This window comes from Haemaphysalis longicornis, unplaced genomic scaffold (assembly GCF_048455015.1).
Source record: "Haemaphysalis longicornis isolate Haplotype H1 unplaced genomic scaffold, Haemaphysalis longicornis Haplotype H1 scaffold_3, whole genome shotgun sequence".
NCBI classification, from domain to species: Eukaryota; Metazoa; Arthropoda; class Arachnida; order Ixodida; family Ixodidae; genus Haemaphysalis; species Haemaphysalis longicornis.
This window is the reverse complement of record NW_027526335.1, coordinates 100046035-100190213: the sequence shown is the minus strand read 5'-3', so window position 1 is coordinate 100190213 and position 144179 is coordinate 100046035. Positions and strand designations below refer to the sequence as shown.

At 46.6% G+C, this 144179-nt stretch overlaps 3 protein-coding genes, 1 long non-coding RNA gene, 1 other non-coding gene and 3 pseudogenes across 7 annotated transcripts in view; all 8 read right to left on the bottom strand.

The window, feature by feature from the left end:
• LOC144174944 (very long chain fatty acid elongase AAEL008004 pseudogene) overlaps positions 1-2899 on the bottom strand; it is a 20112-nt pseudogene extending 17213 nt beyond the window's left edge. The window contains exons 1-2 of the transcript XR_013323550.1: positions 2696-2899; positions 2554-2661 (exon numbers count right to left, since the gene is read on the bottom strand). The product of XR_013323550.1 is annotated as a very long chain fatty acid elongase AAEL008004 pseudogene, transcript variant X1 (transcript). The remainder of the gene's footprint in view (positions 1-2553; positions 2662-2695) is intronic.
• Positions 2900-17510: 14611 nt separating this feature from the next.
• On the bottom strand, positions 17511-17583 carry Trnat-agu (transfer RNA threonine (anticodon AGU)). The gene has a single exon. It is a non-coding gene; the product is annotated as a tRNA-Thr (tRNA).
• An 11214-nt stretch (positions 17584-28797) lies between these two features.
• Positions 28798-38138, bottom strand: LOC144174943 (very long chain fatty acid elongase AAEL008004 pseudogene; annotated as a pseudogene). Its single transcript, XR_013323549.1, has 2 exons — positions 37932-38138; positions 28798-33891 (listed from the first exon to the last, which is right to left on the bottom strand). The product of XR_013323549.1 is annotated as a very long chain fatty acid elongase AAEL008004 pseudogene (transcript).
• A 4174-nt stretch (positions 38139-42312) lies between these two features.
• LOC144174945 (very long chain fatty acid elongase AAEL008004-like) lies at positions 42313-50727 on the bottom strand. The gene is made up of 2 exons (XM_077703936.1): positions 50304-50727; positions 42313-45215 (listed from the first exon to the last, which is right to left on the bottom strand). Exon 2 carries the CDS (start codon positions 45185-45187, stop codon positions 44339-44341), a length of 849 nt encoding a protein of 282 aa, XP_077560062.1. The 5' UTR covers positions 45188-45215; positions 50304-50727; the 3' UTR covers positions 42313-44338.
• Positions 50728-84679: 33952 nt separating this feature from the next.
• LOC144173349 (very long chain fatty acid elongase AAEL008004-like) lies at positions 84680-89177 on the bottom strand. The gene is made up of 2 exons (XM_077701822.1): positions 88948-89177; positions 84680-86205 (listed from the first exon to the last, which is right to left on the bottom strand). Exon 2 carries the CDS (start codon positions 86183-86185, stop codon positions 85244-85246), a length of 942 nt encoding a protein of 313 aa, XP_077557948.1. The 5' UTR covers positions 86186-86205; positions 88948-89177; the 3' UTR covers positions 84680-85243.
• Positions 89178-93506: 4329 nt separating this feature from the next.
• Positions 93507-98877, bottom strand: LOC144174942 (very long chain fatty acid elongase AAEL008004-like). The gene is made up of 2 exons (XM_077703935.1): positions 98737-98877; positions 93507-95425 (listed from the first exon to the last, which is right to left on the bottom strand). Exon 2 carries the CDS (start codon positions 95404-95406, stop codon positions 94465-94467), a length of 942 nt encoding a protein of 313 aa, XP_077560061.1. The 5' UTR covers positions 95407-95425; positions 98737-98877; the 3' UTR covers positions 93507-94464.
• A 14535-nt stretch (positions 98878-113412) lies between these two features.
• Positions 113413-114461, bottom strand: LOC144173348 (very long chain fatty acid elongase AAEL008004 pseudogene; annotated as a pseudogene).
• Positions 114462-119250: 4789 nt separating this feature from the next.
• Positions 119251-125347, bottom strand: LOC144173347 (uncharacterized). The gene is made up of 3 exons (XR_013323228.1): positions 125189-125347; positions 122404-122473; positions 119251-119354 (listed from the first exon to the last, which is right to left on the bottom strand). It is a non-coding gene; the product is annotated as an uncharacterized LOC144173347 (long non-coding RNA).
• Between the last annotated feature and the right edge of the window lie 18832 nt (positions 125348-144179).

Here is a 144179-nt window from a genome sequence, read left to right as displayed (position 1 = left end):
AACATCATTACGTACATATTGAAAAGAAGAGGGCCCAAAGTGCTACTCTAGGGCATCCTGGCTGTAAACCGTCTAAGAAAAGTTTTGGAATTTTTTTACGTACTCTGTGCCACGGGAAAAATACGACGAACGCAAGGAATGAATAATTCCCGAAATCCATATTTATAGAGTTTCTATTAACATTCCATTGTGATTAACACACTGGCATTCCTCACCAAGGTCGGCACATAAACCACCGCAGCTTTAACATTTTCAAAGTGCTGCAAAACAAATTCTTTGTGATCAACTAATGCGATCTCTGTTGAGTCATGTTACGTAAAGCAAAATAGTACATTGGAGAATAACCAATGTGCTTCACAGAATTATGTCATTCGTACCTGAAACAGTTTCTCGAATCAATTACAAAACCCGAGAACTTAGGATTTGATGCATATATTTTGTCGCCGTTCGACAAAAGGGCGCCCTGTTCAGAGCCTTGTATTCACTTGCCTAGATGTATAGATTATACATGGTAATGCCGGGGCCAATATATTGATTACATATTTTCATTTCGTAATGTGCACATAATGATCGTTATGTGATCCGCTTGTTTTAAGTTTGAAGAAGGCCTAAAAGCCCTCACAGTAAGTTGTTGGACTCGCGCACGTTCTGCGATTACGATGGAAGATTGGTAATACATTTAGGTTGGAGCATGTGGAGCGGGCTTCAGAGAAAATTGGGTGGCTTCATAGTTCTTCAAGTGGCCGCATATGCCTCAAACGCTTTATTGAGTGTGTGCTGGGCCACTCTGGGATCGGCAGGAAATGGGATCGGCGGAAACGGCGGAAAGCGCACATCGAAACACAGTGAACATAACAACGGTACCCTTACACTGACATCAAGCCACTCATCAAAAAACTTCGCCAAACATGGCAAACACACTTTAGTGAAGACAGAAAACCAACTACACTTAATAAAGCCCCTCTTGGGACGACACACTATTGAATCACAGCAGACACACGGAAGTTACGCTAACTCGGTTACGGATAGGCCACACACATGTAAGACACTCCCACCTGCTCACTGAATGATCTCCAAATCCCCGGTGCAGCGGTTGTGGAGGGAGCCTATCAGGTATCCCACATCCGCATTCAATGCTAAATACTTGACAGAACAAGGCGCCACTCTTTCCGAAACTTTCAAACAACACATTCCGCTACGCGTAAACATCTTACTTCATAGCCGACGATCCCATGTTTTCTATAAAGCGCGTTATGAAGTACTTGGCAGAAATTGATTGTTTACACCTCATTTCATACCACGCATTATTAAAACGTCACTCCTTACACCAGCCATCTTCACTGACATTTAATTAATTTCACACTAAAGTTTACCCAAAGGTTTCGGTGTTTCGCTTCACGCCATTGTCACGAAATAAACCCTTGTGTGGCACTCTTTGCCCATAGCTGGCCTTGCGCAATAAAATACCATTCATCATCATCACCACTTCTTCCAATGTTCCTTATCATATCATTCGACCCAGTGATTCAGTAGATGGCCTCCCGTTCCTCTGCCACAAGCTCAGCAATGAAAGCAACCAAGCTGCAGATCTCATTAACCGATGTGGCTTGCCGCCTTGGCGCAGATATTAGTCGGGGCCACCCTTATACCATGCACTCTATGTTCCTATTTCTTCTCTGTCCCCAGTGTCTGTTCCTTGTTCTTTGCCTTTCCCGGAGACGCTCGGCTGCATATCGTCTTATTTTCAGCGATGTGCACGCTCTCATGTGGTTCTCTCAGCTTGTTCTTATTTTGTTTTCCAACCATGTGTCACGGGTTCCGGCCGTGAGAACCTAACAGTCCGAGCTCTTTACCTGGTTTCGTTGAAGGTCTCTGTTTGGCGGCAATTTCCGCTGCCGCCGGCCTGCTCACTTCGAGATTTGGTCGGATTCATTGACTTGCCAAGGTGATTTTTTTTTTTCGTTTTTGGAATTTCGTATAACCAGAAGGCTTCTTGGCGACTGCATCACTCAATTTATTTGAGTTCAACATCGAATTCAGCAGAGATGCTAGCCTTCTCGACTGTACCTGGAAACGTTTTAACCCCGTTCAATTCAGTTTTATGCGAACTACGTTTGCTGAGAGCCTGATCCCATTTTTTGAGAGCATCTCTATAGACTCATCAATATAATTCGTAAATTGCACTGGTGGCACGATTTTCGCTCATTTGGTGTTCATGTTGCCGAGCATTGCTAACGCGCTGCCAGTATGCTCAAGATTTTTGTTTTTTTGATCTGCACCAGCAGAAATGCTGCAGCAAGATCTCCGCCAAGGATTCTTTTTTTAAAATTGAAGCTGCCTTTTCGCTCCTACGACGCAACTGAAGATATTATGCAAACTATTTCCCACAGACTAGTAACTGATCACCATAACCAGAACAAGTGACGCAAAAAGATATTTCAGCGTTTCTGTCAGGCAGGGCATGCAGGGGCAAGTACGCACAGCGGTGGCGGTGGGGAAATAAACAAAAGGGAAAAAGAAAAAAAAATCTGTAAATAAACAGCGTTCACCAACCTGCAACAGCAAAGGGCGAGATACGTGAATCCAACGTGCAACTTGGTTCCAATGCCACCAATGATCGGTAGCATCAGTGGTGGCTATTCTTATAGGAGCCGCGAAGATTGGAGCTGCGAAGATTGGAGCTTATAGGAGCTGCGAAGTGCAATTCTGCGTTGCTCGTCGGTCGTGCTGGCATGTTCGATTCTTTCATTTTCCTCTTGACTTATAGCACACGTGACATGAGCCGCACAATGAAGCGGTGGGCATGATTCTTCCAACAAGAAATATATGAAATAGCGTGATTCTAAGGCGCAACCAGGTGCTGCAGCTGCCAGTGATCGGTGGCTTCACCGGAGACCATTTTTATAGCAGCCGCAAGAGTGAAATGCCCCCTTGCGTTTGTTGTTCCCGCTGACCTCATCACTTCTTCTATTATCCTGTTGATTCACGGCACACGTGTCATCGGCAGTAGTATGTAGCGGCGTGGTTCCTGCTACACGTAAGCGCCAGATAGCGAGAGCTTAACCTGCAACCAGTTGCCGCTGCCGCCTCCTAAGTCTGCGGAATGTCCGGAGGAATTCTGCTGTTTTTTTCTAGTGTTTCTTGCCCCATCCCTTAGTAGGTGCGTGCATATTCCATCGTCAGCTGAAGTTTTCCTTTCTGTTTATTCCTTAAACGCCTTCGAGCCCAGTCTTAAGCTACGGCTAGGTTCTCGCGAAACAATCAATCCTGTTCAGTAAGTACTTTTTGTTTGCATATTGTTAGTAGAGTATAAAATTGCATAGAACATTTCCGCGACTGTCTTTGCTTCTGCCTCGTTTTTTGTTATGTTACTAGATTCGTTTCTCAGTGCATATATTATTTCTCTCCCAATAGCATGTTTTTTCGTTGCCCTTAAGTTCCCGCTATGCTTTTTGTTTGTCCATTATTTGCCAAGTTATAGGTAAGACCGTCACTATTCTTGCTTCTGTTAATAAATTTTGACAGCTCTGCCAAATCTACCTGCTTCTTCATTCTTAAATTTGTTTATCGTTCGCCATTTCTTAATTCTTTCGTTTCCTCAGATAGTACACCAGCTCCTTTCTCACGTTTTCGCCCTTCCACAACTACGGTTGATTATAGGATTTTCATAGGTTGCCACTCAGTACATCTACGCTTTCTCCGTCCTTCGCTAAGACTGCGAATTCCTTTTGAGGCCTAATTCTTCTCCTACGCCAGGTTTTACTGGTGGCATGCTGGGTTGAGTTTTTTTTTATTAGTTTTGTGTTTTTGTTCTCTTTTGAAGCGGCCTTATTTTCTCCTCGCTATTCTGTGGTTCAACATCCTGCACGCTGCCTAGATTGACACTTGCAATGAAGTCTGTTGCATTTTTAGTTTCAGCGGTTCGGATTGTCTATGTCGATTTTCGGTTCATTCGTTTGCAGCAGTTTGTGTGATTATCCCCGGTTTTTTTCCGCAAGTCCAAGGAGTGCATCAGCTGGGCTATGTCGACCCCTAATACGAAAGTTTTCCATTGCGGGTTCGTGGACTTACTAGCCTCCTACTTTTGCATTAGTCTCCTATGCCTATAGTATACTGAGAATTAACCCGATTCATTGCCGATGCGGTATTCTTGAATAAACTGTCAACAGCTTAATATAGGTAGGTACACGCCAGAAGCACAGGATTGTGCTGTCTTTAGCCTCTACCTCCTTCCGAGGGAAATCACAACATCCGCAACACTGTCAGTAACGAAGCAGAATTCTTCAACACTCCCTGCCACGTGTTTGTGGATGAGGAATGCTACCCTTGACTGTTCCATTTTTTGTGCTTTTTGTACAGAGTGTATTCGTTAACATCCTAACTGGTTATCTTAACATTGCTTAATCCCATCATATCATACTTAATACATGAGAGCTCCTCTAGTAAGACAGCTAATCCACCCTCGCTTGACTGATTACATGGTGACGAATAACGTGTGAGGATTGCTAATTCTCATATCGGCAATGCCTTGCAAGAAGGCTATATTGCACGTCCAGATCCTGTCACATTCACCGTGAACTCATTAAAAAAGATGTTTACGTGGGCTTGTCTCTGTCCTAGGCCCTTTCATTCTTAAAGAAAATTATGTTAGTCGGAGCTTTAAAACCACACTTAGGAATAACTTGGTTCCGAAAGTTCAAAGTATTTTATTGAGCCTTAGTTAACTGTGGTAGTGCCATATTGTTTCGCCGCCTAATGCGGATTGTGGATTTAACATTCGAGAATGGTGGATTAGCTTCTACGTCAATTATATTGAATTACGAGTAGTGACCGTATACGCACACATGTCTATATCGCTGTCTCTTGGACAATACGGAAAATCAAAGCTCGACATTTAGTTAAATATGAGCTGATTTAGGCGACACTTTGCCCCACACATATCTGTCCAATGACTTCATAAACACTAGGTATTTGAAGATTGATTGATTGTGAGATTTTACGCGCCGCCGCTACACAGGCGAGGAGGCGACGAGGCACGCCGTAGTTGAGGGCTTCGAAATAATTTTGACAACCTGGGGATCTTTAAGGTGCGCCTAAATCTCGGACACGCACTGTTTTCGCTTCTTGTCCGCGTCAGAAAAGCGGTCGCCGTGGCCGCGATTCGAGCCCGCGTCCTTGGGCTCAGCAGTGCAACACCTTAGCAACTGAGCCACCGCGGCGGCTGAAACGCGTTTAAGCAGAGTGATGTTCACGTATGCGACGCCACGGGAGTCGATAACCGCGGTTAGACCTAATACCACAAGCGACTATGAGAACATTGCCTTGTGGCGTTGCTAGATCAGCTAATGTCCTTTCTCGGCGGCCTTAGAAAAACACTTCAAAAACACACTTTATGACAGGCGAATTCCTAACGGCATGTGATTGAAGCGTCACTTCACTTTTATTCCCACCTATTCGTGGGATTTTTCAATTTTTGTTTCCAAACGAGTCATCATCATTCTGGTTTCAAAAGCGATTGACCACGTACCGATTAAAACGAAAGCTTTTTGCTGAACTTGAATGATTTGCAGGACTGCAGATCAAACATTTGAAGCATTCGCATGCGCCTCGTATCGACGGCCACTCTGCACTAGGAGGGACACTATGGAACATTTGTTTCGGGATATTTATTGTCATTCTTACCCTACTCTATAACATTAGGGGCATGAAATGATACTTTATATTATAATAGACGTATCTGGTTTCTGGCGAGCAGGTGGCCTATTTATCGTATTGTGCATTATAGAGAAAGTACGTGCTGTCGGTGTGCTGCGTTGACTAGCGGTGATCGCATTAAAGTGCGTGTGAAGGATCCAAGAGAGAAGCACGACCCAGCACCCGTTCTCGTAAGGCGATGGAACCAACTGTGAGCGAGGCAGTGGGCGCCGCTTCGTCTTCTTTTCCCCAGCTATCGCCCTCTGCCTGCGCCCATCTCATTTATTTACAACACACTCCCCCCGGCCAGAAAGGCAAGGACTGGCCTTCAAGATGAGCCTTCGTATGGGGCGCCTGAATATTGTCCCAGTGATCAGGGGAAAATAAATGATGTCGGACTGTTCGCACGGGCGGTGCTTGGAGCGATGATTCGCATCTGATGCTGCGTCCCGCAGTTGCTGTGATGTTCCCTGTGCATCAGGATCACCCGCTTCGCACCGTAGGTCTTGGGGTAGCCGCCGGGGTCGTAAGGGACTCCGATGAGTCGTTGTAGCTCGATGTCCGTCATGATGACGAGCACGTTTTTGAAGCTGCAGTGGTTGGTCGGTGTGCAAATGACAGCGGCTGCGACAAACCAAAGGAGTGTAGCATAAATATTGTTGGTGGGCTGGCCACAATCTCTGGTTCTCAATCTGTGGAGTCGAAGTGACGGTGATTCTGCACTGTGCCGTATTGGACACCATCGGGGGACGTGCCAGGTTCGGAAGCGGTATGCCAGCCGGAGCTTCAAAACTTGCGAAGGAATATATCTGGGCAGGCATCTGCGGACGCGGTGAAATGTCTGGTGTCTAGCTGGTACGCGGTCGCAGCTATCCACAGTACGGCGCAAGGCGTGGGTACTCATCTTCCTTCGGGATGGTCGGCGTCGATTCACCTCCTCCCGTCGCGATTTCAAATGGGCCATTTCCTGACCTTTAGGAGCATCGTCTAAGTGCATTCTGAGGGTGGCGTCGCCAGGTGACAACAACTTGAGCATGCAAGGAAGCCCGCTGTGCTTGCTCTCCCCAGGATCACTGAGTTCCTTGATCTGTTTCGTACGCGGATATGCCTCACGAGAAGGGGTGACGGCATGGTCATCGGTTGCAGAAGTGGACGGCAGGAACGCGTCTGCCTTATCGTGACCCTGCGTATCATTCTTGTCGCTCAAAAGCAGCATGATCTCACTGTCGGGGAGGACGGCGAGGCTGGTATTTGGAGGGCAGATCGGAACAGTTATTTGACGCTGCGTGAGGTCCTCTGCTTCCATTATACTCGGTTGCGTTGCAGGAGACTCACCGTGAGTGGCGTTGACAGCAGAGTCACCAGGTGCCATCCAAATGGACGAGCCGCTGTTGGCTGCGTGTTCGTCATGCATGGTGTGCTCGGGCTGTTGTTGGCGCGTCTCTGGCTGAACCCTCGGAAGAGCGACAAAGTAGGTGTTCTGCGGTACGTTGGGAACACCTGTGCGCTCTCTATTGTCACTCCTCCAGGTGGTTCGGACGTAGCCATCGGCTACGTCCGAACCACAGCGGCTTTGCCAACCGGGTGGATCATCACGCGCATTTGACACGAGCGCATTTTGTCGTCAAAATGCTGGGATACGGCAACGTCTTCCTTTAGCTTGTCTCCGGTCAGGTTTCCTTGAATTGCAGCGTCGAGGGCCCGTATCTCGCTCGGCGTGTCGTGGAAGTGGTAAATGTTGGCGGTAAGGTCGGTCACGTGCAGAGCCGGGTCCTGGAGAAGGGCGTCGATTGCCGTAATAAGCCCTCTGATTTTCTCTCGCACGAGCCTGCGGCGTAGCTTCAGGCGTTCCAATAGAAGGGGTGGCGTAGAAAAACGAGGGTCGGCTTGGGCACGAGCCATGATGGGCAGCGGTCGAGGGCAAGGCCTCCCGGAACAAGTGGCGCGAAGGTTCGAGGCCTCGCTAGCCTCGCAGCCGCTGCGCCTCCAAAGTCAGGTCCACTCGTGCCTCGAATCCCGGGTTTCGGCACCAGCGTGTGAAGGATCCAAGAGAGAAGCACGACCCAGCACCCGTTCTCGTAAGGCGATGGAACCAACTGTGAGCGAGGCAGTCGGCGCCGCTTCGTCTTCTTTTCCCCAGCTATCGCTCTCTGCCTGCGCCCATCTCATTTATTTACAACAGTGCGTTCAGTGAAGTACGATGCACAAAATGCTGTGCACTGGCATAAAGGCAATGTGGAAAAAAGATACAGGAAAGGAAAAGGGCAAAACTAGCGAAGGCATATATAACCGCACGCCGAGTAAGTGCACGGTATAAGGGTCCGATACCTCGTGGAATGTTCACAGAGCGTAGAGTAGCCCCTGCTCAAACTAGATGCTTCTTTGACCTCGCAGTATTTATACAGCTAAACTGGGCGCAGGAAAAGGAGCGCCGTCATTTTTTTAGTATCAATGTTCAGGACTACATCCCGAGCTTTCATTACTAAACTCACCCCAGCGGTCGCGTTCGCATGGACGCACTGCAATGCGCGTGAATGATGTGATATTGCAGGCTTAGAACGTGAGACGGGCTACCTTTATTAGAATCCGTTGTACACGTGCACGAAGGGAACGAAGGGGTTCGTCGGTATTCGCCCCGAGATCGAACACGGTCGGCCTCTGGCGGCGGCGGGACGAACCGCTACTAGTGTGGATGGCGCTCTCGCGTCGTCTGCTCGTTCACGTTTGAGCCGTGAAGTAGGTCAGAGGGAAGTCAGCCGGGAATTGATGTTCCGAAAAATTCTTTGAGAGGAAGGATGAGAGGGGGGGTGGGTTGGCCCACCGCGCGGACTACGGAAAGGTTCTCAGAAACGCCGGAAGCAGAACAGGCGGTACGAGGAGTCTTTATCATAAGCTATCTGCAAGCCCAAGGTCAAAAGAAAAGGTAGAAAAGGGATAAAAAACTAGGCGAAGGGAAAAAAGAAAGAATAAAGGAAAAACCACGCACACACAAAAGTAAAACCAATAACCGGACAACTGAAATGACACGTGTCACCAACAGCAACATTCCCGGAACAGGCTTTTCCTGAAACTCAAAAACGAAAAGTTAAGTTAGTGAGACGTACGGGGCACAAGACAAAGCGGGGCAAAAACAACAGACCAAAATAAAAATAAAATAGAATCCCAGAGAAAAGTTTGGAGCGATGCCTGCGCGTACTAAACTGGAAGCTAAGGAATGAAAACAAAAGGAATTAGGTGGCCACATAAGGAGCAGTGGGAGGGGTAAGGTACAAGCAAGAAAGTGCCTAAGTGCCTGTATTTCCTGTTAGTATCGCAAGGATTCCAGGTTGCCCGTAGTCACATTAATTCCAGCAGGTTACATGGAGTTGAATTTATGAATTAAATAGGATTCTCGGTATGTTCTGTCCCTAGGACACTTAAAGTTGGACTGAAGTCTGGTTTGTTCAAATGCTGCGCTACGGCTATGGAGGATTTGCTAAGAGTATCTGCCCAGTGAACGTTAAGGCGTAGGCTCATAGGTTGACTCTTTTCGCATATATACTGTTTCTGACACATTGAGCATTCTAACATATACACAAGTTGCATTAAGTGCAAGTAAAACTTGAATTAATCTCGTGAACATAATTACTGGCTGCGCTTTTTACAACGCAGTCTGTCTGCAGGTGCCTGCAAGTCTTGCATCTCGGACGGGAGCAGCTAGCTATGACTGGTGGCATTGGAGGCATGCACTAGCATGCACTTAGTGCATGCATTTAGCATGCACTAAAATATCTTTTAAATTCCTATTTCTCCGGTAGGTAACCCTTGGTGCTTCCAGTAACGTCTTTTTAAGTCGATCGTTACTGTCTAAAATGAGGTAGTATTTCCGCAGGATATGGTTTACGTTAGGAAGGGCGTTTGAAAATTTAGTTATCAGGTAATCGGCATGGCGCTTTCGTTTTGTCGCTGTTTGTTGAGCAAATCATCCCTTTTGAGATTAGATGCACGTTGGTAAGCCTGATCGAGTGAGCTTTTGGGGTGGTTCCTGTTCATAAGAGTGGACTTGAGCTCGTCTAGATGAGCTGTAGGACATTTCGTCGAAAGTCTATTCGTAGCAGGTCAACTCGTAGTAGGGCAATTCGTCGCATAGGGCAATTCGTAATAGCGCAATTCGTCAAGATGACAATTCGTCACCCTATTAGAAGTTTCTTGTGTGTTTGGGAGTGCTGTGAACTGGACTAGTTGGTAGTGATTCATTCTAAGACTACGCGAAACAAGAAAGAAAGGGATTTTTATTCAGGAAAAACAATTTAAGAAAATCAAATCCTCCGCGCGTGCGCAAAATGACTATATACATCATGCTGCGACGCAAATACATCATGAGGTACCCTTATTCCTATATCCCGAATCAAGAAGAGCTATCTCGCTGTTATCGAGAACATTGTCACACAGTGATGTCCCTCTACGTCAACGCTTTGACGAACAGTTAGAAGGCAAAGGCAACGTGCAACATTTGTCTACGATATTCCTCCCAGCAGAGAAGACATAGATCTCCCGCCTGAATTAAAGGTATGTGTACTAAAACTGTAAAAAACTAGGTTAACTGTATATAAAAATCCTTTGTAAACCAGCATTTCTCCGCCTCTTTCTGTCCTAATTACTTCCATAGCGACTGCGAAAACGAGTGCTTAGACCAGTTATTTTATAGTATTTCGCTGGTGAACTTTATCGCTAAGTCTTGATAGTTTGTTCTGGAAGCTCCATTCAACTTTCGGCCTTGAATGATAAGATTGGTCCGGCGAACGCGCAGCCTCCGGTGCACTGTCAGCTTCAGGGTGAATTGGACTTTTCTGGGAAGCCTTCTGAGCTTTATCTTATATGCAAGCACGTACCATGCCCCTCTTTCCCGATTTCCTTTATGCTGTAAGCCTGGAAATGTAACAAAAAAGTTTTTTTGAGCGACTAGATGCCCAAGCGACGAGTAGCCCTACGCGACCGATTGCCTGCTAAGAATTGCCCTATTACGAATTGCCCTATTACCAATTGTCTTTCGACGAATCGTCCGTACCCCGTCTAGATGCTTACGTAGTCGCTGTCATCACTGCATACTCTTCTAAGTCTGGCGGCTTGTCCTACAAAAATCCCTTGTTTGCAGTGTCTCAGGTGATGGCTTTTATAATCTAGATACTGCTGCCTACCTGTTGGTTTTCTAAAAAGCGTGGTTTTAAGTTTACCGTTGTCTAGAATGACGGTAGTATCCAGGAAGTTCACTTCTTTTTCAGAATGCTGGCAGGAGAATTTTTTAGTCGGATGCGAAGAATTGAGATGAACTATAAACATTTCTCGATTCGCGCGACCGTGTTCCCAAATCATGAAGATGTCGTCTATGTAGCGGAGGTAAACCTGAGGTTTATGCGGGAAAGAGTTTAACATGGTGGCTTCAAGTGGCCCCATGAAAATATTGGCAAAGGTCGGTGTGAATGAAGTACACATGCTGGCTCGAAAACTTGCAAGTCAGATGAGTCAAATTCAAAATAATTGAGAATTAAACCTAGTTTTAACAACGTTATGTACACTTCTGGCGCATGTTGGTGCGAGTTCTCTGATAAAGCTTATGAAATAGCTTCGATTCAAAGCTGTCGTACTTGGTGACAGCGCCCGAATATATATATATATATTGTTAAGGGGTTTATTGGTGCTCAGGAACACCGAGGAAGCAGTCAGAAGACAAGGGGCGATGCCGAGCCAGCTGAACCTCTTCTTCACAAGCTCCTTTTTTGATGATGATAGATGAGGTGTGCCAAGAGCACGGCAGTGATGATGATCCACGATAATGCACGGCAATGGCGCTGTCAGGGAATGTCCCGTAGTCTTCGCTACAATTTCCCCCCCGCGGAAGAAGACGCCATCCTGGCGGCGAATTACGGAGCAGACGAAACCAGAGGCTCGTGATAGGGTTTTAAGCGCTGCACGTGGACAGTCTCACGCCCACGGCGGCGGAGGTCCGTAGAGAGGGCCATAGGCTCAACGATGTAGTTTACTGGTGACGTACGCTCCAAGACGCGGTAGGGGCCATGATACTTGGCGAGAAACTTCGTAGACAATCCCGGGGTGGTCGAGGGAATCCATAGCCAAACCAATGACCCCGGCGAATAAGTTGGTGCCACAGCTGTGTCGTCGTGGCGAGATTTTTGCCGCCACTGGTCTTCAGCTGTGAAGGTTTTCGCGAGTTGTCGGCACTCTTCCGCGTGTTTGGCGGCTTCTGATGCTGGGGTGCACTCCGAGACATCCGGACGATAAGGAAGCACGGTGTCGAGAGTGCACGATGGTTCTCGTCCGTAGAGTAGGTAGAAATGGGAGAAGCCGGTTGTAGCCTGTATGGCCGTATTGTACGCGTACGTCACATAGGGGAGAACAAGGTCCCAGTCATCGTGGTCGGAGGAGACGTACATGGACAGCATGTCTCCAAGAGTTCGATTAAAACGCTCAGTGAGGCCATTAGTCTGCGGGTGGTTCGCAGTTGTTGTGCGGTGGATAGTACGGCACTCAGTGAGGAGCTTCGCGACAACATCGGATAAGAAGACGCGTCCTCGGTCACTTAGGAGTTCTCGAGGCGCTCCGTGGCGCAATATGAAGCGACGTAATAGAAAGGAGGCGACGTCTCGTGCTGTGGCGGTAGGCAGTGCAGCGGTTTCAGCATAGCGCGTGAGGTGGTCGACCGCAACAATGACCCATCGATTCCCGGCGGCTGTGTAGGGCAAAGGCCCGTACAGGTCAATGCCTACACGGTCAAATGGTTTCGCCGGGCAAGGAAGGGGCTGCAGCGGACCAATAGAACGTGACGGCGGTGACTTGCGGCGTTGGCAGGTCGCACATGATCGGATGTACTTGCGCACAAAGTTATACATGCCTCGCCAATAATAGCGCAGGCGGATACGCTGGTATGTTTTGAGCACCCCTGCATGGCCACAGGTGGGATCGGCATGAAGAGTGTCACAAATGTCGATGCGCAGATGACGAGGAATGACAAGCAGCCACTTCCGTCCTTCGCTGTCGTAGTTGCGGCGATATAGCAACTCGTCGCGAATCGTGAAGTGCGATGCTTGCCTGCGCAGAGCCCGAGATCCGTGAGCGGGTGACGTGCCAGAAAGCAAAGAGATGAGGGAAACAACCCAGGGGTCTTTTCGCTGCTCTGTTCGGATGTCGGAGAAAGAAAGTGGTGACATGTCAGCGTCGTCAGCACGGAGGCACCCGGAGTCGTGGGACACTGACATTGGAGAACGGGAGAGGGCATCCGCATCGGAGTGTTTGCGGCCGGATCGATATACAACCCTTATGTCGTACTCCTGGAGCCGCAGAGCCCACCGTGCGAGCCGCCCTGACGGATCTTTTAGTGTGGACAGCCAACAAAGTGCGTGGTGGTCTGTGACCACGTCGAAAAGGCGACCGTACAAATAGGGCCGGAACTTGTCCAGCGCCCAAACAATGGCCAAGCACTCCTTCTCCGTCACGGAATAGTTGGATTCGGCTCGGGTAAGGGTGCGGCTGGCGTAGGCAACGACGTATTCATCAAAGCCTGACTTTCGCTGGGCCAGTACAGCGCCAAGGCCGACCCCGCTGGCATCAGTGTGGACCTCCGTAGGCGCGTCAGGGTCAAAATGCCGGAGAATAGGAGGTGACGTAAGAAGTCGCCGCAACGTCACGAATGCCTTTTCACATTCAGGGGTCCACGCAGAGAGATCGGTGGAAGCGTTGCTGAGTAGCTGCGTCAATGGCGCAACAACGGTGGCAAAGTTGCGGACGAATCGTCGAAAGTAGGAGCAAAGGCCTAGGACGCTTCGCAGTGCCTTCATAGAGGTCGGCTTGGGGAACTCAGCAACAGCCTTGAGCTTAGACTCGTCGGGCAGGACACCGTCCTTCGAGACAACGTGACCCAGTATGGTTAACTGCCGTGCAGCAAAGTGGCATTTCTTGAGGTTTAGTTGTAGCTTTGCGCCGGCAAGACAGGTCAGAACTTGCTCCAGGCGCCGTAAATGGGTGTCGAAATCTGGGGAAAAAATTACGACGTCGTCCAAATAGCAGAGACATATCTTCCATTTTAGTCCGCGCAAAATGTTGTCCATCATGCGCTCGAAAGTGGCAGGTGCATTGCAAAGGCCGAACGGCATGACGTTAAACTCGTAGAGTCCGTCGGGTGTTATAAATGCCGTCTTTGCGCGATCAGCCTCTGCCATAGGCACCTGCCAGTATCCTGAACGCAAATCGAGCGACGAGAAGTACTCAGCTCCCTGTAGGCAGTCAAGTGCGTCGTCAATACGCGGTAGAGGGTAGACGTCCTTCCTGGTGATCTTGTTGAGGCGGCGATAGTCGACGCAAAAGCGTATAGATCCATCCTTCTTCGTCACTAGAACGACTGGTGACGCCCAGGGGCTGTTTGAGGGCCGAATAACGTCGCGTTGGAGCATGTCATCCACGTGGACATCAATAATGCGACGCTCTTTCGGAGAAACACGATAGGGTCGTTGTCGTAGCGGTGGGTTCGAGCCAGTGTCAATGTTGTGTTCCACTGCTGATGTTCGGCTGAGCGAGGCTTTCACGCAGTCAAAAGACGATCGAAATCGTTGAAGAAGTGCCAGCAGCTTAGCTCGTTGAGTTGGGGCGAGGTCGTTGTCGATGGCCTTACTAAATACGTCGGAGTTAGATGCGTCTTCTGCTGACACTGGGCTCAACTCCAGAATATCAAGGTGAGGTGGATCATCGGGCACGTCAACTACGGCATTATGATCGACAGGTTCAATCCAGCCGAGCGTTTCACCTTGCAGCAAAGATAACGGATGGGAGTACAAATTTGTAACCAGCATGCGGCTAGCACCAGCGTGGGTCGATAAGAGAGCGGACGGCAGCGGAAGACGCCTGCGGCGGTTGAAGAGCACAGATGGCGTAAAGAGCACAGTGGCGTCAGTATAAGAGGCACAGCCCAGAAGCACGGAAACAGAGCACTGCGGCGGAATGGTAGTGTCCTCGCTGACGACAAGTTTAGCGGCGTTCGATTTGTCACTGTACACGTCACACTGTGAAGTAAACTCAACCTCCGCGCGTGCACAGTCAATGACGGCATTGTGGCGAGCGAGGAAGTCCCAGCCCAGAATAACGTCATAGGAACACGAAGGTAGCACGATAAGTTCGATTATGTACAAGAGGCCTTGGATGGTGACACGAGCTGTGCACGCCGCCAAGGCTTGAATGTGTTGCGCGCTCGCAGTACGCAGCGAGAAGCCACCCAACGGCGTCATCACTTTTCTAATCATCCGACAAAAGTTTTCACTAATCACTGACACAGCAGCGCCTGTATCGACTAACGCCTGTGTTGGTCTGCCTTCTACTAATACGTCAATAACGTTCAGGGGGGAAAAACGAGGCCTTGAAGAGTTCGACCGTAACGCAGTTCTTGCCTCAGGAACTGCGGTTGCTAGTTTTCCTCTTCGGAAGCGGGTTGCCGTCGACGCATCGGAGAAATAGAGCGGCGACGCGGAGACGACGAGCGACGATTCCCAGAAGCGCGGTGGTCAGCAGGTGAGGGACTGATATGATATCCATCGGAGACGTCGTGGGGGACTGGCGGCCTGTTCGACAAACCATAAGTCGGCGGTCGGAGAACAGCCGTGGCTGGCGGTATGCGGCGGCAATATTTCGCGACATGCCCGGCATAACGGCAAAGGAAACAAATTGGGCGGTTGTCCCACGTTCGCCAGCCATTGTTAAACTGGGCAGGAGGCCGAACTGGAGGAAATGGGGTCATCGGTGGTACCGGGCGCTGATAAGATGGTGCGGCCTGACGTGGAGGGACTCCCATGGTGTCAGCACACGTCATAATCGGCGCCGGGGGCGACCGGGCGGCAGTTTCTGCATACGTCATCGGCGCGGTTAACGCAGTCATGTGATGAGGATCCACAACGGCAGTACGTGGCAGGGCTTCAGCTACTTGCTCCTGAATCACCCTCCTGAGTGTCGGCACAACAGGGGACGGAGTCTCGGCAACGCAAGGCAGCAGAGAAAGCTGACGAGCGACTTCCTCACGGACAAGTTCCTTTATGCGCGACAACAATGAAGGGCTTTCGGGGTCACCAATCAAACTTGCTAAAATGTCGTCAGGAGCTGAAGGCCGCCGCGTGAGGCTTCGCTGCCGCCGAAGCTCGTCGAAACTCTGTCAGAGGTTTACTACGTCAGCAATTGAACGTGGGTCCCTCGCCAAGAGCATCTGAAAGGCATCGTTGTCTATACCTTTCATGACGTGCTTGATTTTATCAGCTTCGGCCATGGATGGATCGACACGCCTGCATAGGTCCAGAACGTCCTCGATGTAACTGGTAAACGTTTCACCAGTTTTCTGCGCACGGGTGCGCAAGCTTTGCTCTGCGAGCAGTTTGCGCACGGCGGGACGGCCAAAAGCTCTCAAGAAGCGCGTCTTGAACTCGGACCAGGTGTCTATGCCCGCGACGTTGTTATTAAACCACGTCTCGGCGAGTAAAGTTAAGTAGAAGCCCACGTTGTTGAATTTCATCACATCATCCCACCTGTTGTACATGCTCACGCGTTCGTACGCCGACAACCAGTCTTCGACATCCTGGTCTTCCGCTCCGCTGAACTTGGCAGGATCCCGTTGCCGGGTCGCGCCAGAACAGATGATGGTTGGGGCTGGAGGAACCACGGGCGGGTCAGGCATGGCCGTAGGGATGGTCCGACTGCGAAGTTCCAGGGTGGGGACAAGGACTCCGCACTCTCCACCAAACTGTTAAGGGGTTTATTGGTGCTCAGGAACACTGAGGAAGCAGTCAGAAGACAAGGGGCGATGCCGAGCCAGCTGAACCTCTTCTTCACAAGCTCCTTTTTTGATGATGATAGATGAGGTGTGCCAAGAGCACGGCAGTGATGATGATCCACGATAATGCACGGCAATGGCGCTGTCAGGGAATGTCCCGTAGTCTTCGCTACAATATATATATATATATATATATATATATATATATATATATATATATATATATATATATATATATATATATAACATCTTCCGCTCCTCACAGTTTTACAGTTTTTTTGCAAAGCTATATGAGAAATGTGTTCCAAATGTTTGTGACAGCAAAATCATGTAACTGTACTCTGATGAAGGCAAGCCCCGCTGCTGCTACGTAAGTAAACCTTGTTTGTTATTGTTCTTGCTGTGTATCCGACTCTTTATTTATACCATATATATATATATATATATAAGACAGAAATAAGGGTTGGCACTAAAGAAAACCTCGGAAAGCAAAGGGGAGGATGTGGTAGGTCATTGAAACAGGTAAAGAATTTGGAAAGAAAGAAAGTGGAGAAAAAATGCCCGCCAGGTGGGATCAGAACCCACGACCACCAGAATACCGGTCTGGTGCGATGACCACTCCGTTACGGGCGGGGCGATTTTCCCCTCCACTTTCAGGGGTATTTATGGTAGGTATTTTTGTTTCCTGCGCTTGGGGGTGGTGGCCAGCGCCACTCGGACTACTCGGGGTGAAGGGGACCTTCTTTTTAATCCCCGGGTCGTGACTCGAGTGTCTACGACATGTCGAGTGTGGTCGACCAGCTTTGAACCCTCTTAGGCTCCTTATGGCACCAAGACTGCCAGAACAGAGGCCCTTGCTATGCATGTAGCGAATCAGAATAGGACATGAGGGGCTCGTTGAAAATAGGACAGAAATAAGGGTTGGCAGTCAAGAAAACCTCGGAAAGCAAAAGGGAGGATGTGGTAGGCCATTGAAACAGATAAAAAATTTCGTAAGAAAGAAAGCGGAGAAAAAATGCCCGCCAGGTGGGATCCGAACCCACGACCTCCAGAATACTGGTCTGGTGCGATAACCACTACGCTACCGGCGGGGCGATTTTCCCTTCCACTTTCTGGGGTATTTATGTTAAGGTATTAGTTTCTTGCACTTGGGGGCAGTGGCCAGCGCCACTCGGACTACTCGGTCGCGTGGTAATTGATATTTGAAGTGTTTCCTTATAAAAAAAATCATAGATGCTTGATTTTTGCGAAATCAAATAGTACATCCAGTGCAGAAAAAATTCCTTCCGCCGTCGTATGCTGTCGCCCGCGCCACTAAAGCTTCTGGCGGCATTTTAAGAAATTAAGCGGCAGCAGTTGCTTCCACGAGATAGGATCCATGGTTCCATGGTTCCATGGTTCCACTAGATAGTTTCCACTGTCTGCTTGGAACGCACGTGGAGGAATTAAACGCGGTTCTATAAACATTGAAGTAGGGCGCCTGGATTCACTCGCGTCAACGCCGTACGGCAGCTCTGGCATCGAGACACCCGGCCTGGAAGAGTAAGTTTAAATCGACTTGAGCAAACTTTTAGCGTGTTTGCCTTGAAAGGAGCGTGACAGAAGAGGAACAGCGTGAGAGGTGAGCGGGTAAGCGAAGGGAGGCATTTACTTGGCCAATGTCGACAAAGTTTATCGTCTTTTGTCGACATTTGCAACAAAAGCAGCACATACGCGGCCAATTTTTGTTCTTTCTGTGTATCCGAGTCGTCCCTGAGACTGTTTGTGCGCGCTTTGGGAATTTTTTCTTTCTCTCTCTCTCTCTCTCTCTCTCTGTATATATATATATATATATATATGTATATATATATATATATATATGTATATATATATATATATATATATATATATATATATATATATATATATATATATATATATATATATATATATATAGGGTGATCAAAGTTAAGTCGACAGGTTTTTTTAAAATTAGATGCTTAGTTGTACGTGAAGACCACCTCTGCTGTAAGGCTACGCGCCCAGGGGGACACAGAATGACGTGATAAATATTGATGTCGGTGGGTTAATTAACTAAAATTGCATAATTAACTTTTTAGTGACTGCAGTAAACAGACATGTTTATATTGAAAAGTTGGGCGCAATGGTGTTTCTACACAGTTTCATTTGGCAGAATTTTTCTAGCGCATCTGTAATTCGAGATATCGAATTGCGAAATTTAATTGCTGTTTGCGTGATTACGCATGCAAGGCGGTGGCAGCCGGCGCAAAGCTCCTCCCTTTCGTGACGTACCTGCTGCGTACGAAGTTTAGTTTGACGACGGGGTGGAGGCATAGGCAAATGTGATAACTGACACCGCTTGCGTAATCGCAAGCTGCAGTTCTTCGAACCGCTATCAAAACACGGAACCGATCGGCATGTCTTGATGGTAGCAACTGCAATACCGAGATAAGGGATCCAGCGCTGAAGGCGGTGTGGGGGAGAAGGAGGAGGCTTTGCGCATGCGTGATGGTATCTAGATGAGCGGTCACATCGCTAACTTGGGATAGGCAAAATAAATTCAGTGTTCAATTCTCAACATTGAAATCTTTATTAAAATCAACAAAGGTGTTGCCTACGCTAATGAATTCTTTGCTGTGGCATTGGGACAAGAATGAAAAGGCGGATGAGCAATAAACTATTTACATGAGCTATTTACAGTAGTTGTTCCAGCGCTAATGAGTCCAGCTGACAGCCCGAGACAAAATTACGTCGTAGTTTTTTGTCGATCAACCATTCGCGTCATCGAAGTGGCCAGCTAATATTGGTGTAGCACTATTTAAAAGTCGTTGTTCTCACCCACCACTGCCGGGTCTTTATGGAAACCTATTAATGTATCAGTGCTTTAAATAATGTTCGAAGTGCTTCCCTTCGACAGCAATGCAAAACATAAACCGCTCTCGCACTGACTGGGTAACTCTGCGCAGTACTTCTGGTCGGATGCTCGCACAGGCAGATGTTATCCTGTTCTTCATGTCGTTGATGTCAATTGGCTCCGTTGCGAACACTTGATCTTTCACGTAGCCCCAAAGAAAAAAGTCGAGCGGAGAAAGGTCAGGGGATCTTGGTGGCCAAAACATCGCTCCTCCGCGCCCAATCCACTGTCCTGAAAAATGGCGGTCCAACCATCTTTTTGCAGAGGTGGAGAAATGCGGTGGAGCTCCGTCATGCTGGAACCATACCTTTCGCAAGTCATTTAAGGAAAGATCGCAGGCAAAGTTGTCGACGACAATACTAAGAATTTCTTGGGTGTACTTTTTGCTGTCGAGGTTGCCCTCAAAAAAGTAGGGTCCAATAATCCTGTCTCCTAGTATGCCACACCACACATTCACACTCCAGCGAACTTGGTGCTTGTGTTGTCGCAGCCAGTGTGGGTTCTGTTGTTACCAATAATGGGCGTTGTGAACGTTTACGGTGCCATTCCGGCAAAACCGAGCCTCGTCTGTCCACATTACTCTTTGTAGGAAGTCACTCTCTTCTTCAATTTTGATGAGGCCCCAATTGCAGAAGTCCAGCCGCCTTTCGAAGTCTGCCTCACTTAGGTCCTGGTGAAGGCAAACATGGCACGGATGCAACCCATGCTTTTTTAGCACTCTTGCGACTGTTCCGAAGCTGCGTCCTGACTCGTTGGCAATCTCTCGGATGCTGATTTCTGGCATAGACGTTACACACGCGAGAACATCAATTTCGAAATCTTCATTGATGACGGTGTCACTCTTCTGACGCTGACGGTGGACAGAGCCTGTTGTGCAAAATCGCCGGAACGTGGTTATAAACGTTGACCTAGACGGAAGTGGACGGTGTGGGTACCGAGCCCCGTACAGCCGCGCCGCTAACAGGGCGTTTCCATCCGTCTTGGCCATTGCAAGTACCACGTCAACTTTTGTTTCTGTTGAATACCTTGTGCCGGTGGAAGCAGCCATTGCAACATAGCGGGTCTCAACGCTTTTGTTGATTGTCGTTCGACGGGCAGCGCTAATAAAGCATCAGGCCACGGTCAAGAAGCTAACACTCTGACAAGATAATTTCCCACAGCGGTTTCAAACCGCACTGAAAATGTGCCGTAAAATTATCTTCCGCTCCCAGCTGTAACCCGGTAAAGGTCACTGCGCATGTCACACCACACTGCTGTTCTTTGACTTCAAAAGCCAAGACGATAAAAACAATAAGTGTGCCACTTATCGCTTTTGCCTATGCCTCCACCCCGTTGTCAAACTAAACTTCGTACGCAGCAGGTACGTCACGAAAGGGAGGAGCTTTGCGCCGGCTGCCACCGCCTTGCATGCGTAATCACGCAAACGGCAATTAAATTTCGCAATTCGATATCTCGAATTACAGATGCGCTAGAAAAATTCTGCCAAATGAAACTGTGTAGAAACACGATTGCGCCCAACTTTTCAATATAAACATGTTGGTTTTCTGCAGTCACTAAAAAGTTAATTATGCAATTTTAGTTAATTAAGCCACCGACATCAATATTTACCACCTCAATCTGTGTCCCCCTGGGTACGTAACCTTACAGCAGAGGTGTTCTTCTCGTACAGCTCAGCGGCTAATTTATAAAAAACCTGTCGACTTAACTTTGATCACCCTGTATATTTATTTATTTGAAATACTGCCAGTCCCTTCTTGAGACCAAGGCAGGCGGGCATACAAGGGTGTATTCATATACATACAAAAGTACTTAGTCGGTAGGTAGTACAACAGTTATAAGAACAAAATGTCAAAACAAGAACAAGGGTTAAATAACTGTGGTGTAAGCGTCATATTTTAGATTGCACATATTTATAAAGTATACAAAGGAAGGGAAACGTGTAGAAGGGTTGAGCAACGCATAATACAAGCATAATAATTTGAGGTTCCTCAGTTTATAAAGGATGCCAACAAGGAAAGTGCACTCAAATAAGCCAAAAAAAGCAACTTGTGTAAAGAAAAGAGATTGGTATACAGACTAACCATACGTTGCGCAAATCATAACGAACAATACCGCGCCGAGCGGAACCGTAAAAAAAGTCTCAAAACGATGAGTAATCAAGTAAAAACACTGCAAAGTTTGCGCATGCGGGTATATAGTATTTACTACAAAGCAAGAAAACGAAAGATAAGGAACGTTGTGAGGCAAGTCATACATATTGTATTCCAAGAAAATACATTACAGATAAGTTAGTACAGTCAAAATTCGCAGTGACTGAACATGATGCTGTACGTTATGTAGACGCAAGTTTAGCGGTGGTCGCCGTAAGTGTACAGAATACATAACACCCCAGTCTACACTTCATAAAAATTAGGGTTGCATGTTTCACTTTCCTCTTAATTGGTAATATTAGCGATTCTCGACAAAAAATCAGTAAGTGAATCCGTGTTAGTGTATATAGTGTATATATATATATATATATATATATATATATATATATATATATATATATATATATATATATTTATATATATATATATATATGTCGTGGGTTCGGATCCCACCTGGTGGGCATTTTTTCTTCACTTTCTTGTTTCCAAATTCTTTATCTGTTTCAATGACCTACCATATCCTCCCCTTTGCTTTCCGAGGTTTTCTTGACTGCCAACCCTTATTTCTGTCTTATTTTCAACGAGCCCCTCAGTTCCTATTCTGATTCGCTACATGCATAGCGAGGGCCTCTGTTCTGGCAGTCTTGGTGCCATAGGGAGCTTAAGAGGGTTCAAAGCTGGTTGACCACTCCCGACATGTCGCAGACACTCGAGTCACGGCCCGGGGGTTAAAAAGAAGGTCCCCTTCACCCCGAGAAGTCGGAGTAGCGCTGGCTACCACCCCCAAGCACAGGAAAAAAAAATTACATTGACATAAATACCCCAGAAAGTGAAGGGAAAAAATAGCCCCGCTGGTAGCGTAGTGGTTATCGCACCAGACCGGTATTTTGGAGGTCGTGGGTTCGGATCCCACCGGGCGGGCATTTTTTCTTCACTTTCTTTCTTTCCAAATTCTTTATCTGTTTCAATGACCTACCATATCCTCCCCTTTGCTTTCCGAGGTTTTCTTGACTGCCAACCCTTATTTCTGTCCTATTTTCAACGAGCCCCTCATTTCCTATTCTAATTCGCTATATATATATATATATATATATATATATATATATATATATATATATATATATACATGGTCATTGTACACTTTCGATTAACACACCATAATAAATTTCAGTCGTAAAAAAAGGCTGCCGATAAAAAAATAGTCGATATGCTTCTGCATTTACTTGTGCTCAGGAAAGATATAGTGCGGCGACAAACCCTGCACACCAGCACAGGGCTGCGTTTTCAATCCTTATAGCGTAGGCAGCCGTACTGTATTGGAAACATTTTGAGGCACTAAAGGAGTCTAAAAATGAGTCGAAGACTGGGGACAATGGCAGCAACAAAATGGCAGGAAAGTAATGCAACAAAAATTTAACGCAGTAGTATAAGTAACATGAGGAGCAGAGCTACCACAACTATTCCATGGATAATTTGATTCAGAGTCACTAGCAACAGTTGTTACGAATCGGCCAACGCCGCCGTATTTTCCCGCATCAGCCACCACGTGCGAAGCCACCACGTGCGCCACAGCCGTCAGGCGCCCGCGTGTCGGTGAATCATACTTTCGTGTCTCGACATGCCCGGCTCAGACGCTTCGCTATCGGCGCGATCAACATTCGACGGCGCGCCCAGGCATGCTTCTCGGACGTGCGCCCCACAGCCGTCAGGTGCCAGCACGTCGGTGAGTCACGCCTCGACATGCCCGGCCCAGTCGCCTCGCTTTCAACGCGCTTCAAACTTCGACGGCTGCCGGTCCGGCGAGGCATGTATCAGCATGTTTTAAGGACACTCTTTCCCCTCTCTCGGACTCCACGGGCGCCGAGGCCATCGATGACTCACGAACTGCGGAAAGAGCGTTGTGTGTGTCTGTGACGTTCGTGGCATGTTGCTACTTGGCGTTTTGACCGTTGCTGCTTTTGGGTATAAATAGAAGCAGCCCAGGCGCTGAAATTAATTCCTGTCTGAGCAGCGAATCCATGCGGTCGCTCTGCTCGAGTCCTGTATTGTAACCTCGCCCGTCAGGGCATTGTTTTTTTGGCTTCGGCTCACCTTTCGCTATGAAGTAAACAGTTACGTTAGCCTACTGCTTCTGGACTTCTTCACGGCTGCAACAGCGGCTGGCCGCTCGCATCATTCACGCTACCACTCGTATGTCGGAGGCCACGGAGCTCGGATCGGGTGCCCCCGCCCGGTCGCAACAACTGGTGTCAGCGCTGGGATGACACGGTTGCAACAACTGGTTGGCAGCGGTCGGATGACAACTTCGTAACACCTGGAGCCAGTGGTGCGAGACCCAACACCACGGACGTCAAGGCGGCTTCGGACTTCGCAGAATTCACGGCGGTCAAGGGTGAGCGCGGGAATTTCTTCACTGAGTTTTACCAGGCTTCTGAGGATAGCTGGTAGGGCGTGTGTTTTTGTCGCGCGGGTTATTCGCGCAAAACATTTTTGGAGCAGTGGGAAAGCAGTACTCTAGACCGGCCATGAATTTGAAGGTGTTGAAAAAACCGCAGTTGTTGGAGCTTGCAAAAGAGTGGCGCTTGGATGTTACGGACGCGCTGAGAAAGCCAGAGCTGATACAGGCTATACTCGCTGTTGGGGCTGACGATGACGAGCTGTCAGAGTGCATTGAGCTGATCAATGACAGGGAGGCCGCTAAGCGTCAGGCTGCAGAGGCTGAGCGCCAGCGTGAGGAACGCGAAGATAAAAGGCGAGAACAGGAGCGACAGCATGAGCTGGAAATGAAACGTCTTGACATCTAAGCATCTCGATCTAGGCGTGAGAGTGACAGCAACGCGCGAAGCGTGCAGTCTGCGGCGACTGAGCGACCTACGTTGCGAATGTGCGACCTAATGTGACCCTACAAGGTAGGAGAAAACATCGGTCTTTTTTTGGTCAATTCGAGCGTACGTGTGAGAGGGCCCAGTTTAGCCGCGACTCATGGCCGCAAAAGCTGCTTACGCTTTTTCCAGGTGAGGCATCCGACGTGATGGCCCGCTTGCCAAAGGAGGAGGCGGAGGACTACCAGAAAGTCAAGTCGAGCCTCTTGCGTAAGTACAGGCTGTCAGCAGAGGCGTTTCGCCAGAAGTTCCGTGAAGCCGAGAAAGCTAGGGGCGAGTCGTACTCGGAGTTCGCCTACAAGCTGAGGGCTAATATGGAAGAGAGGCTCAAAGAGGCAAAGGCTTTCGGAGAGCACGACAAGGTAGTTGAGTGCTTCGGTCTTGAGCAGTTTTACCGCCGTCTACCAGAAAACCTGAGACTCTGGGTGCAAGATAGGCCAGGGGTAAATACTGTGGATCAGGCAGTTCAACTAGCCGACGAGTTCGTCGCACGTCGAGGTGCGCAGGGGCCGAAAGACGGCCAAAAAGAGTTCAGGCCGAGGCCTGATAAGTAAGGGCCGAAAGGCAGAGCTCCCCAGGAAGACGGTAGAGCAAGGGAAGTCGTTGTCATGGATAGAGAAACTGGCCACGATAACGAAAAGAAAGCAGCAGACACTGAGGAGCAGCGCAGAAAGAAAGCTTTTGAAGCGCACAGACAGGCTGCGTGTTACAACTGCGGCGAGATGGAACATTTCGCAGCCAGTTGTAAGAAAGGAAAATTAGTCTTTCACGTACTAGATCAGAGGGAGGGCAGGAGGCAGTTTCTAGAGCCGTACGTACGTGAGCTGTCGTCAACGGTAAACCGTGCCGAGTTCTTCGTGACTCCGCGGCGACGGTAGACATGGTCCACCCTTCGTACGTCGAACCGGATCAGCTAACGGGGCAGTGTGTTTGGGTGAAGCCAGCCGTAGGTGCACAAAACGTGCGCCTGCCGATTGCTAAGGTCACCATCGGAGGTCCGTTTGGTGAACTTGTGACGCAGGCAGCAGTCTCCCCACAACTTCTTCCGGAATTCCGGTACCTATTCTCGAACAGGTCGGATCAGCTGTTAAGGGAAAAGGGGTACAATTTTGAGAAACTGCCGAGGAAAGAACCAGCTGGGCTCGCTGCGAAGAGCTCGAGTAACGATAGGGTCGCCACCTCTGCGAGGAATGGCGAAACTCAGACAGAAAGCGATGATTGGGAATTTCTCGAGGCTCACGACAGAGGGCAGCGTAAGTACACTGTATGTAAGGCGCCTACGGCGAGCGGAGATATTTCGTCGCCATGTTCGAAGTGCGCTAGATCACGGGAGGCCTTGAAAACGGCTGTCGACCCGAACACGCGCAGTTCGCGGGCTAACAGTATTCCGCGGGAGTGCGGAAACTATGAGGCTACCGAAAGGCAACATGAGTCCGCTGAAACGGAGGTTGTTCCTTCGGACGGTAGTGCAGAAACGAGCGACGTGGTGGGAAAGCCTGCAGTCGAAGCAGCAAACGGTTTGCAGGGTTCAGTTGGGAGTCATGACGATCTCGCCAGTGGGCAAGCCGATTCCGTTCTGCCACCAGCTCAGGTAGCTAACCTCGATCAACGGCCAGCCGAGCTCGTAGAGATTCCGGTGTTTCGGGCGGCTGAGCCGTCTTTTGAGACAGGGCAGCCGGGTTGTAGTGTAGTTCCGGCAGTGAGGAAGGAGAACGGGAACACGCTTCGGTCTTCGCGTGCCGAGGAAGTCGCTGAAAGCGCGAGGGACGACGAGGTAGTGACTGTAGGGAACTACAAGGTGTCTAAAGATCTTGTCGTGCCCATTTCACTCCCAGCTGATGCTCCCGACGATAGGCCAACATCGGCTGAGCTAGTTGAAGTTCCGGTGTCGCCTGTGGCTGAGCCGAAGTCGGGAACCGACCAGCCTAGAGAAGTAAACATAAACGCGTTCCGGCGTTTGCTTGCCGAACACGTTCGTAAAAAGGCGAGCAACGAGGAGATAGCAAAAACGTCCGCGGGTACTTGCGGCGCGTGTTTCAGTGCGGGCACGCCGAGGGGCAAAGCCGTGAGCTCGCATCGCGCCGAGGGAAGGCCGCCTCCAAGGAGTGCGCGCCTAACGTATGAACGGGGGAAAATCCCGCTCGCTCGACCTGTGTCGAACAAGACGACCGGTGTCATTTCACGCGGTCGCAGCAGCTTTCAGAGAGCAGCCACACCTAAAGTGCGGTACAAAAGGGGAAAAGCTCGGGGTAATAACGAGAGCTGAAATCGCAGCTCTCAGCGCGAGAAGAGGCCTGTAGACGCCTGACTTTAAGTTCATTGTTTTTCATGAAGCAGGTTTCGCCCTTTACGATTACGTTTTTTTTTTTGTGTGTGGGACATTTCCAATCCCGCGAAATGTCACCTTTCAAGTTTGTGCACTTGTCTGAAGTACTGCTGGGCTAAAATATAACTAGAGTAGTTAGTTATTAGCGTATTTTATCGCAACTAAAAGCCTGGTAGATCTTCAGTGTGGATTTGTCTACGCACTTGCCGGCGATGCGGTTGTGTTTCCTGTGTTGTTCTGTTGCTTGCCTGACCAAACCAGAGACGTTCTTGGGGAGCCACTACTCGTCCAGTGATCGGCCCTCCGAAGTTCCAGCACGGTGTCGTACAGCCCAGGCCTGGAGTCGAGCATCTGCTGAGCACTTCACTCCGAAAGCATCCCTCCGGCCAACGGTTGAAGACCCTTATCCATCGGGATCTCGGACCCCCGGCGGAGAAGCTGTTACGAATCGGCCAACGCCGCCGTATTTTCCCGCATCAGCCACCACGTGCGAAGCCACCACGTGCGCCACAGCCGTCAGGCGCCCGCGTGTCGGTGAATCATACTTTCGTGTCTCGACATGCCCGGCTCAGACGCTTCGCTATCGGCGCGATCAACATTCGATGGCGCGCCTAGGCATGCTTCTCGGACGTGCGCCCCACAGCCGTCAGGTGCCAGCACGTCGGTGAGTCACGCCTCGACATGCCCGGCCCAGTCGCCTCGCTTTCAACGCGCTTCAAACTTCGACGGCTGCCGGTCCGGCGAGGCATGTATCAGCATGTTTTAAGGACACTCTCTCCACTGTCTCGGACTCCACGTGCGCCGAGGCCATCGATGACTCACGAACTGTGGAAAAAGAGCGTTGTGTGTGTCTGTGACGTTCGTGGCGTGTTGCTTCTTGGCGTTTTGACCGTTGCTGCTTTTGGGTATAAATAGAAGCTGCCCAAGCGCTGAAATTCATTCCTGTCTGAGCAGCGAATCCATGCGGTCGCTCTGCTCGAGTCCTGTATTGTAACTTCGCCCGTCGGGGCATTGTTTTTTATTTTGGCTTAGGCTCACCTTTCGCTATGAAGTAAACAGTTACGTTAGCCTACTGCTTCTGGACTTCTTCACGGCTGCAACAGCGGCTGGCCGCTCGCATCATTCACGCTACCACTCGTATGTCGGAGGCCACGGAGCTCGGATCGGGTGCCCCCGCCCGGTCGCAACAACTGGTGTCAGCGCTGGGATGACACGGTTGCAACACAGTGCATTTCTATCCCATTTAGTATTTACCACGTAACGAAATTCGGGCTGCATTGTTATCACGGCTGTGGCTGGGAATATTATTCAGCAAACGACCATGCTTTGAGCTTTAATACTTTGCATTTGTGCTTTGTCGCTGGAATTGCACGACTAAGCTAGTGCAAAGTAAATTGCCCAGTACTCATTGAGAAGATAAAACTAAGCCAAAAATGCCTAGAAGTTGCCAAGGGGCACAAAAGCAAATGAGAATATGTGCAAGCAGTGGCCCGCAGGTGTCATTCCAATCTGAAATGCTCAAAGAGGGGACGATTAGAAATAGTTGTCTTTTATTGTTTTTCCGTTTGTATTTTTGCACACAGCATAAATATGGCCCCACGACCAGCGTTGCACTAGCGTACATGGCGGCGTTTTCAGCCCTTATAACGTCAACAGTGGTACTGTATAGAGGGAAACAATTTGGAGGCACTTACAAGGTCCATAAAAGCAGTCAGATACATGGGGTACAATCTCATCGTCAGGATCATGGAAAACAAATGCCACAAAGTTACACACAATAGTACAAGAAATTGAAGGAGCAAAAGAAACGCGAAGATTGCACAAATATTTTATAGGCTGCATCACTAGGAACAGTATATTTGCACACATTTCTGTATTTTCGGTGCTACATAACAGTCGCGTGGTATTGTTGTCGTGGTCGCTGCTGGGAGCATTATGAAGTCAACGAGTTAGTTCTGAACTTACATACGTTTGGGGTACGTCGTCACTGGCTTAGTGTATAGCAAACCCTTCCATGTACGTTGAAATGGTACAACCAAAGAAGAAAATTCTTGCAGGTTGCCAAAGGCGACGAGCACAATTACAAGAAAAGAGCATAGTGAACACTGGCACACAAACGTCATTGAGATTGAAATTGTAAAAAGCAGGGCTGATCAGAAATACTTTATCTTTATTATTTATCATCTCTCTGCTTCCTTGAACACACACACAGTATAGCCCGCGACCAACGTTTTACCCTACTACATTTCCAACCCTTATTAACGTTACTAACAATACTAAATAAAACCGCTTAAATCAATTACAATGTTTAAAACAGCAGTGAGCAGCATTACGAGAGATGTCAGCATCACAATCGCGCGAAATTAATGTCACAAGGCTTTCACATCAAAGTAGAACAAGCCAAAAGAGAAGAAAAAACGTCAACATTGTACAGATGTTTGGTATGCTGATCCTCAAGGAACAATAAATTTGTAACTTTTTCTGTAGCTCTGCTGATGCGTAACAAATGTCGAGCTCAAGAATTCTAGCGGCCACTACTGGCAACATTTTGCTCGCAAGTTCGAGCATGTTTTTAACTTCGATGCCTTGAATTTTTGTGATGTCGCAGGAACTTCGCCGCTATACTAGTGGATAGCAAACAACTGCATACCGATTGGAAGAACAGAACTACATAGACAAAAATAACAATGCGTAAATGTTGTGAAGGCCAGCAAAAAGTGAGACTGCGAACACACTGCAGCACTACCATCGTGGTCCCAATGGCTCAAAATGATTTAAACTTAAAAGGGACCAGGCAGTATACATAAATACTTGTTTTATCTGAAAGCCTTTTAGAAATCAAGTAAATTTCTCGCATAATGGTATACTAAAAACAAAGTAATCAGCTCGTTGACTCAAAGCTACCATTTAAACGGTGCGACTATACGGTTCAATGATGTGATAATAACATTGCATATTAATGTTTATTGTAGGTAGCTTTTTTCGCGGGTCACTAATGACAGAAACTGCTCACTTTGGCGTCACGCGTGCAGGGCGACTAAACAACTCAAGTCTTGGATTCTTTCACCGGCATTCCTTTTTTTCCAGATCAATCCCTTGATATTTGAGTTAAACTTAGCATACCCTTTATTCGGACATGGCAGCATTTCGAATGAACGATGGTGTTTGGTGCTCTGGCTCTCTTCTCTGGCAGCATCGCTGATTTTTAAATGTTTGGGCTACTCGGCATGCTAATCAATTAGAGTAGCGCTAGCTTCTTTTTTCCAATTCCAAGTTTCTTTTTTCCAATTCAGCCGCTTCATTACATGGTTGTGGAATGCCTTATCATATCTAATAGTTCAGCGGTCTACTTAACGTCGGCAAAGTTGACACGTAGGACAAATCCGAATGCCCTTCAGTCCTTCAGTAATACGCGTTGTTCGCACCGGGTTGATTTTGTTAAATTATAGTAGTACCTTGTTCCCAAGCCTTCAATTTCTGGAAAACAAACTGAATTTGTTGTGTACTTAAGAGTCCCCCGTGCTGACATCCGTCAACCTTGAAGTGGTCACTAACCCTACACCACTCACGCTCGAACACAATTCCCATGTTTTTCTTTTAAATTCTTCAAGAAGGAAGAAAAAAAGATAAGGTATGTATGTTTTCGCCGCTACTTTGCTGCTTCATAACACCAATAAAGCATCATTTAATTTTTGCTTTAAGCTAGCACAGGCGAATCGAAGAATACGTTTTAAAGTTTTTTCTGTTTAAATACAAAAAAGCGGCTTCTAAACTTTAATTTCAGGCGCTACTGACATAAAGTATGCTTGGTGAAGGGAGAAAAATAGTATCTCTGTAAAAGCTGTTAGTATTCAAAGCTAGCTATCAGTTTCATTGTGCATATTGATTTACTTCTGTATTAAGGTTATATTCTGCTGCAAATATGTCATTTATTGCTACATAACGCAATGGCATGCATTATTTCAGATTACTTCGTTTGTTCTGCATTACTGCCGGAAGGCCGAATACAATTTGGCGCAAAAAAAAGTGGCAGGCATGCCGAAAATGTGCAATTTTTTCGGAACTGCATGCTCAGAGGATGAAACAGAAAAGAAATCTTCTTTGTTTGGTCGTTACCTTAGTATGTTTTGAAAAGTGAAGCTGGAACTAAGCCCTCTGCATACGTTTCATCTACAAACGTTATGGCAAACATCCAATTATAAATCCGGCCACCCCGTAAGTTAAAGACAAGAAGACCTCTTATGTGGGCTAAAGGCCGGCAGGCGCATTAAATTCATTGTAACGCGGGTTTGCATGTTCGCCTGTTTCTGAGCTTCAGATGTCTCATTAGTTTTGCTAGCAACTTGTAATGGTTTGTACATGATGCTTGTTAAATTAAAGGGACACTGAAGTGAATTTGTCAAGCTCCCGTTTTTGCTTGCACTGCGTAGACTGGCTCAAATTAGCACACTTTTCATCGTTTATCCGGTTGACAAATCGGTAATTATTTTACAAAGCGTGAAAGAAGAAAAACTACCATGCGCGGTTTGCGGCGGCCGCACCAACTAAAGCTGTGACGTTGGGAGGAGCGGGCACCGTGATTGGATGATGCCCAAGGTAAGCAACCAAACAAGTTTCGGTTTCGGTTTCGGTTCGGTAAAACACGACCGGTGGCGTTGTTGGATGGGCATTCTCAATAACTCAGTAATCATCGTACCGCGCTTCTGCCATGTTGTCAGCTGTAAAAAAGCATAAAGATAAGCCTCCCAGGACGGCTTGCAACAGTAGCATTCACTAGCCGAGGCCTACGCAGTGCATGGACGCCCTGCGCGTACCCGCAGACGCCCAAATGTCATGCGCTTTTCCCCCATATTTGGAGCTTGCCTCACTCATGCCTGTACCGTAAAAAGCGTGTTCGCACCAGGCCAAGGGTCTGTTCATTCTGGCCTGTGCCCACTGCCCGCAAGCAGTCGCTGCTTATGGCAACAGCACGCCAACGAGAACTCGCTAGCGCGCCTCTGCCAGCCTGCGCGCGTTGTGTGAACTAGTTCGTGGAGCCATGAACGTTGCGGCCCAAAAAAAGGTGAACTCAATGCAGAAAACATCGGCAGAAAACGAAAAAGTTAACTTACAAAAAAAAAAGCACGTACTCGTGGGGACTCGAACTCGTGACTTGCAAAACACTTGCGGCAACATACCTAGCCCCCCAGACCACTCGGCGACGCGACGGGCTCCGCCAACCATGGTAATATAAGGTATATATTGTACAACAAGTTTACACTTTTATTTAGTTTTTGGCATTTCAAGCAGCTTAGGTGACTATTTGTTGTATTGCGCTCGTGCAGTAAGCGTCCCCCGAGTTTCCACAATAGCTCACGTCTAGCAATTGCATTTCGTAGACGGAAAAGCGTTCGCAGATGCATAGTCGTGCTGCTGACCACTGTGCTTGTTCGCCCAGCGCAAAAAAGTGCTTCCCGCACCCTATTTTTACGCTGTACGGTAAAAATATCAGTTGATTTTATTTCCTTAGTACCTATAATGACTTCGCTGACTCCTCTCCCGCCTTCAAGAGGCCTTATATTTTCCTACTGGCGTACCAGTCAGCGAAGCGTCGCATGTGCGCTTGTGCAGCGCTTGTGTGAAGCGACCTTGACTTGGAGCTAGATACAGTGTACAAACTAACCAAGTAAAGAAAGGCCAATTCTTCCATTCACAAACGTGTCCTGGCTTCGTTTCAACTGAGCGAACGAATTCGTTTCAACTGGCCGGCGGACGAAACGCTGGGTCGACTGACTCTGTCTGAAGGCCGGGGAGCCGTGCAGTAGCGCAGCCAATTGCGAGCTCGGCTCCTCGCGACGTCACACGAAAACGCCGCAGAAAATGGGCGAGCGTAAAGAGAGGAGGACAGCATTTTCGAATTAATTTTTCTACTAAATAAAATCGCGTAAACGCGCCCAGAGTGGTCGTAACATGGCCTGGGGACTCCGGACTACAATTTGCGCAAGTAATCCCGCAATGTTTACATATCACTTCAGTGTCCCTTTAACAACCATAAGCCACGATACATATGCGGCCATTCATCGTATACATATAGACTCGTGTATGGAGGCAACATGCACTCTTTCTAAAGAACGTTAACTTCAGTTTTGTCTTAAGTGGATGTTGGGGTCACTGCGCAAGCATTAAGGAATTTCCTACCACTCCGATGAAAATACTTCCATAATGGGCGAACGAGGCACTTTTATTCATGAATCATCACCAGCTTCATTCTTGCTTGAGGAGCGCACCATTTCCATTTTTCATGCTTGGTAGCTGAGGATGAGCAGTCTTACGAGACCTGTAAGCCTTAATGTAGAAGTTTATAAATAAGCAAAGTATAAGGAAACCCTGCGGGATGCCAATAAGGACCAGATGTCTAGGAAATCCGCAGTTAACGAACAGTGGTATCGACATATGAGAAATTCCGACAACGAACTGAAGGATTTGCAACCTCGTCAGGTACTTTTTCCACCAAAGGTACTTTCTTACAGCCGGCCCCATTGTTGCCAGCAGGTAGTAGGAGTACATGATGACGTGCACGAATACGTTAAGAGCTAAGCCGAAGGCCGTCTGTCCTTCCGGCGCGTAAAGCCCCCAGAACCAGATGTTAATTGTCACCATCGTGTGATGAATAACGTGCAGGTGTGTGATGTGGGTAAACTTTTTGCGAAGTACGAAGAAAACGGTGTCCAAGTGGTCGGCGTACCGGGCAGCGATGAAAATCCATCCGTATTTGTAGTAGCGCGTCAGCTCTTCGTCCATGTATCCCGTGACGCCTTGACACCACAGGCTGTACCGTCCTCCGGGAAGGTACGTCATCTTCAGAAGAATGTAGAGGAAGACGACACTGGTGACAACCATGAAGGCGTTGTAGAATCGGATTAGGTTGAGAATCTTGAATGGCTTCCTCTTCTCCATCCATCGGGGACCAGCTATTTTCACAAAGTAGAGGTAGCTGGCCAGAAATGGAAATACGAAGCACGGGTTCAGAACGAGGGGGTAATCCTTCGTCCGGGGGTCCCCTTTCTCGTAGATTTCCCAGAGAAGCTTGCTTGGCGACGGCATCAAGGCCATGATCAGATTTAGTAGCGGAAAGGAACCCCTTCTACCTGCAAAAAAACGTTGCAAGTTGTTAATGCGAGCTCTGCTTATTCCATTGCAGCCATGAATGGTTCAAATAGCTGAAAACAGGCAGAAAACGCTTTCGCAGCGAACCGCTCTGCGCTGAGAGGTATTGGCAAACCCCAGTTTAATGTTGGTAGCCTCTTCCATAGTACCTTATATACTTTGTGTCATGTAGGGTTTCGAGCAAGTTGTGCATATGCTCAACGACCCAAGCAGCACAACTAGTAAGGGTGCGTTCATAAATTATTTAAATTTATTCGCCGATGTTTTGCAGCTGGCCGCCTACCTACCTTGTCAGAGCAATGTTTTCGTTCATAATTTTTCAGTGATGCATCGTTGGGTCCTCCTTCTCAATTCAATATTTCAACACCGTAATATTTAAGGTTGAGAATTGGGGACGTACCTGCCAACTTTGCAGCAAATGTCGTCGAAAGATGATAGTCTTCTGCGGCCACTGCTACATAAAAGCCGCTCTTTTGTTACCGGCTCAGGTCTCACTCTCTTCTTTTTTTGTTTCGCTCCTTCCACATACACGATGGAGGTATGCTCAACTTCATTCGATTTCCCCCCGTTTCAGTGCTCACTGCCAATATATTGTAACATTTCATTATAATCTGACTTGGAATGCTTCCAGAAGGTCCCTCCTCTGGCGCGAGCATATTTTGTGTTTTGGGGTACAAGTATTGGTTTCAAAATGTATCTTTTATTTACTCCCGCACAAATTAGCACTCATTTACTTTGAAATAAAGAAACTGCCAGTAGCAATTATGCATCCATGCTTAGCTCCAAATTTACCTAATATCTTCTTTTTTCTCAACAATGTTGACGAGTATGATGTATGGTACCGATTACCGAATTTAGTGGATTTATCGACCAGATTTAGGTTAAATCCCCAAGGTGGAGTAAGTTCGTGCGAAGAAAAATTTGATACCCACCTCAATGCAGACGTACGGCTACAAAGGGAAGCTGTACAGTTTCCTCAGAAACTTCGCAGTTGAAGAAAAATTGTTCTTAGTCCAGGCTAGCTTCCTGTTCCAACGGCTAGCCTCGTGCTTAGCTCAGTTGGTAAAGCGACAGCCCTGCTTAGGTGGTGGTCCCGGGTTCGAATCCTGTACCAGGAGAAATTTTTCTTCAACGGCGGAGTTTCTGAGGAAGCTGTACAGCTTAGCTTCGTAGCCATACGGCTGCATTAAGGTGAATGTCAAATGAGGCGGTTTTTTTTAAATGAGCAAATTACACCTAACGCGAATTTGAGAAAGAAGCGAAAGTTTGTTACCGGACATAAATTCAACGTTGTCAAAACTATTATAAGATATATTTTATATGCGAGCTAGACAAAGTTTGTGGCCAGAAATAATTACAAAATATGCCGTAAATTTGAGCAATATTGGGGTTACAAGTTCGGATTTCCGTAATATTGAATTGAAACACTGAATTTGATGCGGCATTCTTATGGGTCCTTTATTTAAATTGCCTTTCAAGCATTGTGGGATTGATTTTTGGTGGAAAAGGCCTTAACATTTGCCACAGGGCCTCAGGAACAGTACAAATATGCGTGAATGGCAGGTGAGTCCTCTTGGCGACATTAGCAGATCTTTTTAAATTCTTCCACAGGGTAATTTTCGTGGGCCCTCCTGAAGGCACTCACGAAGTAAGCAAGCTTTTCTTTGCTTTGCCATAAATTTCCAAAACGCTTCACAAGAAGGCTGCTCGTATCTTCAGGTCAATGGAAGTGGTTCGTACTCTCAGGGCTTGTAAGCCGCAGCTATTTAGCTAAGTATAAAATAATAAGTATGGCAGTAAAAAAAGTACTAAAATAATAAATATTGCAGTAAAAAAATAAATACAACCAGAAATACTTTTTAGGGAATGGTGAGGCGAAATGAAATCATCGTTTCATTTTATTTCGGTATTAGTTTCATTCCGTTCACTTCGTCGTTAACATCTGGGGACAGAGCTTTCGCCGATCTCCTAATTGGTGTCTGCATGCATAATAAGCCAGCTCCGAAAAGCGGAAAAAATAAACTTCCGGAAACACCCACTAAACAGTCTGAACAGTCAAAGCAAGAGCAAACTCCCATTGGGCAAATCGATTTGGCTCATTTTGATCCGTGAAACAGCAGGATATGGCTCATTTGAGATACGACCGAGGATCTCCCTACACTTTTTAAGGACGTTATCTCAGCTAGCTTTTTACCGGCCCTTTTTTATGGGAAATTCGTCAAGTTTTTCGTGTGGCTGCAGTTTTATTCGATTTAGTTTCGGTGTCTGGATCTGACTCATTTAAAAAAAAGTAACGCTTCAAATTTTCTTCGCAGAAATTTAGGGGTTTGAAATAGTTTTGCCTATATAAAGTTTTCTCACGTGCCATAAGCACTCGACTGGAAAATGTTTTAGAAAATTTAGTATTATAAGCAATGTGAAATTCGTTTTTCAGGGAGCAAAATCTACTGAAGCCGCTTTACTTAGTATCAAGCACGACTTAATACATACTTTTGAAATCAGATTACATACTCTAGGATTATTTGTGGACTTACGCTAAGCGTTCGACTCTGTGTGCCATGACATACATACATACATGCATACATACATGCATACATACATACATACATACATACATACATACATACATACATACATACATACATACATACATACATACATACATACATACATACATACATACATACATACATACATACATATATACATACATACATACATACATACATACATACATACATACATACATACATACACACACACACATACATACACACATACATACATACAGATGAAATTTACGCGTGTAAGTAGCCCAAGAAGGACTTTCGCCTTTACTTACTACGCATGGCAAGTTTTTTACTGGGGCTCGAAGTAGCGTAGCAAGTTCGGCGTGTCTGGATATGGTTACTAATGACAGGAAAAAGCTCAGCTCGTTCCACTGAAAAAATGCAGTGACCAAGGGGGCTACCCTGAAATTGTTAACCATGTCATTCACTGACATTAATAAATTGGGTTATTTCGCCAAAATGAGAGGAGGTATATTTTTATGGAAAATGTTCGGGTGCCTTAAAATGTCGACCAAGTTCTAAATGCATTATTTTCTTCTTCAGAAGTATTCACAATAATGTTTTTTTCATTTTGTTGTGGAAACTGCAACTGCATATGACGAGACGACACTATGAGAATTCCCACATTCTGGGAGTATAACATTCGGTCTTTTGACTTTTGGTGCACATAAGGAGGAGATACAATTGACCTTTCAAAAGCTCCCAGGAGATTTCATGTGCCACGAGGGGGTGAAATACCGTGCGGGCTATCTTCAATTAATTATTAAAATCGGTATTTATTTTACGTCATTTGCCATGCTTTACTGCCGGTGCTTCTTAAACCTTAAAAACAAACTTGATCGAGATGCTTCGCTTTTAGTTTGGTCACACTGTACGTCCTCTCATTTAAGGGCCTTGTGATTGATTGTGGGGTTTAATGCGCCGACGCAACGCAGGCGATGAGGCGCGCTGTAGTTGAGGGCTCCGGATTAATTTTTACCACCGAAGGATCTTTAACGTTCTCCGAAATGTCGTACACACGGGCTTTTTTGCTTTTCGCCTCCATCAGAAAAGCGACAGCCGTGGTCGGGAATCGAACCCGCGTCCTCGTGCTCAGGAGCAGAACGTCTTAGCCACTGAGCCACCACGGCGGGTGTTTGAGGGCCTTGTCAAACGCTGCCCGGATATCCATTTGAAAGCGTAAGTCGGTAGAGGAAGCCTTGACATTGAGGCCGGTTACGTGGTTAGCTTTGACTTAATAGGAACTTGTCCTTCCCACGACACGTCCTTTACGCGATAGTGTTCGCACTTATCCTTTGCCAGAAAAACGATTACCAAGGCCCGGTAGTTTAACCCGTAACCCCGTCCGGGACCCAGCACATTATTACGAATTTAGGTCATCTTTCCTTGCCGCGTGAATTTGTATCTTGCACTTACAGCGACAACAGAAAATGGCAGGTTTCCTCATTTACCTGTGAAGGGTGCAGAGGAGTCGTATTCCCCGCTCCTTAACGTAGCACAGCTGGTAGGCGGAGGCGTGCGCGTACGTTCAGAGCCAGGTCTCCGTATGTCCCGTTCGCGCCGACATATACGCACCCTTGGCCGTTGTTTACGAAGACTCCGAAGTTGCGCGGGGAGAGATTGCTGCCTCCGAGTCTAGCCCTGACCCAGAAGGGCAGGATAAAGGATTTTTATTTCGAGCGCAGGCTAGTAAACGCTCGTTCACAATGGGCTCCTCAATTTGATTCCAGGCTCGCGAGTGGCACAGTGTAACGTGCGGCGCGTACTATAATGCGAACTATTGTGTTGCCACACAATAAAACAGACGCTCGCATGCATGCAATACCCGAGTTTACCTTACTCGGTGAGCCTCTCCATTGCCCTTACGCAAGTGGCACTCGGAAAGAAGATTTGCGTCTCACAGGGCAAATCCCGAGACAATCGTCTCACTCTACATACGTGCGTCCAAAAGTTAAATTTGGCTCTAAAGTGCCGCATTGTTGTTTTTGTTGTCGAGCAATGAGCAGCCAAGGATGTGTGAAGATTTTATCAGCACTCCCTTCAGTTTACTTCTTGAATTTATGGGTTGCCTTCTGTGCGGTCCCGGCTTTCCTGGTCCGGCGGGAGCGCATTTTCAGCGTAGGCGGACGGCCCCTGCCCGGCCCAAACATTCGCAACTTACACGGGCCCAAATGTAATCTACGCTACCCGGCCGCGCCACACCTTGCCTGGCGGCGACTTTACATTTCATCAACCGTACAGAAGTGGTTCTACTTGTACGGCGCAAAGTAGGAATTCAACACAGTTCAACAAAGTTCAACAAATGAATTGCGCACCGCTCCTCAAGCAGTCTAAAATATGCCGAAACACTGCTATTTACGAAAAATATGGGAACAAGTATTGTGTCAGAACATCGTTACACAAAAATCACTCGACTTGAAAAAATCAGTCCTTCCATCCTAGGAAGAGTAATGTCCAGGGAGGCTGGTGGTCTGGTTCTATTTTAAATGTTGGGGTTTAGCTGTATTGGACATTTTCCCTATTGCATTATAAGGAAAGTGACCTTATCTCCACATCACAGACTGAGGACCCACAGAATGGTTGGATGGCGACGATGAGATTTTATTATACTGCGCTACGCCAATTAGAGCGCAGGTTCTAGGGCGCCGCAGAGGAAGCCGCACAGGAGCGCGCGACATTACGCAATGTCTAAGGGGGGGGTGGAGGGGGGGACTGCGTTCGTGGCGAGGAGTACATCACTTCAAAAAGATGATTGATTGATTGATTGTAGGCCGGGTTTAACGCGCCGACGCAACTCAGGCGATGAGGCGCGCCGTAGTGGAGGACTCCGGATTAATTTTGACCACCTGGGGATCTTTATCGTGCGCCGAAATCTCGTACACACGGGCGTTTTTGCTTTTCGCCTCCGTCAGAAAAGCGGCCGCCGCGGCCGGGAAACGAACCCGCGACCTTGTGCTCAGCAGCACAGCGCCTTAGCCACTGAGCCACCGCGGCGGGTCACTTCAAAAAGATGTGGTGCCGATGGAGAGGAGTATTAAGTAGGGCTGTAACCGCACTCCCACCGCAGATGGCCGTGCTTCCCTGCGCAGCGCCCAATATCGGAAAGACAGCTTATACTGATGTCCTAAACTCGGCTTCACATCTAAACGCGAATGCATTCCTAGAAAGGCATTTTTCATGGGCAATATGACATCTTATATAAAAATATGGATGGCCTAAGACATTTTGGTATTTTTTTACGAATTTTTATCACGACAGTGTTTTATGCCGGGTTCACAAACCTCACCGACATCATGTCCGTCACGGAAATGGCATGACCAGAAAAAGTTCCAATTTATGCGGCGGCGCTAGGTTTCCAGCCCACGATCACACTGGCCACAACGGGAGGTGTGAGACGCTCTACCGACTGAGCCATGAAGTGATGCCCGGATAGCTGTGCGAACGCGCCTTTTGCCCTTCCCTCTAACTTATCCATTCAGATGGTACTGCCATCTAGGACAGGTGAGGCGAAGTAGTGCGTCATGACGCTAATGAGCGCCAATTGTGAGCGCCTTGATAGGGCAGCGTGTAGCAGCGGAAGCTGCTGTGTTTACCCATCCGCCGCCAATGTGGAACGTCGCTCAGTCTGTGGGACGCCGCCGCCGCCGCATTCCACAAGCTGAGCTCATCGCAACGCAAGCGCCTTGCGTACACGCCACGGAGCAGGACCAGTGTGGTCGCACCTTTGGCTAAGCGACCTGCCAGAAAGACGTCACTCGTCAAGCACACCCACAAGACTGCTGCCGACCCGCAAATCATGCTCCTTTCGCTGCAGCGTCTTCCCCAAAGGATTCGCTCACAACCCGTTCGGTTTCGTTCGCACGGTTTGCGCGTGCCTGGGGTTTCAATCCTTTTCACGCAATGCTCCGGCGCCTGTAATCAAGTGTCTAATGTTGATGTGTCTAACGGTGCCATACCGACAAATCATAAATAGCGATGTGCAAGTTCATATCGATGCAGAATAAACATTCAAATGCTCCTGCGAAGGCACATTTCACTTTAGTGTTTTACTGATTCCTATGAAAGAAGGATCTACCACATTGTTCTTACGCCGAACACACGCCGCTGAGTAAACTCAGGCGCGCACGAGGCGGTGCCGACACAAACAGTGTAGTTCACAAGAAAGAGTAAATCATAATGCCCGCCAGATGGCACCCCAAGTCTTCGGGTTTTCGTTCCACACAGGCGCGAGAACTGAATGGATTATACATATACAGCTTCGCTGTAAGACTACATAGGAATGCGGGGTTTTTAATAAAGGACGCCAAAATAGAAATCGCAGATTCTACCGGAAAGCCAGAACGCTCAAACAGCGGTTAAGTTTTAGCAGTTGGTCCAGACACCGTTGTTAGTGAAGGGACAAAATAGTAGATGGTGCTGCTTGTATTCCCTCTTGTATTCCATACGAGGCCGAATGACGCTGCTGGGCTGACCGAATATAAAGCTAAGCCTGAGGTCCTCCCCGCCCAGGAAATGACGTCAGTGTCCAGTTTTTCTGCGTTTCGTGCAAGCAGGTGCCCACTTTAGAGCAAGGTGGTATTCTGGTATATCTTGCACATACCAGGGGAATAAGCTTAGAACAGTACAGGAAATATTTTTGTGGTGGTGCTTCGTTTAACGGTGCTGTGTTCTGCATAACTCGGCAAGGTAAATTAGGGTGTCGTTTTAGTGGCAATAAGGATGAAAAATGCCACTTTCATTTGCAGATGTTCAGATTTCGTTTTGGTACTTCGTTTAACGGTGCTGTGTTCTGCATAACTCGGCAAGGTAAATTAGGGTGTCGTTTTAGTGGCAATAAGGATGAAAAATGCCACTTTCATTTGCAGATGTTCAGATTTCGTTTTCATACGCGGGGAAGTAGTAAATCCGCATCCTAAGAACCTTTTTAAACGCAAATACACTTAATACCAGAACTTGAGTGACGACATGGTAATGATGAAAATACGGGCTCTGCATCTCGCAGCGTCCTTGCTGGCATTCTACACGAGTAGTCACCGGCTTGTAACGATTGAGAGCGCTATGAAAGCGCTCACTAATGGCCATCTTGGAGGCATCTTCTAATTAATTATGATGGCCACGCGTCATTTGTGTGTGTGTGTGTGTGCTTCTGTATGCTCCGGAAGCGTGCAATATGCATGAAAGTATAAAGGAAGACGCAGCGGTGACAGGAAGTCATCGAGGCGAGGTTCCTCAAGAAACGTTCATGGGGTTAACTGTAGACGCCAATCGATATTTTGGTTCCACGTACTTAACAATATCCATACGGCTTAACTACGGATGAATGAGGCCGGCGTCCTCGTTTTCGTCGCAAAACCCAGACACAGATGACAATATTGTCCGAAGTCAATGTGCAACAGCGGCGATGTCATGGAAACTCCAGCGCGTCAGACACGGGACCTTCGCAAGAATTTGTTCCACGTGCACCAAGGTGCTAAAAGGGTGCGCGGGTAGACAAATATTTGCTGCCGCTTGAGGCCACCATAATAAAACAGGCAGGGACTGATCCAATGCAGTGGCTTAAAAATTAAGGCCGGAACTTGCCTTATTCCCTTTAGTAAATTTCCCATCACAGAAAATACACTTTGACTTGCGCAAAAGTTACCCCAAGGCACGTATTTTGAAGCCAACTATTACCGTTTGTTCCCCGCGTGTGCCAAATTTTTGAAAAGCAAAATAATTTTTTTTGGGCGAGGTATATTACCTTCATACCTTTTTGAATACCAAAGCCCCAAGCTAATAAAAGAAGAGGAAACTGCGGATGACAAATCATTCATTACATTATTTATTATCTCTTCATTTTCTTGTGCTCATAAAGAGCAAAACCCGAACCAAGAAATTGCACAAACATTTCCTACCAGTACATGGTTCCGCTTTATATCCCTATGGCCTCATCTGCAGCGCTATATTGAAGATACATTTTATGAGCAATAGCAGTATTAAACAAGGAATCAGTACCATTAGTGTTGTTCTACTCAATGTTCTTCTACGTAAGAAGAGTCGGGCTGCAGAGCTCTCGCGGCCACAACTGGGCATTACATGCTCTCAACGAGAACAGTTTCACCTTCGATATTTGCATTTCTGCGATATAGCGTGACCTGCGCCGTAACCATCGTCGATAAAAATCACAAGCACGCCCACTGGTGGGGCGTAGCCACAAAGAAAGAAACACAAGTCCCCGCAGGTTGCAAAGGTGAACAAAGCCAAATGACAGTATGTGCGCACACAGTGTACTTCTGGCGTGGTTGCGCTGCCAAATGCCTAAAGAAACTCACGATTACGAATAGTGATTTATTCATCCTCCCCTCACTAAAAAATATTGTTGGGTGCAAACGTTGCACACCAATACACGGCCGTTTCCGTTCCTTGAAGCGTGACCAACTGCAATGTACTGAATAAAGTATTTGAGACGCAGTGAAATGTTTCAAATACAGTCAGTAGCATTGGCAACAATGTCAGCATCAGAATCATGCAAGGAAATGCAACAAAAACTGACATAGCAATATCGCAAACAAACAGAGAAGAATGAACACAAACATTCCGCAGGTGTTCTACACGCGGAATCACTGAGACACAAATGTTTGTACCCATGGCTGCATCAGCATTGTCACGTAATAACAGCCTAGCTGCAGAGCTTTAGCAGCCACTAATGGGCATGTTACTGTATGCAGTCAACAAGCCCATGTTCAAACTTCGGTACTTGGCATTTTTCTGATGTCACAGGATCGGCGCCACTACCTTAGTGAAAACCAAGCAACCGCATGCCCATGGGAACGGTAAGACGACAAAAAAGTCCTTAACACAAAGAAAACCCAATGAGATCGCGTGCAACAATATGCAGCAATGGAATCATTGGGAACCCAAAGGATAAAGGCATTTAAACGTAAAGAGACCAGGCACACGACATGCATGCTTGGTTTATTGGAAGGAACTAGCCTTCCATAACCCTCTTAACTGCATTGTAACAAAGCAAAACATCGTTGGAGCCGGCGAATAGAAGAATACCCTGTTATTTTTAATGAGATAAAAAAACAAATTGCTCAAATGTAGGGCTCCCTCACCTCTCGCTGAAGTGGAGAAATTGTCTCGCCGGCAAGGATATCTCATGCAAATACCAACTAGTAAATTTTAAGATCCCTACGCATATATTAGGAGATGATGCGTAATAGTAAGTAGGTTTATGATTATTTACTTAATTACCTCGAATATAATTAAATCGTTTGAACATCCGCACACCTGTCCCACACTCCAGCCGGACTACCAAGTTACCAATTTTGTCACGAAGATTTCGTGTACACGCGCCGAGTAGTTGAAAATTTCTTCAGTATTCAATGTTGAGAGGAACAGACGCAAGAGACATTGTCTTGTGGTTTTTAGTATTTCCTAAGGAAAATATCTGTTGTAACTAGACGTTACGCATGCCTTTCACTGGCTAGCCTTCAGGCAAACATTCATTTGCTACGTAGAGTCGACACCAAGATGTCTATGGTGCATTCATGCTGGTGGTTTTAGGCTGACAAAATTGCAGATAAACCTTATTTCTTAGGCTAGCTCCATGCTGAGCTTGAGGTGGTCACTGAGTTTTGTTGGGAACTTGTGATCGCCTTTGCATAAAGCTTGATACAAAGCGTCCAGTGAGCGCGCATTTATCGCACAGTGACGTGTATTGACGCAGCATGAGTCCTTTTTATAAAAAGCCGACCACTTTATGAAGTGCTTTTTGGGAACACTTCCCGAACTTTAGTAAGGATTCCGTCTTCCCTAAAAATATTCCCGTATGAAAGGAGAACAACGACGTCTTCCGGATAACTTATGCCTTGCTCTAATCTTTCTTGAGCGGCGTACCGTTGCAACTGCCCATGCTTGGTATCTCATTACGGGCAGTGTTGCGAGACCTGTAGGCTTTAATGTAGAAGTTAATAAAAAGACAAAGTATAAGGAACCCTTGAGGGATGCTGATGAGTATAAGATGTCTAGGAAATCCGCAGTCAACGAATAGCGGTATCGCCATATGTGCAATACCGAAAATAAACTGAATAATTTGCAACCTCGTCAGGTACTTTTTCCACCAAAGGTACTTTCTCACGGCCGGCCCCATTGTTGCCAGAAGGTAGTAGGAGTACATGATGATATGCACGAAGCAGTTGACGGCTAAACCTAACGCCGGCTGTCCTTCTGGAGCGTAAAGCCCGAAGAACCAGACGTTAACTGTTACCATCGTGTGATGGATAACATGCAGGTGCGTGATGTGGGTGAACTTTTTGCGAAGTACGAAGAAAACGGTGTCCATGAGGTCCGCGTATCGGGCGGCGATGAATATCCAGCCGTATTTGTAGTACCCCGTCATCTCTTCATCCATGTAGCCCGTGACTCCTTGACACCAGAGGCTGTACCGTCCTCCGGGAAGGTACGTCATCTTCAGAAGAATGTAGAGGAAGACGACACTGGTGACAACCAAAAATGCGTTGTGGAACCGGATCAAGTTGATAATGTTAAACGGCTTCCTTTTCTCCATCCAACGGGGACCAGCGACTTTGACGAAGTACAGGTAGCTGGCCAGGAGGGGGAACACAAAACACGGGTTCAGAACGAGGGGGTAGTCTTTGGTCCGGGGGTCCCCTCTTTCGTAGATTTCCCCCCAAAGCCTGCTAGGTGACAGGACCAGCTCCATGAATGCAGCTCCAGTGATGGAAACGAAGCTGCGAAAAAAACGTTGCAAGTTGTTCAGCTGAACTATGTTTATTCAGTGGCGACCATGTTGGGTTCGCGTGACTACAGACATGCAGAGCAGAAAGCGTGTTTACAGCGCACAACACTACGTTCAAAGGAACTAGCAAATGTTTGAAATTTATGTAGGTTGTGACTGCCATGGTAGGTTATATAGTTGGTGTAAGCTGGAGTTTCGGGAATGTTGTGCCTTAAACCTCGATCAAAGCAGCACAACTATTGCAGGGACCGTTAACGAAATATTTATATTTTATCAGCAAGGTATTCTGATTTATCTGAGGGGATGAGTGTCTACACGCTTTTTCTAAGCAATGGTAAAATTCAAAGAATTCATAATTACTAAATGGTGAACTGTTCTATACTCCCTTTTTGTTTCAATATTTCAACGCTCCCTTTTGAAGGTTCAAAAACTTCAATTCTGTTGAGGCTTAGCACTGTACTCCGGGTTTCGTGTTTCTTTGCGTGTGAACGCGATGCTTCCCAACCAAAAGCTAGACCTACCGATTGTGGGGTGTGTCATCAGCTTTACTCCTGAGTGTCCTATTTAAGTTTACAAACGTTTTTACCAGTTAAAAAGTAAAATATTTTAGTCGTAGTTCGAGTACTATGGGCCCTAATTTATAAATTTCTCCTCCATTGCACTTGAGATATAGCTAACGGGTGTCGCTGCTTTCACTTTGCGCCATAATTTGTTCGTATAAACAAAAAGAACAATGTCACTGTAACTTCTCTGGCGACCTTGTAAAACTTCTTTTTCACATGCTTGCAAAGCAATTTACCCGCCGCGGTGGCTCAGTGGCTAAGGCATTGCGCTGCTGAGCACAAGGTTGCGGGTTCGATTCCCGGCCGCGGCGGCCGCTTTTCTGATGGAGGCGAAAAGCAAAAACGCCCGTGTGTACGAGATTTCGGCGCACGTTAAAAATCCCCAGGTGGTCAAAATTAATCCGGAGCCCTCCACTACGGCGCGCCTCATCGCCTGCGTTGCGTCGACGCGTTAAGCCCTAAATCAATCAATCAAATCAATTGCAAAGCAATTTCAGGACTTTTATATTTATGGTGTTCTTACGCGCCAAAGTTGCCCCTGGGCTACTTGCCCTGCGCTATTGGGGGCGTACTGAATAGCTTATACCTCCTAAGGGACACTTCAGTGCGCTGAAATCTACTTGCAGATGTCAAGGCGTGAACGTTTGGAGCCCTCAAAACACCTGGCAAGCAATTCTCCATATACTTTTCTTGTATAGTCGCCTGATGAGAGACAAACCAAAGGATATGAAAATTCCAACTTTTTCAGGTTCTAGGTAATACTTCCGCTTTTTCACAGACGGGGCTCAGACGCTCTGGCGTAAGGGGACTAGCAGGAATAGCATGCTTGGAGATTTCGCCTAACATACCTCTAACTCAACGGGTCTATTTCTTAAAAAGTCGAAATGGATGTTGATATGTAGACTACAGACAACCCGAGTCATCATCACAGCTAAGAAGACGATCCCGCGGAAGGTGACATTGACAATTGCCCTCACCACTATTATTTAACCCCTGAGGGAATGATTTCATTTTAATAAATAAATACATCAGGTTAGGAGGCCCTACATTAGAGGGCTAAATGTGCTTGTGAAAATGCAATTGATTGAATAAAATGGCAGAGTGAAGACAAAATATAAATGATAGAGAATATACGAACACAGAATGTTACTGAAAAAATAAAATAATCACCAACACGTCCATCAAGGAAACGTCATTTCTCTGATTTACAGTAGGCTTTGCTTTTAGATATAATAGGGTATCTTACTGAGTGAACACCAAGGAACGATAGAGTCTTAATAGCGGCTCTGCATCATATTCCAAGTGGGCGTATGCGCGTTTCCTGTTCATCACAGCCAGCCATTACATAAAAAAGGCGGAACCACAAAACATACAACAAACTGTAACTGAATATAACCTAATGGACATCAAACTACCCAATATCCCATTTACAATGCATAAAGGTGTCATAAATATACTATATATGTAATAAAATATTAATCTTCAGGTATTACCAACCTTTAGAAATAAAAAAAAACAGCGCTAACGGGATCGAACTTGGGTTCGGATGTTTGTTATGCAAGAGCGGAACGACTAAACTACAACACAAAGCAATTCTGAGCGATTAAATTAAGTGCCAGTAGTACGTGGAAGTACCTTAAACATCCCCAAAGATGACGCCATGTGTAACTTGGCTGTGCTGACTCGGAAACGCCTATACGTTCTATTTAATAAGCCCGGTCTGCTGATCGACATTCCAGGAGAAGAGGAGGCTCAGCGTCGTGGGTCCGCTGAAGAGGGAGAAGGCAAGGCTTGGGGTTTAAGCGTTGGCTATATTGGAAGTCTGTAGTATCTGCTTTGTAAATGCTGCAAGTGGGTTTTGACGCCGTATTATTGCCCCGTTACATCTGTGGTAAGGTGCCGCGGCTTCTTCTTCGAAGGTGGAGCCTCGCAGCGGGCAAGCATCTCACCGGGCCCCCGGAGACTACCATGGCCATGTCCTGTCCTGCGAGCATTCTTTTCTGCTACGGCGGACCAAGAGGAGACCAGGGTGGCGACCAAGGCACCTTCAATGTTCTTCATGCCGAATACGTAAAGGATGCGGCGCTTACTGACCAACGCATCTATGCCATCAGCCACGCCAGGATATAAAATTATAATGGTGAAGAGGACTTTTCAGCCGTTAAGGAAGCTTAGTGGAGCAAGCACGAGCAAGTGGGTCAAATTGCGCTGAACAGTTTATGACGGTGAGTGGCCTGTTCTGGCGGTTCCTAGTTTTCTGGTTGTCATCCGCGGCCACGTGAATGAGCGGGTACTCGACGGCTGCTTCACAATGGTTTTAGTTCCTACTCCCCTCGAACTTTCACAACTTAGATATCAATAGCGACAGCCTTAAGCGGACGTCTGGGGGACTTGTCTTTGTCCTTTTTGGAAAAGAAAAACTGGTGTGAAAAAGATACCAATGAAGGCAAAGGAGGCTTACGAGACGCGGAGTCAGATCTGCTTAACGACACCTGAGGAACGGATTAGTGAATTAGGGGGAATAAACGTAAAGTCGCGGTCGCACAGAGTACAATAGAAGCGTTACCATAAATAGGAAAGGCCCAATAAGTTATAACGAGTTTTGCCGTGGTTCTGTGAAAAGGATAGGGGGGGGGAAAGAGGGGGGGGGGGGGGGGCTTAACGTACAAAGATCGTCTCCAACCATGACTGCCCATTAGCCTCAGTGGAAAACACATTTCTCTCAAGAGGGAAAAGGGGGCAATAAAGACGCACGTATTCAATAGTAATGTACCTATGACAACACTGTAAAGCGTTAGTTGACTATTACAAATACCCTGGAAAGTATACAAAGCTGAAGGGAATAGAAGGAAAAAAAGATCCCCACGAGGTCTAAATTGCTCCGGAGCCCCGACTACTGCGCGACTCATAGCCTAAGCGTAGCTACTGCGCGTTAAGCCACTAAACTTTGAAGGTTGAAAACAAACTACGTGTTAGATCTTTCTCAGTAGTGCTTGACGCTGTGTAGCAAGTTCAGCGCGTCTGGGCGCGGTTACTGAAAACGCGAAACAGCTGGATTAATGTAACAACCAGGAGCGCTACCACGGCATTTTTAATGATGCCACTCGCTCGTAAAACGGTGTTTTTCAGGCCGTCCGATTAGCAATATTTCGAGCCATACGCGTTTTGACGTCTTATACTTTCTGCTTTTATCTCAATATCGTATTTTCCCCCAGAACAATCCACATGTCACGACACTACAAACATACTCCAACCACATCCTTTTTAAAGAAGAGCGTTATACCTGTAATACCTTTTGTGGCAAATCATGAAGGCATGACCTGTGCGACCCGCGGAATAGCTGTTCGCTTTTGGTACGGTTTTACGCTTTATGAATGGATGAAATACTCTGTGAGTAATGTCGTTGCAATTGTCATTTTTTATGTTATCTAAAGCACAATTCCAGTTTACTGTAAACATACTTGCATACACATAAAAACTGCAACCAAGGGTTTAGTTTCCGCCTTTTTTACACTTTACTTCCGTCCACCTAAAGTGCGTCTCCAACGGTGTCCGGATATTCCTTTTAAAGCGTAATTCATGAAACAAAAGCTTGGCAATGAGGCCTGTCACACTGGTTTGTTTCGACCGAATTAATACAGCCATGTCCTCTGGCACCTCGTTTACACGCGGGAGTCAGCGCTTGGAGTTTGCCGGAAAAATGCCAGCCAGGGGCCGGTTGCTAATCCCGCGACACCCGGCTGAGAACAAGCACAATGAACACAATTTACTTAACCTTCGGTTACTGTGCAAATTCGCATCGTGCAGTAACAGTGACAACAAAAAAGTATAGCGGGGCCCCTAAGTCGGCTTAGGTGCACTGAAAGTGAAACCCTGAAGGCAGGTACTTTTTAGCAACTTTTTTTTGCTTTAACATCACATTTGCATCGCTTTCTGCGCTTCAATTTATTGGTCTTTGCCACGATTAACTTCAACTCCCTCTCTTCTTCTACAGCGTGAGGCGTCTATTTCTTCGCTCTTGTTTTTCGTCTTACGACGTAAAATACGTCACGAAGCAGAGTGGCACACACCACAGCTTCCTTAGAATCAGAGTTCTGCGCGGCGGGTGTATAACTGTTCTACTGACATGCACTAATCGACAACTTGTACTCGAATTCCAATTCGTCGTATTGTGAATTTTGTGAAACCCGTTGCCATTAAGAGCAACAGATTCCTGAGCACTCTCCCACTCTCCAAAGTGCGCATGTACCACGAAGAAAGGAACAATCACAACGATAACAACTTTTGCTTTACGCTGGCGACGTGCGGTGATACCACAGTTGGTATAGAACTGGGCCGCTACTGTGCAGATCCGTGTTCAAATTCTATCGGTTTAGAGGTGTGTTTTTGTTTATTTACTCTTTACTGCTGCGGTAATTTTCTTGACCGGACCACTATGACAACAACAACAATTGCACTTTGTCGCAGAATGAAGCACGTGAGGCTATCGCCCAAAAATGTCACGTTTCACCACTTACTCGAGAAAGGTGTGAAGGAATCGCTTTTCCCGCGCCTCGACGTATCACAGCAGGTAGGCCGGGACGGGCACTACAGACTAGCGCGTACGTTCAGGTCCAGATCTCAGTACGGGCCTTTCACGTTGACATGCCCGCACCCTTGGCTGTTTACTGCGTTGCTCGTAAAGAGAATGCTACCTCCGTCTTTAGCCCTGACACAAAAGGGCAGGGTACAGCATTTTTATGTCGATAAGAGAAGAGAAAATAGTCCGTCACAATGGGCTCTTCAATTTGTTCTGCGGCTCGCTAGTGGTACATTGCAACATCTGCTATGCACTTAAATGCGAAGAATTGTGAGGCCACACAATAAACCAGACGCTCGTATGCACGTAGTTTACCGTGCTTTAAAGGCTTCCCAACAATGCTTACGCAAGTAGTACAAAGAAGGAGGAGTTGTTTCCCATAAGGAAAATCTGGAGCATACGTCTCGCTTTACATAACCTGTGCCCAGAAGTTAAATTCAGGTTTAAACTGTGCCATTGTTGTTGCTGTCGAGCCATGAGCCGGGACGCTATCAGCCCTTCATTCTGCTAACTTCTTGAATTAAGAGGTTGCCTCCTCGGCGGTCTCTTTTAGGGCCCTGCAGGGCTGACTTTACTGGCCAGATGTGCGCGCATTTGCAGTGTAGGCGCCGGCGTGAGCCCGGCCCAGAGATTCGCACACGCAACAAGCCAGGAAACATCCAACGCTATACGGCAGAGCCAACACTTTTCGGGCGGCGAGTTTGTATTTGGTCTTCTGTACAGGCGAGGCTTTTCCTAACGGCTGTAAGCATCGCATAAACACGGCTGTAAGCATCGCATAAACACGGCTATCGGCTGCACACCGCGCCTGAAGCAATCTAAGACCCAACCCGTGTTAAACGGAAAGCATTTTCAGAGAAAGGACGGGACAGACGTAGACACGCGCCTGTCCTCGTCTGCCATGTTTTTTCTCTGAAAATTTATTTCCCCTCAATTGGGATTTATCATAGCATGGAGCCATACTTTATGAAAGCTAAGCATGCGTGGTGTCACTGATGCCGGTGTCATAACCAAAACGCACTACAGGAAAGCAAACTTTACGCAGTGGGTGGGCACATGGTGGTGGTGATGATGATGGCACAAAGAAAAATGTGCTTTCCGTGGTCGGAATCAAACCTGGGTCCCAAGCGTCATGAATCCGACGTATATCCTATTGCACAATTCCTACCCCGTTGACGACGTCTGGTGAGAGCGGCGTTCAGCTGAATTGTGAGAGATTCATTTGCTGTTGTCTGAGTTTGGGCTTTGAATCACGGGCATTTTGCCAAGTAGTCGTTGACGGGTTGATTTGATTGCAGCGGCAGGCTTTGTAGTGCAGAGTCCCAGGAAACGGGTTCGATTCCCGGTCGTAGCGGCCGCTTTCATGATGGAGGCAAAAAGTGAAAACGGCCGTGGGTTTGACATTACGGCGCACGTTACAGATCCCCTGGTGGTCAAAGTTAATCCAGAGACCCCCCCGCGCCCTACAGCGGGCCTGATCGCCTGTGTAACATGCCTGTGGGCGCGTTGAGCTTCACAATCAATCAATCAATCAATCAATCAATCAATCAATCAATCAATCAATCAATCAATCAATCAATCAATCAATCAATCAATCAATCAATCAATCAATCAATCAATCAATCAATCAATCATTTGATTGCAGCGGCTTTGACTTGGCACTTCGCCATTTGATTTTCACATGCAAGAAAACTTCGCGTTTTAACCATCATCATCGTCAGACGGAGGGGATTTGAATTTGTTTAAGTTATTCGATCCGAACCACTGTTATTTACAAAAAGTACCGGTAAAAGTATTGATGGAGAATATTTTTGCGCGAAAATCACTATACCTTATAGAAGAGCGTATAAGTGCGTGGGCTCGAATCCAGGGCTTTATAAAAAAATCAACCACTCTATTTCAAATCCACAAACTTCGAACACTGGGGGCATTTGAACAGCTGGATAATACTGTTTGTGCTTTACATGGCAGGGTTAGAAAAGAAGCTGGAAGAAATTCGCGTATTGTTGAATCTAACGCATGTTCTTCAAGGCGAAGTGGTGCAACAGCGCATTCCGGGAATGGTATACGCAGACGACATTGCTCTTTTAGCTGATAACCGGACCGATATGCAACGGATCATAAATATTACTGGCCAGGAAGCCACCGACCCCTGGGTTAAATTTTAGCGCAGTAAAATCGGGAATAATGGTTTTCAATGACCCTACCACTGACGCAGTGTCTATTCAGTATGGCGAATTACCCAGAGTGAAGCAATATAAATATTTGGGAGTGTGGATAAAAGACGGAGAAACTACTCAAGAACTCGCGAGGAGCAACTTAAAGGTAAGGGAAAGTGAAACGCAGCTATAATGAAGAATATAGTTCTGTGAGGGTATAACAAATATGAATTAGTGAGAGGAATGCGGAAAGGAGTAATTGTTCTGGGTCTCACATTTGCGAATGCTGTACTCTGCTTAAAATCAGACGTTAAATCAGGTCTTCAAGTGAACCAGAGAACAGTAGGCCGTTTGGCATTAGGCGCGCATGGAAAAACAGCTAATGGAGCAGTGCAGGGAGATATGGGCAGGGCGTCGTCTCAATTTCGAGAAGCGCAGAGTAAAGTATGTTTTGAGCGGATGTTGAGAGCAATAGACCAACCAGTATTGTACGGAACGGCGTTCCTGGGACTAATTCCTTTTTGGAGGAACAGAGGAACGCCACCATTTCATTAGGGGTCGGTGGAACTGTAACGGTAACTCGTTAGATTTACGAAGGAACGGCAGGAACACCGTTCCTTCCGCAAACGTTACATCGCTAGGAGTTGGCTGTTTTTGACGCCAAGGCTCAAGTACAAAATACACAAGTTGCTACTGTGTTTCTCTTCCTATAAGCTGGCTAATTTGCCCGCCCTTCAGCGGAATGTGCTTCCTGGAATGTCAAAAAATTAAAGCCGTTCCACTCAATGTGAAAGCTGTTGGAAGTGTAGAGCAGTGATTCGCCATAATTGGCTGTACCGCCATAATCCGCTTCCTGCTACCACCCCATGCAATTCAAATTTCCCGCCTTCACAGTACTCGCGCGCCCCCTGCCTGAAACTGCGCCAGCGGGAGTTCTGTTCTCTTTGTGCTTTTCCCCCCGCACGTGCCGGCGTTGCGCTGCCGCATTTTGCGTTTACTATCGTAATGGGCCCATCTCCCCGCGAGGGGCACTCGAGTAAATGCGTCGCATAGGGGGTGGGTGTATTGCGTTAACTTTAGTGTTTGGAGAGTTGGTGGTAGTGAATGCGTTGTATCAGCAGCTTCTTGACGTAGTTTGAATGAGTCAAGGATATAAGGCGCGTTCGTAGCCTCCCATTCTGTGTCGGCTTTGTGGCGCAGTGGGTAGATCACCATGTACATTGCGTTCCGCCCGCAGGGTCGAGGGATCAAAACCAGGTGCCGGATAGTATTTTTTTTTATATAGTGTAGGGGGAGGGGTGCGGACTACGACTACGGGCGTCAACGTTGGTGACATCGTGAGTTACTGAAATGCTCTGCATTTAAAACAGAAGAGTAATCACACAGCGGGCCGCAGCTTGTGCTTGCTTTCATGCCGGTCGAGCTGACGCGGCGTGCAAAAGGGTGAATAGCGCGGTTCCCTCTCACTACGGTGGACAGTCGCGCTACGGCGAAGAGTGCATTACGGCTGAACGTCACAACATGGCGGAGAGTCTCACTACGGCGAAAAGTGCGTTACGGATTGATGTTGCAACACGGCGGAAGGGGGACAGTTTCAGCCGTTCAGTCGTTCAAATTATCTGCAGCTAGTTCCATGCAACATTGTGGCATCTGTGCGTTACGATCAAGAGCCTGCATACATATGTTGGCGCGTCTTTCTCGCATTTTCATTGTTTTCGGGCAAATTGAGGCTTATCTCACCAACCAAATAGCGAGGCTGGGGGTAACGGAAACGGGGAGGGCGATGCCCTCACGCCAGAGACTCTCGGCTCCACTCGACCACCCATTCTGCACTCACGAGAAACCTACCGCACCAAGTCCGTAAACACATCACGGTATACTCCCTGCCCCGTAATATGTACCCCGTGCACCACGTCGACAGGAGGGAAGCCAGTACACAAGCCATATACAAAATCTATGGCAATCAACAAACAACGGTGTATACGGACACGGCGTCTTATCCGGGTAGGTCCGTAACGGTATCCACCGTACTCGTCGAAAACAAGCACCGTTTCAGCCTCTCTCTTGGCGTTGACAGCACGAAACACGCGGAGGAAGTGGCCATCGCCCTTGCCGTTGTACAAGCTAATGCAGCGGTCATTGTCCCTGACTCGCAGCAGGCCTGTCGGAATTTCGCTTGGGGACGCCTGACCCAACAACGTCACACATCCTGCTGCAGCAGCCCCCGAAGAGGCTAGTCAGGATTGTATAGGCTCCGGCACATCACGGTATCGCTGGAAATGAGACGGCTGACGCCATCGCTCGAGAATTGACCCACCGAGCGGGCACCGAGGGCAGCTTGCCGAACCCGAGCGCATGCAGCCCTTGACCTCTTACGCAGAGATCACACAGCCCTACAGGCTGTCGCGTCAAACACTCGCTTACCCCCCATAAATCTCTACCCGAGAGCATGAACGTCATTTACGTGCTCTACAGACGAATACATTCCCCCATCCTACCCGGCTCCACCTTTTTAACCCCCAGAACTCCCCGCTTGGCCGATTTTGCGGATAACCCGGAACGCGACGCCATATTCTCGGAGGGTGTAACCAATCCCCTCTGGTTCCCCTTAACCTGCAACTTTATATTGCCGAACCCTGGGAGAGCGCCTTGGCGAGCACCGGCCTGGACGACCTGCTTCGGCTGGCTCAAAGGGCTGTCAATGCTGCCTGCGCTCAAGGCATCTTGGACTGAGGACGCCTCCTTCAAGCTTCAGTATAATCCCCTCTGTTGATTTAAATAAACGTTTATTCTCTTTCTCTCTCCCTTGAATGTTCTTAAAATGACGTCACTGCAAGTTGTGTTGGCGAGTTACGGTATCGCATTGTCGGTCGCTAAGCGCCTCAAATAAGCATTTTAAAGGCATCTCTTAAATTCCCGAAGCAATCAATTGTGAAAATATTTTGCATGTTTGTTCTTAGAAAGTTGTTCAATCAGATAAAACTAAGAAAAGACAAATGAATCTTCTTTTCACGCACGCTTTAATTGGCGTTGGATTTTGTCGTCCTCAGTCAATCGAAACAACCATCCTAATATACGCCTTAAGTTCAGTGCGGGAAATGAGCAGAGAAGGTCGCATGCATATTTCCTGTTCTGCTGATTATATCCCTCATTTTCGTGAAGATTCTGTTAAAATGTATTTCACTGCTATTCCAGCGAGGAAATCTTTGGAGTGAACCAAACCTTTTGAACACTGAAGCAACAGTGCTATTCATAACACGCCACATCATACTCGTTGGCGAGACGCTAAAACCAATTCCATTCCTATTATGTAACTGTTTGTGGTGGAAATATATGCTCAAAGAATACATTTTTGTGATTTCATTGCGCTAACCTCCCAAAAGGATATACGTCGGCGTAGATCCCTTTGATACACTCTGAAAGACTTGACCTCGTATAAGCTTGCTTCGCTGCACATGTCGTGATAGCCCTTTTGACTCCCTACTCCTTGTAATGCCTTCTTCCTCACCGTGCATTCCTCCTACTCTTTGTCCCTCTCCGTGATCTCTGTAATCTCATAACGTAGCCTTTTCTCTCTAACCTCGCTCTTCCAATTCGAAGGCTCGTCCATTTCTCCTTTCTGCTCACTCCTGTGCTTCCTCGTCGGCTCCCTCTCCTTCAGTGTCAACCTAATTGCCGGTGACCCACAGGGTACCCGTGGCTAGGCGACTCACAGGTTATGGTAGAAGTGTGTGGTTGGCGGTTACAGTCGTTGGCAACCCACCCTCGAGTGCACCACCGACGACTGGCGTTGGGTGTGGATGAAACGGACGTAGTCCCCTTCAATGAACACGTTCCAGCTTGTTGCACTGAAATTTTATAGCATATTCGGGGACAACTTACAGATGCCATGCTGACAAAATACAAGTTTGTTTTATTCGAAAGATTTCGTGTTTTATTCTGTCCCGAGCGCTTGTCTGGAAGTGAACGATGCTTTATTCACTTAGAAATTAATCAACTTAAGTTTAAATTTTCACTCTCCCGGCAAATCGTGTGTTTTCGTGACGTCTGCAATGACATCACAGGAACCGCTCTGCGGCCGATTGCGGAGCCTCGTTTACAGTTAGTCAACCTAGATGGCGCCACCATACCGCCAATGGCCATTTTCCACCTTTGCTTTGTTTTTGACCTTATTTGTACCTGGCTTGTTTTTGTTGAGGTAGAAAATAACCGTTTCGTGGAATATGGGGTGTGCTCGACAAACACAGTCATGTAACATATAGCATCCTCGATAAACCCCCCGGTGCACACCAGGGCGCACCGGTGCGCCTTTTCATCGTCGACAAACCGCACCGGTGCGCATCATCTGTCCTCGATAAACTGGGGCGCACCGTCGCGGGGCAATTTGTCGTTGCCCCGTCGCGCACCGTGAGAGTCGACGCTGCGACGGAGTGCTATCCCGAGAAGCATCGCGGATGACGCCGCCTAAGCGGATTCCTCCGCCGTCTGCTGCAGCGACGGCGCATCGGGACAGTGAATTGTAGCATCGGCGGCACTCGTGTGAAGGCGGAACGGGCTGTATATTGTTGCTGACAAGCATGAATTGCTTGTGAATTCATCACACAACGATGCGATGGGCTCATAACGGGCGTTAATAAGGGCAGGAGATTGGAAATGAGGACGTGAACTTCATGTGCTGCAAAGAAGGCTGAATGCATGGCCAGCCAGTTAAAGCTTTGCGTTCGTTTCGTTCGATTGAATTACACGAACAGTTACTGGAGTGCCTAGACCACAAAGACCTACATGCTTCGCTGTAGAGGAAGGGCGAACATAACATGCACTCGTGTTATGGCTCTCAGAACGAAGATGAGAAGCAGCTTGTAGGTAGCTGTTTAGTGGAAGTAGGTGAAGTACGTTGTCGTTCATGTGTGACGGATACGGCTTGTGTGTACATATAATCATTAGCTATCAATATATATCCCTTGTAGTGGCGCTGTGTCATTACGCTGCGTTTACGCCACTTGTGAACGTTTTGATGAGTTCCTTTCATAGCTTAAGAGATAGGGGTAGGGTAGAACCACTCAGTCTGTACTCGATCAATGCCCCGTGCCGGTGCGCACCGTCGTGGGCCACTGTGCACCGCGCCGGTTTTGGGGGCAACCCCGGAGCGTGTTTATCGAGGATGCTAATAATGTCATTCCCGCAAATCGGCCGGTGTCGTCTGAGACAACCCGAAGCAGCTGCAGCGCTGTGCAGATAAAACAAGCACAGTGCGCGCAGTACCAACAGGAGTGCGCATCGCTACTTCTAAGTTTACGAGTACTTTTGTAATTTCCACTGTTCACACCAGCATTCTTACTGATATAAAAAAAATGTCCCCTAAATGTAAGTGCAGATAGCTCGTTCGGCAAGCTTATAGGCCCTGCCTTATTTTCATTAGCTTTTTCCGGCCTCAACCAATTGCAGAGCTGGCACTTGTGACATCATAGGTTCAGTTGCGGGGAATGGGCCGCTAGTGGGTCGCATGGCCATTCCCTTTTTACCTAAACACGTAACTTATCTAAGGAAATTTTACGTTAAGAGTAGTGTCAGTAGGATTCTAACGAGGCAATCTTTCGAATGAACCGAGCTGTGTTTTGTATGCATGTCCACTTTAAGCAACACAACGAAAGCTGGCCCTGCGACACATCACCGCAGCCGGCTGTTCCTGCGCGTGGCGGAAAAAGTGCCGCACTAAGAGTATTTTGCACGTGATATGAGTCGTTTCGGTGATTTCTCGCACTTAACCTGCTTTTAAATCCCTGCAGCGACTGCAAAAAGACTAGGTGGGAACAAGAAGACGTTGTTACGCATTAAGCGCAATCTCGTTACCAAACGCGCGCACTCGTTGACATTTGGGTCCGTCGCTTGGGCGGAGTGATACACTACTGGAGCGATCGCTGGTCCTAACTTGTACTGGAGTATACCCGAATAACTCGCGGGTACTTGCACCTGACGCAGCCGCGTCAATATCCTTAACTTGCTCCGCCTCTTAGCACTGACGACGCACGCCTTTGGCGCAGACTCTAAACCAGAACATACTTTAAAAGCAAGGCTTGGGAGTGGGCTAGTTGGTGTTTTAACATCTTGAAGTGCAGAGGTGCGCTGCCTGAAACCTCACCTCGTCTGTTCCTGTGCACTTCCCCCTGTTCTACGTTTTCGTGTCAGGCAGCGCACCTCTGCACTTAAAGATACTTTAAAACCTCCATTCTATATCAAATCTCTCCCACCCAATAGCCCTACAACTGTCCATCTTGCCTGATTCCCTGCTCCTCAAACCACCTTGTGTGGAAATCCCCCTAATATACAACGCCATTTCCTTCCCCTCCCTTGAAGTAGTGGGCGTGAGTGTTAACTGAACATCTCTCGGCCTGAAGTACACTATACGTCATGGGCCCGAACTCGCGGCTTTCCGTACTGAGAAATGACGAGCCACCTCCCTGTTTTTTCGTTGATTTTTACTCAGCTCCAGTAAACATTTTACACTCACTCACTCACTCACTCACTCACTCACTCACTCACTCACTCACTCACTCACTCACTCACTCACTCACTCACTCACTCACTCACTCACTCACTCACTCACTCACTCACTCACTCACTCACGACGCATGTATGTTCCCAAGTGAATGGATACTTTAACTGCTCCCATGGATATGAGAATGAACAACGAATTAATCAACGAAACCGCAATATGAACAATACAGGAACTTTTACCGATAATTCCATAACAAAGACACTATGCCCGTGCGGCGCTTTTATTATACATACTTTCGTTACCAGTCACTGCCCGATTGCGCTTAATTTCACTGCACTAATTCATTTTCTAGTATTCGGGGTTCCAAGCTGTGTTTACCAAAACACAATTTTCAGACTTAATAGCCAACTCCGACTCGTCGCCTAAACTGTGAACTCAAGGCGCCCAATAAGACTATACTATGATTTCATCTATTATTCTTACCACTTGCATATCTTCTAAGCACCGGTAGTTTCCTGTCGTAAAAGTATTTTCTGTACAGAACCCTCAACACAGTCTCTGGCAACAGCATGCTAGAGAAATATAATCTTTGCAGAAAAACCAAAATGAAGCCCTTTAACTTACCACATATAAATCGCTACAAAAAACTAGCTCGCCCTTCCAGCCCTGCCAATGTGTATGACCTGCGAAGCTTTTTAGCTCGTGACATAGAGTGAACGCAGAAATAAGGTAAACTTTTATTTTTCTTGAGCTTTGGCGGCTGTAATCCCGAAAAGGGACGCATACATTCACGAACACACTTCTATTTTAACTCTACTGATCCTGAAAATTTTGTCTATGAATGCTAACCTATTAATCCACTACAGATACATGTTCAAGTAATCAGACCTGTAAGCTTGAAGACCCCATCAAGTTTTGAACGGCGTACGAATTTCGTGCTTACAGCCTTCTACATACAACGGAACGTTCGTGTTCCAACGCGGTGCGCTCCACACTACGTCGATTTCTATGTGATACATTCACAGAGAGCGGCGATATGCGGTTTCTCTGACGATAAGATTGGTTTTTGAAAGATAGATTTCCCACGATGCGCTTCTCCACGTGTGCGCAGAAGCCTTAAATTCTTGGATGAGGACCATAGAGGTATCGCTGAAAAATACTGTTATTTACTTAGCGCACTTTAGAAAAAAGGTGAGGCCTAAGTGCCTCACGGCGTGCCTCATAGCCCATGTGCAGCTTCGGCGCGTTACACCCCAAAATCAATCAATTCAAAGATGTGCGTAATACTTTGTCACACGGGCACTTTCAATTGCGAATGAGTCGATCCGGATTGAGCTCAATCCGGATCGGGTGCTGCTACACGGCCGTTTAAATCGCGATAGAGCCCGACCCTACTCGAACTCAATCCTGATTTCTCGAGCGTGATCGAAGTTTCCAAGCGCGATGGGACGAAAGTGGTGATTAATTCAATTTAAGTTTAATTTATGTCAATTATTTAGCTTCTGTCATTCCTGAAAATGTGCCTGTGCGTTTGTTCGCGGATAATCGTGTCATTTTTAAACAAATTTCCTCACCGTGTGATCATGCGGCTTTACAAGACGCACTTATCGCTATCGATAACTGGTGTCAGAACGGGGACATGCAGTTAAACACTAAAAAAAACTACTACTGCGTATCCCCAGGAAACTAAGTCCTAGTCAATTCCACTACAGTCTAAGAGGCACTAACATAAATAATGTAGACAAGTATAAGTACTTGGGGGTCACTCTCACAAACAAGCTAACTTGGTCAACCCACATATCTGACATTACCACTTCCCCATTACGTAAGCTATGGTTTCTAAAAAGAAAACTAGCATCTGCACCCTCGCGCACTAAAATTCCAGCCTATAATGCCTGTGTTCATTCGAAGCTTGAGTACGCTTCCATTATTTGCGATCCGCATACGAAGAAATATATTATGAATATCGAACGTATTAACAGAAAAGCAGTTAGGTTTATTTTTGGCAAATATCGCAGGTTTGATTCCCCGACCACCCTAATGCAATTAAACGACATTTCTACTTTAGAAGCTCGGAGAAAGTTCAGTCGTCTTTCCTTTCTTTACAATTGTTTGTTTGGTAATATAAAAATTGATCTCCCTGACTGTGTTAAACCGCTATCAGCACGACTTACTCGCCATGGTCACGAACGTGCTCTAACCCCAATTTTCGCCCGATCAAATGCTTTTAAATATAGTTTCTTCCCTAGAACTGCGGAGGACTGGAATTGTTTGCCTTGTGACATCTTTCATTCTAATAGGTTTCTTGGTGACCTGGATCGTCACCTTCTTTCTTAAATTTGTTTCTTTTGCATTGTTGTCTGTTGTTTTTTACAATTATGTTTCGATGTACCCACTCCTGCTTGGGCCAGCACATTGGCCTGCAGTATTAAGAAATAAATTTTTGCCCGATCAAATGCTTTTAAATATAGTTTCTTCCCTAGAACTGTGGAGGACTGGAATTGTTTGCCTTGTGACATCTTTCATTCTAATAGGTTTCTTGGTGACCTGGAGCGTCACCTTCTTTCTTAAATTTGTTTCTTTTGTATTGTTGTCTGTTGTTTTTAAATGCGAATGCATTTATTAGCCGGGGGTTGTCTTGCTCCGTTGGCTGGCGTGCGCCTGCATTCCTCCAGCGCGAGCGCACGTGAGCGCGCGCACGTGCGCTCGCGCCTCGTAGTTCTGCCTTCGTCATCGTCGTCGTCGTAAATGCGAATGCATTTCTTTCGCCGTCGTCGTCGTCGTCGCACGTGCGCTCGCGCCTCGTAGTTCTGCCTTCGTCGTCGTCGTCGTCGTAAATGCGAATGCATTTCTGGACGCGGCTATGGAAAGTGTGCGCGTGCGCTCCAAACCCTCTGACCTCATAGTCTTGGTTGGCGACTTCAACGTTGACGTGCGCAAGAAGAGTGGCGAGTGGCTGGTCGAGTACATGCAGACCAGGCACTCTATGCATTGTCTCTCTGCCGGCTTCGACACGTGCCCCACTACCATTCACGGGAGTTGCATTGATCTGGTCTTTACGCGAAACTGTGACGCGCGTATGCTTCTCAAAGACCCTTTGACCGTGCACTTTAGCGATCACAAGGCAGTGATTGTGGCCGTCAGGTACAACGATAACACAAACAGGTGCTGATGAATAAATGATTACGTTCACACTCTCGTCATTAATTACGCCATTACTCGCAACACACTCATCGGTGCACCCAATGCATTCGCATTTCTGCACGATTCCCTTCGGGGAGGTGCGGGGGAATTTTTTTACAATTATGTTTCGATGTACCCACTCCTGCTTGGGCCAGCACATTGGCCTGCAGTATTAAGAAATAAGTAAATAAATAAAAATACTCTCGTCCCCGCCGAGTAATGGCACTGAAGGTGACAACTTCAAGGAACGCCACTAATTGTACCAAATAACTTTACCCAAATAAGCGTGCAGTAACACTTATATAGTTCTGTATAACTACGATTGCGCAATTAACACGCAAAAAAATAAAACAAGTGCCCGAAAACAATGAGAATTCGGGAAAGACACGTCAGCATATACATGCAGGCTCTTGCACATAACGCACAGCTGCGACAATGTTGGATGAAACTAGCTGCAGATAATTAAAGGGACCCTGCAACACTTACCATCGACTACTCGGAATTTATTTTGGGGTAAAGTCTATTGTCCCAGCAATATTCTCCCGCAAGAATTATGAAAATCCGTTCGCTATCACCGAAACTACGCGCGATGAAAAATCGCGCATAAATGTTCCCTCTCAACTCAACCGCGGACAACGCGACGAAAGCTGCGCGCTCTCTCCCGGAGAGGGGGGCGGCGTGCGGCGTTCTGTTCGGCGGCCTTCGATATGTCACAGGCCGGGGAGTTTCGTCCTTTTCCCCGCAACGGGGACGGGTCTATTTCCAGTCTGGTGCCACAAAGAAGCAGGCATGGCGGCCAGCTCGCAAGCAAGCGCTCAGGCTGGTAGGGCGTTTTTGGAGCAATAAACGTTTGTTGTCGAGTGGGCTCATTGAAAGTGGAATATTTAGTTCGTCACTCAAACTACGCATGCACTCAAAACAAGAGAAACACCAAAACCATGCGGACAGGTTCAGACATAGAAGAGGTTCATACACAGCGCCGACGACGGCTGATCGTCACAGGCAATGCCAGGATTTAGTCGCGAAGTTGACCAGCGACAGCCAATAGGACAGCCAGAACAGCCATGGCCCGATTGACGTTGCAGAGGCCATGCCAGGGGTGCACAATGAGGAGATTGAACATAGCGTGGTTGTTTTTTCCGCATCTTTCACGGCGATTTGCGCGCTTACGGCTTCACGTGCACGTGTAATATTTGGCTCGGGTGTTCCTGGAAGTCTAATCTAAACGTCACGCAGGTTTACTTGCACGGCACGAAGAGTGTGGCAGGGTCCCTTTAAAGACGAGTCTTTCTTGGGCTACTTAAGCCCAAAATTTTGGTCTGTCTGTATGTCTGTTTGTCTGTCTGTCTGTCTGTCTGTCTTGAAAGGAGAAATTTATTATCAAAATATTCTAGTATGAATGATACAACGTAACAACCAGAAACAATTAAACAAGTGCAGCGCCGGTTGCTACAAACCTAATAGAGCGCGAAGGCTGCAAGTAACAGACACTTACAGAAACATATAAACAGCTTCGAGTTGATTGTAGACAAAAGATTAACATACAAAAAATTTAGAGTTGCTTACAACCAAAAGATTAACATGCGAGGTAAATAATGATACAAAGACATTCGCTTCAAGAATGCAGCATATACAGAACAGGTTTGGTTTTATGTCACAACGGGTACTGTACCACACTAACACACAATTCTAGCACCAAAATCACTTGTTGCAACGACAATCCCTAAGGACACAGGTCTGGAAAACTGGCATGAATAATAACCCTTTTGTTCTATACCTCAATAAACCGGGTAGACCAATGTCGCAGAAACTCTTCCTCACCCAGAAGGGCCAACTCGCCTTCCAAAAAGGTCACGAGGTGTTGTCTGAAAAAGGAAAGCAAGGGCCACTGCAAACGTAGCCTGCGATTCTGTGCTACAGCCCTGCAGCGATTACGCCATAGTATATAATCGCCAATTACTACGAATAGTTTGCCTAGGGGTGTGCCAGGGCACTGTTCTCTCAGTTGATACCGTGCAAGCCCCAAACTTGCAGCGGCACGGTAGTCTGTGACTCGATTCAGTCTCCCGGCCAAAGCAAAGTAGATATTCCGCAATAGTCTTTTATACTCACAGCCAAAGGTAAACGTCTAAGCCAGGTTTATATGTTCATACTTGTCCACTCTGTTGAACAAGAACAAGACATTACGCAAATATAAGACAGGAAATTAGTACACGAGGGATATTTACAGTGTTCCTTTATTTAAAAAATTATGGATGCTTGGTTTTTCGATAGCAAATGATATTCTACATCTACTACAGAATATAAAAAATTCCCCCGCGCCTCCCCGAAGGGAATCGTGCAGAAATGCGAATGCATTGGGTGCACCGATGAGTGTGTTGCGAGTAATGGCGTAATTAATGACGAGAGTGTGAACGTAATCATTTATTCATCAGCACCTGTTTGTGTTATCGTTGTACCTGACGGCCACAATCACTGCCTTGCGATCGCTAAAGTGCACGGTCAAAGGGTCTTTGAGAAGCATACGCGCGTCACAGTTTCACGTAAAGACCAGATCAATGCAACTCCCGTGAATGGTAATGGGGCACGTGTCGAAGCCGGCAGAGAGACAATGCATAGAGTGCCTGGTCTGCATGTACTCGACCAGCCACTCGCCACTCTTCTTGCGCACGTCAACGTTGAAGTCGCCAACCAAGACTATGGGGTCAGAGGGTTTGGAGCGCACGCGCACACTTTCCATAGCCGCGTCCAGAAATGCATTCGCATTTACGACCACGACGACGACGAAGGCAGAACTACGAGGCGCGAGCGCACGTGCGACGACGACGACGGCGGCGAAAGAAATGCATTCGCACTTACGACGACGACGACGACGAAGGCAGAACTACGAGGCGCGAGCGCACGTGCGCGCGCTCACGTGCGCTCGCGCTGAAGGAATGCAGGCGCACGCCGGCCAACGGAGCAAGACAACCCCCGGCTAATAAATGCATTCGCATTTAAAAAATCACGCGATAACAGCAACGAAAGATGATGATGATAATCCCGGCATCGTCGTAGTGGGGCGATGCCGAATAGCGCAGCCGCGAGGATGCTTTTCACCTTTCATCGTTTGTCTGGACAGGCCAGGATGGGCGTCTCGCCGATAGAATTGTTCGCTGCCGGGGAGATTTGTGGAGAGAGAGAGAAAAACTGTTATTCCTGGCGAGGCTTAATCCTAGCGAGTGTCCCTTAGGTGGGGAAGGTGCGCCAGGTAATCTTGAGCCCTATTGGTGGTCAGGAGCTGTAGTTCGGGTGAGGAGCTTTCGGTCACCTCGAGCCAGGTAGTGGGATGGTTGGGTAAATGGAGAGGGGGTAAAACGGGGAATTCCCAAATGGCGTGTGGCGGGGTATTTGTAGAAATCCGAGCGGCACCGCGCGGTGCGTTGTGAAACCACCGTATCTATACATTGTCAGCGGTAATTACCGCATTAGTGCGCGCGAGGCGCGGGTGCGTGGTTGTCGGGGGAGCTGTGCTCGCTGTGAGGTCATTCGAAAAGTCACCGCCTATCAATACAGCTGTGCTCACCACGGTGTCTCAGGATGTTGTGCTGCTCGAAGTTGCAGACAACGCCCGCAGTTCATCCCGGCGCGGTCTGTCGCCGATATGGCGGGGATGGGTCGACGGGACTGCCAGGTCCTTTTGTAATGCACCTGTCGTGTTGACAAAGGACACGACTTTCGTCGTTGTTGGGCATAATTTCTTCACGTGCCGTATGACCAATACCTGAGAGAGGCCGCCCGAAGGTCGGCGGCCAGCATTCAAAGTTGCTGTAGTTGGTCCGTTTCAACCTGTGTTATACTCTTACTTTGGTGAGTACCTTGGAGTTTGAGCGAGAGTGAGGAGGTGGATCACGTGATTATTTCCGTAGAAGTCTTCGGGTTTTATAATGTAATGTAACGTCACTGTAACGACACCTTGCAATGTTCGAAGTGGCACTAGAATGGGTTCCTTTCGCAATAAAGGAACTTGTAACGGGAACTCGTTTCAAAATTTTGAAGGGACGAGGTTCGGCAAGCTGCTCTCGGCGCCCACTCGGTGGGTCAATTCTCGAGCGATCGCGTCAGCCGCCTCGTTTCCAGCGATACCGTGATGTGCCGGAGCCCGTACAATCCTGATTAGCCTCTTCGGGGCTGCTGCTGGAGGACGCGTAGCGTTCTTGTGTGCAGGCGTTCCCTAGCGAAATTACAACAGGCCTGCTGCGATTCAGTGACAATGACCGCTGCGTTAGCTTGTACAACGGCAAGGGCGATGGCCACTTCCTCCGCGTGTGTCGTGTTGTCACCGCCACGAGAGAGGCTGCAACGGTGCTTGTTTTCGACGAGTACGGTGGATACCGTTGCGGACCTACCCGGATAAGACGCCGTGTCTGTATACACCGCTGTTGGTTGATTGCAATAGATCTTGTATACGGTTTTTCTCTGGCTTCCCTCCTGTCGACGTGGTGCACGGGGGCATCTTAGAGGGCTGGGGGTGTACCATGGTGTGCTTACGGACTTCTTGTGGTAGGTTTCCCGTAAGTGCAGGTGGGTTGTCGAGTGGAGCCGAGAGTCTCTGGTGTTAGAGGATCGCCCTCCCCGTTTATGTGGGATACGGCCCGATCGTCATAGGCCGGTTCGTAATAGGCCGTTTGGTTACATAGGATCATTCGTCATAGGCCGGTTCGTAATGGGCCATTTGGTCACATAGGATCATTCGTCATAGGCCAGTTTGTCACTTAGGAAAGTTCGTTACAGGTGCACAAAATGAATGTCCACGTGTTGTTGTTTATTCGACTCGAAAGAGAGAAGCAAGGCACAGGTTTAGTTAGTTTTTTTTTTTACTTTGGGCCGTAGATCTAGCAAAGCTCAGCAAAGAACGCAAGCCAGAGTGGTCAAGTAGGGTGACATGTTCGGACATGATTGTAGATACGAGTTCAACAACCCAAGACAGAAAAACGAGACAGGCACGTAGCCGAACAAAGTTCTTGGAAGACGGGCCAGGCGTCTGGTTTTAAGAGGTCCCGTAATAGGGAAAGTGGTAGCACCGACCTCCTCGTTCTTGGAAATTTCACATGGGTCATTTCGTGTCACTTATTAGTGGTTTGATACAAGTGGTGCAACTAATTATTTAATGGACCTTTCTCCAGTAGCTATCTGCGCATGCGCGGGGCGCCTTTGCAGTAGCTCTCGGGCAAAATAAACAAAAGGGCGCCCCCTCAACTAGCTGCTTGGGGAGCGGATACGTTTTTATATCCTCCTTTCGGACAGTTCGAGTGAGTTCTTATGTGCACACAAAAAAAGGCTTTCCAAGGAAAGGGGCAAAAATGACCACGCTGTGAGCACTTGTCTACCAGTGAGGGAGCAACGAAAATGAAAAAAGTGAAGAAAAACGAGTGCTACGGCCACTGCAAATTAGTCACGAGAGCGGGCGCCTGCTACCGTGACATTCTTGTGAAAGGCAAGGGGGACGTGGGAGCGGTATGGACTGCAACACCAGGATAATTCGTGCACGGGTTCCCCGAAAGCCAAAACTTTTTTGTGGCATGCCTTACTGCCAGTTTAGGATCGCCATGGCGGCCGCTAAGAGGACCGGTGCTGCCAAAAGGTGTGCAAAGTAGTTATAGTCATGCCTCATCACCACTTACGTCTAAAAAAGCCACTAATGTTGTTTTTTCGTTGCTGTGACGAACTTTCTTAAGTGACAAACTGGCCTATGACGAATGATCCTATGTGACCAAACGGCCTATTACGAACCGGCCTATGACGAATGATCCTATGAGACCAAAGGGCCTATTACGAACCGGCCTATGACGAAACGCCATGTGACGAACGGGCCTACACCCCGTTTGTGTTAACCCCAGCCTCGCTATTTGGTTGGTGAGATGAGCCTCAATTTTCTGCTCGGCAGTGTTATGAATGCCGAGCCGAAGAAGTCTTTAGGTGGAGGTGGAGACCGGAAGTCAGAGTGCTTGTTTATATGCCTTGCGGATCATTGTTTTGACCTTACGTGTCTCGGTGATGAGGACGAAATGCGGTCACTGACCAAGTCAAGGTGAAAAACACATCTCAGTGATGTGGAGCGGAGGGTATGGTAACACGTATATAATCATCGACACGACAAAGGCCTGGACGAGCCGAAGCCGGTCCAGCTCTCCCATACCACGGGTTTTCATGGTGATCCGGCGTATCATGTGCGTCACCTCATCGGTCGTTGTGTTGAGTTTGGTAAGGAATAATGAGTTGGTCTTGTTTGCTTGAAAGGTAAAAGGTCATTCCGAGAATTTTTATATGCTGAGATGGAGTGCTGGTGTGTCCATCTAACTTTAGGCAGATGGGGGCGTGCCTGGGACCTGTTTCTTTCGTGGCGAAACGACTAGAAACTCCTATTTTTGCTGTGGGCAGTAGAGGCCGCACGACTTCGCATATTTGCTTACCACACCCGATGCTTCTTGCAAGTGATCCTGCATTGATTGCCCCGATCGACCCCGTGGAAGTCCAAATGGTAATGTCATCCGCGTATAGGCCATGCCTAAACCCCGGGATGTTTTTTGAGGAGAGGCGGAAGCCCAATGAGGGCAATCTTAAACAGCACGGGGAGAGAGCACTGCTCCCTGAGGCGCACCGCGACCTCTCAGGAGGAATGGTTTTGTTGAGGTATCACCCATTTTTATGATAGCTTTCCTGCCGGAAAGGAAGTCCCACACGTATCTGTATGTGCGCTCGCCACCTCCAAGTGCGTTGAGGTTCTGCGGGATCTTTGTGTGCCGCACATTATCAAAATCACCCTTGAGGTCAAGTCCCAGGATGACAGTTAGAGCATTGCGGGTAGCTGGTACCATGACTTCTTCCTCAAGCTGGAGAAGGATATCTTGGGCTATGAGGTGAGGACGGAACCCCACCATCGTTGTTGGAATTAGGCCCGAGTCTTCAAGCTAGGTTTGCAATCGGTTAAAATTACATGCTCGAGTAACTTTCAGACACACGACGTGAGGGATATTTTAACGCTCTTTGTAAATATTATTTTGTACAGCTGTGAAACCTATATTTTAAAAATATTGCATCCCCTATTGATGGCCATAAACAGTTTTCTATACAATTTATTGGCGGTGTGACCGCTTCAGTGGTCCTGCACCCATTGTTGCAGCACTCGGACTTACTGGCTGCTTGTATGGTTTGTGCTGATTTTCCCTGATGAAGTAGCGTTGTTTCAACGAATTCTTTTAGCAATCTTACCTTTTCCGAGTCAGACGGCCGAAAGCCGCTAACGCAAAAAAAAGTCTCCCCGCATGCGATTCGAACTCGCGGCCGCCAGGCCGGCCTGCTTGCAGGCGGACACTTTACCCACTCAGCCAAAGGCGTGAAGGGGGCGCGCCAGGGAGAAATTAGGTATAAAAACCCCTCTAAGTTTGTAGCCCAGCCCTTCAGTTTGGTTATATAAAATCTAATCTACATGGAACTTTAACCGCCAACTTACTGTTGAGCGCTTTTACAGTGAGCCACAGGGGAGCATATCCAATTGGCCAGCCAACGTTAGCAGCCTTGTTTATTGCGGGAAAGCAATCCAACTATGCGGTGGTGGGACTTGGAGACGTGCTGTACTACTGGTCCGCGCTCGTTATTTGTACGCTTGAAGAGTAAAAAATGGGTTGGTTTTATTTCCCAACTACTGGAAGTTTCTTTGGTAAACGTGTTCATGTAGTTAATTCACATTTTAAGATTTCAGTCACTTATCTCGATCGCTAAATCACGAAGTTCATTCTCGCGTAACTCATATTAAAGACATGTGAGACAGACGTTGGCAAGCTTGAGCGAGAATACCGGCTAGCACAACGACAGTTTAGATTAGTGCGAAACAGCGCAAACAGTTTACAAATACCCAGTTTACTTTAGACATGGTTACTTCTGCCTGTGCCGCTCGCGCGGTTGGACTGGCAGTGCGACCTTGCTGATCTGTCATGACAAAGATCAAAGATCGGACATCCCCGATTTCGTTGCATTCAGAATGGCGCTGATGTTGTAGCTGTATCAGACCCTTTGCGAACTTGCACTGCGCCAACATGTTGTGCAAAATGAAAGCCAGCGTTTTATATGGCCCGGTAACCAGAAACAATTTATAAACTAACTGGCAGAAATAATTTTAATTTGGCACCAAACTTTCTGAAATCGGAAGGATGGCGGTTCGTAGTGTAGAAACTTGACACTACAATATGTGTCCCGGTCACGTGACCTGCAAACCTAGCAGCTACTGTGACTGCTAAAACGTTTAGTCGCCTATTGAAAAACTTTGAACACAAGTATTTGTATAAGTTTAAATTGTATATGTATTTTTTGACATTGTTTTCCACATTTTTCAGACACGCCGCCTCTCACCGCTGGGTTGCTCTCAGTCGGTGTTGTACACGTTCCTCTAAAACAGGAACGAAAGCTCGTTGCTCGTTCCTCCCGAATTTTGAAACGAGTTCCCGTTACAAGTTCCCTTATTGCCAAAGGAACACGTTCCAGTTCCACTTCGAGCATTGGAATGTGTAGTTACATTAACGTTACATTTCATTTTTTAAATTAAATTATGGTGTCGGGTAATCCCAAGGCGAAATGAAGTGTGAAATTCAAAACTCACACCAAACTACGTATGTTATACGGATAGGAACACCGCCGGCAGAAGATTGTCTGGAGATAAAATGAATACAAAGAAACGCTCCTAAACAAATTTTTTCAGGGAGAACCGGGCAAACTCCAGACATGTCTAACTGCGACTTTGGTGCTCGTCTATTATGGGTGCAACACATATGGCACTTTCCACTTCGGTCTTACAAATGCGGAGTAAGGTTACTGCGCTTCAGGTGTGCAAATGGAAAGTTACATGCAAGAATATAATTAAATTTCTTGCATGGGAAACTGTCTGTAAAGGAACGATGCACAGGCGTTTAATGAATGGTTATTACAATGTCGCAGATTATTTAAAATTCCTTACAGGCCCTGTGCAGGTAAATGAGTAAGGGGTTTACAAAAGTGAAACTTTCCGGATCATACAGCACAAATTTGCGAGTAACAAAAGACAACAGTACAAGTAATGGCTTCAAGGTTCACAATACAAATTTGGGTCAAGAAAAATAAAAAAATAAAAGTCAGCAGCGTAGTGATACGTGAAATCTACGCGCAAGAATTACAATGTATACCGAACACAGTCAGGGTGGTAGAAAACGTAAACGACCAAAAATAGCCAAATATGTGGACGCGACGCACAAATCCGTTACAGTGGCTAGAAATACGCGTAAGGGAAAAGCGCTGGAAATAACGCGGAGCATAATCACATGCGTAAAAAACATTTACACTATGAAAAATCAAAGCACAGGTTGAAACCGACCAACTAAAGTAATTCTGAACCGTGGCCGTTCACGTTCGGGCGGCCTCTGTCAGGTATTGTACATACGGCACGCGACGAAATTATGCCCAACAATGACAAAATTCCTGTCCTTCGTCAACACGATGCGTGCAATACAAATATTCCTGGCACTCCCGTCGACCCACAGACCGCGCCGTGACGAACTGCATGCGCACTCTGCAACTTCGAGCAGTACAGCATCTCCCGAGACACTGCGGCGCGCCCAGCCCTATTGGAGATGAGATGTTTGAGTGGCGCCCCCGGCTCCGAAGTCAGCTTAGGACCCCCGCCGCTGTCGCCTGCTACACTCCGCTTGGGAGGGGCAGCAGTGCCTGGGCTAGAAATCGCTCGCTTTGATGCTTTAGTGCATTAAAAAGCGTATTTTGAATAATTAAAGGGGCCCTGAAAGGCATTTTGAGCACACTAAATGAACTAGCGCAACCGTTATATTGGGTCGTCAACGTCCTCTGTGCCAAGTATTACTCTTTTACGCGCAGCGGAAAGCTCACACTTTTGTTGCAAAGTTTGTCGTTTTTTTCTCACCCTTCCCTTCGCGTTTTTGGACGCCGCCATCTTCACATGTCTACATCATCGATTCCCAGATGTTCGTCATGAGCTAGACATCCTGCTATTGGGCGGCTTTTTCACGCACTTCCGGCAAAGAGATGAGTCGTCTGCTCAGCGTCGGCTCGCCGGCTGATCTGCCAGCGGAGTGCCGGAGTGCTTGGGCATTTTACGGCAAACGAAACAAGTGTAAAACAAACGCTTAACCGTTTGTATTGAATGCAACACGGCCATAACACGACATGGATATTATCTTACCTGAGTACGTTCCATAAAGAAAGCGTTGAAGCCCCGTGGCACTTCTTTCGTGCAATCGCAGAGAACGCCCTGAGCCGAATGCCCGGGTTTGACGCATACATTTTATTCAACTTCAAAACAATCCAGAGATGCGTTTCTAACGAACACAACGTCACAACATGCGTTTAAAGTCTGAACCACGATTGACAGAGGATGGGTTGTCTCCTGCCCGTCGTAAATTCGGTACTCACCTCGCGCGCGGTTTGAGGGGACGAACAGCAAGTCACTTAACTCTGGCGCACAAGCCGATGGCTTTTAGCCACGCACACTGCACATACCCCATGCGAGGTTGAGTCGTACGTCGCTCGAGAAAGATAATCCAGACCATGGGAAGCACTATCCATCCGCAGAAGCACAACGTCGCATTTCATCGCGAAACAAAGGCGTCCACAACACACACACCATCGCCTCCTGTAATGCCAAACGCATCTCGCACATCCCAATGGGAGTGCGTGGTACGCCTGCAGTGCCCACATGTCGCGAAGTGGGGCCCCAAGCTGAACCGGAATCACGCAACCGTAACTGACTTCTGGAGTGGTTTGTGCCTTGTTGCCAAGGCAACCGATGTTTGAGATCGTCAAAGAAATGGCGCTCGCTCCAGCGCTAGAAAGCTCAGAGCCGCGGCGGAGCATGTTTTCCCAACGTTGCCGCTCTCCACCACGCGTCGCCCCAAGCTGAACTGGTCACATGATTGAAGCGTTTTGAGCACGGGTTCTGTATCGGTTTAATATGACTTTTTCACATGCCGCCGGCAGGAATTACCACCGCCGCAAAATAAGACCCGGCACCAGCGGGGCCACATCTGATACGGCGCTTTTTGGATAAACAGTGTGCGGTGCATCAAGGGAACGAGCGCACGACCCTCCCCGTGCGGCTGCGAGTTCGCCGCCGATAAAAAGTCATGTGCCGCCCGCAACGTACACCGAGAAAGGGCAAGGCAAGGCCGCCGCATACATGCGGCCAGATTTTTCGTTCGCTTTTCCAGCCTTGAGCAAAGTGCGGGATTCATGGTGTCAACAAAGCTTGCCCGTAGCAGACGACAGTCTGAGCAGCGCAATAGCGGAAGTGCGTCACCGCTGCGGAGCGCTGCATCATGGGAGGCAAGGCTCGCGCGCCGTCAACAGCGGAGAGTAAGTCGAAAGGAGGAGGAAACGCGGAGCGACGATAATGCCCGGTTTTTGATTTACGATTTTCTCAACTAATACTCATCGCTTTAACAAAATTCTTGCGGGAGGAGATTGCAAATACATTGCTTTATTTGGGTACATTTACATCCATGCATCGACGGAAGGTATTTCAGGACCCCTTTAAGTTATTTTTGACAGCTTCGGACACATCTGAATAATTTCAAGCTGTATCCCTCACAAGTTTGCAGCATACGAGGAGAGAGAGAACCACACTTCAGAGCATCAGTCAGAAGATCGTGTGTATCCTATCTAGCGTATTCGCGAGGTTGAGATCTCAGAGCTCCTTGATAATTATTCAAAATGTGTAGGTTTCCCTACAGTATTTTTGAGATGCTCATATGAAACTCAACAGTATAAGGCTACGTGCCAAGCAGCAGGCGCCTACACGCGCATCGCAAAGCAGGAAGTACAGATTGTGAGATGGAGAAGGGACTCCAGACCCGCACCACAAAAGTATCGCAGGTATAAAGGAAGAATTAGAGTAGATAAAGAAGAGAAGAAAATTAAGGAATGATATAGTGGGTAAAAAGTTGGGATGAAATAAGAGAAACGAAATTAAGAAACGAGATGTTCACCATCAGCGACCACAGCCAAAGAACGGGCAAAATAGCGGGCTTTTATTTATTATTTTCTCAAAACGAAAAATGTCAGAGTAACAATGATATACAAAACATTTCTTGGTGCTCTAAAATAACAATGAAACTTTTCATTAACTGTAAAACTTGATTCAACTTCAATCTTCACTCTTGGATGTTCTTCTTTTCTTGTCTTGGTCATGTACAAATCTGGAGTTCTTGGTTGAATGTGTTTTACTTATATTCTTCACTTCACTTTCCTATACCTAAGCCAATTCTAACTCTTACTATCTAAATGCCCATATATGTGATGTATTTATATAAAATGTTGTTATGGTGTAAGGAAGGAGATGGCATTAAATGCAGGCAGAGGAATCCTCCCCTCCAAATTAGACTTTTGCCCCATCGCCTGCCATCCCTCCTTATTTTGTTGTTCACTATCTAACAATTGGTCGTTGTACTATGAAGTCGTTTATTTTAATTAGTATGTCCTCTAGAATATTCCTCATTTCCTCTTTTTAATTATTCCTGGCTTCCTTTTCTCTAACTGCTTCCCTAATTTCTTGATTAACTTTAATCGTTCCTTTCCACTAAAGGACTTGATTGGAAAGTCTGTTATTTTATTCGCTAAAGTATACGGTTCTTGTATAACTGAGATATATATCTTTCATCGTTCGGAAATAAACTTAGTGATTGATTAGCTTTAAACGCTCTAGCTAGTTAATTTGAATTATCGTAAGTTATGTTCCATTAAAATTCACGGTCATGGTTGTCGCTTAGTGATAAGGTCTAGTCTCTAATGAAAGGTTACCCCTTACTTCAAACGGGCCAAGACCCTCTTTCTTTCACTCTCCATCCTATCTCTATAAACTGGACAATCCCATGACATCATAGAATGCTCTGTGTCCCCAGTGATGTCCTCTCGTTTGCAGACTCGACAGGATGTGGCACTCTTGCACTGTTCCTTCTGATGACCTTCTTTTCCACAGTTGATGCAGCGCACAGGACCCTCGAACCCTCCAGCACTGTGTCCATGCTCCGCACACTTGGTGCAGCGTGGTAAAAAGAAAGAGAAATGGTCGTAAACCGGGCATCGATTCCAACCGATGTTGAAGAACTTTTTGCACTTGGTTGCCTCTAGTGCTTTCTTGTTTAGTCCGAGGACTGCTGTAGTCCCCTGCCTCCCCTTTCATGTTGTGATCGCCTTGATGTCCGTTGTTTCGCAAGAGAATCGGTTTTGCTGTATAATTGTCTCTTTCAGCGATTCGATGTCCATGTCTTCGTCTATTCCAATTACTTTAATCGGGTAAACGTAGTCTTTTGGAGTCTTCACTTGTACCTTCTGAAGAGCTGGTTTCTGCCGTAGTTGTTCTTGGAGTTTACCAGCGTCTTCCGGAGATGTAGTTGTAATAACAACTCCTTACGTCCTGGTCTCATTGTTGCTCCTGTTATGTCCAGTCTTGTCAAGTCGACTTGCTTCTTGATTAACTTGGCCACCTCTTTCTTTTCCATCGTTCCTGATGACACGACCAGAGCGTACGACGGCTTTTGCTCCTCGGTTTCTGTTTCATCTTCCTCTCTGTCTCTATCTCTGTTGGTCTCTCCTGTCTGCTTGGCTAACCGTTCCAGTTCCAGATTTCTTCCTTTCTGGAACCCGATTTCGCCGTTTTGTTCAATGATCAAAGCCTTGATCTTGGAATGTGCAGTCAGCACATTGTCCAATTCGAGTTGCACCTTGTCGTTTTCACCTACAAGGGAAGCGATCCTCAAAAGTGCCTTCACCAACGCCTTGTCTGCTTTAGCAATACGCCTAAGGATAGACGCTTCCTCTGCTTTTTCTGCTCCATTGACGTTTTCATCGTCCTTGATTGTTCTTGTACCTGTCCTGTCTTGAAGTTGTCGAGTGCCCCCTTCTCGACCTGTGTTTTCTTCTATGTCTTCCTCTTGTTCCGATGTCTCATCCCAGTTGTCTTCTACTTCTTTGTACCCTCGTGGGTTCTAAATTGCACTCTCTTGTTGTCCAGCCTCATCTCCCTTTCCTCTTCCGAACCAGTCAATGTCCTCCTCCTCTTCTTCTTCTTCTTCGTACACCTCTTCATATGTTCGCCTTTGTACCTGTTTGAGGCTGCAAGGATCCTCATCCTTCGTTATCAGTTTTTTCTCTTTTTCCATGTTCGGAGCACTCCTCAAAGCACTTTCAAAAGGGCCGGACTGAGAAGTCTTCCCTGTAGCAGTTTGGGTCTTTTTCCTTTTTCTAGCGTCTTCTTCTGGTTGTATTCTACTTTTGACATTCTCTTTTAGTGTTTGCGAGAAGCGTTTTTCCTTTTTCCCGCTCATTTCTCTTTATCGGATCCTTTTTTCCTCTTTTTCCATCGGTTTTATGGTTTCTGGCGGAAAACGTGCCGAAAAGCACCTTCCCGCCAAATCTGGCGGCTTACAACTTTACGGTCGAGCAACCCTGTGTCTTGTTCCCTCTTGTTTGTGGCGTTCTGAATTTTTTCCTTTTTCCCGAAACCGTTCGTTCTCCAAATTTTTTATACGACTATTAGCATAATTTCGTGAGTATTTTGCCACAAATTTGATGAGAATTGCTCAAACCGTTAAAAAGTTATAGCGATTTTCGTCTGTCAGCCGCTTTCACCTCACATTGGTGCAGCCATAATGGGTCGCCACATGGCTTTGGCAAGCCAAACAAAAATGCTTTTTTCTTTCACAAAACAGCTTCCGAAGCGCAACCGCTTATATTTTCCTTCTCGCTATGACTCAGGGAAGCGTTTGCGCCCAGTGAACAGGTCGTAGCAGCCTTATTTTAAAAGTTTTCGTCTTCTTATACTTCGAATTAGGGTTAACCGTCCTCTTCTTGTTTACGCTCCCGTTTTGGTCTTTTCCAGCCGATTTTCACGCTGTTTTCGATGCCACAATTTCGCTAACACTTCCGAAGCAGTTTAGTAACAATATGAGAATGTTACTCACTGTTTTTCCTTTGATTTCCGTAACTTGACTCGGAGCTCCTATTTTGTTGTCCGAACAAGGCGATGGCGCCGATGATAGAAGCAGGAAGTACAGTGCTTGTCTTCTATTTCTTTGGTTGTTTACTTGTATTAGATTACTGTTTTTTTGTGTGTGCCCAGCGTGTTAATTTTTCTGCGCCGTCACAAACGTCTTATTGATAGGCTTTGGGTTGTTTGGGGGTGTCACAAAAATCGCATGTATTTTTTCATCAGGGTGTATTGGCTTTCGTTATGGCTGCGCGCAAGAAGGTGCATATCCTCAGCGTGCGTTGTTTATTCACATGCAAATACAATAAGAAGGTTTGTGCTAAGCCGCCGCGATCGCACCTCTGACAACGTTGTCCAGAATACTCGAAGACGGCTTTTGTGTTCCAAATTTATATCGTAACCATCGTTATCATAACGAATTGATTCTTAACCTGAACAGTTATGACATGATTACGGTGTTAAAGGCTTGATATACTCGCTAACGAACGCAATAAATAATATACGTGTATATATAACAATAATCGAAACAGATGAACATTTCCAAGCAGCTCTTTATTGTTTTCCCACCATTCCAGGCATAAAAAATGAACCCTGGTCTACTCGGGATGGCGTTCTATGAACTGAAGAAAATTACTCTTATTCACTTGTCGTGGACTGAGGACCCGGCCCACTAATCAGCTAGATTTCACTGTTAAGTAAAGTTTTCTCCTCCTCCTTCTCCTCCTCCTGAGTGCACTTTTCCTATGACTCATACCGGAATCTTGTGGAGATATGGCTGTGGGAAATGTATTAAAATATCGCTCCAGGTCTGAACCAACAGTCCTACAGTATGTTTACCATACAGGTAACTCGTTTTGCTCAATAAGCCTGGATACTGGTTAGTAGCCTGGTATAAAACAAGCTCGCGCCTATACACATAGTAGGTTATTTGGAAATCAACCTACATTATTTGTGTCCAGTAGTGCATGTCGGCACACTTTCATGCCGTGACAACGGAAAGTGATGTTATACAGTACATTCGAACTTTCGGTATGGCTGCAAAACCTGTTTTGCGTTACATACGATTGCCAGGAATCGTAATGCCTTCTGCTAAAGCTGACAGAAGGCTTGGAATTAGTTTTTGTCTCGTATTTTCGTTGTTGTCCGTTTCTAGCAGCTTTCTGTTCCCTTTGTTCGAAAGATTGTTTACTACAGAAGGTGACGCCTAGTTCCGACTCTTCGCGCTCCGCACAAGACCGGCTTTGCAAAGAATGGGGCGACGCCAGCAATGTTTCTTCCGTAGCGGTATCGAAAACTATATATATATATACTTTAACTCACGCCGTGAGATAGTGTATGGGATTTTACGTCTATTATTCGGATAAAAAATTACGCACGCAAAATGTGGTGCGGACAAGCATCAGACGTCAACCAAGCGGAAAGAAACAGCAGGGAGAGCAAGCCCGCGTGAAGCAGACGACAAATGCGAGAATCCCTAAGCCGACGTCACGGAGGCGAGCTTCGGAGCGCCGACCGTGGTCGCGCTCACCGCCAATTCAAAACCGGCGACACTTCTAATTACTTCACAGCGAGCGCAACTCCCCCGTCGGCACCCCATGCCAGGCAGTTTCGCAACTCCCCCGTCGGCACCCCACGCCAGACAGTTTCGGGCCCTTTTCACCCATCTATCCTCCTCCCGCCCTCCTCCCTTAAAACCTCATAGCATAGCATAGCAACGCACCCGCGCCTCGCGCGCACTAATGCGGTAATTACTCCTGACAATATACAGATACGGCTGTTTCAGAAGGAACCTGCAGCGCCGCTCGGACTCGGACAACTTTTCCCAGGCAGGGAACAATTCTATCGGCCAGACACGCATCCTGGCCTTTCCAGAAAAACGATGAAAGGTAAAAAGCATTCTCGCGGATGCGCTATTCACCCGTCGAACGACGCGTAGGCTCCGCCGGCATGAAAGCAAGCACAAACTGCGGCCAGCAGGGATTTATACACACACCCCCAACACCCCCCTAACACCCCCCCCAGAAGGATTTCGACACCCCCCCCCCATAAAGCTTCCACAAACACTAGCACCCTGCCCAGGGATTTATACACCCCCCCCCCACAACCGCCCCCCAACACCCCACCCCTAGGAAGGTTTCGACCCCCCAAATCGAAATTCTGGATAAACCCCTGGCGGCCAGCTGCGTGGTTATTCTTCTGCCTTTGACTTTCGAGGAAGCACGTTCCGCTGAGGGGCGCGGGCAAAGTGGCCAGCTTGTACGGAGAGAAACACAGTATTGACTTGTGGGTGTTTGTACTCCAGCCATGTCATCAAAAACAGCCAACTCCTAGCAATAAATCGTTTGCAGAAGGAATGCCGTTCCTGCCGTTCCTTCATAAACCTAACAAGCTACGTTACAGTTCCACCGACATTTAATGGAACGGTGGCGTTCCTCCGTTCCTCCAAAAAAGAACTAGTTCCAGGAACGCCGTGCCGTACAACACTGGTCTCAGTGTAGCTAACATCTTGAATGCCCAGAATCAACGGCAGCGTTCAGTAAACAGGCCGAGTGAAGGAGCTTTGACGATGCTGCCTGAGTGAGGGGCGTTTCTTCTGCCGAAATATTTCATTTCAGTTTCCACATACACCACCGGCAGCATAAAACAGAAAAAAAACAGGACGCCCCCGGGGTATCCCAGCCACCCTACCCGGGGAGAATCGAACTGCCGACCACCACAACGTGAAGCCAGATTATACCTATCGAGCACAATTTTTGGGAGGACCCACACGGCTCGTAGATTTAAAAATTTTGATTTCAAAATTTCTAGGGTGTTATCAGCAAAACCGTGTCTCGTTAAGGTGCTTTAAGGGATGCCCTTTCATTTGGTATAGAGTACATATACTCGACAAAAATCGGTTGTCTGTCCCTTTAACATGATGCCACTTCACAACTTGAGGAAGAGAGCCTTGGTGAAGCCGTAGCTGCATTTTTACCTATTTGCCGATATCGTGCAAGAAAACGGTTATGCACAGTTAGTTTATTTTATTATTATTATTTTATCATTATTATTATTATTATCACTATCATCATTATCATTAAAATATTCAAAGTGATTGGCAACATCTCAGACTGTGCACAACTGCAATGTGATATCGCCGCGTTTTCGGACTGGTGCAACAGAAATAAGTTGATACTTAACAGTGCAAAAACCAAAGTGGTGTCGTATACCCGTAAAACAGATGATATCAACTTCCCCTATCGTATAAGTGAAGAAGATCTCAATAGGGTATATCAAATCAGAGACTTGGGAGTTTTGTTTGACTCTAAGCTCACATTTACAGCCCACACTAATGAGATTACCCGTCGTGCTTTGCGAACACTAGGTGCAACATGTCGTGTCTCCAGAGAATTCAACTATTCAGACACATTTCTTCAGCTCTATACCTCTATGTGTCGCCCTCTATTGGAATACGCATCCGTGGTCTGGAATGCAACGTGTCGGTCCAACGCGGCGGCCATTGAGAGAGTGCAAACTAAATTTCTGTCAATACTAAAACATAGGTACGCTATTGCGAATGCTAAAGATTATCCTGGTGTTGATGCCGCCAGATTGCTTGCAATGGACCCACTACGCAGTCGGAGGGCCAAGGCTGACTGTAAGGTCCACTTATGAGATAAGCGGCCAGGCGCCCGGGCTGCGCGTGAGAACCCGCCGCTCTGTCTGGCGACGTAGCACTGCCGACACTGCACTGCAGTCGACGCCAATTGGTCACGGCGTGCGCGGGAGATGGATTGTCTGGCCCGCCGCATGCCACAAGGATGATCCCCCATTGAGAAGGCAGACTGCGGCGCCGGATTCCAGAAATGTCTACTTGACGCGCGGAGGTGGTGGGATTACCGGCGTCCGGACAAGCGCCGCACAAGTCTCTATTGTTAACACGTCCCGGTCAGCATGACGCACAGTCGCGTCTTTCGCGCTCATCCCTCGGGGTCGTACGCGTTTTCTGGCCCGCGGGCGGTCCGTTGACCTGAGATAGCGGCGCCTCATTGAATATTCCGTGACGTGCTGAGTGACAGCTTTCTACGTGAATTCGGGCACTCCCATACGCGTGTACGCACGCTACAGGGGCGTTTCCGAGAGAGGGTGATCTCGAGTTATAAGGCCGAACTTGGCCGTTAGAAATGGTTCTTGTCTGAGCGCTGAGCTGGCAGTTCCCGGCGAGATAAGGAGTCTCGACCGTTAACGCTAGGTTGGGATTTGTGAGCCCCCTAGTTGAGGTTAAGATCGCGTCGGAGGTTTAGGGTGCAGCGCCGCACCGGGCAACTAGACGTATCTTGCGGCGAGACAGAGTCTCGGCCGTGGTTTCTCGAGCGGTTTGTGTACGCTCCGAGAACAGGAGAGTTAGACGAAGTTGAGGAGCTCGAGTGATTTGTGCGTACTCGGAGCTAGCGTATAGCTGAAGATTGAAGTTTTCTTTTTATTTCTCATGTACCCAGTTATCCTACTGTAAATAGCTGTACATAAACTTCCGTTTCACTTAATCAACTTTAACGCCTCGAGTTCATCAATTCGACCGCCGTCTCCAAGAACTTCAACACCATCGCCCAGCCAGCCTCCTGCCAAATTAACCGGAGCCCGGGCGATTGGGTTCCTGATCGACATCGGACTTCGGGGAAACAATCTTTACTGCTGACCTTTTATTCTTGTACAAACTGGTCCACAGCCTCATTGATTGTACAGAGTTGTTGGGTGCCATAAATTTGAGAACCCCGACAGGCAACACCAGGGCACCTAGACCGTTTCATGTCCCCGCCTGTTTCAAGAGTCCCGTGGGACGCATTCAGCACCTATATAATATCCACGCAGAAAGTTTGGACGTATTCCATCGTCCCTTTCCAGCTTTTTGTAAGGAACTGCGTAGCTTGACAAACCAGGAGTAGTTTGCTTGCCCTAGTATGTAACTTCAACTCACGCACTTTATGCTGCCGGGGTTAGGTTTATCTATGTATGCTAATTGTTTCGATGATTCACTTGAATATGCAAGTTTTATGCCTTCATTGTGGCGCGATTTTTAGCTAATATCTTTTTTCGGTTTACATGTTTCAGTGTACAGAGTTTTAATCATGTCTTGTTGTCTTACACTTGCCTTGTTTGCATATGTGCGCGGGTCATGTGCGTGTTTCGGCGTGTGTGTATCTCAAAGTGCCTCATTCTCGTTCAGACTAAACAAGGCTATTTTCTATATTTTTCTGAGATATGCACTTTTCTTTCCGCACCAGCACATCGTTCCTGGACACACTATTAAACAATTAATTGGTTGATTCATTCGTCATTTTTATTATCTCTGCGATTTGTTGGTCTGATCATTTATGTCTATACTCCTGCCATTGTTTTTTCGCTATTTTTCTGTCAAACGTGTTGCTATGTTTGTTGTGTGTCTCGACAAGATGGGACATAGCAAATGCATCGCTCGTTTTACGCTAATACTTTATTCCAGCGTAACTTTTCAGAATTCTAAACTCTCGTTTTATATGTACAATCTGTCTCTATCATATGCACTGTGTATTTTGTTGTATATTTCCTTTTCTCAAGTGCCTTGAACGTTTCGCTGGCCGAGGGCCATAGCTTGCAACACTGTTTTTTTTTTGCTTTTTTTCTGAATTTCTGTAAGTATTTTTACTTTATTTTTTCTGTCATATCGAGGATTTTGTGTGTTGTGCCGTGCTGTTCTACGTTTCTTTTATTAATGTTTTGTATATGGTGTGCCAGCATCAAGACCTTAGGGTTGTTCCTGGGCACCGAAAATAAAGGTTGATTGACTGATTGATTGATTGATCATCATCATCATCAACATCCTCGTCGTCATCGTCGCCGTCATCATCATCAGCCTATCTACGCCTACTGCAGGGCAAATGCCTCTCCCACTGATTTCCAATTATCTCGATCCTGTGCTGAGTGCAACCAATTTACCCTCGCAAACTTCTTGATCTCATCTGCCAATCTATTCTTCTGCCGCCCGTGCCACGTTTTCCTTCTCTAATCAAGTTTGTTTATGAATTTTCCACAGTTCTAAATACATACAAAACACTTTTTTTCCATATCTCTTCCCGATCGATTTAAGGAGGTTTGAAAGCTGCCAGAATAAGCTTTTAATGGGTGATTCTGGCAGCTAATTCCAGTGCAGCTAATTGAAGTGCAAATTTGCACTTGAATTTGATGCATAATATTTTTATTACCGTCAAAATCCCAGGGTGACGAATTCAAGTTACGAACGAATATATGAACGCAGAAGCTGTAAGTACGGCATCATGTGCCGGCACGAACTACCTCACACAGACGGGGAGGGGGGGTGTTGGCTTTGTCTGACCCGGCATTCGCCAACTGGCCTACGAGACACGGCCACATACTTGACGATGTTCGTGAATTCATATCCAATGTTTCCGGAAACAATCCTTATCCACAGTAATCAAAATACAGCAGGAACAAGACTGGTCAGAACGAGACCGTGTGTGAAAAGCGTTCCTTGAGTGGTATTGCTGCGCCATCTGGGCAGGCGGATGGTAACTATACCTTTTGCAGATAGCGGCAAAATCAGTCAACATACTACCTTCGTTTGACGTGCATGCCTATAATACACCAAGCACCATGCAATGCACCGGGGAATGAGATTTTTGGCATAAATTGCTTAATTTCTCTGTGAATAAATCATCCTTTGCTATCGTCGAGTGCCGAGGGTACTATGAAACTCAAAATCTTTAGAATGAAACAAACTAGTATTTTTTCTTCATAGCCCCTTTAAGGGACCCTGCAACACTTTTTTCAACTTTTTTTGAAATCTTAAATGCTTGCAGAGCGTAGTCACCCAACACACCGAGTACTTAGATTAGGGGGCCGCAAAGTACTTCAGCCAAAAATTACTGCTCTATGCCCATCAGATAACTTCTAAACTCTCTCAAAAGATTTTTCTCTCTTTCCCGGTCTCCATGTTCTTCGACGGCTAGAATTACGTCACTGAGAGCGTGTTGCGGCCATTGGCCGGTTTTCCTTCTTTTGCAGCAATGAACGTGTTCCAATAGCATCTTACAAAACACCCCACAAAAACAAAGCAGAAACGGAAGGCGTATCTGGCGCGATGAGCCAATCACGCAGTGCCGCTCCGTGCTGTCGATAACTATAGCTTCGCAGTGGTTCCAGACACGAAGGAAAGAGTGAAAGCGCGTATCGAAAGTGTTGCAGGGTACCTTTAAAGATAAATTTATTGGAAGTCAACACCTAATACAAACTACCGCGAACGCATTAGGAATAATGAATGCTCCTACTAAAACAAATGAAATGTACTTACCTTTCATCCACGAAAGAAATTGCCCAGAGGAAAGACAAAACAGATTTTGTAATTATTGAATGCCTTTTTTTTTGCTTGGATGTTTTTGCGTTCATATGAAATGCAGCACTAAAAAAAATCTTTGATTCAAGTAGTAGTAGCACGAATAAACTTTGAACACAGTTTATTTCTCATTCGCACATTTACAAAAAATGGTTTGCTGCCTAGAAGAGGGTCGGCTAACTTCAGAAACTTGTTCTGATTGATCATGCGGGTTCACTTCGAGTGTAGGAAACCATCATTACAGCGAGGTCATCCCGGTACAACAAAATTCAGGAAAGTGCTATGTTGATGCATCTGGAAATATAAATTCCCATTCGAGTAGTTGCAATAACTTTTCGATCATAAAGGACAATTCAGCCGCAACTAAACGCCATTTCATGCAATACGGTGTCTTGAATCCTAATAAGACGATATGAATACAGTAGCGTTACTGCTAACCAATTAGGTAAGTAATGCCTTAACGATACTTAATTTTTCGTATCCACGCCCTTCAGAGGTGAAGTTTTCACTACCCTTCCTTAGAAAAATCGAAAAGTCGAAACTTTCATTTCTATCCTTTTTGCGGAGGCCAACTTTCATCCTTTGAATGCCGGCTGCCTTCGCCCTTTAAAGCAGCATAAAGTGGTTCACCTTCAGATCAACCTGCTCAAAGCTATTGCGCTTTCTTTCCGTTTGCACTACATTCAGGGGATACAAGCTGAGCATAGTTCCCATTTGTAACACCGTCCTGCTTAGACGCGGCCCCAGCCCTGAGCTTTGCGATGCTTTCTTTCTGCCGCGTGTATGACTTGATGTAAAAGTTCACGAAAAGGCCAAGGATCAGCGCAGTCTGCGCGTTCGACACGTGGATGAGATGCCTTGGGAAGCCGCAGTTCACGAACAGAGGTATCGACATGTGCACCATGAAGATGAGGAACTGCACGATCTGCAGAGTTGTCAGGTACTTCTTCCACCACAGGTACTTGTGCACTTTGGGTCCCAGAGTGGCCAGGAAGTAGTACGTATACATGACGGCGTGCACGAAGGCGTTAATGGCAAGGCCCAACGCCGGTTGGCCCTCGGGAGCATACAGCGTCCAGAACCAGCAGTTCATCGCCACTATGGTATGGTGGATCACGTGAAGGTGGGAAATCTGGTTGAACTTCTTGCGAAGCACGAAGAACACGGTGTCGAGAAACTCCACGTAACGTACGGCCGTGAACCAGTATCCGTTGCGATAGGCCTCTTCCAGCCGTTCGTCCATATGGCCCGTGATTCCCTGGCACCAGAGGCTGTACCGGCCACCTGGTAGGTACGTTTCGCGGAGAACGAGAAGGCAGAACTTGGCGTTGAGTATTACCATGACTAGGTTGTAAAATCGAACGATGTTGGTGATCTCAAATGGCTCTCTTTTCTTCATCCAGCGAGGTCCTAGCACTTTGACGAAGTACAGATAGAACGCGATGAGGGGGAAAACAAACAAGGGATTCACGACTAGCGGGTAGTCACGCGTCCTTGGATCGCCCCACTCCTGGACCTGCGTCAAGAGAGTGATGGGGTTCCAGCTCATCGACATTTTCCCGTTGATTCCGATGTTGCGCATGTTCCCATCCATGGCTCCAGGATGATAGGACGCTGGAAAAACGAAAACGCGATATTTCGGGTAAGTCAAGAAAACGGCTGAGAATACTTTGTGAGTTCCGTACTTCTGTGAAAGCTCATCGGTCATTTTTAACACGGATACGTGAAATTGTCCCATCAGTGGAAAAAGCGGCTTCCGGCTCTAACGTCTGTTTCAACGAAACGATCTTAAAATAGAGATGGCGCCAGATTCGGGTGTAAAGAAAAGAATTGAACCCATACGACGGGATACTGAACCAAGAGTGCATCCCGCACACCTCTTCGACTTGATCATTGTAGCTTACAAAAGCTCTACCTAGTTCATGAATTCTCGACTTTGACTATGTAATGTTGACAGCCAGAACACGCAGCTAGGCAATTTTCGTTCTGCTCAACATTGAGGCAACTACATGTTAAATCTTAATATTGGCTAACAGCATGCCCATTCAGGTGGGTTTGCCACTGAGAGTGACGGCTACCGTAAGAAACTAACGGCGTTTTACCATGTACCATTTAATTACGAGCTCATTATACCACATTATTCGGCTCATTTAGATCGCTGCCATTCCCAGCGTGACACCATTTCACCGCGTTGGCACTGAGCTATAGGGCTACACGGCTGCAGGCAACCGTACGATCATTGTTGCGTCTGACCACAGTGTGGGCGAAGGGCTGCGTAGTGTTGGTACTTGGCGTTGATTGCTATAAAAAAGAAGTAAGAAAACGACGACAGCCGGATAAAATTTAAAAGAAAACTTTACTTACAATATTGTACAACGAGTTATTTCCAAAATATGTTGCAGAACATTGCTGTCCTAGCGTTCGGCAGTATGACAGCAACGTTCTGATATACTGTCTGAGCGATAGACTGCCCTACACTACACTACACTAAACTACACGGCTGCACTACACGGAAGATGGCTGACTGGTCTGACTATGAAAAGCCTATTTTCACACTCAACGACTAGCATGCGAATTTATCAAATTCGAGCCCATTGTGCGCAGGGCTGTAGATCTGTTTGGTTTGTTTCAACACTTGGGATAAACCAATGGGGAGGTCAAACGCTCACCCAACCTCTTCTCTCAATTTATCTTCTCTCCACACGCTCCAGTCGATAGAGGAGATAGAAAACTCGGCGCCGGGCGCATCTTGCCAGCCTGCGGGAGGTCCCGTCTTCGCCGTTCTGACAAGTGTCGTTGCCTCTACTCACGACAGAATTGGACACCGAGACAGCATGTCTGCGACATAACGTTCGCGCAAGGTCAACGCGCTGCAATTATTGCGGCGGGAGTCAGTGGCAGTATGTCTACGAAAAGACGGCCTATGGAAGCTCTTAGTTACACCCGTGTCGATGCGCAGTAGGGAGATGCCGTAAACGGTGACAATATTTCCCGAAGGGCCCCACTATGGCGGTCGCTGCAAATTGCAGGGGAAAAGGTTGACAACGTACGCGTGCCTCTTGCGGGCGGGTTCTTCATGTGCCGAAACATTGGCACTGTTTACTGCACCTTACAACATGTGCCGAAACATCGGCGCTGTTTACTACCAGCGCTCTCGACGTCGCATATTTCCTTTTTCGACGTTTTAGCCTTCGCCACGTGCAGAGAGAGAGCAATGGAGGGACAATACATTTGTCTTCGTAAATTTGGCAGCTGTGCTTGCCTAATTTTGAGGTATTCACAGAAAGAACGCATCTTATCATCCGCATTTCAACGGGGTAACCCAGCAGTTTCACCGTACTCTGGACGACGCTTCTTCGGTGGGCTTTTTTCCAAACCACAAAAACTGTAAATTAATTTTGCTTTCTGTCGCTCCTGACATACCACTGTATATGGCTATGCAGACAACCACTGGCTACTCGCCGTTCTACTTATTTAACGGGAATGAACCATCGTGCACCCGCAACACCTTTCAGCCTTATCGCCGAGGAATACCAGATTGTGCCTAAATCTGCCTAATGGTGCATTCGACTCGCATGATCCTTTGCGGGTGCAGAATCGAGCCGGTCACTCCTATGACCACCGCAGTCGCGAAACAGTTCACGTTTAGCGCCTTAAACCCTACACCACCCGCTTGTCGCAACATATAGTTCCTTTTTATTCGTCGACGATTCCGACGAAGATAGTGACCATGCCTGAAAGCACCAGTGTCTCAAAATGGGTATTAACTTAAATGAGATACGAATACGCTGTGCTAACAGCTGCACTATTTCATCCTCATTAATACTTTCAGAAGAAGAGTACTAGAAGACATTCCTTTAAGTCCCTAAGACAGTGCTTGGGGACGAATGGTAACAGGAGCCCTACCCCAGCGGTGACAGAGCCATTATAAATAAATAAAGAAGTTTTTTTCTCTCTCTCCCCAAACGAGCACAGCTTATTGGCGAGATCTCCGCACCTACATAGCTTACGTGGGCTGCTTAGCCGCACCTAAAAATATTTGTTGTCCTCCTTTTCTGGAGCAATATGAGTTAGAACACCACTTTGCAATAACTATTTTCGAATTCGTGAGCGCAAGCGTTTCTCATGAGAGCACGATCTCGGAGCTGTAGTGGAGTACTCTGCCGTAAACCTTGCATATGGGGAGGCCTTCATCGAGCAGTGTGAACATACATAGATGTATGAGTTAAGAAGCTATCTTTGTATAGCAACGTGTGTATGTATGTATATATATACAGGCCTGCAGGTTGACTGGACCCGAAAAATCGTACAATACAATCTGCCATTTGAGTACCTTTATAAAGCCAACCAACTTACCTTTCCCGGCGGACGTGGTCCTAGAAAGCACACGACGCCGTCCTGGTCAAAAAAAAGACGCGCCGCCTCCTGATCAGCGAGCAACTGGGGTCTGTGATAAAGCTCACTAGTGAAAAAACATCTACCGTTTCTTTTAAGTTCGACCTGAATTTGAGAGAGAATATAACCAAAGGTGTAGGTAATTCCACTTCTCTCGCACATTGCTTACTGACAACGTGTCTGTATCTGGGAAAATCCTTCACGTCGGATGCCAAACCAAACCAGCGAAACATTACGCGGGTATAAAATTGTACATCCTTCAAGGGAAGAGGGCCAGCGGTGTGCGTGTATTTCTGACGATGTCCAGCTCACTGTTGCCTTCTGAATTTCTTGACCGAAGTAAACATTGTAAGTGAGGAAAGGGGCGGCAAATGGTGGAAAGGCCGCTAAGTTATTTCGAAAGCCATAGTTTGGGGCAGCCCTTACTGTCTTTTGTTCTTTTGTACCGCAGTAATAAACTGCCTGGGCCGTAGACCCTTTTGCACACGTGCGCTTTTGTTTCGTGCATGTGCGTACCGTGAAACGCATGAAAAAATAAACAGCCTGCTCACGCCGCCCTCCTTGTCGGGCTACTTGGGACAATTGTCATTTTACAAACGCCTCAGGCAGCCATTATAATGAGAGTGGGCAAATTTACCGACAATGGCACGTGGCTTGAGCAAGCGCAAAGCCGGGAGTCATGAACGAGAAAGTCATGAGGCGGCTTTTGCGAGACGCACTGCCAAGGGAAAATAAAAGTTCGCGGTCTCAACAAGGAGGCACAGATGCAGTCTAAATGATATAAAAATATAGAGCAGACCATTCTTATAGAATCTCCCGGAGTGTATGAAACACCAACAAGGCCCTAATTTTATTTTAATTCTTATTTTAATTTTATTAGTTTATTTCGAATGGCCCTATGTGAATTCTTACGACCCGTGTGAATTTTGCGGTCATACATAAGATTCAAATGAACGTTTTCATTGGAGGAACCCTCTTATTGATCAGGAGATCCCGGATGCGAGGGCCGCAAATACCCTCCGGGTGAGCAGACCAGCAAGCGATACAGTGAATGAGCAAGTGTGTTACCCAGGAAATTTACAAGGGAGTTGGTTTTTAGGACCAAGTCAACAAGCCACCACAATAGCTGGGAGAGCCTTTGTTCAAACATTCACCTCCATGCAACCACCACAACTGCATGCCTGGCAGGCGGACCAAGAGGACACCATAACATGCGGAATTACGGGTGAAAAATCAAATTATATTAAGTACGTCATTTATAGAAATTAGAAGAGTATTTTGGCGAGTACAGAGCCATAGGGGACGCCGAAATAACTTTGACAAAATATTGGTTGTTATAACGGTGATATAAAGGCGGGTGGGGTAATGGGAAGGCAAAGATTGAATGATGTCATGCGGTGGCTCCCTACCTCGGGTATGCATAAAGGCAGCTTAGATATCCATCTAGAATGCTGCTGCCGCAGGATCGTCGGCTGTTTGACTGAAGTAAACGGTGAGTGCCACGTCAAAAATCGTTAACGATCAGAAAACGCATTGATATTGTTTTAGGCGATGTAAGGAAAGTTGAAATCGTCGCTCGGTCAGACTGGCATGAGGAAACCGCGAAGGTTGGTCAAGAAGAAATTATTCTATTTCGCGAAAACGCTATGGTATCTGCCAGGAGTGCGCCAGCAAGCAACGACTACGTTCCTTATAGACGCAAGCGAAACGCCGCACAAATACTTTCGAGATTGCTTGTAACTGACGATATAAGGGTAAAAGATATTTAATAAGAGTGTGCACGCCTACTCCAAACGCCCCAACCTATTCAGCTTGCGAATCGTTCATATATTATATTAAATAAGCACCTCATGCGACTTAGTGTCATGAGTCAGCCGTGATTATTTTAGTGGGGAGGTTTAAGCCTTTTTACCATTTAGCGACTTTTATGGTAACATAGCGGCGAAAATTCCTAGCGGAATGGCCATATTGTCATAAGTTTGTGCATCCCTGGAATGTCAAAAGGGTATAAAGAAGCGGGGAAGGCGAATTCCCGAACGTTTATGGCAATTGTTATCACTTTACCTCGATTACGGAGCCAGATTTCTAATGGTAGGTACACTTATCTATCGAGACGGATAGTGAACATGGCTTTACGCTAGTGGCTATACAAGGGAGAGCGGAGGAGAGGCGGAATAGACGTTTATTCTGGCAAACGGTGGTGGTTTAACTGTCACTTTGTGGGGTAGTTGGGGCTCACTCGAGGCACCCTTCAGCTTTGGCTTCAGATCCTGGCACGCATGAACACGCAGATGTGGTAAGCGTGGTAACAGCTGGTCAGCAGGTCCTCTCACTGCTTGGAAGAAGGGTTCGGGTTGGGGGTGAGAGATGGGGTGTGTTCGCAAGCCTACACGATGTGGTAGGGTAGTATTCGGAGAGGGCCAGAAGTTACAGGTGAAGGGGTATGGGGTGTAGGAAGGGAACGGTTGAATGGTGGTTTGTTTGTAAACGACACCAGATCAATGCTTCCTGCTTCGTTAGTGAGGGTAGGTTTGAGGCAGAGTAAGTCGAAGGTTGGGACAATGGTGAAGGATGTCGTGATAGCATAAAGCAGCAGAAGGCATTTGGGGTATTTGAGGAGGCCGTGTGTTTTGACCCTAACGGAAATGCCCTGTGTGAAAATTATACAAGTAAATTTGTTCGGTGTGCGCCAGTCACACTAGTGCTGAGTAATCCTCCCGTACTAAAACGGGGGGCCTTCATGCTTAGGGGGGTGAAGTGAACGCTTCGCCTGTTTTGTTTGCGTTAAAATTTATTAATTTTGTGCCAAATTTAGTTTTGGTCGCAGTAATTTAGTCAATAGATGCATGTCATGCAGGAGTTCTAGATGTTTATTTATAGCTGTTCATACCTCGCAAAAACTGCATGATGACTAGGGTTGAGGTTCTTTTTTGCTTTCTTTGCCTGTAGGTCCAAACAAAATGATGGGTAAACGAAGAATACAATTCTTACCTTTACGACATTTCCCGGCTAAGGTTTAATTTTTAGGAATTACTTTGGTTAAACAGGAATCACGGCTCCAAAGCAGAGCAGAATTTTGGGACACGACTGATTCGGGTCATTAGTTTTAGATGGGGAAGCTTTGTTACGAAACTTCCCTTAACTCTGTACATCCGCTCGCCCTTCCGTATATCCGTCCATCGTTAACGCGTGACGCGGTGTTTCTCCTAGGTAGACTTTTTTCTTCAATTTCGCGTGTTTTACGCGTCGAAGCAACATTTGAGCAATTTTGCTGCTCGTAGAGGGCTCTGGTTTAGTATTGATCACTTGGGGATCGTGAAGTGCTCCAAAATGTCGACGAACCGCACATTTTCACTTTTTGTCTGCATGCATAGACATGCATGGGTCAGATCGGCCCAGCGAATGACGCTTATACACGTCGAACAACGCCACAGCACGTCCGGTAACGTGACGGCGAGGCAATTAGGGGGACGTTGAAGTGCACGTTTATGCGTGGTAGCCCGGGTGTTTTATGCAACAAGTGAGAAGCGACGCCGTAGGTAAAGGCATCGTTCCTGGTATGAATTGCATGTACGGGGATGAAATACCAGAAAAAGCACGTCGCCACTGACAATTCACACCAGGAAGTTTCCACGTAGTTTTTTTAGCGCGTCGATGGACATGGTTCGCCTTGTCCTTCAGTATATTATGTGCGGCTCGAAGGACCGAAGTTTAAGCTCGCAGGCTTCTATCGGCTTCTGAAAAAGATTATAAAGTTGGATGTGAAACGTCGTTATTGGGTCCGCGGTTGTTTGTTTCCACATCACATGGTAGCAGATGCAAATGTCGTCCTTCACAAATGATGTGTACAGAAAAGCGTAAATACGTGCACCATACTCTGTGCCAACTGTCACTGAAATCACAAGGCACGACAGCACAAGTACAACAAAATCACTTGAACAAAAGCCAGCCGCCTTCTTCAAAATAACTTACCTGTGTGAAAAGATACGCTGTAACCATTAGTGTGGAGGGGACGTGCCCTATCTGTCTCCCCAACGGTGGCTGCCAAATTAGTCACGATAATCTTCTCTCACTCATCGTTGCTAGTTGCTGCCCGACGATACAGAACATTGGCGCTGGTTACGGCGGACTATCCGCAGTTTTTGTTGTGGGTTGTGGTGGTTGCAAATGAAGCTGGGTGGCGTTTTTAGAGATGGGTGTACAGGGAAAAGTTGCTGTCATCGATGTGCACCGGTGTTAGCGTGCGACCTACGTGGCGAAGTTAAATTCCTTTAACATATTTGGGAATAAGTTCTCTACTGAAATTCGGTAGACATTTTCTTCGAGCTAATTTTTGAGTGCGAGCAATATCAAACCCGCTAGGTCGAAAATTTCGCTAACCTAGACAGGTTACACAAAATGGCTGATCGAAAAAAAGAGTAAAATTAAAGCAATTGAGCTTACAAAACATCTGGGTAAATTTCTGGCTGGTTGAAAATCGAAACCAGGGCCGCCTGAATGTAAAATGAGCACACATCTCCTGCATTACCAAATACCTTTTTTATTTACAACCTACAATCATATGCCCCTCAAGGGACCCCAACAAAAGAGGAGTAAACAATTCATACATCAAAGGCAATGAACAACAAACACATATAGTACAACAAAACCGAGGCTACAGCAGAAGACAAAAGGTGAAATCACAATTCAGGCGTCCACAGTTACCAATAAGACCTCTGGAACCTGTCCAGTGCCTCTCTTGAACATTCATTAAAACTGCGCACTTGTCCTCTTTGTTATTAAATAAGGCTTTTCGTTGAGCGGTCTTGCTCGGCATGAGCATCCAAGCTCTGCAGAAGCTACGTATGGCAAACAGAAAGACAATGTCATAGGGAACACAGCTCTCACTAGCAAGAAATCACGGTACCAGGGTTTTGATCGAATAATGTCCGAGTAAGCTGCTATACATTATACCAAAATTACCCCCTCTCCGCATTTAATCAACCAATGCCTTACGCGCTCAAGATTTTCCCACAGCGTACAGTTTGTGCCCCATGGTAGAGGAGAAGAAAAGAGTGTTGCGGTGGTGGACATACACATGTTTAACACGTCGAGGAACATCACACGGTTCACCTTTGTAGAAAACAGAACGATTAACAGGGACAGGAAAGCAACCTTTGCCAAATGGTGAGAAAAATAAATACTTGGTTATTCTGTACCCATGCGGGTCAGCAACTTCGCTGGATGTCACAGTTATTAAACTGGAAAGGCTACTATTTTTTTTCTTTCATTGAACCGACAACACCTTAATGAATGTTTCAGTGTCAGGCACCCACTACTTCAACAAACAAGGCTTGCCCCTTCTCCCTGCCCTTCCTAATAAAAAAGAATATTTCCCTTTTATCCTTTGGTTATCGCCACCTTACAGCCGCTCAATGCCAATTGATGCCTCTATTTAAAGGCGAATAAATTCTCTAGCTTTACATTGCTAGCGCGAAGCTATTCCAGTTTCTTTCCGTTAGCACTACAATTGAGTGTGCCAAGTTGAGCGCAGCTGCCATTTGTCTTGCTGTCGTGCTTAGACGCGGCCCCAGCCCGGAGCTTTGCGATGCTTTCTTTCTGCCGCGTGTATGACTTGATGTAAAAGTTCACGAAAAGGCCAAGAATCAGCGCAGTCTGCGCGTTCGACACGTGGATCAAATGCCTTGGGAAGCCGCAGTTCACGAACAGAGGTATCGACATGTGCACCATGAAGATGAGAAACTGCACGATCTGCAGAGTTGTCAGGTACTTCTTCCACCACAAGTACGTGTGCACTTTGGGTCCCAGAGTTGCCAGGAAATAGTAAGTATACATGACGGCGTGCACGAAGGCGTTAATGGCAAGGCCCAACGCCGGCTGGCCCTCGGGAGCATACAGCGTCCAGAACCAGCAGTTCATCGCCACTATGGTATGGTGGATCACGTGAAGGTGAGAAATCTGGTTGAACTTCTTGCGCAGCACGAAGAACACAGTGTCGAGAAACTCTACGTAGCGCAAAGCCGCGAACCAATATCCGTTGCGGTAGGCCTCTTCCAGGCGTTCGTCCATGTAGCCAGTGATTCCCTGACACCAGAGGCTGTAGCGGCCACTCGGTAGGTACGTCTCACGAAGCACCATGAGGCAGAACTTGGCGTTGAGTATTACCATGACTAGGTTGTAAAATTGGACGACGTTGGTGATCTGAAAGGGCTCTCTGTTCTTCATCCAGCGAGGTCCTAGCACTTTGACGAAGTAAAGATAGAACGCGACGAGCGGGAACACGAACGTTGGATTCACCACTAGCGGGTAGTCGCGAGTCCTTGGATCGCCCCATTCTTGGACCTGCTTCAAGAGCGTGATCGGGTTCCAGCTCAGCGGCGTTTGCCCGTTGACTCCAAAGCTGCGCATCTTCCCATCCATCGCTTCAGGCAAAGGGGCACTACAAGAAATGATAAAGATAGCAAACGTAAGATAAGGAAAGGCAACAGCATTGCTAAACGATGGTAATACCTCTGAGGAAATTGATTAACTATTTTTGGGTATCATATGGGGCCCGTCATGCCTCTTCAAAAATAATTTTTTTCCAGCACAATATTCCTTTTGGTGGAGCTTTGTCACATGCAACTATAAGTCAGGGAATATTCCTTTGAACAAATTGGTGACAGTATACAACATTGCTCTTTTGCCATCAAGGTTGATTCATGTGCAATGAAATATCCACTGCCAGCAATATATATTGTTACGTGGCGGGAGGACAGATATGAGACGAACCATGGTAGATGAAGAGCGATCTATTTACACTATGTACATGGCGGCCATGAGAGAGTGGTGGTTCCCCTGGAAGTCCTGGAAGTCCTTCCAGGAATTCCAAAAGACTTCGAAAAAGGACTAATATAACCAAACCATCTTATAAAACCATCTTACCAAAAAGGACTAATATAACCATATTTACACTCTTGGTTTAATACTAGCGCTGCTTAGGGCAGGCACTAAAGCTTATTAGGCCCGAAATACTTTCTTTTCCCTGTTACAGGTGGTAACTGTCCTAGGCACTATTCCCCTCTCTGCTTTTCGTCTATCAGCATTCTAATCTTCTTTTCGTCCCCTCGACAGCCTTGAAGTTAACTTCCTCTCTTCCTCCCAACCGGCGGGAATTTTTCCTCCACTTTCTTTCTGTCTTTCAAAATTTTTCATCGGTTTCAATGACCTACCACATTCTCCCCTTTGCTTTCCGAGGCATTGTTGACTGCAAACCATTATGACCTTGTGTAGTAATTAGTACGGTACTACGTTTTGCTGCTGAAAAGTTTAAAACAATTAAAACATTTAAATACCATTAGCAGGCGGTGGGAACACGTAACACGTTATCCATTACATTTTCAGATGTATCGATACGTTGCTAAGCAGATATGTATTTTAATTATCGACATTGGCACGTCGTTGAAGCAAAGATGTCGTCGGCATCTCTCCGTTTGTGTCATAATTGGCAGTTTCACTGACAGGAACAAATACTAAGCCAAAATTATATTGAGGCCTAACTTAAGCACTTTAGGTCACTACAAATGCGATTCCTTGTATAAACACATTTTCTTTTGGCTATGTTGAGTACGCAATAATACATGGGAGACAGCATGAATTCTCTTCGGGAACTCCCTGTGAAGATCGCGTAAGGCAGCCGCGGAATGATTATTTTAGACCTTGAGCTTTATATCTCAATGTGTTATAAAATACGTGGCGTACAAACCACATGTTGTTAGGTACAGAAAATTGCAAAGAAAATCGGAGCGCCAGCCGGAGACGCGCACCGGGACTGGGAAACAGACGAGCTGGAAGAGGGTAGGCTGGCAACGTGCAATAAGCGCCGCATTGCGAGGTGAAGGTGCCAAAAAAGATGCTCTTGGCGATGAAAAGCGTCAAGAACGAGCGTTAATTATGACCTGACAAGTACATACCTAGCATTTTCTGACATTAAGTGATGTTCTCAGAGACCTATTAAATTCTTTATATGGCAATATTTTTGTCTCAAGCAAGTTTTCATCTCGACTGCCTACATAGCTGTAGAAGTTTGTAAAAACATCTATGGTTGTGCCGAAATTAGAAGCTCCTGTTCAGAAAACTGCGCCTTATAGCTCCTTCAGCTCTAGAACCTAAGTAAACCAGCTCTTAAATGGGTTATAGACCAAAGAGCAAGCTTTCCCGCTTTACGCTGACAGATATTTTTCAAAACACTCCCGAGCTTTCTAGCAATAGTGCGTGCAAGTATTGCGGAGTCACGAAAAGCTCGGCAAGCAAGGCTGCCACTCTTCGGACTTCGCTCATTTCCGAGACACAAAAACAAGCCTGCGGGAATCACTACAACGCTCCCGCATAGTGCTATGAAGGATATACACATGCGTCATCTGCTTCGTGGACGAAATCCGAACTTTCCGGATGAAACTATTTCCATGGCTGGAAACTTCTCGTCACTGTCCTAGGTAGTGCGAAGAGGAATAAGGTGGCTGATAAGAAGGCAGCGATGTGCCTTTTGCTCACAGGCATTTCGATGAATGCTCAGAGAACCAGGTGGCACCTAATAGCGCCGTGTGTCGAGGGCTAGGCACAGTCAAAATATAGCCGCGGTCGGCCCAACTATTGCACAAAGCTGAGCACTTCCATTAATCTTCCCGATGGCGTCGCTGAAGCCTGCAAATCTGTCACTATACACCACAGTAGGGGCTCATGAAACCAATTAGCATCACTTGTTCCGCACCGTAAAAGCATGGTGAATGGTCGTTTTGAGGTTGCAGGTTTGGAATAGTGAATTTTGTAAGTGCGCCAAGCGTGTCTTTACGACGTAGCGCAGACTTGATTCTGAGGAAGCGTACGCGAACCAAAAAAGCAGGCGACGTATTTCTGAAAAATTTTCGTCGGATTTGGTACGACGCAGTGTCTGATGGTATACTAATAAAGAAGAATATATGGTACCTTGTCGGTGACAAGTCAACCTTAGTTCGTCGAGGCGCCAGCATTTCACCGTCACCCGACGCGTGGTCTTTGTATTTCGTGTGACAAGCATAATAAATACACAACCACGGATTCACTGATGCAATGATGCACTAATGCACGGATTCCGAACGCACACATCTTTTTACTTAAAAAAAAAACGAGTATATCACCAACGGAGGCTGCGTATATCCCGAGACATCCATGCAGTTTTTTTTTCTTTTTTAGTAGCAAGCATATCTTCAATGAATTGTACACAATCCTAGAAGTTGACTCAACTGTTTAAAACGACGCTTTCGGTGAGGTCAGTAAGACGGAAGACGTCAAACCCCCGCTTATACTCGCTGACGTGGTTGTAGTTATCCAGCCGGTCGTTATCATCGACTCACTGGAACGAGGCAAAGGGTGGGGCTCCCGTTGAAGACTGTTGGCAGTACACGCAGGACACATGCAACCTACGTAGGCCGCATGATTTTAAGGGGCTTTCGAGCAAAGGATGGCAAACTGTGTTCGAGAAGCGACCTCAATGGAGCTCTAACAGACACGACCGAATTGAAGGTGCCGGATCCGAGCACAGTTGAACCAAACACTCAGCACACAAGCGATTTCGACCAGATCATTCACGCGATAAGCCGGCTCGATGCATAAACAGCACGTGTATTGTGTATTGTGAGGAAATCTCATTTTGAGCATATCGTATATTGCTCTGATAAATGTAAAAAAACGTTATCTGTTATTTCTCTATCCCTACCACTCTAGCCAACTCACCTTTCCTGCGGACAGTGAGTGGTCCTAGTGAACGCGCGACGGCGTCCACGAAGAGCTCCACCGGCGTCTGGAAGCTTCGCCCAGAAACTGACGGAGGAACAACTGTTGTCTGTGATAAACCTCGCTCGGGGGCTCACTTAAGCGAATACACCTACCGTTTCTTGGATATTCGGCAGCAATGTGAGAGTGAAAATGACAAACCGTCGCGTCATTCCCACTTGATAGCGCATTGTTTACGGATAATTTGTCTGTGTCGGGGAAATTCCTTCATGGCGAATGTCAAACGGAACCGGTGGACCATTACGCTAGTGTAAAATGTTCCTTTTTTTTGCGAGAAAAGAAGACTGGCGGTCTTGTACTTCAGACAACGTTCGCCTCCTCAGTCAAATTTTTCCCCCACTTTCGCCTCCTCAGTAATACTTCTCACGCTTTTTCGCGCTCGGTGTACGTTGTAAACAAGGAAACCTGAGAGGCAAACGGTTGAACAACCGCTAGTGTAGCTTCAAAGCCACTGTTTGGGGCAGTCCCTCTTCTGTTTGTGCCGGCCATGTTGCTCATAACCTTACCTCTTACGTATGAACTACGTAGACCTGCTACGTAACCCCCCCCCCCCTTTCCTGGTGAACGTACGCTTTTGTTTTGTATGCGTTTGAACCGTGAAGCACTTTAAAAAACCAGAGGAGTGGAAGAGCCCTCCTTTCTTTGCCGCTTTGGACAATCCCTATTTTAGAATCTCTTTGCCCGACCATTATCATAATCGTGGGAAAACCTAGCGATGTCGCGCCTACCGAAAGCACGCATGTAGTCCGCAGTCTTGAAGCAGAGGGCTTTAACTATGCACACTGAAACGGAAAGTAAAGTTGGAGGCAAACGTTGCACCCATTTTACAAGGCGACCCAGTTGTCTTTTGGAAAAATTAAGCGAAAACTTTCGAGTACAATTTTCTTTGAGGATCTCGCGGCGTGCATGAAAGCAAAAAACTACACTTCCTATTTACGAGCAAGACATCCGGCAAGATTGCAGGCTGATTTCACGAGAGATCGAACATGGGTGTACATCCACATTTTTTTTTTGTTTTTTACCATATTTTTACGAGTTGTGCGCAAGCAAGCACTTTTAAAAAAAATGTCTTGGCCCCTACTAACAGTACACTAACCACTTACTTGTCACAGTATCCACTATGTAATTATTGGTTTTACTTACTGGCCATGCATAACGTAGGAAAAACATTACACCACCTTCCCGTGGGGAACCCTGATTAGTATGCGAAGCAGCCATAAGGTCGATTCAAGTGCCCATTAATTTTCAGCTCGTCGTTTCAGTTAGGTTGAGGTACGGAGATACCGTTATATTTGTCGTTTGGTTTCCATGGTAACTACCAAACTTTTCACTTACCGGAACTACGAAATGGGAAATTGCGTTGACCCCATGGCTGTTTCGCATACTACTGAGGGTTCCCCTTCGGAAGATGGTGTAATTTTATTGGAGGGTGGGGGGGGGGGGCTGCTAGAATAGAGGGGCATTAAAGAGAGAGAGAGAGAGAGATAGATAGAGAGAGAGAGAGAGAGAGAGAGAGAGAGAGAGAGAGAGAGAGAGAGAGAGGGAGAGAGAGAGACGTTGTACGTGGTATGAGTTTGTCTTTATTTAGGCATTATCATCATCATTTTCAACATAGGCGACGTCGAGCTGTGGTTGGCATTTCGCTTTGATCATGACCGCCTTATAGTCTGTGAAATGTAAAGTCAAGGGCTGTTGTAGTGGATGAACCCTAAAGTTGCTGAAGATGAGGTCGAGGCACGTTCCCCGGATGGCTGTGGGCTGCTTGTAATCCCGGCCGTCCGAGACTCGCCGACGCACGCCGCCTCCGCCGACGATGAAACCTCGAAGGCGCGTGAAGCGTGCTCGTCTCGTGCCGGCCCAGGAAGACACCGGCAACACTGTCGCTCCAGGAGACCTTAAAGGGCAAGATACCACCGGGCGCTCAGCAAGCCGAGCATGCGCAGTGGGGGTGTGGACGGCGCAACAACAACAAGTAAGGGACATAGCCCCTACCGTGAGATTCTCCGCATCTAAAAAATCTCGGCGTGACAATGTAGATCGGCTGAGCGCGCAGCCCGTCATAGACACATTCAACACGCACATATCACACTTAGACAACAAGCATAGTAAGAAAAGCAACGGGATGCATGACGAGAGCGAGTATAACTTAGTTACCTTCGAAATGCTTCTGCTCTTCTTGCTTTTATAGCCAGCAACGGAAAGTCCTCTGATAGAGTCAGTGGACGTGTCACAAAATGGAAATTTTAGCGATAAGTTTGGAAATATGCATTTTTATTTCAGCATATACAAGTGAGCATGTGGATTTGCAAAATCTTTTTCAGGGAAAAGTGATGTAGTTATTAAGTTCAATATTTCATACAATTTTTTTACTATCGGTTAACGTTACTATCAAACAAGCAGCAGTTAATAAGTTCCCGGACTCGACCAGTACCGCTAGAATTTATGTTCCATACTTAGTGGCAGGACCTACGTACCGTTCTAGGGGCAGTAAAGTTTGTAAGGAGTTAGTAAATATAACCGTTGCTGCCATTTTACCAGATTTTTGGTAAGTGGGAGGGAATATCCCAAAACTGCAGTCCGTTTTCCTTCAGCATGCTTACTTCGGGAAAACAAATTACAAAGGCGGCCCTGGTGATACGCGGTTTCCAGTGGCTGCAGTTTTTACTACCGTCGGGGCTTTTTCAACTCCAAAGTGTAATTGTTCTGTCTGAAATTTGTTTGCAAACAACCACAACACCAAAATGACAAACAGTTCCAAGTGACCTTTGCATTCTGCCGTGAACAAAAAATTTAGAAAAATATCGGGAAATCGGACCAGACACTACATTGTCGCTTACTTTGACGCCCCCTATCTGCGTGTCTGCAATAGTGATACTTCTACATATTTCTAAACATACCTGTAAAATATCGCTCCTCAAGAAGAAATATAAATATACGCAAAACCATTTACTGCTGTGATTTTTAATTCATCATTATCATAAACATCATCGTAATCAGACCACTCAGTTTCATTCCAAGATGAAGGCTTTTCCCACTGACATCCAACCGCTTCGGTCCGGCGCTGCTCGAGTCCACAGTTCACTCCCGAATTTCCCTATTTCATCCATCCAATGGGTTGAAGGCCTTCCCCTTCTTCTAGGCCCATCTATTGGTATCCACTCTGTTATTCTATTTGTTCACCGGCTTCCGGTTCGTCTCAGTATATGGCCAGCCCAAGTCCATTTCTTTTTCTTTATTTCAACAATGATATCTCCTACTCTCGTTTGTTCTCTCACCCGGGTGGCTCGTTTCCTGTTCTTTGGGTGTTATTCGTAATTCTAACATTATTCTTTAAATGGCCCGTTGAGCTGACCTAAGTTTGCTTTCTAGTTGTTTAGTATGTTGCCACGTTTCAGCTCTGTATGTCATCACCGGCAGTATGCACTGGTTTTAAATTTTTCTTTTGAGTGACAGAACTATATTATTTCTGATTATCTGGGAGCGCTGGCCGAGTGCTCCCCAACCCATACCTATTCTGCGCCGCATTTCTCTATCCCGGTTGGGGCCAGTACTGACCATCTGTCCGATGTAGTTATGTTCTTTTACTTCTAGCGTTTGTTTCCTAAGCTGAAGAGGGTGTTTTTGTATGCTTATTCCTCATTACTCCAGATTTATGCATGTTTATTTATTATGCTTACTGATTATAGTTCCTCAACCATAGTTTGCATGTGTTCTGCAGTCTCACTCAGCAAGACTATGCTGTCCGCAAACCTCACATGTCTCAAGTATTCCCGATTTATCCTTAATCCTATGTTCTCGCACTTAAGCATTGGAAATACCCCCTCAAGACGTGCTGGGTATAGTTTTTGGCGAGATGGTATCTCCTTGTCTTACTCCCTTTCGGATCGGAAATTTACCGCTTTGCTTGAGGAGGTTTACCCTACCCGTACATTCCTTATATATGCCTTCTAGAAGTCTTATATAGGTTTCCATGGTCTTTTAGTGCTTCTAACACGCTGCGGTGAGAACGGAATCAAGCGCTTTCTCATAATCTATAAATGCCATGTAAAGGGGTTCAGTGGATTTTTCTATCACTTTATTGACAACATGGATGTGACCCATGGTTGAGTACCCTCACCTAAACCCAGCTTGCTCTCTGGGTTGTTGAGAATCTAGGCTGTCACGTATGTGGCTAACTATAACTTTGGTAAACATCTTGTACATAACAAAGAGTAGGCTGATGGGTCTGTAAATGTTGAGGTCCTTGGCATCCCCCTACTGATGAATCAGAATAATGTTGCCGTTTTCCCAGGCTATGGGCCCTTTTTGAGTGTTCAAGCATTTCTAAAACAGTACAGCAATCTTTTCCAGTACAATAACTCATGGCCCCTCCAAAAGATCCACCGTTATACCCTCGTCACCTGCAGTTTACCTCTTTTCATGACCTTAAGAGCCTTTGTTACCTCCTCTTTAGTTGCCAATGGGACATCGCAAGTTGAGCTTGTACTTTGAGTAATTTCGCCTTGTGTAATGTCGCTGGCATATAGCCTGGTGTAGAATGGTCCTGCTGCCTCTATTATGTCGTCCACGTTGGGCGAAATGCTACCCTGCTCGTCTCTGAGTGCGTACATCCTGTCTTCGCCAATGGCTAGCTTTCTCTTAATTGCTTTTGAGCTTGCGCCTATTTGCAGCGTTACCTCGATCACTGCGACGTTATATGCACAAATGTCGTTTGTTTACTTCTGTTAATCAGTTCCGAAAGCTCACATAATTCCATCCGATTCGCCGTACTGGACCCTTTCATGTTCTTACGTTTGGCAATTAGTAGCTGCGTTTTTTTTTCCACTTTGTTCATTACATGTTGTTTCTCCCACGGCTGCTGCTGATTTACTGAGTGCCGATGTGAGGTTGTCATTTAGCCGTCTACACTGACCTCATTCTGCTCGTTCAGAAGCGCGAATTCGTTTAAAAAGTTATTTTGAATTCCTGCGAATTGGCTCGGACTGACTCCATGTGGGGTTTCTTAATTTTCATGAGTTTCCTTTATTTTCGAGATTCAGCCTTATCTTGAATCTAACCATTCTATAATCGCTGCTCCTAGTCTTACTTAGCACCTCTACGTCTCCCACGAAACTTGGGTTGTCACTTGAAGTGAATTTCGTTCGTTGTTGAACCATGCGTAACTTCGAAGATAAAATTTTTAAAAATTCCGGTCTTGCTTTCCATCACAATTGCGGAGACGAGAATCCTCAGGAGGGCGAGCAACACTCCTGAAAAGCATGTTGCATTATTTTGTTTGTGCCGAAGTTATAGGTGGCTGAAATCATGCGTTTGTGACGCGTCTCATTGTCGTGTGCTCAGCTACTTCCACTGTTTTTCTGGCTTCAAGCTTTGGTAAAAGAGTGTCTGTTGGTAGTCTGCGGCCATAATAGAGACTTTTTGAGGCTATTACGTCTTTAAAAATAAAAAATACTTTTTTAATTGTTTTTATTTGCGAATTTTACTGAATAAGCGCGAGCACAGCTACGACTCTGGCGAAGACCCGCCAGAAAGCGCCCCGTGGCGGTCGTAAATTTCCTCTTGCCAAAAAAAAATACACTGACAATTGCTATACTCCCTAATGCGAAATTTTGGCGCAGGGCGAGGTGCAGTCTTCTCGGTCACGGCGTATATATGCTGCGTCTGGGGAAGTGATCGCGTGATCAGCGATCGCACGGCGGTGCGCGCAACGACGGCCCGCGTTGCGACGAGGCTCCTCGATTTACCAGGCCTGGACGGTCCGAGGGCAGTCAGAGTACTGCGTTCGGACCGGTAGTCCCATAGAAATACATTGGAAAATCCAGCGCCGGAATGCGTCTCGGGAGTTCGCGGACGACCCGGGACTGGCAATCGAGGAGGCCCTATGCTGTTATCTCGCAGCCCGTCATGATCATGTTTAAACCTCCCGCGCAAAGACACGTGGATCGGGTTAGCCACGCACGCGGAAGCAGTGAGCATGTTACAAATCTTGACCGAACCTCTCGCCAAAATGTCACGTGGTTTGGATTAGTGGTGAACAGATCAGCGTCTGGGGAGGGTGAGGGCGGGGAAAGCACTCTTTGGCGGCGACTCATGAAACAAAAGTGAGGGGGACGCAGTAAGGGACATGAGTGCCGCCCTCCCCCTCAGCCTTCACCAGACACTCCGCTCCGTTTTCTTTCTGCCGTCACTGCTGGGTTCGGTCACTCGGTTACAACGGACGACTACGCTGCGTAACCCAGGTAACGGCTGTCAGACGGCTCCGCCCTCAAACAAAGAGCAAGGAAACAAAAAAAAAAGCTTTGCTGGTGTGGCGACTGCCGTGACTGACCGTAGCCGTTCATATTTTTTTACAATAGCGGTACTTTATAGCTATGTTTAGAAATAGCTAGCCAACATTAACTGTGACTTACAGGTTGGTCACAATCGCACATACGGAGACAAGGCCCAGTCGTACTAGATTGTAGCTTACTTTGATGCACCGGTGCATCAAAGTAAGCGACAATCTAACGTCGCGTCCGATTTTTTAATTTTTTCGTTCGGGAAAGAACGCAAAGCTTGCTTTTAACTTTTTATCATTGTGGTGTAGTGTTCGTTTACTAACACATTTTAGGCAGAACAACTGCACCTTTCCGTGCGCAAAGCCCCAAAGTTGGAAAAAGCTGCAATCGCCGGAAACGCACGCCACTCGTGCCACCTTCGCAGCACTGTTTCTCGCGACGTACGCATGTTAGAGATTCGGGCTGTTTCCTAGCTTGCGCATACCTCGCAAATATATGAGAAAAAGCAAGAAGTGCTCGTGTACACTCGTGTCCGATCTTTAGAGGAATGAGCCAGCAGACGGGTGTGTATACGAGCGCTGAAGTCATCGCGCGCTAGCGGGTAGTTTAAGGCATCCACCAAGTACAGAGTTTGTACTGCCAAGCCACTGAACGACCATAGGAGCAAGCAGAGAGTTTGTTCGGGAATTTGCAGTTGTGGCAGAAACACACTGCGGAAATTCCGCGTAATGTCTTATAGTAATACCATCAATTAAACGTGACCGCGGAGTGAGATGGAACTTGTGAGATTAATCGGATATTTTAACAAATTGTCCAGTTGATTAAGTTTCCAGATCACGAAAGAACAATGTCAATATTGCCCCTATTGCTTAAAAGCGAAATAACGTCAACGTTATTGATCAAAATGAATCACTTTTCAGAGTGGCTTTTCGCGACGTAGCCACTCGACGCCAAAATGTCCTCCTGTCTGCTCAGGTACTCCCATATTCCCGTAGTGTCGCGTCCAATTTTTGTTTCTTTCTGGCGTTCTGTGCAGCCAACCGGTTGAGCTGACCTGCGCTTTGGTGTACACCACTCGAAGCTGCAAATAGCGCTGATGGAGTACCAGTAGTTGTTATGAGGGGGGAGCGGGGTAATCGTAGAAGCATAGGCCAACGCCCTCTAAGTTTGTGCGCCCTAGCGAGGCGGTGTAGGATATCGTGTAAACATTCAGTAAAATGTACTGCCAGAATTGTACCCTCAGAGCGTCAGGGGAAGCTAGCGCTCTTAAAGGAGCAATGAAATTCCGTCGTTCCTACCAATCGCTTATCAGATAGTGTAAAATTTTTGTTGTGTTTTGTTGTATTTGAACGTTGCTGCCATCTCAAGTGGCACATGAAAAAGGGGGCTGACGGTAGTAATATAAGCTTTGTTTGTGGTATTATCGCTTGGAGTTTCGTAATCAATACCTTGTTCTATAAACACATTGCCCATCGCTTTAAGCCACGGAAGTAAAACGTCGCTTACATTCTAGATACAATCTATGCCGACTAGGAAATACCTGCTGAATGAGCAAACTCGTGGTAATAAAACAGGGGCGCTACACCCGCGTTGTCTATAGGTGGTCTCTACGTCGGCTCCCTACAAGAGCCGCAGCTTTTTCTTCCATTTCTCTCTCTGTATACGAAATAGGACATTTTGCGTGACTCTATCGGGTGGAAATTATTGCAATGACATTTTATTAGCCAACACAAAATGTCTAACTCCCTACTTGGCACAAAATATTGCAGCCCGCCACGTAGGAAGAAGTGTTCTCAGTTTAATAGGATGGACATGGCGCCGCCTTAACTTTCCTAGGACCAGTGACTCTCATGTTTGGTGTCAGGTTTTTAGGACCAAAAGAGGCAGTCAACGTGGACCTGTATACCTCAACCAGTGGAATCGATCTCATTCCACCACCATGCCTCCGCCAGTTTGAATTCCATGACTTCAGGTCTTGTCTCCACCAGGTTGGAGAGTGGCCTGTCGGTAGAGAAAAACTCTGAAGTCACTGTTTATGCTGGTGTTATTTCGTGTGCGGGAACGGCCCTATTTTGTCTTTTCAAATTCGTTTATTTTACTGACTTTACGCGCTGCATAACTTTTTCTGATAGTTCGGCTAAATTTCCCTCAGAGCCGTTACGCGTGTCATGATGAGGTTTCACTCGTCTTATAGAATAAATCTTACCTTGTACGTTTTTCTGAGCCCATGTTTCAAGCAAGCTATTTTGAAAGCCGCAATACAATTTATCAAGGGGCTAAATGATTTGGCGCTCCAAAACATTTTCTCATCGTCTGAAGCGGCATAGGCCAGAACTTAGCCCCAAATACTAAAAAATTGCACTGTCTTCATTTGACAAAGCTTCTGACATCCTCGAAGAGAGTCCAGAGAACTGGAAGTTTTATGCATGGGAGTGAAAGGTTTTACCTGTTCAAATTTTTTTGCCGCATAAAAAGGTGTGAATCCCCCAAAGGATGGGAACTACCACCTGCGTGCTGAAGGTGCGCCAATCTATGTACCGAGGACCTGGTTTTGTACGAAAGACCTGGAATAAATACCCAGATCTACACCAAGTCAAAGGGTGCATGTGGTGTTGTGCATACAGTAGCGCAAGGCTTACATGGCTCGTCCAGAAACTGATTGGGGACCAGCTTACCTAATTCGCAGTCTTCGGTGCTCTCGTGCTAACGTTGTTAAAATTAATTAGATAAAGTTGTACTCGTTCATTTTGTCCAAAGCCTGACATTTATTTTTGTATTTATTTACACTACTCTCACGGCCAAGAGGCACTAAAGGAAGATGGTAGCGGGGTACATAACTATGACAACCAACAGTGGGAGTACATAAGTGGGAGTACATAGCCTTAGTTAACACATTAACAAATAAAGTTTTGTACGGCCGTCTTTAGTTGGGAGTGTTCTGAGATGGCAAAAGTGGAGGTGGGGAGGTGGTTCCAGTAAGCACTGGTTCTTGGGATGAAAGAATCATTATATAGGTTATTCCGACAAGACGAACACCAACTTTACGAACGTGCTCCCTGCGGGAAGAAATACATGCAGGCAGAAGCATAAGCTTTGCTTTTAGGTGAGCGATTTGGATTTTTCTGGAAAAGGCAAAGACGTTGTATTTGTGACGTACGGACAAGTTAGGCAGGCCAAGAACAGGTTTCGTTGAGGTGAAACTGGCGTTACGGCCGCAGTTTCACAAAATGAAACGAGTAACACGATTCTGGATGGCTTCAACTGATTGGGTGAGCGTGATTTTTTCCGGGTCTCTATGTTGAACGAACAGGTGCCTTATAAAACGTTAATTTAACAGCCAACGGCATAGAGTAGAAGTTCTGGCGCATCTGTCTAAGCATGCGGTTGGCATTGTTAGTTACGTAGTTATGTAGTTAGTTATGTAGAGACAACAGACGATGGGGATTAAAAATCATCTGCAGGGACGCATTGCGTGCGATAAGAAAGAAAACTTGATAAAAAAATACATTGTTATTGATGTTTAGCTTGCTGCGTTTATTGATAAGTAAATTATGCGAAACAGAGTCAAACGCTTTGGCGAAGTAGAGAAAAACACAAACAGTATCACAACCTTTCCCTGGACAGATTATTATGAACCGATTTTTATTGAAAGCAAGCAACGGCGTTTCACACGCTAAATATTTTCAAAACCATGTTGGCAATTACTGAAAAACGAATTTGACTCTAAATACATAATTAGATTGTTTTCAGCAATGGTTCCTCAGCCCTCAGCTCTAAAGATCGGGCTATCCGAAATTTGTAGCTTAAGGCGGTTTCAAAGGCGGTCACGAATGAGCAATTCTGATTGCTGTCACGTTTCGCACGCATCGTTGCGGATTCCGTAAAATATCAGTTTATCGCTTCGAGAGCGGTCATCGTGTATACCTATACGTGATTCCAGTGCAGCGCTTTCACTTCGTAGTTCATCAGCGACTAAAAGAGGAGCTCAGCAGGGGGTGGCATGTCTTCCAGAGATTTAATGACAGATTAAACTGCCGCTATTCGCGTGGACGAGTCTGAAACAATTCGCGTAAGCATTTCCTTTTTTAAGCTCAGTGAAAGCATCGTTACCCTGGTTCGGTATATACCGGTTATTTACACAATTGTGTATATACCGGTTATACTTAGGTGGTTCTGGTCGAGACAGTTCAATTTAAATTTATATGCCTCATTTACTGATGTAGTGGTTAACATTACCATCTTTTGACCTTCCCGTTCTCTGTCAACCTCCTAAAGCTGGCTTGAATCTTACAACGGTGCAATGCTGAATCCGCCTCCCTGTGGCCACGCCAGTAACAATATCGACAAACGCATTTACGCAACACGTAAGAGCCATGTCGTTACCGCATCGTGTTTTGTTGGTTAAGTTTTGGCACCAAGCCATTCACGATCGCTGCACTCTACACGGGCGATGTTTTATGCAAGGTTTGGGCAAGTTTTTTGATCCCGGACTCCAGGTAGACGCCACAAGTTCCTATAACCGTCAAAGGTCTACTCGAGCTCTGCTTATATCAAATCTTTACCCAAATTTTTGGGCAGAAATCTTGCAAAGTTCATATGAAAACTAAATTGGCCGTGTTCTTCGATGGCAAAAGGTTTTAACTAACTTTCGGTAGAGAGAAGCCTATTACAGCAACTTTTACGAGCGAAGCCATTTAGGCGGTCGTGCTGTCGGCATCTCCAGTCGTCTTCGTCGTTTCATCTAGTCACGGTCCTAAAACAACGTGACACTCGTTTTGCTACGGCTCACACTAGAACGTTTCCCCTCCGTGGGCAAAAACGCGTCTAAAAGAACACAACAGAACACTTGTTTTTCAACGACTCACGCTCGAACGCTTGGTGTTTTAAGGACACGAGACTTTTGCAGCAAAGCTCTATACCCCTACCCCCCAAAGGTTTTACTTCCATTGGCAAAAAACGCCAAGGCGACAAGAATACACTAATACACTGCATGCTTCGCCTCTCCCCAGATTTCCCGTTAGTGGAGATGGCCCGGAATTTTTGGAGAACACCCCTCCAATTGCAACGGTCGATTGATTGTAGGGTTTAACGAGTCGACGCAAGACAGGCGACGAGGTGCGCCGCAGTGGAGGGCTCCGGATTAATTTTGACCACCTGGGGATCTTTAACGTGGGCCGAAATCTCGCACATATGGACGTGTTTGCTTTTCGCCTCCATCAGAAAAGCGGCCTACGCGGCCGGGAATCGAACCCGCGTCCTCGTGCTCAGCAGCGCAACGCCTTAGCCACAGAGCCACCGCGGCGGGTCGATTGCAACGGTCAACCTCTATTTGAGTGTGTCAACATGGTTACGAACGAACAACCGCATCGGAGACCGCCAGAGAGCTGCATCCTCAAAGCAGAGATAACGCAGTTATAACCCACCCGGCTTTTAGATTAAACACTCTGGTTGAAATCCCATGTGCTCTAAAATGTGCTTTTGCTTTAGTTTACAACAACGGAAATTTTCTGTACCAGACCACAATAACGACGATGTCGGTTTTCCTTGCTCCTCCTCGTGGAGTTGTTCCGGCACAGGTCCACCTCACCATAATTGTTAGCGCCGCATCTCGGTTTTCTGTAAGGTGAGCGTGAGCTGCAAATTTCTTTTTGTTCGGAAGGCTTCAGTCACCGTTGAGTGAGGCTCAGCTTTCACTCAAATTTTGTTTGGGCGTCAGTTGCCTAGGAAACATAGAATGTCTTCATGCAGCTATCGTGACACTGTTCGTATTGTAACAACGTTTTTGTGACTGGGATTTTCCAACTGTGATAAAAAATATTGCCTAATTCTAGGTGACAGAAAAACATAGATGCATGTTGCCACCTGGCCACTCATACAAAGTGCGCATTTTTTCACGGAACAGCAGCATGAGAGAACGTGAAATTAGAAAAACAAGTTCTTTATTTAAGTACTTCTTCCTGGAAGGCCAAGGTTTTCTTTAGCGCGTAAAGTATTCTTACATTGCCTCCGCAGAAGTACAGCGTGTCTGAACCTTACAATGGGGCTTACGTCTGTTGAATAATTTATGTAATTCCCAGAAAATGACTCTCTCCATATGAGAAAAACGGGCCAAGGAATGCCAAACGGGCTTAGTTTCTCCGCTAGTTGCATTCGCTGCAGATGCAGTTTCCTGCTAGCATCCCCATAACTAAAATCCAAGCCTACGCGAGCGCTAGCCAAACTATACCACCAGCTGCAGACATTTATGCTAAAAAATAGCACAAGGTGGGGCATGTTACATCAAACACTATAGGGTTTTAGGTAGGTAAAAAATTAAATCTACATATTGCAATACCTAAATTACTTGTGGTTGTTGGTCTGTCGCCTTGTTTATGTGCGGGAATGGTTTAAGAGCGCATAAAAATTACTTGGGACCAACCTTTCTTAAAACGGTCAGGGCGAGACTTACTGACAAATATGAATACGCCTAAGCTGGTCTGAAGTTGCCGCAATATAACAGATCATCCGCGAGAGCCCGATGAATCGCACAAAGGCACGAACGATTGCCAGGCGAAAACTGGTGAAAACAGTCAGGGGAAGGCTGCACCAAACGGGAGAAAACTAATACGAACCTTCTCAGCAATGACGCTTAACTTGACAAGAATTCAAGAGCAACTGCTACGCTCACTTATAAATCAGGGCCTGAAAAACCGGAATGACTTCCATTCGTGCCTGTATTTGCAAATACACCTTTTGAAGCATTTCGTGTCTTTCCCTCATTTTAACATTAAAAACGTATTTCGCTATTTTCACCTATTCGTCTCCGTATTCGTAATCTTTCAATTGGTGTCTTTGATGGGTACGTCTTCATATCCAAGTATTCACCTCCATCTTAATATAACCGTACTGTTCTGCATAAAAAGTATGAGAAATATTTGAGGCGACGGGCATATCTGAATAAGTGAACACGTGAAATACTACTAGCTTTGTATGCTTTGAACAAGTATATTCAAACTCGATAAGGTCCAATGCTTAAAATAAATTCTTCAAAAGCCGCAATAAAGAAACAGAAAAGCTTGCCAATACAAAAAAAACAGAAGAAAAAGGCGAGAAAAGCACAATGACAAATAAAATATTAAGGAGAGCTCACAGTATTTTTTCCGAAAATGGCCAAGTTATCCAAGGTGTACTTTAGGATAACGTGGACAAACAAGTACCTGGGTAACTCGGCCTCACGCAATGCAGATGTCACACTGCAATCTTTAATTGGCTCTTACCAGTACCAATTTCTCAAAAAATAAAACTTCTTGTTTTAAGCACTGCCACTACACAAAACCTAAAACCACCACTTTTACCGGGAAAACAAATGAGCCAGCCACCCTGGTGTAGCAAGAATTCCGCGCTCTGAAATTCACAAGGTCAAATACACATTTATATATTCATTAATTTTATTTATGCATACTGCACCCCAATTGGCCTAACTCAGGAGTGGGTAGGCACATAGAATGCAAAAATACTTTTCTGCACAGAATAACAAAGATAAGTTCACAACACACTTAAAATCACTTGTTTCATAAAATTATGCAAACTTCACACAATAAAATTGATTCATATTAAAAAATTGTCCAAAGCAATGACCTAATTTCACCAGGTAGTAAATTTCATTTTTCATCCGTCCGGGGAAAAGGCTGTACTTAGTGCGTGGAAAGGCTGATTAGTGCGGGGATGAAAAGGCACAAGGTTACGTTTGTGGGTATTTCATGTTAATTTCAGTTTATCGGGTGACAAATAGATGTTCTGTAACGCGTAGCGCGGAGTATTCATCAAAACAGGCGAACGTTTAAGACATTCACGATCACGGCGCTCGGAGTAGTGTAATCAGGTGGGATGACGGTGGAAAGCTCCAATAGAAACGGCGGAAAATGAAACGAATTGTTTTCTTCTGAATTAAACAGCGTTAATTTCAGATATTTTATAGGGCTCCAGATGGTACAGGCATATACTAGAATGGGTCGAATCAGCGTTTTGTACGTTAACAATTTTGTTTGGAGATGAGCTTACCGCAATGTACGATTTAGGTAGCCCATTTTTTTTAGTGCTTCGTTGCATGTATATTTAATGTGCTTTGATCACGACAAGGTAGGGATGAAGATGACCCCCTGGTACTTGATGAGCCTTCCCTTGATGAAATTGATGAGCCTTCCCTGCCCTATTGTGTACTAAACATTGTGGTGCGCTACAAGTTGTGCCTTAGAGAGAAAACATGCTTGGAACTAAGGGCGTGATGACTACCATGAGAGGGCAAGATTTAGGCGGCATTTTAAAAAAAAAAGTGCCTTTCGTTTTGTTTCACTTGCAATAGCTTCCCCTGAGAATTGCCATAAATGCGTCTAGCAAAAACCCAATGGCAGTATCACAACAAGCTCAGTTTCCCACTAACTTTACCTTTCGAGCTCTCAATCTCGTTTTGAGCTACAAGTAACGTGCTAACGTCACAACAGTGTCGTGTCTAGGCTTTCTTCTTGCCATTCACAGCAGCCACTTTATGGGCCACAACTTCTTGCGCTGTCTTGTGACCCGCAGGCTCAATGTACGTCTTCTTGTAGAAGTTCACGAAGAGGCCGAGCACAAGAGTGGTTTGCGCAACGCCCATCAATATCAGGTAGCGGGGATACCCACAGTCGACGAACAGTGGTATGGACATGTGCAGCACAATGGCCACAAACTGCACAATTTGAAGGGTGGTCAGGTACTTCTTCCACCAGAGGTGCTTGCGGACCTTCGGTCCCATGTTGGCCAGGAGGTAATAAGTGTACATTACCACATGCACAAAGCAGTTAAGGATCAGACCGAAGGCTGTTTGCCCCTCGGGCGCGAACAGCACAAAGAACCACAAGTTCAGCGCCACTATAACATGGTGGATGACGTGTAGGTGCGTAATCTGGTTGAACTTCTTGCGGAGCACAAAGAACACTGTGTCCAGAAAGTCCGCGTAGCGCAGCACCACGTACGCCCAGCCAGTCCTGTAAAGCTCGGCCAAACCACCGTCCACGCGGCCTGTGATACCCTGGCACCAGAAGCTGTAGCTTCCTCCGGGAAGGTACGTGGATGAGAGCAGTAACATGCAGAACCTAGCATTGGCGAGCACCATGACGAGGTTGTATGCGCGTACCAGGCCGTCTATGCGGAACGGCTCGCGGTCTTTCATCCACCGCGGGCCGGCTACTTTGACGAAGTACAGGTATATAACGACGAGGGGGAAGACGAACAGTGGATTCGTGACGAGGAAGTAATCTCGCGTCCGAGGATCACCCAGTTGCTGCAGGTTGGCCAGAAAGTAGATGGGATTGTCTGCGAACGACTGGTTGCTCACCGCCGCATCCGTGTGTGTCACCATCTTTCCCTGCATTTTTTCTGGAGTACAAGATGGAGAAAGTACAAAGGGTGAAAATAGATAGGGTGCCTGAAAGTCATTTAATTTATTCAGAGGGCTTCTGAGTAAGAGAAGATGAATAAACGGAGCAAGACGGCGTTGAGCTTGAATGCACAGCGTGTGAAAATAACGGCAGTAGGGCGAAACACATGTTTTATTAATAGACTACCGGTAGTACTCGCCGATGCCCCTGGTGGGCCAGTACAATAGTGGGTGCAACGCATATTGAGTACACTGCAAGTCGTGAAATTTGTCACTAAATTCAGATTCAGCGTAGGCATCGCTTGGAGATTACCCTTAAATGCGTTTGCGTACGTTGGTAAGCGTTACACATATGAGAAAACCCGTTTTATAACGGATCTGCGACATGACCAATGTTTTAGAAAGAAGCAGTTTAGTATTTTGACAGCAAAGTAGCATCCCGATTCAACACCCCCCCCCCTCCCACCCATTGGCTTTACCATGTATGACATCCGTAGCCGCAAGTAGACATAATCCGGTTTGCAATAAAACTTTGCAACTTTGTGGCGAATGCTCTTAAGGTATCACTATATACGGCTGCCACTTTTTGTCACGTCCACAGCGGTGCAGTATCACGTTATACTCCCATACATTTTTTGATGTTCTCACATCAAAACTTGTGAGGTTTCACGCCTCCTTGAAGTGCGAGGCCTTCCATAACAAGGACCTCAAGTCAAAAGTAGGGAAAGGAGATGAGTAGCGGCGCAACAAGTTAAAGGGAGAGAGAGTGAGAGAACCACTTTATTCATGACTAGGCCACGAAAGCAGTGTTCCGCGACCTGTTGATTCCTGGAGACAAGAGTGGTTCGAACCTCAAATGTCGAACTCTCTAGGGCCTGCTCCCAGTGGCTGGATGCGAAAAATGGAGGGAAGATGGAGTGCGGGCGCTCGCTCGCTCATGGTCTGCCATTGGGGTAATGGGCGTCTAAGAGAGGGAGCAGAGGAAAACTTAAGCAATGCGAAAGCGTAAATGGGTCGTCAATAAATCGTGTAGGGCTGCAAGAAGACGAAACCCTTCGAGGCCTCAGGGCGGAAGCAAAGCATCTGAGACTTTAAATTGTATAAGTATTCTTTTGAATTCAAAACGCTACCCATGTTGTTGTAGTCGAATATTTCAATGTGTATGCGTCGGGGTACGAGATGGTTAACGCGTTTTCTGTTGGGATCAGTTGTCTCTCGAGGACACAGCGATCTTGCCCAGTGAACTACACATAGGCTGACACCCATAGATTTCATATTGTATATGCATGTACCCGCGGTTGCGATATTGCCGATCACTGGATATGGTAGCGACAACAAAGCCATCGTGACAGTCTTTACTAAATGAGTCAGTTCACAACCCCGTTGGTCATGTACATTCGCAGGGCGGAAAGACGTTAAAAGTTATCCAGAGTTACCCATGGACCTTTAGTGAACTCATGCGCCCTATTAGTAATCACCTACTGAAATGTGAAAATTCAAGGTCCTGCAGTGTGAACTTGGCATTCATATTACATCTTACCCATGTTAACTTCCTCAGGATTGCAATTTCAAAAATGTCCCTCGCCCTTTTACATGATAGGGAAAAATCCTGAAGTTCGTTTAAACAGTGAAGCTGTTCCTGGTCGAGGATTTCATGGAACTAAATCTGGTAATGCTGTCGCAGTGATGTGGAGAGGGCAGAGCCAAGAGAGGAGGAGAGAGAGCAAGCGACAAGCGCACATGCACCAAATGAAAACAATACGTGAACGAGACGTGTTACAGGCAAACGTTTCTAAACTACTGAGCAAAAAGAAAATAGCTTTACATATTTGATGAGTCATAGGCGGAGACTACGGGGGAGCTCGGAGATCCGAGCTCTCTCCGGCGTGTTACTCGGAGGGGGCTCTGCCTCCTCGCCCGCCCCCGAGCAATGCCGATCCCTGCCCGCCCCCTCTATTCCTCCAAGTGTCATTACCATTGACATTTCTTTAGAGCTGCCTCTACCTCTCCATATAAAATTTGAGGCTAAAAGCTACTTCATCATTGAATAGGGGCAGACGTAGACGGCTTACTTTCATACATACATTTATGCCCTCGAATTCTTACCATAAGAGGACCAGCGCACTAGAAGTATGTATGTATGTATGTATGTATGTATGTATGTATGTATGTATGTATGTATGTATGTATGTATGTATGTATGTATGTATGTATGTGTATGTCTGTATGTATGTGTGTATGTATGTATGTATGTAAATGATGGTGGATACATTCTATGATCACCATCATCACGGGCTGAAACTCAAGGGGGGGCGAACCCTTCCGGAAAAAAGAAAATTCTCCGCCTGTAATTTGAGTCAGGAGATCAATACAGAAGCACTATTTTATTTGTTCTTTTGATTAGAAATACATTTATCTGATATCAAATACAAATATACGCCGCGAAAAAACAAAAGCTCTCGCGGCGCCCCCTGTGGACCATGTTTGAAGTTCAAAAGTAACAAAAGGTTTCAGTAGATGGCATGAGTAGTAGAAAACGGCAAAAATAAATTTCGCATGAATGAAAATCAATCTGCTTGCTTTGAGAAATTCTATGAAACTTAGCCTTGCTACCAGGGAATGCCAGGCAGCTTTGCCGTTAGCACCAGCGTTAACGAGGATGTCAATCAAGCTGAGCTGTGTGTTCTTTCAGAATTGGTATTGGTAAAATTTGTAATTAAAACCAGTTGCATATATCAACGGTGTGATCACACATTGCGGAATCTGTAAGGCACGTATTTGACCCCAAATCTTGATTCTCCCACCAATGGTAGACTAAGGGGAAATGTAGTAAAACAGCTTTTAGACATTCGTATGGCTTACCTATATTAGTAAGGATGCGTCTAATCTTACCGCAGCCGTGAGAATTACCTCCGGGAGATTCTCACGGCAGTTTTCATAAAAGCTGGCTGGCCTAACATTTGATGAATAGTATTACGCCCCAAGGTAACCTAACGTAACATAACCTCAGTGAACCTAAGGTGACCTCATCGAACTCGTCATAACTTACCCAAATCCAACCCAAGTGCAACAACCCTAATCTAACACAGCCCACCGACACAAAACACAACCTATATAAAACGAAATTCAACTCATTCTATAAGTGCTGTGTGTTGACCTCTTGATATAGTAGAAACCACAGTAAAAAAAACATTAATAAAATCGTGATTACCGAAACAATTTGAAAGCTAAAAAAAACATCGCAATGCTGGACTTGAACCTAAATCTTCTCGTTTAAAACCAAGTACTGCACTACAGCGCTATAGGGGCAACTGGAAACACGGCTTTTTAGGGAATATTTATCTCATAGAATCCCCGGGTTCCGTTCGTAGCCAATGAGAGGCGACTGCCGTGAGACATTTTTGATGGTAATTCTCATTTTGGCGTGATAATAGACACTACCTATAAGAAAAACCCGTTCAATATCTTTAAATCCGGCCATATTCAGCTACTAGAGCATAATAAGAATGTATCCTTGAATTGTAAGCCTCCAGGACCAGAATCTCGTTACGCGTTGATTTCAGACGTTATGACTCATCTCTGTCAGGAGCAATATTAGAAGTCTTCCTCGCGCGTTTTTTCGAATGTAAAGCAGTTAAAATTTTTTGTGCATATGAATGACCGAAATTTATCACCAAAAACCAATTCGATATGTCAGCGAGCGGAATATATACAAAGCAATGTATAAAAGCACCCATCTTTCAAAAATGCACATTTATGCCGAAGAGATTGTTTAAGAAAAAACTCAGAAACTGCTTATTAGGAATCTGTGCGGACTACATATATTATCAAAAAACCACACCGATATCTCCACGGGTGAGCGAGGTAATCATAGATCAGCGAAAACACAGCTTTCCCTTTTAACTTCTGTAGGGAAGCAATTCCCAAAGTTTCAGCTTTGGTGAGCCCGTACGCCATGATTGAAATGTAGTCCAGAAATTTAAATTTTCCCGGTCGAGCAGTTCCAGCTAGGCTTTGATGAGTCAGTCAGTCAGTGGCTCGGGCACTTTTCTTTATACGCAGAAATTTCGTTGCAGGTGCAACTACATAGGTTAAGCAGGGCTTTAAAAATGCTGTCTTCTTTACTCAAAGGGCAAAACTTAACAAAACAGCCTAAAGGAGACACTACTGTACGTCGTCAAGATACGCCCTGAGTTATTGTTGCGGTGAAATTAGCGTTTCTTGCACGCCAAATACAGACCAAACGTAATGAAACGTAAATGCTGCAGGAATATTTAAAAAAAGAAGCTGTATTGTCGTACAAAACCTTGCGAGGATAAAAGAACCTAATTAAATATTTACACAGTTATTGTGTTTTAGAAATCGTTCGTCCCAATTACTCACCAGATAGCCAACATCTATTCACGATTACTTTTAGGAGCCGGGAGTGGGTTACGGGAGGTAAAAATACTGGTTGCCGTTCCCTGTGTTTCGGTAATCGTTCCATTCGTGATTCTGAAAGTGTTATCGACAATAACTCTCGTCCTTAAAAGGCCCCAAGCACGGGGGAAAGGTTCATCAAAGCTGCACACTTTGTCCTGTGCAAAAAATATGAGCCATAAGAACTGTGCGATATTACAAATATATGAAAGTGAAAAAGTCAACATTTCCGCTACACTGGAAAGGAATATGTAGACGCTTGTGCACTGTCTTAGCTAAAACATTAGCGTAAATCAAGCTTTCTCTTTTGTGCAAACACAGTAGTAGGAATAAAAACTAGATTATGATGCTGGTGAATCTTACTTGGATAACAAGGCTCGACTGAATATCAAGACAGACACGAGCGCTCCTTTGGGAGGGAATGTCGGGCTGCCTGTCGAACCAGCAGGATGAAATATTGCCTGGGCCTGCAACGTAGCATAGACGAGAGTCGGTAGCAGCTATGAACAGCAGCCTTCATCTTTCGTGGAGGCGATATCGTCGCCAGGAGGTAATAAATTTATGCAGTCACCTGCTGGGTTTCGCGTAACCTCTCCACATGCGTCTTTTCTTGGAGGCAGCTTGTCGTTTCCCAGTAATGCGCTAGCGTCATGTATTTACAGACATCAGCTGTTTGTTTGCGAAGGAAACGATGGCAGTCATAATGGCAGACTTTTTGTACATCGAGGTATCACGCGGCAACAGCTCGTTGCAACGGCGCAGGAAGGATTTAGTAGGGGTATGGCGCACGCTTTCGACGCTAAAAAAGAGAACAAAAGCAAATAAGCAAGTCATAAATAGAAATAAAAACCGATACGAGGTTAGAAAGCAACCTCAGAATGCAGTGTCCGCCCGTAATTCGTCTTTCCTTTTCTGCTTTTGTTTTTTGTAAGAGTTATTGTAAAAAAGTGTAATTCTCATGGTCGGAATAGACGCGAAAACTACGTACAGTAATTTAATATGTGTATAGAGCGAAACTCATCTATTGGTCTTACGCATACAAAGAAGTCACCCGTTAGCCCCCTGCATTGGAGGTAAATATGGGTGGCCGAATTAGCCTCCGCGTTGGCGCCAGAAATTTGAAGCACTGTTCGCTTGTTAGGGGCTGCATCCACCAGCCATAAAGGTAGCTCTGCCTTGGACATATTATGAAACATTTTTTACTTCCTAGATTAGTACCAGCCCCTGTACTGCCTTTCATTTTTCTTTCGTCATCGTCCCTGCGCTCTTTTTCCTTTTGTATCATGCAGCCAGCTAGCCCAAACACAGGCTTTAGTTCGATTTTTCCCCATTTAGAGGTAAGTTTTCATGAATAAGTTGTGTAATAAAATTAAACGTTAGTAAAGTTCAGTTTCAATATCCTAGGCGACACGCTAGTAAACTAGAGGGGGCCGATGCATGTACAAAGCGCCGCGATTTAGAACTGCAGTTTCGTAACTGGTATACAGTAGGCCCTCGTTACGAAAAACTAGGCTATGAAGAATTTCAGAAGAACAAGTCTTTTGCACTTTTAGGACACGCGGAATGCAAATACAGTCTGCTTAAGACAGACTTTTGATGCTACGAACAAATTTTCACAGTGCCTTCAAGTTCGTCGTTAAGGGAGTTGACTAGATGTTCAAGGACTGTGGTTGCAGCGCGCTCCTAGCGCAAAGTTTGCCACACATAAGTAAGGAGCGGTGGCACTTCGTTGATGACAAATGAAGTTGGTAGCTTCGTCCTTCCTCTGCAGCTGCACAGAGTAAAAAGAAGAATTTTCTTAAAGGGACAGAATCCAGCTCTTTTGGCCTATGAATACACGAACCACTCGTAGAATGAAATCTATTGTCCTTTGCAAGTTGTCATTACATGCGCTGCACAAAAATCTAACAAACATTCATGGTGTAAGCAGTGTTGATCACAACTACCGAGTTAAAAAATGATTACGACGAAGATGACAAAATTCGGATAAAGTATGAACGGTCAGCATACCCAGGCCCATAGCAACAGGCACGTGGCAATAATTAGAACAGTCGCAGTCTTTCAGTACCCCTGGCTGTAGCAATATTTTTCGAAGCGAAGCTTTCTATGCCTTACTGATTGCGTCTGTCGTCACGCAAAATGCACTGCAGAAAAGCCATTTACACAATGGCTTTCATAAAGCAATGATGATGATAAGCGAACTCACATGAAGCGCCACAAGAACAAATCGCTTCCCGTGGTCGGAATCGAACCTGAGACCCTCGCGTTATAGAAGCGACGTCTTTCCGACTGCGCCATTTCGACACCGTCGAAGCAGTTTAGGTTTTGGTCTTTGACTTTGACACAGGTTTCCAGGGAGAAACCTTCGTGTTTAACCGTCTTTTTAAGGGGCTTTGATTTTTTGCAACTGCTTTTTGTGAAATGTGCATCATGGTGAGGTATTGCCGGCAATCATTTCCAATTAATGATGCTTTACGCATAATTTAAAGAGCCTGTAGATGCACATTGCTATTTCGTCGTGCAGTGCTAGGGTATACAGCTAGTGCATCTCTCGGAGGTGGCCCATCACTCCCGGCTACTTTGTTTGTTATGTGACCAATGATACCCTCTGAAAGTCATTTTAAACATGCTGAAAGGTGTTAATTCTGCGTGAACAATGTCTATAGGTCTCTCTTTCTCTGAGCACGGACATGTTTGTATGTGGGTTTGCGTGCGTGCGTGCGTGTGCCTTTAGGACAAACCTAATCAGTTCGCAAGTTCACGATGCCGAACGCTAAACCTCTCAATTTGCTTAAGAGGAGGTAATCTCCGTCGTGATTCGCGGTCGCTAAACAGGCATAACTGCGGGTACCATTTGCTGTTGCGCTTGGTGGTAATCCCTTCTTCAAATTTGGTCTTGGTGCTAAGCGTCGTCGTAAAACTCTGTTTCCATTCTTTGCGCTACAAACAAAGTTTAAAGTATGGCTGCGGGATTCTCTATACGAAGATTATTGTTTGTTATCAAGTCCAGAGGGCAGAAAAAACGGAGATGGGGGCTTGTGTGTTTTGGAGTGAATGTAAAGTGCCGTATTAAAAAAAAACTTGTACCATTGCTGTTTCAGACCTGTGCTTTCATGCTCAAACATAGCACCCACGACTGCGGGTATTGGCGAAAAGGGCAAAACTATTCTTTAGGTAGATTTGGAGAGCTGCGGCCATAAGTCCTCTACACAAATACGCAAACATAGCCACACGCCTATGACAGGGAAGTAACTATAAATTGATCGAAAGTCAGCGACAGAGTCCATCAACGCTGGCTTGTTGGCTTGATAACTCGGAAGGTCTATTTTCGCTTTTCATGCACTTGATGACTTATACGGGGCTGCCAGTTTTCCAGTTTTACGTTAGCACTCCAAGTGAGATACAACCGGAGCTAAACCAAAGACAGCTCCATGGTGGAACGAGAGTACACGTTGATAAAAACACGATTTCAGAAAGAACAGCCCTGCTTACTGGCGTTGCTGCTGATTTACTCACCGGCTAGCAGATTCTTCCACGCTCTCGATGGTGGCCCCTGAACTTCTGATGCTCGCCAGATATAGTGAACCTGCTTGTGCGAACAAGGAGGAGAAAAAACTGGTTGCGAAAAGACAGTTTCGAAAACAAACAAGGTGCGGTTCGTAAAAGCGCCCCTCGCCTATCTCACATCCCGCCCTAGCAAGGATGGGATATAATAAGCAATAAACTGCACCGATATTGGCGGATGGACGTCACTGAATTGCAATTTCAGGGTGGATACACATTTCCCACGGCCCAGTTGGCAGCTCGCAGCACTCGCGAAAGACGTAAACGTGTGCTGCTTTTACGAAACGTCGGCACAATAATGTCAGGCAAGTGGCCAGCTTAACTCCCCTGAATCAGAGAATGGTTATCGCCAAGAACTGATTTAGCACCAGTTAGCTAACCTGATCGGCGAGCCGTCTGTGGCAGGGCGTGCTGAGCGACCAAACCAAGGCAAAAAAGAAAGCAGGGCAGGTAATGAGTAATCAACATCAACATCATCATCAACATCATTTCGCGTGTGTCCTCTGCAGGGCGAAGGCTCCTCCCAAAGATCTTAAGTTACGTCGATCGCCTGCCGCCTCTTTTTCGTTCACCAATTTTTTATAGTTCATACCTCTATCGAGCCTTTTCCCCACCCCGGTTGTGTCTACGGTTACTTGACAGCCACTCCGTTAAACGAATGGTCCACATTTTGTCCCTCGTGTGCTGGAATTTGTACTAGAATATCTTCGACACGAGTCTGTTCCTTTATACACGTAGCTGTTTTGTTATCCCTAAATGCAACTCCTAGTACTCTCCTTTCTATAACCCGTTGGGTCGCTGTGCATTTTCTTTAAAGTTGCTTATTGAGACCCCAAGTTTCGGCCACATACGGCATTTCCAAAAGAAGGTATTGGCTGTACAGCATCTTTTTGAGCGACCGAGGAAGCATATTGTTCAGGACATCATAATTTCTGCTGAATGAAGTCCACCTCATACTGATTCTGCGGTGAACTTTCTTCTCATAATTGGGATCAGCACTTATGGCTTGCCGAAGGGTAGACGTAATCGCTCACTTTTTCTGATAGTTCGTTACCTACCTTGAAGGCGTGTTTCCTGGCATGTCTATTGCACATAACCTTTGATTTATTTGGCGTTTATTTTAACCCTCCATTCAAAGCTCCCACTCACAACTGACGTAACATTCTATGTAATGGCCGACTGGTTTTACTAAACAAGATAATGTCGTCTGCAAACCTAGGGTGACTCAGATATTCCCCATATAATGGTGCCCCTGTTTTCCTCCACTTTTTCTTTCTGAACAAACCCTCCAGACAGGCAGCAAATAATTGCAGAGATATTGTACCCCCTGGCCTGACAACCCTCCGTCCAGAAAATGCGGGCGTTTTATTTTTATTCAACAGTGTACTTCCCGTGCATCCGTCATATAGTGTGTCTTTCAACAGCGCACTGTATGGCGTGTTGAATCCAACATCACCTAGCACCCTAATTAGTGCTGAAGTACGTAGTGACTCAAATGCTTTTTCATAGCCCATAGACGCCCTGCACAATGTTTTATTATACTCTGGCTGCTTACAAATTATCTGGTTAATCGCAAGAATATTATCTAGGTCGATAAACATTTTCTAAAGCGGGCCTGTTGTCTTGGCCGCTGAAAGGTTAAGGTCGTGCACATACGATTGAGAATTACTTTTGTGAATACTTGTAGGTAACAGACAGGAAGCTAGTGGGTCTGTAATTTCTAAAGCCCTTTTCGCAACCAGTTTTTTCTCCTCCTTGTTCGCACAAGCAGGTTCACTATATCTGGCCAGCATCAGAACTTCTGGTGTCACCATCGAGAGCATGGGGGAATCTGCTAGCCGGTGAGTAAATAAGCAGCAACGCCAGTAAGCAGGACTGTTCTTTCTGAAATCGTGTCTTTTTTGTGTAGAAGAACTACATTTGCGTTTTGTCACGCCTTTGGCCCTGTTTCAGTCCTGAGGCACTTTGAAAATAGTTCTGAAAGCTTGGCTAACACTATATCTCTACCAAGGCACAATACATTGGTTCTACTTCCGTCATCTCCTGCAGCTTTGCCCTCCTTCATTGCTTTGAGCGCGATTGCCGCCTCATCTGTCGTTACAGGCGGCACGTTCCCGACATCAGTAATCGCAAAACGGGTTTCTACATTTGGGTCAGAAGAGAAGAATTTTGCATAAAATTCCTATGCTGTTTTCAGTGACGCATCCAAGATGGTTAAAAAACGGTTTAATCGATGGCATGGAAGAAACATATCTGAGGAGGAATAAACTGCAAACAACTGCGAAAAGTCGAGCCTTTCTCATTGTTTTGCACCCATGAGTGCAAAACAGCCTTTAGTAAAACTATAAATGCCCACAACGATGTGGAGCTGCATTTCAGTGTCGCGACTTCAAGATCCCGCTTGAGATGTTTTCAGTGTTTTCCTTTACTTCGGCTGCGTTTCCTTGGACTGTTATGGATTAGTACTGCCATGCTTTTGTGAGAATACCGTCCAAATTCAGGATTCCTAAGCCGTGTTAAATTATTACTGAGAATAGGGCATTTTATTTAGGCTTTCACCGGTGCCGCCTACAAAAAAATAGTGTCAACTATACGCCTCTTCGTTATTAGTTAACTCAAAATGAAATTGCCATCGTGTCTACTGTAGGAGCGCATTTCAGTGTTCAATAGAACAATTTTTCACATCTTTAGTTTTCGTTACCTTCGCTAACAACAATAAAATGAAGCAAATTCTTACCGCTTGCTTCTCTTCAGCGTGTATTCATTCCCAATCGTCACAGCATGTTCTTGCAGAGCTTCGTCTGACAGTTCTCCGGAGCGTCCCCCGCGGTCAGCGCTCAGTGAGTGCTTTTCGCGAATAGTAGTACGCACATTTTATTTAGCGCCTTCGCTTACCGTGTTTCCCAACACCGGAAGGAACAGTTAGAAAAGAATCATTCAGTGCAGGTTCTTTTGTTTCTGCAAGCCGGCGTCGAATACGTGTATCTGGGTTTCATTCCCACGGCCCTCAGCTCTCTGCTTTTTTCCCGTCTTGCTTTTCCCTGAAGCCGGAACATGACATTGCAGACGAATAGCTCATCGGCTTTTTAACGTCCCACGGGACGCTGCAACAATTGGCGTGCGGTATAAGGTGTACCAGAAACGTCTGGTGGAACCGGCTCCTTGTATATGCATCTCGGAATGCCTTTTGGCGCTTAACAACCTGTTCACGCACAGCCAAGCACACGGCGTAATCGAACGTCGTAAAAGAACAAAAAAGAGCGACTAGCGGACGGACGATAACCAGTTCGGCAAGATGTGACTGCGAACTTTAACACATGCACCTTTTCGCAACTCAGAGTTCGTGGCGTAGTCTAGCAACAAAATTACTGGATGCGTCCAAATATGCTCACATGCTTTGAATTCGAAAGCCTTATCCCAATCGCAACTAGGTGAGTCGATCGTGAGCTTCTGACAGCAGCGGTCAATCGCCACTGGCGAGCACCCCTTAGTTGGTACGTGGGAAGTCTGGGTGAGCATGTTGATGTCGCAGCCAACCCGAATTCGGCGAATTGGTCGTGAACCTCTGACGGCTTCTGTAGTCTACATTGCCCAACCCCACTGAGTCGGTGCATGACAATCCCGAAAGCCACTCGGAACTCCGTTTGGAGTTACGAATTCTTCATTACCTATGGTGTGTGTCTCTGTAAGACGACGCATGGAGTGGCTGGGCCAGGACCGACCAGCGCGCTTTTTTTTCGGTTTCTTTATATAGCCCCATGAGCAGAAAAGAAAGGGAGAAGGGGTGACAGCAGGGGCTTGTTATAGTCACGCGTGGCGTGATAGCCATGCCAGTCACGTGCGATACCTGATATTAAAGCGTCACCCAACCCGCATCCCATTCCCGTGATGAAGCAGTAATGTATCGCTAGAGGAATCTATAATGCTTTTACAGCGAAGCTGTTAGTCCTCTGTTGGTCGGAGAAATTTTGTGTCGTAAAGAAAAAACTCTGGCAGTACCCATCAATCCTCGCCCAAGACTCCGAGCGCATGCTTCAGACTAATCAGGCGTGCAGCGTAGAGCTCAGCGGTGCCCTACAGTGGTGCCCTACATACACAACATTTCGCATCACCTGAAAAATGTCGCTGCGGGTGTGGCGTCGACGTTGTGTTTACGGCTAGGAACAAGCTTGGCAGAATCTGCGGAAGCGTTGCTAGGAGAATAGATGGATAGTGCAAAGATTCTGACGAATGCATAGTCAAGCACCGGGACCCGTATGTATACAGTGCAAGAAAGGTGTTGTGTACAACATTCCGTTGGGCTGCGGAAAGAAATACATCGGTCAAACTGGTCGCTGCTTAAATGTAAGACTGCGCGAGCATGAGAATTCCAAGAAAGGAGCGTCGAACTCGAATCTTGCACTAAATTGCAAAGCCTGCAAAGGGTGCCAACCAGCTTGCAGGAGTGCGACAGCAGAATATCCGCACAAAGATGACATGTGACGCCTTATAGTGGAAGATTGCAAGATACGGAAAGTAGGAGACGCCTGTCTCCCAGCCATCGATAACACTACAGCAAAATGAAGTTAAATTTTTGGATGCAACAATTGAGGGTCATGGGGGATGGTAATGCATGATAACAAAAGTTATCTTCATGCTCTTTGCGGATGTGTTGTGAATGAACGATCAAGTATAAATGTGAATGTTTTTGTATTGAATAAACAGTTGATAGAATGCGCTCGTGTTGTCCTCTCCTTGTGTATCGTCTGTCCGCCCTTCAAACATGAATCAGATCCAACTAGCTAAACTTTCCGTTCTACTAGAGCTCAGTATTAGTTTTAATAACGAAAACCACTAAACAAGCATCAAACTGCTTGATGGATGATGAGGCCCGGTGAACAATACAAACATCTTCCTACGCATTCCCACCCGCCTCGGTGGCTCAGTGGCTAAGGCGTTGTGCTGCTGAGCACGAGTACGCGAGTTCGTTTCCCGGCTGCGGCGGCCGCTTTGCTGATGGAGGCGAAAAGCGAAAACGCCCGTGCGTGCGAGATTTCGGCGCATGTTAAAAAACCCCAGGTGGTAAAAAGTGATCCGGAGCCTCCCACTACGGCGCCCCTCATCGCCTGCGCTGCCTCGGCGCTTTAATCACTACAATCAATCAAATCCCACGCGTTCGCGGTAAAATTAGGTTGCAGCTGGTTTCTAAAGGCCCGTTTGGCGTCATTCGAAGCCCTCGTCGATGATTTTGATATTAAAATTGTGAAACCTGCCAATGAGGACTGGTTCTTGTCGTTTGCCAGAGATAACTTTAGTCTCAAATGTTATAACGACACAATTTACGAACCATGCCGAATAGATTGTTTGGATTTGGCCTTGCCCAAGAATGTACCGAATATTGTCGTGGAACCAATCACAGTCTACCACATCGGCCAAAAAGCCACTATCACTACCATTACTCTAAAGTAATAATAAACACATACCTCCAATCATTATGTGTGGTGTTTGATACAGCTTAACTGGACATGTGCATTCGCTGGGCGAGATGGCGGCCAATTTTTTTCTATTCAAGGTGAGTAAAAACTGTACTTTCAAATCTGTTTTCCCTGTGGCATGACCTTGAGGAGTAGTTTCGGCCCTTGCTCTTTACGGCGGGGCCTTGGGTCCGATAGAGCTCTTTGCACAGACGCCAATTGTAATCGCCATTGACGAATCCCTCGTATGGGGCGGTTTTAGTGATCCCTTGACCAATGCGAAAACCATTCTGAACTCCATAATGGAGAGCTGCGAATCCGTATTGCGTTAACATCATAGAACCAGCATGTCACACACACGACGTACCAGCAAGACATCGCCGTGGGAAGCCATATCGCTATCGTATCGAAACCACTTGAAGGCCAACTGCACTCAAATTTTTATTTGCCCAAATTTGATCCAAATAAGTAGTTCATGCCCTTGAACTCACCATGGCGAAATCCTAAGCCTCGTAAGTTCACAGCACACTAGGTACCATCGTTCAAAGTAGCTTCGAGCAGACGACGTTTGCAACTGCCGGAGAGTCGCCGAAACAAGTACCGCGCAGCCTCTGATGTAGAAGGGGAATCTGTCCCGTGAAGCTCGCGCGCTCCGGCGACTTGCACGGCACTCTGCCGGGCGCAGGGACGCCTTCGCCGGGGGTTTCGCTGCTACACCACCGCACCGTAGTGCCTTCGGCGTCACATGTTTAAATCTAACCGCATAGTTAGCAATGTCTGCCATTTTTTCGATACAATAAAAGTTGTTAGAAGCATAGAAACTATACGCGTGCTTGCGATGGTTCAGAAGTTTTCCAAACATTTTTTACTTGAAAATAATATTTTTACTCAAAAGAGAATAGTGTGAAACACACACTTGTCTGTACATGTGTCAGTAGTGCTACATCTGTCACAGGAAGAAGGATCTTTTATTAGTTCTTGACCAATTGCACATCTGCGTTCAATATCTGCCGTAGTTGGGTTGGCCCGACGCCACCTCCACCCTTAGACCGCTCCTAAAGTTTGACGACCTAATTAGAGCTCTTCTACGTGCGGGCGTGCATATTTGTGCGACTTTTGTCTCACTCGCTGAGTATAAATCAGCCTTGCTCGAAGTTACAAATACATCCGCAGGACGATCGGCCGTCGTCTTCGCGAAGTGCGAAAGCTAAGGAAACTGCTCGTCTCCTAAACCACAACCTTTTTTTTTTCAATCCCGAAATGAATTATTATCATTTTTAGAGCGCTATATTCCGTTTCATTGAAAGTAAAATGTTATAAACAGCACATGTCTCTGGTGAAAGTATAGAAAGCAGCGGTGGATAGGTAACTCGTATTTTAGGGCACCATCTAGCTGTGGAAGCTGATATATGGCTTTAAAACAACTTTACAATTCGAACCTTGATGTGCAGTGAGGTGAACAATAATTGGTCGGTATTCACAAAGCTGTTACCCCGTAATAAAAAAGTAAAAATAGTGATTGATCTCGGCCCGTGCACGATTTGTTCCCGTCAAAAAGAGCGATATGATATCCCAAGTGCCGAAGTGCCGGCTAACCAAAGCTCGCCTCTCTTCTTTCGCCCCTTCCCACTCCCTCTTACCCTCCCTCTGGCATCACATGATTGCTTTAATTCTCAACTCAACTCTTCACTCGCTTTCCATGCTCTGCTTCCTGCCATACGACGATGACGCTGAATAAAACCCGTTGAAATGTGTAGAGATCGACTCTGATAATTGATAGGCGCCGTTGATTGTATATGCAGATACGTATAAGCTATCCTAGCAGTTACGTTTTCACAAAAAAAGGTGCGACACGAACGCCTCTCCATCGCTGACGTTAAATGAAACGCGTGGTCATTCAACGCATAGTTCGAATTTTTTTTGCGAGCAGACGACAACTCAAACGCATACTCCGGCTGCAGACGGATAGACGCGCGGTAGAACCTGCGGAAGCCATGTCTGGCGAACCGCCTGAACGAGAGGCGAGGTCTGGGAAATAGTCTCCAGTGATCATATTGCGCCCACACCCCCTGAACGTCGGCTGGTCGCGCCCGATGGTGCGGTCGCTACCAACGCTTCCTTGCAAGCTACCCGCCGCGAAAACCGCAGCGCACACGACACTTGCTCCTGAACGGTCGTCGAGCGAAAGCCGCCTCAATACAGTCGCAAACGGAGGTCGGTCGCCAGGTGACTGCACAGCCAATGCACAGTACTTTTGTTGAGATAAAAGCGAGCTCAAATTCCTCCTCCGCTTAAAAGATCTGTCAGGATAGAAATCGGCCTCCTGTGGCGACCATTAACAATAAACTACGTTGAAGCCGCGACTGCAGAAGCTTCATGAGTTCAACTCGGCCGGGCAAAATCATCCCCGAGATTTCTCCGAGTTCTAACGTTAATCAAACACACCTAGCCCATTCGTGTGCGCGGCGTAGCGATCGAAGCCACACCCACCCATGGCAGGACTTTGCCGATGGCGTAGCGTTGTAGCCACGAAGTCGTCATTTGATGCCCGCTGGCAGCGACAGGAACAGAAATTAAGTCCCAAGGCCACCGTGAGCCAATGGTACCACAGTCGCTGGGGTGCTCGGTCCGAACTGCGGTTCGCTCTTGTCCGAGTTGATAGAAGCGGCCAAGACAACACGATTTTCCGACGAGAACCTTCTTCATACACTGTGAAAACACAGTCGATGACAAATGACAGAACTGAAAAGGCTAAAACTCGCTTAAAATGTTTGAGCCAATGCTCAAACACACCCTTGATACACTGAATTGTCACTATTTCTGATTAGTGCACGCCGTGCACACTCAACCAAGCAGTAAACAAAAGCTACATTTGACGATCGGGAGCAAGGCGTGTTGCGTTCGCTACAGTGAACCCCCTTGCTTAGTTGGTTTGTTTTTGCGCAGAGAGAGCGAGAGAGAGAATAAATATTTTTATTTATCCAGCGGAGGCTGACGTTTGGGCTTCGCCTCGTGGGAGGCATCCCTAGTCCGGGACACCTTGGCCGCCCGTGCTCGGGTCACCAGTTTGAGCTGGTTATCCGGGTCTGGGCTGGCCAGGGAACCCCTCCACTGGTCGAAGGTAGGCTTGGGAAGTGAGGGCAGTCTGGAGTACGTTGGCACTCCCATATTATATGGTAGAGGGTGCCAGGCTGGGAACAGTAAGCACAGAGGGAAGGTCCTTTGGTTCGCAGAGCTGCACTGGGTCTACCGTCAAACACATAGCAAACATAATTCAATGGAAGAACAGTACACCGAAAAAAACTGGCCGCCCCGCGTCGGGTGTGGCGAATAGCCAGGCTGGGGATTTCAAAGTAGTAGTGGGGTTATCCAGTTTATGCTAGGGAATAAGTATTGCAGTTCGATTTCAGATGTCGCTGCAAACGGATGATATCACAGGCTGTACATTATGAACGTAAGAGGCCCCAATATGGCGCACTGAATATGCCAGGCGGGCTACGCGCGATTGCGCCGGTTTCGGTGAAGGTATATTTTATGCTCCACTATCACTACTTTTATAACCCAAGCAGCTGGATACTCGGGAGTAGGCAGAACTTGGGCGTCCGGAATAGCGTCCTGGTCTAGGCGTTCTTCGACCGCTCGAATTACGTCATTGCAGCGGTGTAATGGCTATTGGCCGGCTTTCCTTAAGTTGCAGCAATGAACGCCTTCGATAGCCATTTTACAAAAAATCCACAAAAACAAAGCAGGAACGGAAGTCGTATCTGCTGCGACGAGCAAATCAAGCAGTGCCGCTCCGTGCAGGCGATAACTATAGCTTTCGTACCGCTCCCAAAGGCAATGAAAAGTATGAGAGTATTTGTCGGAAGTGTTTAAGAGCCTAAGAACATACTGAGTAGCGCAAAGAAACACCCACAAGAAAGATGATAAGGGACAGGCGCAGATCCTCTTTCTTGTGTGTGTTTCTTTGTGGTACTCAGTGTGTTCTTAGACCAAAACCAAAACGCCCCGCAACAAGTTTTCTTGAATGTTTCCGAGTCCCTTTAATCCGACTTCTAGAGTCTCTGAAACACTTTTTTAAACTTCTTTATAAATCTAAAACTATTTCAAAACATAGTCAACACACACGTCCAGAAGTAGAATTGGGGGTACAAAGTACCAGTCAAAAGTTATTTTTCTATGCCCATCAGATAACCTGGACATCTGCTCAAAAAAATTTTTCTCTCTTTACCCAGTCTCAGCGTTCCGTTAGCGCTTCAATTACCTCATTACAGCAGTGTCGCGGCTGTTGGCCACTTCCTTCCTGTTGCAGCAATAAACGCATTCGATAGCCACTTTAAAAAGAAAGCCGCAAAGCAAAGCAGAAACTGAAGGCGGACAGTTCTGCTGCGACCATAGGGTTTCATACTAATATATACTGGAGGGAAATGGGGCGCCAATGTCTAAGCCAGCAGCTATTCGGCGAGCGTTTCGTTATGCACCGGAGCGTTCCGGGCAGGCACGTTCCACTGGTCCTTGGCATAGTTCAAGAGCAGGCTGAAAAGTTGGCTCTGGCTACAAAACAGCAACAATATTACCGCAAAATATTATTCAAATGTGTTTTGTTATTATAAAATTGAACCCCCAAGATATTTATTTGCCAGAGATTATTCGGAAGCTTCATGCAAGATAAACAAGAAACGGATGTTACCCGTTTTTGTTGCTTCGAGACAAAAAAGAAGCTATGTGGCTAACCAAGCCAAGTAGGCGAGAGACGTCGCTAGCTGCAATGGCGACGCTTACGACGGCCCGCGACTGCAGCGCCAGATTTCCCTCTAGTATATATTAGTACGAAACTCTATGGCTGCGACGAGAAAATCACGCAGTGCCGCTCAGTGCTATTGATAACTATAGCTTTGACAACGCTTCCACACGCCAAGGAAAGAGTGAAAGCGTTGCAGAGTTTTCAGTGCACCTCGAGTGCCGTGGATTTCTTTTTTTTTTTTTTTTGCGTAGGTGTTAAAAATTTACTTACTTCACTCCAACCGTTCGTCTATGGTTTTATTGCCCTTCCGGCAATGGCGTCTTGTTTGTGTTTTTTTACGTGAAGGCGCGTAAAGTTGTAAGGCCATCCACTGCTCGCGCAGCCGAATTTGTCGCTTCATGGCCAACACGTCCGGCGCATGCAGGGTGGTGGCGGGATATTCTGTTGCTAAAAGCTAAGATTCTTTTTTTTTTAATGTAAGAGCATTACGAGTTCCGTCAGGCGAAAAACCAGGCATTTTGTGAGCAGCGCGTGGCCCCAAAATTCCGCGTGCATTTTGAAACGAAAATTGGCGAATTCCACTCACAGGCAGGTTCAGAGAAAGAAGCACCAAATCGTGAATCAGCACCAGCCCGCTAACGCTGTGAATCCGCATAAACACGCATAATCTGCCAAGTTAATACATGTAATTGTTATAATAGCGTATCAAAGGTTGTGGGGTGAAGTAAAAAAAACTCCAAATGAAGAGAACGGGCGTAGGGCTGGTTACAAATTAGTAGACAATTCGAGGAATTTCACATGGAAGCATCTACAGTTCCGCGTTGGTGGGTGTCATTAAGGTGCGTGGTAATAGTGCCTCCTAAAACGTTTTGGCCTTAAAAGTGAAACTTACCGCCTTGAAATGGCTTCCTGTCTGTAAGTTAATTGGTGCTTACCGTGCATAGGCTAGCGGCGTCAAGTTCGTTGTATGTCGCCACTGCAATGGTGTTATACTAGGCATTGTTCTTACGCGTAGCGTAATCCACTACCTTAAACACTGGTGTCATGGCTTGAATCGACTTATGAAGGGTGACCTCGTGGACGATAGTTACGGGGAACTAATGCTTCGCCGGATGAAGAGTGGATTAGCTTTGTGCTGTCCACGGATACCACGTGGTGGTTTTGTCTTGACCGTCGACGGCGAGAGCGTGCGTCTTGCCAAGTTCCTTCCTCTGAAGAATCTTCATCGTGCTGCTTATTAATTTCTTGGTCGGATGCCTCCTTTTCACAGATTTTGTCGGTACTTCTTTTTTTCTTTCGTCATTTTTCACTTTCGAGGCACCTGCGCGAGTGCGTCGCGGCTGGGGAACTGAGATGTATGCATGGTACCCCTAAGCAACCGCCCGCCACCTCGGCAGCGAGGCGGGACAGGAAACACACTGGTAACTGGGACTTCTCCGTATGTGCTATCACATTGGGAGACAGATCGTAACACTGTATCACCGAAAGAGCCAGAGTCCAAGCTCCAGGATAGAGAACAAGGAGCTTAAAAGAAACTGCACCAATGTGTCAAGATCGTGTGCTTTGTGACCGCCGTACAGCATTAGATCCACAGAGCGACGTGGACACGTACGCGCAGCGTTCAACGCCTGTCGAAATTCCAGGCGATGTTAAAAAGACAGCAATGAACTGTGTTTACCAGGCCTCTTCGCTATCGTTCAACACGTTCAGTGCCTCGTAGGTCACCCGTGGGACATCCCAATCAATCAGTCTTGATGGTTGTTTCATCGCCGCAAGTTTTCACTCAAACAAGAGGTGTGCGGGGTGTAGAGGAGAAAACGCAATGGGCAGCCGGTAACCATCCTGGATCGACAATCCCCGGGTTTCGGCTGCTGTCAACGGCCGGGGGAAGCAAAAAACTTTTGACAAAAATTCTCTATGTGGGAATGGTCATATAGCGCATCATATGCATATATACGTATATATTAAAGTAAGTAAAGACCGAGGCACGAGACAAACATTAAAAAATAAAAGTTTACTGACGTTTTAGGAAAAGGACTTCTTTTCTTCTGGTACTCAGAAGAAACGAAGTCCTGTTCCTGAAACGACAGAAAACTTTTATTTTTTAAATGTTTTCCTCGTGCGCCTCTGTCTTTACTTACCTTATTTTCTCGCGCTCTTTGTAAGTTTTTTCTTTACATGCTATTACTTATATATATATATATATATATATATATATATATATATATAGAGAGAGAGAGAGAGAGAGAGAGAGAGAGAGAAAAGAAATAAGTGGTGGCAGTCAAGAATGCCTCAGAAAGCAAAGGGGAGAAGGGGAGAGTGTGGTCGGTCATTAAGACAGATGAACTTTGAAAGAAAGAATGAAAGTGGGGAAAAATGCCCGCCGGGTGGGATCCGCACCCACGACCTCCATAATACGCGTCTGGTGCGATGACCACTACGCTACCGGCTGTGCGGTTTTCCCCTCCACCTCCGCGCCCATTCAGGAAACTTTCAGTGGCGTGTCGCGAGTGTGTGCGCGAGTGTGTGTGGCTGCAAGCATGTGTCCCAACTCCACCCTGTGCCACCATCCCGCCACGGATACGTGTCTGTGAGCCCAAGCCTGCTACTACACCTCCATCCCGCCTAACCTCAACCTGTGTGTGTGTGTGTGTGTGTGTGTGTGTGTGTGTGTGTGTGTGTGTGTGTGTGTGTGTGTGTGTGTGTGTGTGTGTGTGTGTGTGTGTGTGTGTGTGTGTGTGTGTGTGTGTGTGTGTGTGTGTGTGTGTGTGTGTGTGTGTGTGTGTGTGTGTGTGTGTGTGTGTGTGTGTGTGTGTGTGTGTGTGTGTGTGTGTGTGTGTGTGTGTGTGTGTGTGTGTGTGTGTGTGTGTGTGTGTGTGTGTGTGTGTGTGTGTGTGTGTGTGTGTGTGTGTGTGTGTGTGTGTGTGTGTGTGTGTGTGTGTGTGTGTGTGTGTGTGTGTGTGTGTGTGTGTGTGTGTGTGTGTGTGTGTGTGTGTGTGTGTGTGTGTGTGTGTGTGTGTGTGTGTGTGTGTGTGTGTGTGTGTGTGTGTGTGTGTGTGTGTGTGTGTGTGTGTGTGTGTGTGTGTGTGTGTGTGTGTGTGTGTGTGTGTGTGTGTGTGTGTGTGTGTGTGTGTGTGTGTGTGTGTGTGTGTGTGTGTGTGTGTGTGTGTGTGTGTGTGTGTGTGTGTGTGTGTGTGTGTGTGTGTGTGTGTGTGTGTGTGTGTGTGTGTGTGTGTGTGTGTGTGTGTGTGTGTGTGTGTGTGTGTGTGTGTGTGTGTGTGTGTGTGTGTGTGTGTGTGTGTGTGTGTGTGTGTGTGTGTGTGTGTGTGTGTGTGTGTGTGTGTGTGTGTGTGTGTGTGTGTGTGTGTGTGTGTGTGTGTGTGTGTGTGTGTGTGTGTGTGTGTGTGTGTGTGTGTGTGTGTGTGTGTGTGTGTGTGTGTGTGTGTGTGTGTGTGTGTGTGTGTGTGTGTGTGTGTGTGTGTGTGTGTGTGTGTGTGTGTGTGTGTGTGTGTGTGTGTGTGTGTGTGTGTGTGTGTGTGTGTGTGTGTGTGTGTGTGTGTGTGTGTGTGTGTGTGTGTGTGTGTGTGTGTGTGTGTGTGTGTGTGTGTGTGTGTGTGTGTGTGTGTGTGTGTGTGTGTGTGTGTGTGTGTGTGTGTGTGTGTGTGTGTGTGTGTGTGTGTGTGTGTGTGTGTGTGTGTGTGTGTGTGTGTGTGTGTGTGTGTGTGTGTGTGTGTGTGTGTGTGTGTGTGTGTGTGTGTGTGTGTGTGTGTGTGTGTGTGTGTGTGTGTGTGTGTGTGTGTGTGTGTGTGTGTGTGTGTGTGTGTGTGTGTGTGTGTGTGTGTGTGTGTGTGTGTGTGTGTGTGTGTGTGTGTGTGTGTGTGTGTGTGTGTGTGTGTGTGTGTGTGTGTGTGTGTGTGTGTGTGTGTGTGTGTGTGTGTGTGTGTGTGTGTGTGTGTGTGTGTGTGTGTGTGTGTGTGTGTGTGTGTGTGTGTGTGTGTGTGTGTGTGTGTGTGTGTGTGTGTGTGTGTGTGTGTGTGTGTGTGTGTGTGTGTGTGTGTGTGTGTGTGTGTGTGTGTGTGTGTGTGTGTGTGTGTGTGTGTGTGTGTGTGTGTGTGTGTGTGTGTGTGTGTGTGTGTGTGTGTGTGTGTGTGTGTGTGTGTGTGTGTGTGTGTGTGTGTGTGTGTGTGTGTGTGTGTGTGTGTGTGTGTGTGTGTGTGTGTGTGTGTGTGTGTGTGTGTGTGTGTGTGTGTGTGTGTGTGTGTGTGTGTGTGTGTGTGTGTGTGTGTGTGTGTGTGTGTGTGTGTGTGTGTGTGTGTGTGTGCCTCAGCCAGCAACCCCACCCTGCCTCGGTCATAAACTGGATGGCAAAAAAAAAACTCCCCCAAAACCGAACACCAGTGCACCCAGTCACCTGTGCAAACGACAAAACTCTTTGCACCTCGGCCCACGGGTCCACCCACCTCTATAACTAACTAACGTAACCAGTATAACCAATGTGTACTCCCATTTATTCCCTCGTAACCTTTACCATATAATCCTCCTGATTCTATCTAGCAGGCTCACGTACTCCCAGTCATCCTTTTACCTGCGTCATTATCTTACTCTCTATCCCCATGTATCCGCGCTTGTCTAATTCTTGTTGCCATCTGTTTTTTTTTCCCTTTGTAATGTTTACCTGTTCAACTCTCATCTACTCAGTTTAGCTCAACCCTTATATATCTTGTTCAGCTGTTTAACATTTATCCACTACCTTTTATCAACTTAACTTTTTCCTTATTGTTGTTATTAGAGTTTAGCTACTACTTAGCATCTAGTGTACTCCTTCTTTTTCTAGTTTCCTTTTTTTTCTCATTATCTTTTTTTATTATTTTATTTTATTTTTTTGTTTTTTTATCCAACACCGCACTGTTCGTTCCTATTCCGGTCCTGTTTTGCGGCTCAGCTGCTTAACCTCTTTTGTTGTTAATTTTCTTTTGATGTACTGTTTTTTTTTCTTTTTATTTTCCTTATTTAATTTTTTTTAGTATTATTACTTTTTTTTCCCTCCCACCTATCCCCCCGACAGCCCCAACCTTGTGATCCACTCCTGCATAACCTGCTAACCAATGTATAATGCACACCAGCACAACCGCCAACCGGTGTGTAACCCCTTCTCCAGTAGTTGTTTCCCCTGTCTGCAGGGACGGGTGCGTGCTACAAGGAAGAGTCGCGTGCCGAATTATTATTCCCCCTCTCTTCCTCCATCCCTCCTTCTCTACTCTTTTTACTGTCCCCCCTCTCGCTTCCGTTCGCCGGTTGAGGTGTCGGCGAAACGCCAGACAGTTACCGGCCTCTATCTCCCCTTCCCCCACCCCCAACTACCACTCCCTCCTCCTCCTCCTCTTGCGCTGGGGGGTGGTAGCCAGCGCCACTCGGAATACTCGGGATGAAGGGTACCTTCTTTTTAACCCCCTGGCCGTGACTTCAGCATCTACGACATTTCGAGAGTGGTCGACCAGCATTGAACCCTCTTAAGCTACCAATGGCACCAAGACTTCCAGAACCGAGGCCGTCGCTATAAATGCAGCGAATTAGAATGGGAAATGAGGGGCTCGTTGAATTAAGACGTAAAGAAGGGCTGGCAGTCAAGGGGAAAAAAAAGGTATTTTTGTTTCCTGCGCTTGGGGGTGGTAGCCAGCACCACTCGGACTACTCGGGGTGAAGGTGACCTTCTTTTTAACCCCCAGGCCGTAACTCGAGTGTCTAAGACATGTCGAGAGTGGTCGACCCGCGTTGAACCCTCTTAAGCTCCCTATGGCACCAAGACTGCCAGAACAGAGGCCCTCGCTATGCATGTAGCGAATCAAAATAGGAAATAAGGGGCTCATTGAAATAAGACAGAAATAATGGTTGGCAGTCAAGAAAACCTCGGAAAACAAAAGGGAGGATGTGGTAGGTCATTGAAACCAACAAAGAATTTCGAAAGAAAGAAAGAAAGTGGAGAAAAAATTCCCGCCGGGTGGGATCCGTACCCACGACCTCCAGAATACCGGTCTGGTGCGATGACCACTACGCTACCGGAGGGGCTATTTTCCCCTCCACTTTCTGGGGTATTTATGTAAAGGTATTTCTGTTTCCTGCGCTTAGGGGTTCTATAAAGGTTCTATTTAAAGGAATTAGGAGAACCTTTAAGGGGCCGCCAGCTCTGGCGTTTCTGCAGCCTTTCACAACTAGTCCAAGCTGCGCCAATTTTTGCCTAACAGGCCTGAAATAACCTTCGCAAAATTGTTGTCGTTTTTTTTTTTTTTTTGCTTGTGCACTCATTCGAGCACGCCCGATCAAGAGAATAAAGTACAGCGCGTTGATAAGTGGCGATCGTAATGAACGAAGGAGCAATAGGAACGAACTGGATTATTTAAAGGTTCTCCTAGTTCCTTGTTCAACCGCTAGTTGTTATGTTACCGTAAAACTTGGAAAACAAATTTCTGAGGTTTAGAACTCCGCTTTAGAATCTTGTGGTTATATTTGAAAAAAAAACTGCATTAATGGCGATTCAATTCTAAAGACGACAGCTTAATACTCAGAACAGCCCCGTAAATCAAACTCCGTAAACTCTTCCCTAAAATTTCCACTTCGGCAACTTGAGCACCCACACATCTAAACTAGGCCTAAACAGCCTTTATACCCAAATTTTTATGCAAAAGAATTTATGCCGTAGCCAATACCACCGCTGTAATTATCGCAACCACGGAGACCTCCCCCTCCCCCCCCCCCCCCCCCTTCCCCGGCAGCGCTGTCAAAACAAATTGGCGCAGCTTGCAGTAGTGGTGCATGGCTGGAGAAATAGCTTAGCTGGTGGTCTTTCTCCCTCCGTCAAAGACCCGGATTTTGCGCCTCAGATGGATTTCCTGACTTGCCGCTGAAGGTTCTCCATGACTAGTCATGCCCGGATCGTTTTGTCCTCCGGATTTCACATCTCTCCCAAAGAAAACCGCGTGAGCGGGCGCTATAGAGCCCGCCGCAACCGGCTTCGTGAACTCGGTGCCTGTAGCGCGAACTCGCTGTGTGTGCTCCCCACTTCAGGCGCAAACGTACGTGAACTGGCGAGGAGAAGAGCACGCGAGCGATCATGCCACGAACGCTGGGCACAGTGTCCTCGAAGGTCGAGCTGGTTGACGCCCGGCGCTCTTCACGAAGCGCACCCTCACGTGCACTCGGTATTTCTTCTTTGTATTTTTTGCCAGCTTCTCACGTGGCGCGAGCCCCAGCACAAGCCTGATCGACACCGGTCGCTCCTCACGAGGTATTTCACGAGGTATCCTTTTTTCTTGGTATTTTTTTTTTTACTTTTGGCGACGCGATACGTTAAACTGAAAGCTTGAGTAGCTCTATCGTTAAGAAAAAGTTCCGACCGTGATCGGCGTTGCGTAAAGAGCCCGATACCAAATTTAAGCTGCTGTTTCCGGGCTGTCGCCTGCAGCGGAGGGCGTGCGCTGGGTCGAAGCAGGCCGCACGCCGCCCTTGTCACGCCAGCTACGCTACGAAAGCAAGAGCGAAATTCCCCTCGCTCTATTTAGCCGGGAAACCAGCCGACAGCGGCAACCTATGGCGCCTATGCTCGGACGCGCGGCTGCTCTGGGCACGGTCACCGTCATACATTTACAAACGTCGGTCGCTGTGACTGAGAAAATATTTGCAGACTGTACCCTGGTTTTTGTAGCAAAATTTGACAACCGAGCAATAATAGGGCGACATTTACCCGAACGGGTATTTCTCCAAGAGATACGCACGCTGTACTTCAGTCTGAGGCATTTGAAACGCCGCGTATGACTTCCCCTACGCGCGCCTCAGAGTTTTCCGACATATTCGTCATCAACAGTTACACCTCGCAAAATGATGTCATTGCACCGTGACATGTCCTGTAGTTTATCGACGCGTCATTGCAGGCCACGCTTTTGATTTGTTAAGGTTTCAGCGGAGCACGAAAGGTTTGCCTTATCCATACGAGAAAATTCTTTTGTCATTTGGTTTAGGCCTTCTAATCACTTGTAAACCTAAATTTTAGTTCAAAACTTTCCGGCCCAAATTTAATATCTATTAATACCACAGACAAAAGACAAACTCAGCTTGGTTTTAAAATGCTTCAACTGATATTGCATGAACGACACTAAGAAAACGAAAAAAAAATGTCCGTGTACTCTGACAAGTCAGCAGGTAACCGTTCTAATTCTAAAAATGCCTGGGAACGGGTACCAGGCCTAAGATTGGCCTCAACGTTGCCAGAACAAAGTAATAGGGGTCATTGAAAAGCGGTCCGGAAAAGTATCTCGTAGCACTCTGGGCAAGGGAGCACAAAAAAGTAGCTTTTAGCGCTTTCCTTAAAGGGACCCTGCAACACTTTTGATAAGCGCTTTCCCTAGCTGTTTCCTTGGTGTCTGGAACCACTGCGAAAGCTATAGTTATCGCCAGCACGGAGCGGCGCTGCGTGATTTGCTCGTCGCACCAGGTACCCCTCCAGTTCTGCTTTGTTTGTGGGGCTTTTTTTAATTGCTCTCGAAAAGTGTCCATTGCTGCAACTGAAGGAAAACCGGCCAACAGCCTCTACATGACCTGAGTGACGTAATTCGAGCCGTCGAACAACGTCAAGACAGGGAAAGAGAGAAAAATCTTTTGAGCGAGTTTACACGTTATCTCTTGGGCATAAAGCAGTAATTTTTTGGCTGAGGTACTTTGAACCCCCTAATTTAAATACTGGGTGTGTTCGGTGCCTACATTCTGCAAGCATTTAAGATTTTAAAAAAGATGAAAGAATTGTTGCAGGGTCCCTTTAACCTGCAGCGAGAAATGCCTACGCATTTACGAAACGCAAAAATCTTAGTACAGACAGACAGCCACACTAGGGAACGCCGCAATGCAGAGCAAGCGCAAGAAATACCCGCGCGCGATTACGAGTGGCATTGGGAACAAAGAGGACCAAGCAAAAGAGGTAAAAGAGTAGAATACTTAACGTCACCGGGTACAGAAAGCTTAGTTGATCGAGGAAGATGCCCCGGCAAACCACGAGAAAGGCGCACAATGGCACCGACACTACTCCGGCGACACCCGTCACAAAAAAAATGCCGCTGAGAGTCCCCGAGAGATGTCCGAACTGCGCGTAGGCATTTGCTCATTTCGTCCGACACGTAGCGCGGAAGAGAAGTGACCATCTCATTTTCGTTCAGTGGGACTATTCACTGGGAACTATCCCGCCCAGTGAACTATTTACTGGGAACTATTCCGCCCCCAATCCTGAACGGTCCGCCGTGCATTACCATCTGTGTGAACATGAAGGAGATTCGAGAATAGATGAGATGCTCGAGGAAGATGCTCGCTGATTGCGTTCATAACCAGCAGATGCGCGGGTATTGCTGGGTAAGGAACCCGTTCTCGATCTCTCGCACGCGTTCCACTAGTTTCCATAACAGAGCAACTTTTCTATGAAGTGCTTCTCACTGGTTGGCTGTGGCTGTCGTTTCTGGTTGCCGGTGTCGGCGCGTTGCTGGTGGCGCCATTCTGCACCTTTCTCTCGCTTTTCCTGGGCTTGTTCCCCATCCAACTATTCTCGGTAACATTCAGTATTCCACATTTGTATATGTCGTGTTTGGTCCTCGTCCAATTCAGCTGAGTATAAAGCACTTCTGTTTCTCACGCTTGTTCAGAATTGCAGCTTTTCTTGCAGCGACGCTGCCTGTTTGTATTAGAACACGGCCTTCTTTGTTATCTCTCACCGCCAGTGGCGGTAGTAGTAGCGACACTTTGCGCCTTATTTAGTATTTTCTTTCGCAGAGGACACGCTCGATATCGCTCCGTCTTTCCGCGTCTTCGTGCTCCATTAGTGAGCGGTTAGCGTGATTAACGGTGGAATGTGGTGGTCCGTACCGCGTACAGCTGGTGGGCCTCTAAACCATACGACAAAATTGTGGTAATTAAAAGATTGTTTTAAATTGGCGCGCACCGCATGGGTTCGCGTCTCATCGGCATGCTCAGGCTCTCCATGGCTGGACTGCGATGAGTCATTACCGTGGCGAATGTAGCTGAGTATGGTTCCGCATGATTCATTGACGTTCTTAAAGACTCAATCCGGGGGGCTAGAACCCAGTCACGGCATTTGCCAGCCAATGCAATAGACACGGGCTACGTCTGTGCCTCTGACAACAACGAACAGGTAGTGAAGTTGCCGAGATGGCTGTTTTGAAACCAAGCAGTTCCAGGTTTCAAACTCGGAGAAAGCTCGCGACAAGTGCTTCAGAGAAAGGTTCCTCGACGACATACCCGGCACCTTGTGTAACGTCGGCGACAGGCTGTCTTTCAATCCGACGCCACAAAATCCCAGTCGAACTGAGACACTTCCACCCGCCTCAGTAGCTCAGTGGCTGAGGCGTTGTGCGGCTGTTTATCAAATTGTGGGTTCGATCCCTGCCGCGGTGGCCGCAGGAGAGGGCGCACAAAGTTACTGGACAGGAGCCAACCGCATGTGCGTGATTTCAATCGCGCGATTTCAATGACGATAGACATTGACGGTGAGGAGAGGCATAGAGATAGCATCGACGATTCATAATAAAGCACCTCTGAACTATTTACGGGGTATCAAAAGGCTAGCTAACTCAGAATCCGGGAAGTCAGTAACCGGCTAGGCTCTCTCGGCTTCGCCTATTGTGACCTCCAGTGTGTTATTGGTGAGGCCATGCGCCTAAGTTCTCCTGTGGGGATCACTCCGGTAAGGCCGAAAGTATACTGAAGTGGTTTCGTCCTTCTTATTAACGACGTTTGGGACATGATGGTGGAAGGGTCAACATGCGTGCGGAGCCGGAATTACTTTCAATTACTTACAGAACTTACAGAATTACGGGATTACTTACAGAACCGCCAGTTCTGTGTGCTTTCGTTTTAAAGTAAACAGTATAAGAAAATTCCGGAAAGCTTGCACTCACGCGCAAGTTTTGAAGCGCGAAGCTGTTGTAGGTGAGCATTGCCGGACACATGGTTAAGTTTCAGTATCACTGTTTATTTGCGTAGTTTCGGGGCTAGTAATCGTGGTCATATGCATCGAAGAGGTCGTCGTCTTCTTTGCGGAGAGTGGTTGATGCACTGGCATCTTCAGCATTGTTGTTGTTAAATCTTTTATTCGAAAAGGAAGGCCCGAGGCCTCGTGGGGTAGTTGATAGGGGAGGATTTTTGGATGAAAGGGGTTCGCATGAGTTCGTGGTCGTCGGGAGGCGGCATGAGTTTTTGACAGGAGCAGGAGGAGCAATAAACATCCCTATGGAGCAGTTAGCCTTGAGAGGTTTGTTCAGCATTGATTGGTCTATTCACTGGCGTAGGCCATCGCTATATAACTCGCGCTAGACAGCTCTTTGTGGCGAACTGAATGATAATGTTGATGGTGAGTTCATCTAATGTGAGGGGATCGACATGGACTGAGGGATCTGGGTTTGGGGAAGGGAAATTCCGGTATCGAGAGATTTTGGGACATACCCAGACCAGGTGGTGAAAATCAGCCTTGACGGCTTGCT

Excerpts from the sequence above, each read along its gene's own strand:
- LOC144174945 (XM_077703936.1), bottom strand. The coding sequence starts at position 45,187 with ATGGAGCTGGTCCTGTCACCTAGCAGGCTTTGGGGGGAAATCTACGAA.
- LOC144173349 (XM_077701822.1), bottom strand. The coding sequence starts at position 86,185 with ATGGATGGGAACATGCGCAACATCGGAATCAACGGGAAAATGTCGATG.
- LOC144174942 (XM_077703935.1), bottom strand. The coding sequence starts at position 95,406 with ATGGATGGGAAGATGCGCAGCTTTGGAGTCAACGGGCAAACGCCGCTG.